Below are 144179 nucleotides of genomic sequence, written 5' to 3' on the forward strand. Positions count from 1 at the left end.
CTAGTTAGTATCTCCAGTACAATGTTGTATATGAGTAGTGAGAGTGGACACCCATTATTTGCCCTGATCTTGTGGAGACAGCATTCAGCCTTTCATCACTATGTAACGTTAGCTGTAGGTTTTTTGTAGATACCCTTTGTCAGGTTGAGGAAGTTCTTTTCTATTCCTAGTTTGCTGAGAGTTTTCTTCAGGAATAATATATTGGCCTTTGTCAAATGACTTTTTTGTGTCTAATGAGATGATTATATGTTTTTCTTTTCTCTTATAATTTTGTTAATATGGCAATTTCCTCACATACGTCACAGCGATTAGTACTCAACTGAATACTCAACCCTCTGCAGATCTCTGGGGTTCTCTGTGCAGCTCTCTCCTCTGTGACACTCTGTCCTATCAATTCCAGCTACTGTGGTCTCCCTGGACTACCAATTCCATGTCCTCAAATCAGAGAATCTGCTAGGTGGTGTTTCAGTACCCTTTCCCTCTGCTATGACCTGGAAACTCTCTCAAGGCAACAAAACGGTATTTTGTTGCCTAAGGCCCATTGTCTTAAATACGTTGTTTGTACTTGTGTTTGGTTGTTTCAAGAGGGAGGTAAATCCAGTCCCCGTTATTCCATCGTGGCTGGAAGTAGAAGTCATATATAGAGTTTTGTGTAATTTTTATTTACAAATATATCGTACATATTACTTCCCCTTTTCTAGCTTATATTATGGAAATTTTCAAATGTGTACAAAAATAGAGAGAAAAGAAGGATGAATCCCTATACACCCATCACCCAGCTTTGACAATGATTAATTTATGGCCCATCTTGTTTTATCTGTAACCCTACCCATTTTTATGCCCTCTTCCTGATCTTTTGGGGGCCCCTTTTCCCTACTAGATGATTTGAAACAAAGGCTTTGCATCATTTTGTTTGTAAATACCTCAGTGTGTATCTCTAAAAGATAATGACTGTTTAAAAAAAAATCATAGTGCCACTTACATCTAAAAATGACATTAATTCCTTAATACCATCACATATCTAGCTGTTGTTGTCATTGTTTTTAAATAGTTTGTTCATATCAGAATTCAGATTCACTCCACACACTGCATTTGATGAATTCCCTGCCTAATTTTTTCCTTGTAATTTATTTATTGAAGTAACCAAGTCTTTTACGCTATATAATTTCCCAGAGAATGTGTGTTCTGATTGTATCCTCATGGTGTTTTCAACATGATTCTCTGTCCCCTGTTAAGCTGATAGGTAGGCCTCATTCAGGTTCTAGTTTTTGGCAAATATTTTTAGGTTGTGGTGTATAGTACATCAGAAATTCATAACGTCTCCTTGTCCTTTTCTCGTAGTGCTCTAATAAATTCCTACACTCACCCATGTCATAGTAAATTATATACTTTAAAATTCCTTTTTTAAAAATAATATTTTTTAAAAAATAGTTTTAAGTTGACAGAGAAGTTGCAAAGACAGTATGGAAAATTCCTGTATATCCCTCACTCATTTTCGTAATTGCTAACATCCTATATTACCATTGTACGTTTGTCACAACTAAGAAATCGGCATTGCTACAATACTATTATTTGACCCTTTATTTGGATTTTGCCAATTTTTCCCCAACGTCCTTTTTCTGTTCCAGGCTCCAGTCCAGGAAATCACGTTAGATTTAGTCATCATGTCTCCTTAACCTCCTCTGGTCTGTAAAAGTATATCACACTTTTCTTATTCTTGTTGATTTTTGTAATTTTGAAGAGCGCTTGCCAGGCTTTTTTTTTTTTTTTTGCAGAATGTCCATCAATTTTGGTTTTTCTGATGTGGATACTTGGATATTTGGGAGAAAGACCATAGAGGTAAAGTGCCATTCTCATCACATCATATCAAGGGTGCATTGCTATCTACATGACTTACTGCTGCTAATGTTGACCTCGATACCTGGCCAGGGTAGTGTGTGGAGATTTTTCCACTGTAAAGTTACTCGCCCCTCCTCCCATAATCTAATTGGAAGCAGATTACTAAGCACATCTCACACTTTTAAGTGGCAGGGAGAGAGGGATAGCTACGTAAATTATTTGGAATTCCTCTGTACAGGAGATTTGTCTCATCTCTCCCACTTATTTATTGCTCAGTCATATGTTCCTATCAATATGAACTCATGTATATTTATTTTACACTTTTCCTATGGCTCATGCACCATTCAAAAACAAGTGTTGTGCTGACTTTGGACTGACGACCGTAATTTTCCAACCCTGCTTTAGAAGACTCCTTAGGAAGGACTGATGGCAACAATAGTCCTTGAGTTATTTTATGTTCATACAAGTTTCTGGCCTTTACACATAAAGGTCGCATTGGCTGGATATGAGAACTTTGGCTCACTTTGAGTATCTTAAGTATTTGTATTCTGGCATTAAGTATTGCCTTTGAAAAGTCTGACGTCAATCTGGTTTTATTTCCTGCAGAAATGACTTGGTATATTTTTGGCTCATTGTCCAAAGTGTTTTATCTTCTTTCTTTCTAAATCAATAGTTTTACTAGAACATGGCAAGGTTGATTTTTACATGTAAATGGGGTGACTTTGCAATATGTAGTTTTAAGTCTTCTTTCATTGAGCAACATTTTCTTGAAGTATAGATTTTTCAGTTTTTATTTTTCCATTACATTGGTTTTCTTTTTTGGGTATTCGTATTCCAACTCGTGTTGGCTCTTCCTTACCTGTCCTCTACATGTATCACTTTTTCTCAAATCCTTTTCATTTTTTCCTTTACTTTCTAAAATTTGGTTTTTCTCCTTTCCATCTTCTATTTCTCTTGAAGATTTATTTGCTTTTGTGTTCCATCTAGTTTAATCTTCAGCTTCTGAAATAACTTTTTCCTTTATTTCTTAAGTTCATCAGATTTTTTTCCTAAAATTTTTCTTTTATACAATCATCTCATTCTGAATTTTTCAAATTCTGATTTTTCTGTTCTATTCATAGTTTCTATAATTTTCTTATTTTTAAGGTTCATTTTGAAATACTAGGTTACGGTCATCAATCTTGTTAACACGTATGTCTAATATACATTTATGATTTATATGGATGATATTCTGAACCTTAATAAATTAATCCTTTTTTCCTTTAAAAAATTATATTTGATTAAACCATGGTCCTTTACCGTTGTTCATGCTGTGACATGAAGCAGAACTGTTTTCCTAGCTTAATGGGTCTAGGGCTTCTTACTCTGTGGTTTTGAAAAGTGATGGAAAAAAAGGCCTTATACTTTGTTCCTCTCCCTACTTTTAACTTGACCATCCCTTTCCACTGCCACTAATTTTCCTGTCCTCATCATTCTACTTCCAGCAGTATCTCCTTAGTGTGAAGCTTTTCCGGAAAAGAGCTTTGGTTTGTTAGTTTCAAGAGTTCATAGAAGCTCAGAAACTGTCCAACCTTAATGTGGTTCCTTCGCTCCAGTCCTCAAACTGGGGCTTGAAGAGCCCCTGCCCTGCTTTGGCTACTCTTCTCAGATTGACCCGCTCAGCTTTCCAGTAAATACCTGTTAGTGATTTCTGAGTTCTCTAGCAGCCAGGACTGGCAGAAGTCATTCTGTCCTCGCTTGCTTCGTTCTGCAAGTCTTATAACTAGTTTTTCCATACCCACTCATATTTTGAGGTTCACGGGATCGTTTTGGCACTTAGTTTTGTGGTAGGTGTAGGTGTCCAGGAGTATATGAGCACTAAGTTAAAGTTTTTTGGAAGTTTTCTTTAGCTCCTTGTATTCTTCGTGTCCTCCAGGTTTATTTTTCCTGCTTTGATCTTTCTCTTTGATGTCAGAGGCTTTCCTCAAGTGTCTGTAATCCTTGACTGTTTGTTCATGTTGAAGAGTGAGGTACTCTAAAGATAACTGATGTATAGGCTGGGCCTGTCAACTGGTGGGCCTCACCATAGGTGACTGAGCAGAGATCCAAAATTTTTTTGTTAGAGAACACCCAAATGTTAATTTGGAAGAGCCCTCACCAGTCCTTTCAGCTGTGCCTGGTGGCCCCAATTCCAGAGCATCCAAAAAGTAAGCTCACTTTCTTTTATGGTATGTGTCCTGGAGCGCTTGCCTGTCACAGTCGTTAATCAAATATAAATTTATTAAAGGAAAAAAAGGATTAATTGATTAAGGGGAAAAGAATATATAGGTCCAATTACTACGTTCTACCAATCCACTTGTTTTCAGCCCCATCCTACACCTCTGCTGTCAGAGCAGCTAGGTGCCTTCAATTCCTGGGACTCCCAAGGGTTTAATGGCCCAAATCAGCTTGCTTCTTGTATTGTCATATGGGGCATTTGAGTTTCATCTTTCTACAAGCTTTCGAAGTTTACGGATGCCTCTCGTCTACTATAAGTTTGTCTTCTGTCTTTGTGAATTTATATCTTTTTTAAAAATTCTTTTACTTTCATATTATAGAAGTTTCAAAATGGAGTGAAGATAAAGGTATATTTCATCCTTCATAATTAACTCGAAGTTGGAGTTTTTTTTCTTTTTTCTAATGAGCTATTTCTGGTGTATAGGAAAACTATTGATTTTTTATATATTGATCTGGTATCCAACAATTCCTTGAACTCTCTTAATAATTCTAAGTGTTCGTCAGTTGATTCTTTTAGGCTTTTCCCAACCCAAGGTTAGGCTTTTCAGGAAGGCAATGTATTCTTTTTTGTCTCCTTATGCCTCTTAATTTTTATTGCATTGAGTAAGGCCACCCATGGAATGTTGAATAATAGTCAAGATATATATATATCACTCTTATTTCGTTCCTATCTTTAATGAGAATATATCTATCACTCCTTTAAGTATGAAGTATCTGGTAGACACATTTTCCAATTTAGAGAGGTTTTGTTTTCTTTCTATTTTTTTGCCAATGGTTTTTCTTCTAAACCTCAAATTGGTATTGAGTTTTATTAAATGCTTTTTTTGGGGGGGGGTCTTAAGATGATAATATGTTTTTTACCCGGCCATAGTGGCACAGTGGTTAAGAGCTCGGTTGCTAACCAAAAGGCTAGCAGTTTGAATCCACCAGCAGCTCTTTGGAAACCCTATAGGGCAGTTCTATTCTGTCCTATAGGGTCGCTATGAGTCGGAATTGATTCGACGATCAGTTTTAGGTTTTTTAGGTATATCTTATATTCTGGCCATGCCAAGGGATTCCTGTTTTCTAAACACTTTCTTATTTCGTTGACTTTGCTTATGATATTCCTTCCATCTACCCTTTCCCCAATCTTAACTTATAAAAATCTTACCCATGTTTTTAAAGGCCCAGTATAAATTATACCCCTTCCAAATGCCTCTACCTAGATGTGATTTGCCACTGTTTGTGCTCCCTTTCCTAAAGCTCTTTGAATCAGCCTCTCTCTTTACTGTCCCCTATGTAAATCTCATTCATTCTCTGTATTTTCTCCAGCCTACCAGTTTTTCAGATTATAAGTAACCCTGATTACCTGTCTTTGAAAAAGTGTAGTTTACATATTATATTAGTGTGTTTACTTTTTAAAAAAAATAAATTTATTTTGAAATAATTATAAATTCAAAATCAGTGGTAAAGAAATGTACAGGGAGATCCTGTGTACCTTTCATTGTTCCTCCACAAATGCTAACACCTTACATAGCTATAGTTCAATATTAAAACCAGAAAATTGACATTGGTACAATTCACAGAGCTTATTCAGATTCCACCAGGTAAACATATACACTCATTTGTGTATATGCATATAGTTCTATGAAATTTTTTCGTATGTGTAGCTTTGTGTGACTACTGCTACAGTCAAGATACAGACTGCCTCATCACCACAAGGTTTCCTTGTGCAGTCCCTTTATAGCCACACCTGTCCTTATCCCTAACCCCTGGCAGCTACTAATCTTGTCTCCGCCTTTGAAATGGTTATTTCACAAATGCTATATAAGTGTAATCATACAGTATGTATCCCTTTGAGATTGGCTCTTTTCACTCAGCATAATTCCCTTGAGGTTCATCCAAGTTGGTGCATGCATCAATAGTTTGTTTCTACTGATGGGTATTATTCAATGGTATGTATGTACAACAGTGTGTCTAATCATTCACTCATTGAAGGACATCTGGGCTGTTTCCAGTTTTTGGCTATTACAAATAAAGCTGTGATGAACATTCATGTACAGGATTTTCTGTGAATACAAAATTTCATTACTTATTTCCTTACATAAATGCCCAAGAGTGCATTTGATGTGTTATGTGGTAACTGCATGTTTAGTGTTATAAGAAACTTTTGAGCTGTTTTCCGGAGCACTTTATGATTTTACATCCCCACAAGCAATTTATATGACCTAGGTTTTCTGCGTCTCATCTGCATTTCATGTTATCACTATTTTTTATTTTAGTCACTCTAGTAGATGTGCGTGCAGTAGTATTTAATTCTGGTTTTAACGTGCATTTCCATAATGGCTAATAATGATGGCCATATTTTCTTACGTTTATTTGTCAAGCGTATTTCCTCTTTGGTGAAATGTCTGTTCATGTCTTGTACCCATTTTGTAACAGGAATTTTTTTTTAATTGTACTTTAAGTGAAGGTTTACAGAACTGCCTTCTCATTAAACAGTTAGTACACATATTTTATGATATAGGTTAACAACCCCATGATGTGTCAAGCACTCGCTTTCTCGACCTTGGGTTCCCTATTACCAGCTTTCCTGTCCCCTCCTGCCTTCTAGTCCTTGCCCTGGGGCTGGTGTGCCCGTTTAGTCTCATTTTGTTTTATGGCCCTGTCTAATCCTTGGTGGAAGGGTGAACCTCAGGAGTGACTTCATTGCTGAGCTAAAAGGGTGTCCAGGGGCCATACTCTAGGGGGTTCTCCAGTCTCTGTCTGGCCAGTAAGTCTGTTTTTTTTGTGTGTGTGAGTAAAAATTTTTTTCTACATTTTCCTCCAACTCTGTCTGGGACCCTCTATTGTGATCCTTGTCAGAGCAGTCAGTGGTGGTAGCTGGGCACCATCTAGTTGTACTGGGCTGAGTCTGGTGCGGGCCATGGTAGCTGTGGTCCATTAGTCCTTTGGACTACCTTTGGTTTTCTTCATTCTCCCTTGCTTGTGAAGGGGTGAGACCAGTGGAGTATCTTAGATGGTCACTCATAGGCTTTTAAGACCCCAAACACTATTCACCACAGTACAATGTAGAATATTTTCTTTATAAACTGTTATGCCAATTGAGGTAGATGTTTCCTGAGACCATGGTCCCCACAGCCCCCATGCCAGTAATTTGGTCCCTCAGAGAGTTTGGATGTATCTACGGAGGGTCCATGACCTTGCCTTGTACAGGTTGTGCTGGCTTCCCCAGTGTTGTGTACTGTCTTACCCTTCACTAAAGCTATTCCTTATCTATTGTCTATTTAGTGTTTTTCCATTCACACCTTTCCCCTCCTTCGTAACCATCAAAGATTTTGTGTGTGTGTGTGTGCGCATGTAAACCTTTTCATGAGTTTTTATTGTAGTGGTCTCATACAATATTTGTCCTTTTGCAATTGACTTATTGCCACACAGCATGATGCCCTCCAGATTCATCCATGTTATGAGATGCTTTGCATATTCATTGTTGTTCTTTATTGTTGCATAGTACTCCATTGTGTGTATGTACCATTATTTGTTTATCCATTCATATGTTGATGGGCATCTAGGTTGTTTCCGTCTTTTTGCTATTTTGAACAATGCTGCAGTGAACACGGGTGTGCATATGTCCATTTGTGTGATGGCTCTTATTTCTCTAGGATATATTCCTAGGAGTTGGATTGCAGTATCATATGGTATTTCTATTTCCAGCTTTTTTTAAATTTTATTTTTATAATTTTTATTGTGCTTTAAGTGAAAGTTTACAAATCAAGTAAGTCTCTCACAAAAACCCATATACACCTTGCTACATTCTCCCAATTACTCTCCCCCTAATGAGACAGCCTGCTCTCTCCCTCCACTCTCTCTTTTCGTGTCCATTTTGCCAGCTTCTAACCCCCTCCACCCTCTCATCTCCCCTCCAGGCAGGAGATGCCAACATAGCCTCAAGTGTCCACCTGATCCAAGAAACTTGCTCCTTACCAGCATCCCTCTCCAACCCATTGCCTGGTCCAATCCCTGTGTGAAGAGTTGGCTTCAGGAATGGTTCAAGTCCTGGACCAACAGAAGGTCTGGGGGTCGTGAGCACTGGGGCCCTTCTAGTCTCAGTCAGACCATTAAGTCTGGCCTTATGAGAATTTGGGGTCTGCATCCCACTGCTCTCCTGCTCCCTCAGGGGTTCTCTCTTGTGGTCCCTGTCAGGGCAGTCATCAGTTATAGCTGGGCACCATCTAGTTCTTCTGGTCCCAGGATGATGTAGTCTCTCGTTCATGCGGCCATTTCTGTCTCTTGGGCTCATAATTGCCTTCTGTCTTTGGTGTTCTTCATTCTTCTTTGATTCAGGTGGGTTGAGACCAATTGATACATCTTAGATGGCTGCTTGCTAGCATTTAAGACCCCAGATGCCACTCTTCAAAGTGGGATGCAGAATGTTTTCCTAATAAATTTTATTATGCCAATTGACTTAGATGTCCCCTGAAACCATGGTTCCCAAAGCCCTGCCCCTGCTACACTGGCCTTCGAAGCATTCCGTTTATTCAAGAAACTTCTTTGCTTTTGGTTTAATCCTGTTGTGCTGACCTCCCCTGTATTGTGTGTTGTCTTTCCCTTCACCTGAAGCAGTTCTTATCTACTATCTAATTAGTGAATACCCCTCTCCCACTCTCCCTCCCTCCCCCTTCTCGTAACCACAAAAGAATGTTTTCTTCTCAGTTAAACTGTTTCTCAAGTTCTTATAATAGTGGTCTTATACAATATTTGTCCCTTTGCAACTGACTAATTTCACTCAGCATAATGCCTCCCAGGTTCCTCCATGTTATGAAATGTTTCACAGATTCATCACTGTTCTTTATTGATGAGCAGTATTCTCTTGTGTGAATAGACCATAATTTATTTATCCGTTCATCCATTGATGGGCACCTTGTTTGCTTCCATCTTTTGCTATTGCAAACAGTGCTGCAATAAACATGGGTGTGCATATATCTGTTTGTGTAAAGGCTCTTATTTCTCTAGGATATATTCTGAGGAGTGGGATTGCTGGATCATATGGTAGTTCTATTTCTAGCTTTTTAAGGAAGTGCCAAATTGATTTCCAAAGTGGTTGTACCATTTGACATTCCCACCAGCAGTTTATAAGTGTTCAAATCTCTCCACAGCCTCTTCAACATTTATTATTTTGTGTTTTTTGGATTAACGCCAGCCTTGTTGGAGTGGGATGAAATCTCATTGTAGTTCTGATCTGCATTTCTCTAATGGCTAATAATTGTGAACATTTCCTTATGTATCTGTTAGCTACCTGAATGTCTTCCTTAGTGAAGTGTCTATGCATATTTTTTGCCCATTTTTTAATTGGGTTATTTGTCTTTTTGTAGTTGAGTTTTTGCAGTATCACGTAGATTTTAGAGATCAGGTGCTGATCGGAAATGTCACAGCTAAAAACTTTTTCCCAGTCTATAGGTAGTCTTTTACTCTTTTGGTGAGCATAGGTGTTTGATTTTTAGGAGCTCCCAGTTCTCTGGTTTTTCTTCTGCATTCTTAACAATGTTTTGTGTACTGTTTATGCCATGTATTAGGGCTCCTAACGTTGTCCCTATTTTTTCTTCCATGATCTTTATCGTTTTAGATTTTATATTTAGGCCTTTGAACCATTTTGAGCTCGTTTTAGTGCATGGAGTGAGGTATGGGTCTTTTTTCATTTTTTTGAAGATGGATACCCAGTTATGCCAGCACCATTTGTTAAAGACTGTATTTTCCCCATTTAACTGTTTTGGGGCCTTTGTCAAATATCAACTGCTCACATGTGGATGGATTTATGTCTGGATTCTCAATTCTGTTCCATTGGCCCATGTATCTGTTCTTGTACCAAGACCAGGCTCTTTTGACTACTGTGGCAGTATAATAGGTTCTAAAATCAGGTAAAGTAAGGCCTTTCACTTTGTTCTTCTTTTTCAGTAATGCCTTGTTTATCCGGGGCCCCTTTCCCTTCCGTATGAAGTTGGTGATTTCTTTGTCCATCTCATTAAAGAATGTCGTCGGAATTTGGATCAGAATTGCATTAAATGTTTAGATGGCTTTTGGTAGAATAGACATTTTTATAATGTTAAGTCTTCCTATCCACAAGCAAGGTATGTTCTTCCACTTATGTAAGTCTCTTTTGGTTTCTTGCAGAAGTGTTTTGTAGTTGTCTTCTACATCTCTGGTAAGATTTATTCCTAAGTATTTTATCTTCTTGGGGGCTACTGTAAATGGCATTGATTTGGTGATTTCCTCTTCGATGTTCTTTTTGTTGGTGTAGAGGAATCCGACTGATTTTTGTATGTTTTTCTTGTATCCCGATACTCTGCTGAATTCTTCTATTAGTTTCAGTAGTTTTCTGGAGGATTCCTTAGGGTTTTCTGTGTACAAGATCATGTCATCTGCAAATAGAGATAATTTTACTTCTTCCTTGCCAATCCGAATGCCCTTTATTTCTTTGTCTAGCCTAATTGCTCTGGCTAGGACCTCCAGCACAGGGTTGAATAATAGCGGTGATAAAGGGTATCCTTGTCCGGTTCTGATCTCAATGGGAATGCTTTCAGGCTCTCTCCATTTAGGGTGATGTTAGCTGTTGGCTTTGTATAAATACCCTTTATTATGTTGAGGAATTTTCCTTCTATTCCTATTTTGCTGAGAGTTTTTAATCATGAATGAATGTTGAACTTTGTCGAATGCCTTTTCTGCATCAATTGATAAAATCATGTGATTCTTGTCCTTTGTTTTATTTATGTGGTGGATTACATTAATTGTTTTTCTAATGTTGAACCATTCCTGCATACCTGGTATGAATCCCACTTGGTCATGGTGAATTATTTTTTTGATATGTTGTTGAATTCTATTGGCTAGAATTTTGTTGAGGATTTTTGCATCTATGTTCATGAAGGGTATAGGTCTATAATTTTCTTTTCTTGTGGTGTCTTTACCTGCTTCTGGTATCAGGGATATGGTAGCTTCATAGAAGGAGTTTGGTAGTGTTCCGTCCTTTTCTATGCTCTGAGATACCTTTAGTAGTAGTGGTGTTAACTCTTCTCTGAAAGTTTGATAGAACCCTGCAGTGAAGCTGTCCAGACCAGGTCTTTTTTTTTGTTGGGAGTTTTTTGATTACCTTTTCAATCTCTTCTTTTGTTATGGCTCTATTTAGGTGTTCTCCTTCTCTTTGTGTTAGTTTAGGTAGGTAGTGTGTTTCTAGAATTCATCCATTTCTTCTGGGTTTTCAAATTTGAGTACAATTTTTCATAGTAATCTGATATGATTCTTTTAATTTCAATTGGGTGTGTTGTAAGATCGCCCATCTCATTTTTCATTCAGGTTATTTGCTTCTTCTCCTGTTTTCCTTTTGTCAGTTTGGCCAGTGGTTTATCAATTTTGTTGATTTTTTTCAAAAAACCAGCTTTGGTCTTGTTAATTCTTTCAATTGTTTTTCTGTTTTCTATTTCATTTAGTTCAGCTCTAATTTTTATTATTTGTTTTCTTCTCGTGCCTGTGAGTTTCCTTTGTTGCTCTCTATCTATTTGTTCAAGTCGTAGGGATAATGTTTTGATTTTGCCCCTTTCTTCTTTTTATATGTGTATGCTTATTGATATAAATTGGCCTCTGAGCACCACTTTTGCTGTGTCCCAAAGGTTCTGATAGGAAGTGTTTTCTATTTCTAGCTTTTTAAGGAGCACCATATCATTTTCCAACGTGGCCGTACCATTTTGCATTCCCTCCAGCATTACATAAGAGTTTAACAGGATTTTTTTTTTTCAATTGTGCTTTAGGTGAAAGTTTACAGCTCAAGTTAGTTTCTTTTTTTTTTTTAAATAATTTTTATTGTGCTTTAAGTGAATGTTTAAAAATCAAGTCAGTCTCTCACATAAAATCAAGTTAGTTTCTTGTACAAATATTTATACACACATTGTTATGTGACCCTAGTTGCTATCCCTATAATGTGACCGCACATTCCTCCTTTCCACCCCTGATTTCCCGTGCCCATTCAACCAGGTACTATACCTTTCTGACTTCTCATCTTGCCTCAGGATAGGAACTGTCCGTTTAGCCTTGTATATCTACTTGAACTAAGAAACACCCTCTTCATGAGTATCATTTTTTGTCTTACACTTCAGTCGATGCTTTGTCTGAAGAGTTGGCTTCGGGAATGGTCTTAGTTCTAGGTTAACAGACAGTCTGGGGGCCATGTCTTCTGGGGTTCCTCCAATCTCAGTCAGACCATTAAGTCTGGTCTTTTTACTAGAATTTGAGTTTTGCACCCACTTTTCTCCTGCCCTATCGAGGACTCTCCGTTTTGTCCCCTGTCTGGGCAGTCTGTGGTGGTAGTGGGCACCATCTAGTTCTTCTGGTCTCAGGCTGATGGAGTCCCTGGTTTATGTGGCCCCTTTTGTCTGTTTGGCTAATATTTTCCTTGTGTCTTTGGTGTCCTTCCCTCTCCTTTGCTCCAGCTGAGTTGGGACCAATTGATGCATCTTAGATGTCTGCTCACAACTTTTAAGACCTTAACAGGAATTTTTTAATGTTGAGTTTTGAGTGCTGTTTATATACTACATATAAGTCCTTTGTTACATATATGATCTGAAAATATTTTCTCCCAATCTGCAATTTGTCTTTTTGCCCTCTTCACAGGGTCTTTTACGGAGAACAAAATTTTTAATTTTGCTCGAGTCCAATTTATCAATTTTTTTTACTCATTTTTTTTTTTTTTTTTTTGGTGCCAAGTCTAAGAATGTTGTAGAACTATTCAACTTACCTATATCTTGTTAGCTGAGTTTGGGTAATTTGTGATGCTTGAATAACTAGTCTGTTTCTTCTAAGTAGTCAAATTTATAAGCATAAAGTTGTTCATAGTATTCCCTTGTTATTCTTTTAATTGTTGCCGGGTCTGTTGTGATATCCCTTTTCATTTCTGAGATTGATGATTTTTTTTTTTTGATTGATGATTAGTATACTTTATTTAGACTTTTTATTTTTGTCAGTCTTCCTACAGGTTTATCAATTTCATTGATTTTTTTTTAAAAAAACAGCTTTTAGTTTAATTTTCTCTATTCTTCTGTTTTTTATTTTAATAATTTCATCTCTATTATTTTCTTCCTTTTGCTTGTTTTGGGTTTATTTTCTTCTTTTTCTTTTTAAGGTGGGAACTAATTTATTGATTTGAGATCTTTCCTCTGTTCTAATGAAAGTAGTGTGTTTACTTTTTAGTATTTTTTTTTAGTCGTTTCAACTCAGTGCATGCTTATTAAAAATCTAATATGTACCAGATTCTGTGTACATAGAATGTTAAGTAAAACATTCAGCCTTCTCTTAGGAAGCTTTCAATCTAATAAATGGTGTGTAGGGATTAGACAAGTATATAAATGGCAATCATTTATTGGTGGATATGGCAAATAGGTGTGTAAGTGGGTAAGAAAAGCCTTAAAAGGTGGCATTTGAGATAGGCTCTTTTCTGAAAACTGGGAAGCACATCATCAGGCACAGATGGAGAAAGGTACTCCTTTCAGAGTAAAAACAAAGACATACAAGTGGGAACCTGTAGAACGTCTTCATAGAGAATGGCTAATACTCTAGCTTGACTAGTACATCAAGGGAGCTGTGCAAAAGTGAGCAAGAAAAAATGAGAAATCTGAAAAGAGATTAAGAAAACAACTCCATTTACAATAGCATCTAAAAACCAAAACGAAACAAAAACCCAAACCCAGTGCCCTTGAGTCCATTCTGACTCATAGTGACCCTATAGGACAGAGTAGAACTGCCCAAAGAGTTTCCAAGGAGCACCTGATGGATTTGAACTGCAAGCCCTTTGGTTAGCAGCCATAGCACTTAACCACTGTGCCACCAGGGTTTCCCAATAGCATCCAGGAGAATAAAATATCTAGGAATAAAGTTACCTGGGGATGTGAAAGAATCATTCAATGAAAAGTATAAAACAATGCTGAAAGAGACTAAAGAAGACCTAAATAGATGAAAAGAAGTTCCATGCACATGGATTGGAAAACTTAATATACACAAGATGCCAATATTAGTCATAGTGATCTACAGATACAACGCATTCCTGATCAAAGCTTCAACGGCATTCTTTACAGAAACGGAAAAACTAATCCTTAATTTTATATGGCAAGGCGAGAGACCCCAAATAGCCAAAGCAATTTTGAAGAAGAACAAAGTAGAAGGCCTCACACTTCCTGACTTCAAGACATGTTACACAGCTACAGTAATCAAAACAGCCTGGTATTGGTTTAATGATAGACACATAGACCAATGGAATAGAATTGAAAATTCAGAAATAAATCCAAACATCTCTGATCAGTTGATTTTCGACAAGGCAGCCAAATCCATTCAATGGGGAAGGAACAGCCTCTTCAACAGATGGTGCTGGCAAAACTCTATTTCCACATGCAGAAAAATTAAACAAGATTCATACCTCACACCATGCACAAAAACTAATTCAAAATGGATCAAGGACCTAAACGTTAAATTTAAAACCACACAGTCCTTGCAAGAAAATATTGGAGCAAAGCTTTGGGACCTAATTTTTTTTTCAGTGATAGATTATCAAATACAACAATGAATGCACAAGCATCAAAAAACAGATAACTAGGACCTCATAAAAATTAAATACATATGTTCATCAAAACACTTTATCAGAAGAGTAGAGACAACCTACAAACTGGAAAAATCTTTGGAAATGATATAACTGATAAGGGTCTAGTATCTAAAATATATAGTGAACTTCTACAACTTAACAAAAGGACAAATTACCCAATCAAAAACTGGGCAAAGAACACAAACAGACATTTCACCAAAAAGAATATTCAAATGGCCAACAGACACATGAAAAGATGCTCAGTGTCACTAGGTACCAGAGAAATGCAAATCAAAACCACAATGAGATAGCATTTCACTCCCACTACGATGACTAAGATTTAAAAAATTAAAAGAGGGAAAACAACAAGTGTTGGAGGATGTGTGGAAATTGGAACCTTCATCCACTGCTGGTGAAAATGCAAAGTGGTGCAGCCATTGTGGACAATAGTCTGTCAGTTCCTCAAAAAACTAGAGGTAGAGATGCCATGTGATGCAGCAATTCCACTCCTAGATATATACCCTAGGGATCTAATAGGACTGACGTGAACAGACATATGCACACCTATGTTCATCACAGCACCGTTACCAGAATAAGGTTCTTGCCTCTCACTGGTTAAGAATGAGCAGGTAAGGCACATAGAGTTTTCCACGTGAGCAAAGCTTTATTGAAGAAGCTCGCAAGTGGAGATCAGGAGGGCCTAAAGAAACGCATACCCCCTTCTCACAGAACAAAGGACAGGACTGGGTTTTTAAAAGTTCTTGGGCTGGGAAAAGATTCATGTTTATTCACAGGCATAGGCAGAGTTTTGTTAACTATGGTGTGCGCGCAGTAGCTCTCCAAGATGGCTCCTGTCCCAGAGGCCTCTGGGATTCGTAGCAGGACTTATTATGGGGTGCCGTGCCTGCGCAGTCTCTTGCTCTCTGGGTTCGATTCCCCTGCTGGGGCTGCAGCCCCTCACTGCCCCTGGTGGGAGGTCACACAGCTGTCACAGGTGGATGTTCCGTGCATGTCCCTGGGGCTGGTTTTCTCCAGCTGCTTCCGAAAGGCAACTTTAAAAAAGTTTGCAAACTATTTTTAGACACCCTGCCCCGTTGTTCTGGGGAATGGCTTTGTTTCTGCACCCTGGCCCATTTCTTGTCACTTTGTTTGCAGATTTGGGGGCCCCTCTGTTCCTTGTCTTAGTAAGTCCCTAAGTTCCACACTCAACCCCCATTACCTCTTTGATAGTATAGTCTACCTCTCTTTTACTTGCTTCTCCTCTAACCACACCAGTCTCTTTGCTATTCCTCAAACAGTCACCCTCCAATCTCAGAGACTTTGCTCCCTGTCTTAGCACTATTCACAATAACAAAAAGATGGAAACAACCTAAGTGTCCATCAACAGATAAATGAATAAGTAAAATGTGGTACATACACACAATGGAATACTACTCAGTGATAAAGAAATTGAGTTCCAGAAACATCTTGAAACATGGATGAACCTGGAGGACTTTACCTTGAGTGAAATAAGTCAGTCACAAAGAAACAAATATTGTATGCTCTCACTTTTATGAAATATATAGAAACTAATATTCATTAGTGGTTACCGCGGTGGTGGTGGGGGGGGTTCATTCTCTAGATAGTAGACACTTGTTATTTTTGTTGACGGGAAAGGTAACATTGAATAAGCATAAAAAGTACATAGCTTGACAAAGGTAAACCATGTTTCTAAAAAGTACACAAGAAAAATAACCTGTTGGTAATTGGTATGGAATATATAATTTCGTAACAACAGCAAAAAAATCCAAAAAAATGTATGTGTGGGTATATATGTATGTATGTAGGCATGTATGAGTATAGGTATGATATGTGTGTATATATAGTTGTATGCATATGTATACGCATCTGTGTGACTTTATGCACATATACTCACATATATAATAAAGCACATGGGGACACAGTTAGAAATACTTCTTAGATGTAACTAAACACCTAACAAGTTTGGATTTCTGGGTTTGAAGGATTAGGACCATAGTCTTGTGGGACGACTTGGTCAGTTGGCACAATATAAAGTTATGTTGTACACCCTAGTTAGTGAGTAGTGTCTGGGGTCTTAAAAGCTTGCAAGTGGCCATCTAAGATACAACTATCAGTCTCTACTCTTCCTGAGTGAAAGAGAAAGTAGGAAGCAAAAGATTCAAAGAAAAAACTGGTCTACAGAACAAATAGTCTACATGAACCATGGCCTCATGTACCCTGAGATCAAAAGAACCAGGTGGTGGCTGGCTACCACTACCACTGTTCTAATCAGGGCTTCAATAGATGGACCCTGAAAGAAGGGAGAAAAACCTGGAACAGAACCTCAAATTCTAAAAGCAAAAAACAAAACCAGACCTACTGGACAGGTTGATACTGGAGGACTCCCTGAGACTATTGCCCTGAGATACTCTTCAAACCTTGAACTGAAACTAACCCCTGAGGCCACCTTATAGCTAAACAACACATTGGCACAAAAAATAATGATATCACCCTTATGTATTGTGTTCCTTTAAAAAATCATTTATATGAGACCAAATGGTGAAAACTTACTTTAAAACAAAGATGAGAATGTAAAGGGGCAGGAAAAAACAAAACAAAATGAAACCCGTTGCCATTGAGTTGATCCTGACTCATAGTGATCCTACAGTACAGAGTAGAACTGCCCTATAGGGTTTCCAAGGAGCACATGGTGGATTTGAACTGCCAATCTTTTGGTTAGCAGCCAAACTCTCTAACCATTGTGCCACCAGGGTTTCCAAAGGGGCAGGGGAACTAAACTAATGGATACGAAACAACCAGAACAGAAATAATGAGAATGTTCATGCTCTGGGAAGAATGTAACCAATGTCACTGAACAATTTGTGTAGAAATTGTTGAATGTGAACTGAAACTGCTGAATGTAAACCTTCACCAAAAACACAATAACATGCTATTTGAATTTTTAAAAAATCGAGCAAGAAAAATAGGTTTAGTTCAAATCACTAAAGTCCATAAATGCCAGAGTGAGGAGCTAGCGCTTAAAATAGTAGCCCAGGACTTCTCAAAGTGTAGTCCGTGGATTCCTTGTAGACCTGATAACCTTTGATGGAGTGTGCAAGTTTAAAACTATTTTCATTATAACACTAAGATGTTATGTGCCTCTTTTACCTTCATGAATGTACAGGAATTTCCTAGAGGCTATATAATGTGGTACTGTAACTGACTGAATGCAGAGACAGACATGAGAATTCAGCTGTCTTCTTTTAAGTTAGACCTAAAGACATTTTCAAAAGTTTAGAACAATGCCACTTCTCTCATTAACTTTTTGTTTTGGAAAATGTAGTTATTTTCCATAAAAAATTTATGTTAACAAGTAATGGGTTTATTATGCTCTTTTAAAATCAGTTACTATTTTAGAGTTTCTGAGTTTTAATTTCTAATATATAAATATCAATAGATGTAATGCACACGAGCAAAAATGCTTTGGGTAACTCAATGATTTTTAGAAGGGCAAAGGGGTCCTGAGACAAAGTTATAACTGCTGCCATAGGAACCATGGCAGTGTGTGTGTATGTATTTTAGTTCTTGTATATCTTTGCTGATTTTCTGTTTAGTAGCTCTATCAATTATTGAGAGTGGGGTGTTGAAGTCCCCAGTTATAACTGTGGATTTGTCTGTTTCTCAGTTTTTGCTTCATGTATTTTGAAGCTCTGTTATTTGGTGTGTACAATTAGGGTTGCTATGTGTCCCTGGTGGTTGACAATTTCATCACTGTGTAATGTCTCTCTTTGTCTCTAGTAATTTTCTTTGCTCTGAAGTCTACTTTATCTGATAAAAATATAATCATTCCCATTTTTTAAAAATGTTTGCATGATATATCTTTTCTTACCCTTTTACTTTTAACCTACCTATGACATCATATTTTAGTGAGTTTCTTGTAGACACCATATTGTTGGATCAAGTTTTTTTAATCCACTGTGCCAATCCATCTTTTAATTGGTGTATTTAGATCACTTGCACTTAAAGTCATCATTGATATGTTAGAGCTCAAGTTGAAGTCCCAGGGTGCTGTGAACAATTACTTGTTCCTCTACTAGCCCAAAGGTTGGCAGTTCGAACCCACCGAGAGGTGGCTTGGAAGACAGGATTGGTGATCTCTTTCTGAAAGGTCACAGCCTTGAAAACCTTCTGGAGCCATTCAACTCAGTACACTTTTGGTCACCATGAGTTGGAATCGACTAGATGGGCAACTAACAACAATGGAGCTTAATTCAGCCATTGAATTAATTGCATTTTGTTTATTTTATGTTTCTCATTCCTCTGTTTCTCTTTTTTTGCTTTTCTGTGAGTTATTTGAACATTTAAAAATTTTCACCTTGAATATACAAAATAATAAAGAACAATGGTGAATCTGTAAAACATCTAAAAACATGGATACATCTGGAGGATATTATGCTGAGTGAAATCAGTCAATCACAAAAGGACAAATACCATATGGGACCACTATTATAAAAACACGTGAAAATGTTTCCACGCAAAAAGAAACAGTCTTTGATGGTTATGAGGGATGGGAAGGGTGGGGAGGGAAAAACACCTATGAGATAGTAGATAGTAGATAAGTGGTAATTTGGATGAAGGGTATGACAGTAGATGGTACTGGGGAAGTCAGTACAACTTGACCAGGGCAAAGTCATAGAAGCTTCACAGACACATCCAAATGCCCTGAGAGACCAAGCTACTGGGCTGAAGCCTGGGGACCATGGCCTCGAAGGGACATCTAGCTCAACTAGCGTAACATATTCCATAAAGAAAATGTTCTACATCCGACCATGATGAGTAGGGACTGGGGTCTTAAAAGCCTGCAAGCAGCCACCTAAGATGTATTTATTGGTCCCATCCTGGCTGGAGCAAAGGGGAATAAAGAAGACCAAAGACACAAGGAAAAGATTAGTCCAAGGACTAATGGACCACAACTAGCACAACCTCCACCAGACTGAGCCCAGAACAACAAGATGGTGCCCAGTCACACGCACGCACGCACACACGCACGCATGCAGGCACACCAGGCTTGCTGGTCTGACAGAGGTTGGAGAAACCCTGAGAGTACGGGCCCTGGATATCCTCTTAACTCAGTACTGAAATCACTCACACTTCAGCCAAAGATTAGACTGGTCTATAGGGCCTCTATGAGTCAGAATCACCTGACGGCAACGGGTTTGGGTTTTTTGGTTTTACAGGGCCAAAAACGTGTTTCACAGTTCAATCATGTGTATGAGACTAACGGGCACACGAGACCAAAAGCAACGACGAGAAGACTGGAAAGGTAAGGAAAAATCGTACAAATGGGAACAGGGAATGTAGGTGGAGAAGTGGAGAGTGCTGACACTTCACAGGGTTGGCAACCAATGCCAATGTCACAAAACAACTGTTTAATGAGAAATTAATTTGCTTTGTAAACTTTCACCTAAATCACACACACACACACACACACACACACACTCCATCTTGATTTATTTATAGTGTTTTTGAGTATATCACTTTGTATAGTTTTCTTAGTGCATAAATACATATGTAACTTATAACAGTCTACTGATATTGATGCTTTACAATTTTGAGTGAAATGTAGAAACATTACTTCTATTATATCCCTATACTTTCCCTAGTTTTTAAATGTAGTTTGCTTAGGTGTTTCTTCTATATGTTATATAAGATAGTGTCGTAAATTTTTTTCCCTTTTTTTATTGTACTTTAGATGAAGGTTTACAGAACAAACTAGTTTCTCATTAAACAATACACATATTGTTCTATGACATTGGTTAACAATCCCACGACATGTCAACACTCTCCCTACTCAACCTTCTGTTCCCTATTACCAGGTTTCTTGTCCCCTCCTGCCTTCTAGTCCTTGCCCCAGGGTTGGTGTGCCCCTTTAGTCTCATTTTGTTTTATGGGCCTGTTCACTCTTTGGCTGAAGGGTGAACCTCAGAAGTGACTTCTTTACTGAGCTGAAAGGGTGTCTGCAGGCCATACTCCCAGGGTTTCTCCAGAAGTCTGGTCTTTCTTTTTGAGTCAGAATTTTGTTCTGCATTTTTCTTCAGCTCTATCTGGGACAGTTTATCGTAATCTCCATCAGAGCAGCCAGTGGTAGTAGCTGGACACCATCTAGTTGTACTGGGCTCATTCTAGTGAAGACCATGGTAGGTGTAGTCCATTGGACTAATCTTTCCCTTGTGTCTCTAGTTTTCTTCATTCTTCCTTGCTTCGGAAAGGGTGAGACCAGTGGAGTATCCTAGATGGCTGCTCACAGGCTTTTAAGACCCCAGATGCTACTCACCAAAGTAGAATGTAGAACATTTTCTTTATAAACTATGTTATGCCAATTCAGCTAGATATTCCCTGAGACCATGGTCCCCGCAGCCCTCACCCCAGCAGTTTAGTCCCTCAGGGAGTTTGGATGTGTCTACGGAGCTACCATGACCTTGCCTTGTACAGGTTGTGCTGACTTCTCCAGTATTGTGCACTGTCTTACCCTTCACCAAAGTCCCCACTTATCTATGGTGTCATAATTTTTGCTTCAAGCATCAAATATGATCAAATGAGAAGAATAGTCCATTACATTTATTCGTATTTTTATCCATCCCAATGTTCTTTTTTTTTTTTTCCATTCTGAAGTTCCAAGCCTTCTTCTTCTTCTTTTTTTTTTTTTTTTGGTAAGTATTAAAATACAAGTTTGCATTCTTTTAAAGTGGACTTAGGTGCTCAATTTTATTAGCCTATTTTTGCTGATATATTTACTTTCTCCATTAATGGAATGGATAGTTTTTGCTGAAGAATTGTTTTTTGCTGGTTTTAAAAAAATAGTGCTTTAAGTGAAAGTTTACAATTCAAGTCAGTTTCTCATACAAAAACTTATATACACGTTGTTATGTGACCCTAGTTGCTCTACCTGCAATGTGGCAGCGCACTCCTCCTCTCTACCCTGTATTTCCCGTGTGTGTTCAACCAGCTCCTGTCCCCCTCTGCCTTCTCATCTTGCCTCCGGACAGGAGCTGCACACTTAGTCTCATGTGTCTACTTGAGCTAAGAAGCACACTCCTCACCAGTATCATTTTATGTTTTATATTCCAGTCTAATCTTTGTCTGAAGAGTTGATTTCAGGGATGGTTTTAGTTCTGGGCTAACAGAGAGTCTGGGGGCCATGTCCTCTGGGGTCCCTCCAGCCTCAGTCAGACCATTAAGTCTGGTCTTTTTACTAGAATTTGAGATTTGCACCCCACTTTTCTCCAGCTCCATTAGGGACTCTCTGTTATGTTCCCTGTCAGGGCAGTCATTGGTGGTAGCTGGGTACCATCTAGTTCTTCCTGTCTCAGGCTGATGGAGTCTCTGGTTTATGTGCCCCTTTCTGTCTTTCAGGCACATGCTTTCCTTGTGTCTTTGGTGTTCTTCATTCTCTTTGCTCCAGGTGGGTTGGAACAAATTGATGCATCTTAGATGGCTGCTCGCTGGCTTTTAGACCCTAGATGCTACTCACCAAAGTGGGATGCAGAACATTTTCTTAACAAACTTTGTTATGTCAATTGACCTGGTCCCTAGACCCCTGCCCCTGCTACTGTTTCCCTTGAAGTGTCTGGTTGTATTCAGGAAACTTCTTAGTTTTTGGTTTAGTCCAGTTGTGCTGACTTCCCCTGTATTGTGTGTTGTCCTTCCCTTCACCTAAAATGATTCTTGTCTACTATCTGGTTAGTGAATACCTCTCTCCCTCCCTCTCCACCCTGGTAACTATCAAAGAATGTTTTCTTCTGTGTTTAAACCTTTTCTTGAGTTCTTATAACAGTGGTCTTATACAATATTTGTCCTTTTGCAACTGACTAATTTCACTCAGCATAATGCCTTCCAAATTCATCCATGTTATGAGATGTTTCATGGATTCATTGTAGTTGTTTATGTTGCATAGTATTCCATTGTGTGAATATACCACAATTTGTTTATCCATTTGTCCGTTAATTGAATGGGCACCTAGGTTGTTTCCTTCTTTTTGCTATTGTGTACAGTGCTGCAACGAACATGGGTGTACATAATCTATTTGTGTGAGGGTTTTTATTTCTCTAGAATATATTCCAAGTGGTAAGATTGCTGGATCATATGGTAGTTCTATTTCTAGCTTTTTAAGGAAGCACCAAATCGATTTCCAAAGTGGTTGTACCATTTTATATTCCCACCAGCAGTATATAAGTGTTCCAGTACCTCAACGACCTCTCCAGCATTTATTATTTTGTGTTTTTTGGATTAATTCTAGCCTATTGGGGTGAGATGGTATTTCGTTGTAGTTTTGATTTACATTTCTCTAGTAGCTAATGATGGTGAGCATTTCCTCATTTATCTGTTAGCCTTCCGAATATTTTCTTTAGTGAAATGCCTGTTCATGTCCTTTGCCCATTTTTTAATTGGGTTATTTGTCTTTTTGTTGTTAAGGCTTTGCAGTATCTCATAGATTTTAGAGATTAGACACTGATCACATTTGTCATAGCCAAATTTTTTTTCTGAGTCTGTAGACTGTCTTTTTATTCTTTTGGTGAAGTCTTTCAATGAGCATAATTGTTTCATCATAAGTGTTAGGAGCTCGCAGTTATCTAGTTTCTCTTCTGGTGTTTGTGCATTGTTGGTTACGGTTTGTATAGTGTTTATACAATGCATTATGGTTCCCAACATTGTCCCAATTTTTTATTCCATGATCTTTATCATTTAACTTTTATATTTAGGTCTTTATCCATTTTGAGGTAGTTTTTGTACATGGTGTGAGGTATGGATCTTGTTTCATTTTTTTTGTAGATGTATATCCAGTTATGCCAGCACTATTTGCTAAAGAGACTGTTTTTTCCTCAATTAATGGACTTCGGGCCTTTGTCAAATATCAGCTGCTCATAAGTAGATGCATTTATGTCTGGATTCTCAATTCTGTTCCATTGGTCTATGTCTCTGTTGTACTAGTACCAGGCTGTTTTGACTACTATGGCAGATGAATAGGTTCCAAAATCAGATTGTGTGAGGCCCCCCACTTTGTTTTTCAGCTTCAGTAATGCTTTACTTTTCCTAGGCCTCTTCCCTTTCCTATGAAGTTGATGATATTCTTCTCCATCTCATTAAAAAACACCATTGGAATTTGGATTGAGTTTGCATTGTATGTATAGATCACTTTGGGTAGCCATAGGCATTTTCACAATGTTGAGTCTTCCTATCTATGAGCGAGGTATGTTTTTCTACTTATGTAGGTCTCTTTTGGTTTCTTGCAATAGTGTCTTGTAGTTTTCTTTTATAGGTCTTTTATGTCTCTGGTTAGATTTATTCTTTAGTATTTTATTTTCTTGGGGGCTATTGTAAACGGTATTGATTTGGTGATTTCCTCTTTGACATTCTCTTTGTTGTTGTAGAGGCATTCAACTGATTTTTGTATGTTTACCTTTTATCCAGATACTATGCTGAAATCTTCTATTAGTTCCAGTAGTTTTCTTGTGGGTTCTTTAGGGTTTTCTGTGTATAAGGACATATCATCTGCAAATAAAGATACTTTCTGTTCTTCCTTACCAATTTGGATGCCCTTTATTTGTTTGTCTAGCCTAATTGCTCTGGCTAGGACCTCCAGCACAATGTTGAATAAGAGTAGTGATAAAGGGCATCCTTGTCTGGTTCCCGTTCTCAAGGGGAATGCTTTCAGGCTCTCTCCATTTAGGAGGATGTTGGTTGTTGGCTTTATATAAATACCCTTTGTTATGTTGAGAAATTTCCCTCCTATTCCTATTTTGCTGACAGTTTTTTTATGAATGGGTGTTGGACTTTGTCAAATGCTTTTTCTGCATTAGTTGATAGCATCATGCAATTCTGGTCTTTTATTTATGTGATGGATTACATTGATTGCTTTTCTAATGTTGAACCATTCCTGCATACCTGGTATGAATCCCACATGGTCATGGTAAGTTATTTATTTATTTATTTTTGATATGTTGAATTCTATTTGCTAGAATTTTGTTGAGGATTTTTGTGTCTAAGTTCATAGGGGACATTGGTCTGCAACTTTCTTTTTTTGGGGTGTGTTTACTTGGTTTTGGTATCAGGGTTGTGCTGGCTTCATAGAATGAGTTTGGGAGTATTCCATCCTTTTCTGTGCTCTGAAATACGTTTAGTAGTAGTGGTGTTAATTTTTCTCTGAGAGTTTGGTAGAATTCTCCAGTGAAGCCATCAGGGCCAGGGTTTTTTGTTGTTGTTGTTGTTGTTCGGAGTTTTAAAATTACCTTTTCAATCTCTTCTTTTGTTATGGGTTTATTTAGTTGTCGTATGTCTGTTTGTGTTAGTTTAGGTAGGTAGTGTGCTTCTAGAACTTTGTCCATTTCCCCTGGGTTTTCAAATTTGTTTGAGTACAATTTTTCATAGTATTCTGTTATGATTCTTCTAATTTTAGTTGGGTCTGTTGTGATATTGCCAATCTAATTTCTTATTCGTGTTATTTGCTCCCTCTCTTGTTTTTGTTTTGTCAGTTTGGCCAATGGTTTATGGTTTCTTCTTTTTGTTGACCTTTTTAAAAATCCAGCTTTTTGGTCTTGTTAACTATTTCTATTGTTTTTCTATTCTGTATCTCATTTAATTCAGCTCCAATTTTTATTATTTGTTTTCTTCTTGTGTCCGAGGGCTTCTTCTGATGCTCTCTATTTGTTCGAGTTGTGGGGCTAATGCTTTGATTTTGGCCTTTTCTTCTTTTTGGATGTGTGCGTTTACTGCTATAAATTGACCTCTGAGCACTGGTTTTACTGTGTCTCAAAGGTTCTGGTAGGATGTGTTTTCATTCCAATTTGATTCTATGAATTTAATTCCACCCTTAATTTCTTCTATAACCCAATAGTTCTTGAGCAAGGTGTTGTTCAGTTTCAATGCGCTTGATTTTTTTTTTTCTTTGCTTTTTCTGTAATAGATTTCTACTTTTATGGCTTTATGGTTAGAAAAGATGCTTTGTAATATTTTGATGTTTTGGATTCTGTTAAGGCTTGCTTTGTGGTCTAAAATTTGGTCTATTCTGGAGAATGTTCCATGTGTGTTGGAAAAGAAAGTATACTTTGCTGCTGTTGGGTGGAGTGTTCGGTATATGTCTATGAGGTCAAGTTGGTTGATTGTGGCATTTAAATCTTCTGTGTCTTTCTTGAGCTTCTTTCTGGATGTTGTCTTTCACTGAAAGTGGTGTGTTGATGTCTCCTACTATTATTGTGGAGCTATCTCTCTTTTCAATGCTGTTAGAGTTTGTTTTGTGTATTTTGGAGCCCTGTCATTGGGTGCATAAATATTTACTGTGGCTATATCCTCCTGGTGTATTGACTCTTTAATCATTATATAGTGTCCGTCCTTATGCTTTTTGGTGGATTTAACTTTAATGCCTATTTTATCAGAAATTAATATTGCCACTCCTGCTCTTTTTTGATTGTTATTTGCTTGATATATAATTTTTTTTCCGTCCTTTGAGTGTTACTTTGTTTGTGTCTCTAAGTCTAAGGTGTGTCTCTTACAGGTGGCATACAGATGGGTCATGCTTTTTTTTTTTTAATCCATTCTGCCACTCTCTGTCTCTTTATTGGTGCATTTAGTCCACTTACATTCAGCATCATTATTGATAGGTATGAGTTTAGTGCTGTCATTTCTATGCCTTTTTTTTTGTGTGTGTGTTGTTGACAGTTTCTTTGTTCCACTTAATTTTGTGTGCTGAGTCACTTTTCTTTATATATTTTCTGTTCCTCTTTTCCTTGTTGTTGTTTTTTGTTTTGATGTGTAGGATTGTTAACTTCCTTTGTGGTTACCTTAATATTTACCCCTTTTTCTAAGTTTAAAGCTAACTTTTATTTCTTTATATTGCCTTGACTTCATATGAAATATCTGCGACTACATTTTTAAGTCCCTCTTTTTTGTTTTAATATTGAGATCTTTTACATAATGATGTTTCTGTTTCCCTGTTTTGAGAGTTTTAGTTTTGATTTACTTTTGTGATTTCCCTATCTGGGTTTATAACTGGTTGCTCTGTCCGGTGTTCTAGTCTTGGGTTGTTATCTGATATTATTGATTTTCTAACCAGAGGACTCCCTTTAGTATTTCTTGTAATTTTGGCTTGGTTTTTGCAAATTCCCTAAACTTCTGTTCATCTGGAAATGTCCTAGTTTCGAAGCCTTATTGTGTTATCATTTGCTTTCTGTTTAGAGAGGAGTCCCTAGTGGGCAAAATGGTTAAGTGCACAGCTACTAACTGAAAGGTTAGCAGTTTGAACCCACCCAGAGGCACCTTGGAAGAAAGGCTTGGTGATCTACTTTTGAAAGATCACAGCCATTGAAAACCCTATGGAGAGTTCTACTTTGACACACATGGGGTCACCATGAGTTGGAATTGACTTGATGGCAACTGGTTTGATTTTTGCTTGTTTAGAGAACTTCCTTTAGCCATTCTTTATGGGCATGTTTGCTCTTGGCAAATTCTCTTGGTTTTTCTTTGTCTGAGAATGTGTGTATTTCCTGAAGAATATTTTTGCTGGATATATAATTTACAGTTGAGATTTCTCCAACACTTGAAAACTGTTTCTTCTACCTCAGATGACAAATCTACTGTCATTCAAATTGGTGTTCCCTATTAGTAATGCAGTTTCTGTCTAGTGGTTTTTAAGATTTTTTTATCTTTAGCTTTCAGAAATTTAATTATGATGTGTCTTGGCACAGATTTCTTTGGGTTTATCCTATTTAGGAATTGCTCAGATTCCTGATTCTGTAAGTTATGTCTTTCATCAAATTTGGGGACATTTTAGTCATTATTTATTTGAATGTCTTTTCATTCCCACACTCTCTTCTTCTCTGGAACTCCAATGATACAAAAGTCCATTCTTTCGTTAATGTCCCACAGGTCCCTGAGAATCTGTTTATTTATTTTCTGTTGGCCAGACTGGGTAAATTCTACTGATCTGTCCTCAAGATTCTATCCTTGGTCATCTGCACTCCACTATTTATCCCATTCACCAAGTTTTTATTTTTGTTACTGTATTTTCCAGTTCCATTGGTTCTTTTTATAACTTCTATTTCTTTGCTGAGATTTCTTACTTTTTCATTTGTTTCAAGATAATTATAATTGTCTTTAAAAATGATGGCTGCTTTAAAATTCTTGTCAGACAATTCCAACCTCTGATTCACCTTAGTGCTGGCATCTGAGGTGGCTCTTTTCTCATTCAAGTTGTAATTTTCCTGTTTCATGGTATAAGTACTTTTTTTTTTTTTTTGTCATATGCTCCACGTTTTGTGGACTAGGAGACTCTGGATCTATTTAACTTTTTTTTTTTTTTTTTCCCTAATCTCTGTTGAGGTCTAGCAAGAGGACTGAGTGGGTATATATGCTCAACTTCACACTGATACCAGGGACGGGGAAAGCGTCAGACTGACTTACACCAATTTGTTGCCATAGAGTGTATGTGTGTGTGTGTGTGTGTGTGTGAAGCTCAGATCTGCTGGCCCTGCTAACACCAGGAGAGAGAAGGGTAGGAAAGCAGAATGCTAACTAACCCTGCCTCCCACACCTTGTTCTGCACTGATGTTCTGTGAGAGTGGAAGCTTAGCTCTCCACTGGTCTCTGCTGACACCAAGGCAAAGGGAAGTGGAATCTTGACTAGCTTACCCTTGCATTATCTAGTCAGTCTCACAGATTCTGAATGGGTATGGAGGGTCAGCTCCACCCTGAGCCCCACTGACACCAGTGATAGGGGAGAAGAGAAAGGACCCGGGGTGGAAGGAACAGAGTGCTAATTAGCCCTATTATGTACTACTTCATTTAGTCTTGTTGGTGCTGGATATGGGAGTTTAAGACACTGATGGACCATTCTGTCTCTCCCCCTCCTCCAGCAGGGCAATCAGAGCTCCATAGCCTGCTTCTGCCAGGTGAAGGATGGAAGATCAGGTCCCCACTTGCCCAGCAACACTTCCTGGTACCTCTACCAGCTTCCAAAGGGATTGGGGGCAGGAAGGGAGGGGAGGAGAGTAGGTGGAATTATCAGCTTCCAGATCAAACTGCAGAAGTGGGTGGTTTCCCCATTGGTGTTTGGCTGGAGTAGGTATTGCCAAACAAAGTGTTCTGTGAGGCTTCCCCATTTTCCTGGTCCTTTGGCTGGGAAACAGGCTTTTCTTGGAGCTTTTTTGTCTGTGCCTGTTGGCAGTTCTGGGTTGGAGGCTTCTGCAGTGCCCTGTCTGGAATATATGGAAGGAAACAAACAAACAAGCAAAAACTCAGGGAATTCATTGCTTTTCCGTGTCACTCCTCAAGTTCGCAGGCCCCTCAGCTGTCTGTCTTCTTCTGTCCAACTTTCAGGGTCTTCCTATGTTTGTCATTTTGTGTTTTGTTCAGGGTCATTTAGTCAAGAAAAAGAAGACTTGAGAGGAAGGAGGCTACTCTATCTTGGCCAGAACTGGAAGTCTGCATTTGGGTTTGTAACCTGGGAAAGTGACATTGGAGCTTTCCCACCTTTCCTTTATCCCTCTATTCTATTATCCACACTTGTTAAGTACCTTCTATTTGCCAGGCATGGCACTAGGTCTTGTAGGTCCATGGATGAAAAGAGAAAGAAAATCAACAAATATAACATCATGTGTTTAAGCTCTATGAGAACTAGACACACAACAAATAAACACTTGAGAAAAGGAGAAACACAAATGGTGGTATACATGTAATAAAATATCACTTTGAGATCCTATCTCCCACCAACCAGATCAGCCAAAAATCAAGAAGTCAGACAATACTAAGTGTTAGCAAGGATATAGAGCAATGAGAACTCTCATTTACTCCTGCTGGAAGTGTAAACTGGTACAACCATTTTGAGAAATAATTTGTCATTACATAGGAAACTGAACATGTGCATGCCCTAAAGTTCAGGAATTTCACTTTTAGCTGCAAAGCCTGGAGAAAGTCTTACATGTGTGCACCCAGAGACATGCACAAATGTAAACAGCCCAAATGGATAAACTGTGGTATATCCATACAGTGGAATGCTAGATAGCAGTGAAAACAAATGAACTACACCTTCACTTTATCAATGTAGATAAATGTGAACAGCACATTGAACCAAAAAAAAGCAAGTTACAGGAGAACACCTATTGCATTATTCAATTCATGTACAATTTAAAAAGACAAAAACTAAGTAATATGTTAATAAAACTATTAGGAAATATACACGAGGTACATGGAAGCACTGAGAAGGAACAGGAAATTTATTTCTTCCCATCTCCTTGGGTTGGGGGTAGTCAGGTAGTTGAACTTAATTGCATTGAACAAACAGTTAATTAGCACATATTCTGTTCGGCTCATGAGTAATTACAGCTGAGTTTTGAAGAACGTTTGGAATTAACTGGTTGAAAAAGTGTTGAAAATTAATCTTCCATCAAGGAGGAATCTAGGGGGAAGATGATGCAGAACTCAGTTAGGTGATGACACAGGGGCTAGAAAGATGAAATGTACAAGAGATGTAGCAGGTATGGGTGTACGGTAGACTGTGGGCTCCTGCATGGCAGGGACGACTGACTAAACACATGATTCCTTTGTGCCCCTGCATTAGCAGAGGGCCAGGCACAGACTAGACACAAATCTGCTGGTGGAAGAATATATTGTGAGTTTCATACTGGTCTCTTCCACTTCTCTTGGAATAGTAGAGTGTATGGGATATTTTTACAAAATAATTAACCATCCAACCTAGACCTTACAAAAATAATTCAGATAATGTCACCCACCAGCCCCAGGAACATGTAAGTTGAACCATATGGAATGGTCAATATTCAACCATTAAAAAAAAAAAAAATTATTGTGTTTTAGGTGAAAGTTTACAGTGCAAATTAGTTTCTCATTCAAAAATTTATACACAAATGGTTTTTTGACATTGGTTGCAATCCCCAACTCTACCCCTTTTCCTTTTCCCCCTGGGTTTCCTGTGTCCATTCATCCAGGTTTCCTGTCCTTTCCTAGCTTCTCATCTTTGTTTTTGGGAAGGTGTTGCCCTTTTGGTCTCCTATTCTTGAGCTAAGAAGCACGTTCCTCATATGTGTTATCGTTTGTTTCACAGGCCTAACGTTGGTTGAAAGGTAGACTTTTGTGAGTTTGTTCAGTTCTGAGTTGGTAGGGTGTCTGGGGACCATAGTCTCAGGGTTCCTCGTCTCTGCCAGACCAGTAAGTTTGGTCTTTTTTGTGAATTTGTATTTGATCATTTTGACCTACAAGAATGGCAAATCCATGCAGATCGACCTATTCAATGTCTGAGTAGTTTGTGTTTTTATTTTTATTTTGAGGAGAAAGAAAATGATTGTAATGGTTAAGGTTGTGTGTTAAGTTGGCTGGGTCATGGTCTTCAGTGATTTTATAGTCATATGATGGTGTGATCACTTCCATAATGAGATTTTGAGATTTGATATTATGTGATCATCTCCATGAAGGGATCTGCTGTGAGTAGTCAATTAGTTTAAAGGGAGTATCCTTGGGTGTGTGGTCTGCATTGAAAATAAGTGACTATTCTGGTAAGGCTTGTGGGCTTTTGCTCATTCTGGATCCTACAGCTGGCTCCTATTCATCTGATCTCTGGTTCTTGGGACTTGACCTAGCAGCTTACCTTTGGTCTTGCCTGCCGATCTTTGCGATTCATAGATCTTCATGCCTGTGAAGAAGAGCCCTGCTCTCTGACCTGTCGATCTCGGGTTTGCCAGCCCCTGTGGCTACTACATGAATTAGGAGAAGCCTGACCCTCGGACTTGGGATGTTCCAGCCTCTACCACTGCTTGAACCATTTCTTTGACATAAATCTCTCTCTCTCTATATATATATATTTATACGCTTTACTGGTTTTGCTTCTCTAAAGAACCCAGCCTAAGACAATGATAAAACAATTCACTAAATCAAAACCAGAGGGTATTTGCACAGACAGCAATCTGTCAGGTAAGTAGAAATCTATACCTCAAATGACTTTCCCCCAAAACAGGCAATCAGAAGGGTAAAACATCTTTTCATTTTAATGAAGAAAGCCATAAGGCCAGGGCATAACAGTTATCTCTTACCATAGAAATCCTAGTGGATGTATGCAACTTTTTTCAGTGCAAAGAATTTTACATTAAAATCTTATTGGGAATTATTTCTACCTCTGCAAGAGACTAACAAACTCAATGTTTTAGACTGAATGTTCATCACATCGGATTACTTATAAATCAGTTTTACTGTAAAGATTTGGCTAACCAGAGATCAGTGTGTGTCTAAAAGCATAATTAAAAATGAATGTACCATTACAGAACAGGATTTTGTTGAATTTTTCTCCTGCCACTTTATCAGTAAACAATTTTCAGCCACCAAGTATCAAAAAAGGGCTTCCTACACTAATGTGGCACTAATCTTGGGGCACATTCATAAAAGTAAAAGCACCAAAGGGAATGTCATTCTTGATTTACCTGCACTGAAAATATATTAATTAGGAACAAAACAAACAAAAAGGCCACTGTCACTTTTTAAAAGTACTTTATTTTTGTTGTTGTTGAGAATATACACAGCAGAACACACACCAATTCAACAATTTCTACATGTACAATTCAGTAATACTAATTACATTCTTTGAGTTGTGCAACCATTCTCACCCCCCTTTTCCAAGTTGCTTTTCCCTCATTAACATAAACTCACTGCCTCCCGTTTCCTACCTAATCTTTCCAGTTGCTGTCAATTTGATCCCATATAAACAGATCTTAAAAGAGCACATCCCCACTTGTATGTCAGTTTGTCGTACCACGGGGGCTTTCGTGTGGCTGTGATGCTGGAAGCTATGCCACCAGTATCCAAATACCAACAAAGTCGCCCACAGTGGACAGGCTTCAGCTGAGCTTCCAGACTAAGAAAAAGGGCCTAGTGGTCTCCTGAAAAAACTAGCTGATGAAAACCTTATGAATAGCAGTGGAACATGGTCTGATATAGTGCCGAAAGATGAGCCCCTGAGATTGGAAGGCACTCAAAGTATGACTGGGGAAGAGCTGCTTCCTCAAAGTAGAGTCGACCTTAACGAAGTGGATGGAGTCAAGCTTTCCGGACTTTCATTTGCTGATGTGGCACGACTCAAAATGAGAACAAACAGCTGCAAATATCCATTAATACTTGGAATGTAGGATGTACAAAGTATGAATCTAGGAAAATCAGAAATCGTCAAAAATGAAATGGAAAGCATAAAAATCAACATCCTAGGCATTAGTGAGCTAAAATGGACTGGTACTGGTAATTTTGAATCAGACTATCATAAGGCTACTATGCCAGGAATGACAAACTGAAGAGGAATGGCATCACATTTATTGTAAAAAAGAACATTTCAAGATCTATCCTGAAATACAACACTGTAGATATAGGATAATATTCATATGCTGACAAGGGAGACCAGTTAATACAACTATTATTCAAATTTACACATCAATCACTAAGGCCAAAGATGAAGAAATTAAAGATTTTTACAAACTTCGTCATTTCTTCCTTTTGCTTTTGCTACTCGACATTCAAGAGCAAGTTTCAGAGTCTCTTCTGATATCTATTTTGGTCTTTTCTTTCTTTCTTGCCTGTTTAATTATGTCTTGCTTTCCTCATGTATGATATCTCTGATGTCATTACACTATTCATCTAGTCTTGGACATAAGTGTTCAATGTGTCAAATATATTCTTGAGGTGGTCTCTAAATTCAGGTGGGATATACTCAAGGTCAAACTTTGGCTCTCATGGACTTGTTCTAATTTTCTTCAGCTTCAACTTGAACTTGTTTTTCTTAGGTGATATCGAGTCGGTTTCCGACTCATAGTGACCCTATGCACCACAGAATGAAACACTGCCTGGTCCTGTGCCATACTCACAATTGTCGTTACACTTGAGTCCACTGTTGCAGCCACTGTGTCAGTCTGTCTTGTTGAGGATCTTCCTCTTTTCCGCTGACCCTGTACTTTACCAAGCATGATGTCCTTTTCCAGGGACTGATCAGCCTGACAACATGCCCAAAGTATGTAGGACACAGTCTCATCATACTTGCTTCTAAGGAACATTCTGGCTGTACTTCTTCCAACACAGATTTGTTTGTTCTCTTTGCAGTCCATGGTATATTCAATATTCTTCACCAATACCTACTTCAAAGGCGTCAATTCTTCTTCGGTCTTCCTTATTCATTGCACAGCTTTCAAATGCATATGATGTGATTGAAAATAGCACGGCTTGGGTCAGGCGCACCTTAGTCTTCAAGGTGACATCTTTGCTCTTCAACACTTTAAAGAGGTCCTTTGCAGCAGATTTACCCAATGTGATGTGTCTTTTGATTTCTTGACTGCTGCTTCAATAGGCGTTGATTGTGGATCCAAGTAAAATGAAATCCTTGGCACTTCAATCTTTTCTCCATTTATCATGATGTTCCTTATTGGTCCAGTTGTGAGGATTTTTGCTTTCATTATGTCGAGGTGTAATCCATACTGAAGGCTGTGGTCTTTGATCTTCATCAGTAAGTGCTTCAATCCTCTTCGCTTTCAGCAAAGTTGTGTCATCTGCACAATACAGGTTCTTAATGAGTCTTCCTCCAATCCTGATGCCCTGTTCTTCTTCATATAGTCCAGCTTCTTGTATTATTTGCTCAGCATACAGATTGAATAGGTATGGTGAAAGGATACAACCCTGATGCACAACTTTCCTGACTTTAAACCAATCAGTATTCCCTTATTCTGTCCGAACAACTGCCAATTGATCTATGTACAGGTTCCTCATGAGCACAATTAAGTATTCTGGAATTCCCATTCTTTGCAATGTTATCCATAATTTGTTAAGATCCACACAGTCGAATGCCTTTCCATAGTCAATAAAACACAGGGAAACATCTTTCTGTTATTCTCTGCTTTCAGTCAGGAGCCATCTGGCATCAGCAATGATATCCCAGGTTCCACGTCCTCTTCTGAATCCAGCCTGAATTTCTGGCAGGTCCCTGTCGATATACTGCTGCAGCTGCTTTTGAATGATCTTCAGCAAAATTTTGCTTGCATGTGGTATTAATGATATTGGAATGAGAAAGCTGGAAACAAAGAAGAAGGAGCAGTAGTTGGAAAACATGGCCTTGGTGATAGAAACAGTGCCAGGTGATAGACTTTTGCAAGGCCAATGACTTCTTCATTGCAAATACCTTTTTCACCAACATAAACAGCGACTATACACATGGACCTCGCCAGATGGAATACACAGGAATCAAATCGACTATATCTGTGGAAAGAGATGATGGAAAAGCTCGGTATCATCAGTCTGAGCAAGGCCAGAGGCCAACTGTGGAACAGACCATCCATTGCTCATATGCAAGTTCAAGCTGAAACCAAAGAAAATCAGAGCAAGTCCATGAGAACTAAAGTATGACCTTGAGTATATCCCACCTGAATTTAGAGACCATCTGAGGAATAGATTTGACACATTGAACACTAGTGACTGAAGACCAGACAAGTTGTGGAATGATATCAAGGACATCATACATGAAGAAAGCAAGAGTCATCGAAAAGACAGGAAAGAAAGAAAAGACCAAGATGGATGTCAGAGGTGACTCTGAAACTTGCTCACAAATATCAAGCAGCTAAAGGACAAGGAAGAAATGATGAAGTAAGAGAAGTGAGCAAAAGATTTCAAAGGGTGGCTCAAGAAGACAAAGTGAAGTATTATAATGACATGTGCAAAGACCTGGAGATAGAAAACGAAAAGGGAGAAAGTGTTTGGTGTTTCTCAAACTGAAAGAACTGAAGAAAAAATTCAAGCCTCGAGTTGCAATAGTGAAGGATTCTATGGGGAAAATATTAAATGACGCAGGAAGCATCAAAATAATATGGAAGGAATATACAGTCATTATACCAAAAAGAACTAGTTGACATTCAACCATTTCAAGAGGTAGCATATGATCAAGATCCAACGGTACTGAAGAAGTCCAAGCTGCACTGAAGGCATTGGCGAAACACAAGGCTCCAGGAATTGACGGAATATCAACTGAGATGTTTCAACAAACAGATGCAGTGCTGGAAGTGCTCATTCGTCCACTTAAAGAAATTTGGAAGATAGTTACCTGGCCAATCGACTGCAAGAGATCCATATTTATGCCTATTCCCAAGAAAGGTGATCCAACTGACTGCGAAAATTATCGAACAACTTGAACTTGCATATGAGCAATTGCTGCTCTGTTCCGCAGTCAGCCTCTGGCCTCGTTCTGACTGATGATATTAAGGTCTTTCATTGTCTCTTTCCACAGACGCAGTTCATTGGATTCCTGGGTATTTCATCTGGCGAGGTCCAGGTGTACAGTTACAATTTATTTGTTGAAAAAAGGTATCTGCAATGAAGAAGTCGTAGGTCTTGCAACATTCTATCATGCAATCTCCATCGTCGGTTCTATCACCAAGGCTGTGTTTTCCTTCTTTGTTTCCAACGTCCACAATCTAATCACCAGTAATTATCAATGAATCTTGATTGCATATTTGATCAATTTCAGGCTGCAGAAGTTGGTAAAAATCTTCAATTTCTTCATCTTTGGCCTTAGTGGTTTGTGCATAAATTTGAATTAGTCATATTAAGTGGTCTTCCTTGTAGATGTATGGATATTATCCCATCACTGACAGTGTTGTATTTCCAGATAGATCTTGGAAGGTTCTTTTTGGTGATGAACGCAATGCCATTCCTCTTCAATTTGTCATTCCCAGAATAGTAGACCATATAATTATCTGATTCAAAATGGCCAATACCAGTCCATTTCAGCTCACTAATGCCTAGGATATCAATCTTTGTGTGTTACATCTCATTTTTGTTGACTTTCAATTTTCTAGATTCATATTTTGTACATTTAACATTCCTATTATTAATGGATACTTGCAGCTGTTTCTTCCCATTTTGAGTTATGCCACATCAGCAAATGAAGGTCCCAAAAACTTGACTCCATCCACGTCATCAAGGTCAACTCTACTTTGAGGAGGCAGCTCTTCCCTAGTCGTATTTTGAGAGCCTTCCAACCTGAGGGGCTCATCTTTTGGCACTATATCAGACAATGCTTCACTGCTATTCATAAGTTTTTCCCTAGACAATTTTTTCAGAAGTAGACAGCCATGTCCTTCTTCCTAGTCTGCCTTAGTCTGGAAGCTCAGCTGAAACCTGTCCACCAAGGGTGATCCTGCTGGTATTTGAAACACTGGTTGCAAAGTTTCCAGTATCAGAGCAACAAGCAAGCCACCACCGTACGATAAACTCACAGATATGTGGCAATAGTTTCAGGGGTTCATCTAGCCACCATGGATCCAGAAAGTCTGGAGTCTATGAGAATTTAAAATTCTGTTCTGCATTTTCCCCCGTCTGATCAGGATTATTCTACAGAATCTTTGATCCAAATGTTCAGTAATCGTAGCCAGCACCCTCCAGTTCTGGTCTCATGGCAAAGGAGTCAGTTGCTTATGGAAACAATTAGCCACGCATTCCATATCCTCCTCCCATTCCTGATTCTCCTTCTTCCTCTGTTGCTCCAGGCAAATAAAGACCAACTGTTGTAGCTTGAATGGCCACTTGTAAGTTTTTAAGACCCCAGGCACCAAGCAATGAACTAGGTGGCAAAAAAAAGCACTAAACATATTACTAGGCTAATTATCTGGGATAACCCATGAAACCACGACACTACTCCAAACCAGGGAACAAAATTCCATGAGGTGTTTGGTTATACATGAGCAGCCTCAGCAGCGTTTTTTTTTTTGGTCATTGTCATGAATACATTTATCACACAACTTTTGCCAATTTGACTTTTTACAGGTGTACAACTTTATTGACAGCAATTACAATAACCAGCCGTGCAACCCTACGCATCATCAATGCAATTATCCCATCACCATAAACCAAAACTCAGTACTCCATAAGCAACTACTCCCACCTCTGGTAACCACTAATAAACTATGGTCTCTATACATTTGCCTGTTCTTGGCTTTTTATATAAGTGAAAAAAAAAAAAAGTGAAGTCATACAATATTTGTCCTTTTGTGATTGACAAAAGGAGCATGGCTTCAAGCTCCATCCATATTGTGGCATGTATCAAGACTTCATTTCTTCTACAGGCTGAGTAGCATTCCATTGTATACATGTACCACATTTTGTTTATTCATTCATCTGCTGGACATTTAGGTTGTTTTCATCTTTTGGTTATTGTGAGTAGTGCTGCAGTGAACATTGGTATACAAGTCTCTGTTTGAGTCTCTGTTTTCAAGTCTTTCGGGTATATGCCTAGGAGTGGAATTGCTGGAATTTTAGCTTTTTGAGGAACCACCACAGTTTTCCATAATGGCTGTACCATTTTGCATTCCCACCAGCAATGGATAAGGGTTCCAATTTTCTCATATCCTTGCCAACATTTTTTTTTTTCTTTTAATCTTAGCCATCCTGGTGGGAGTGAAATGGTATCTCGTTGTTTTCATTTGCATCTCTCTGATGGCTAATGATGTTGAACATTTTTTCATGTGTTTGGTGGCCATTTGAATGTCCTCTTTGGTGAAATGTTTATTTAAGCCCTTTGCCCATTTTATGATTGCACTGCCTTTTTGTTTTTAAGTTGTCGAAGTTTTATATATATATATATATATATTTAATATTCTTATCAGATATGTGGTTTCCAAAGATATTCTTCCAGTTGGTAGCTTGTCTTTTCACTTTGGTAGTCTTTTGATGAATAAAAGGTTTTAATTTTTATGAGGTCCCATTTATGTATCTTTTGCTGTTTATGCTTTTGTCATTATATATTTCACTGTTAAAAGCCAGGCCTGACAGCATTGCCTCTGCATTTTCTTCTATGAGTTTTATGGTTTTAGTTTTTATGTTTAGGTGTTTAGTGCATTTTGAATTTGTTTGTGTGTATGGTGTGAGGCATGGATCCTGTTTCATTTTTCTGCATGTGGAAATCCAATTTTCCCAATATCATTTATTAAAAATACTCTTTTTTCCCTACTGAATGGACTTAGCACCCTTTTCAAAAATCAGTTGACTATAGAAAGTCTGGAGCCCATGAGATTTTGAAATTCTGCTTCGCATTTCCCCCCTTTTGACCAGGATAGGTAGCAAGTTCTTAATGTGTATGTGCTCTTACTCTTCCCCCACTGTGGCTGAGGTGAATTTAGCAACACTATAATGTTTTTTAAGAGGTAAGATTTCCATATTTTGGGGCCACAAAGAACTTATTTAACTTCTCACCCATTCAAATATAGGAAGGTAAGAATCTTAGCCTGGAGAATTTCCTCAACCATCTGCCTAGGAACTCTCCTATCCTGGTCCCGCCATCCTTAGACACTCTGAACTGACTAGCTGACTATTTAGCCTGAAGCTCAATCTGCCTATCAGGATAATTTAATAGTAGAATTTCATCTTTATCATCAAGATATGCATTATGCTCATGATCACCAAGTTAAAGACGTAGAAGACAAGGGTTGTGGGTTGTTCTTTTCACTTTTATTCAAATACGATATATATATATGGCCTTATATAATAAATCTTCTATTTCCCCAGTCTTATCTCTATTTCATGGCTGGTTAAGTTAGATTTTTAGATGTGCACTTCTATAATCACATCGTGTCTTTACAGTGTTTCTTCTTTAATTTGGAATGAATGTTTCAGATGCATAAGCAAATAACCAGTTTGTCAAATGGGCCATGGATGTCACCTGTCACACAGAGCTTAGTGAGATTAGGGCTAGCATTTTTTTCTTTGGGTAAAAAATGTATCTTTATAATATACCATTGGGTAAAATGTAATTATTTTCTCTCCTTCTTTCCCAGATCAGGCACTTGAAAATGAGAGATTTCAGGAATGGCCAATCCAGCTCATTAAAATTCATTGGATTAGATTTCATCAGAAAATTCAAGCAGAGTGTCAGAGAACTGTATTTAGCATTTGCCATCAGAATTAATAAGATGGATAATGACTAAAATATTTTTGATGTGACTTGAGCTATGATACCCCCATTCATTTAAATAAGTTATAGCTTTGGTTGTTGATTGATAGTTTGGTCTGGAAGGACCTAGTTTAGGTGGCCACCCCTTGTTATCTAAAGCCAGTAGGATGAATATAACCTCCATGGGTCAAATTCAATTTAAAAATCTTAATTCTCATAGCAAAAATTCAGCCAAAGTTAGAGCCCTGAGTAAGTGGGCCTATGAAATCTCAGATTTGGAAGGTATGGGGCCAGGGCTGGGCTGCTCAGGCAAATGTATGCTCAGCATGAACAGTGGCCCAGGCATGTCTTCCTGCAGCTAGCTTCAGGAATGGTTGCGGCACCCCAAACAGAGCAGGGCAGGCCGACCCGAGCCTCCCCTTTGAGGCTGTCCTCAGCCACAGCTCTGCTTTCTGTGCAATCATTGGGAGTAAAAAGGTGAGTCTTGCTTCTTAGGAGCTGCCCACACTGTCTGTCTCTGGCCCTACTTCCGGTGTCAAGATGGCGATTTGGCTAAGCAGCAACTCAGTGGACTGGAAATAAGGCTAATGTCTTGAGAACTGTTCTTGCCTTCTTGTGATGGCAAAGGCTAGAAAGGTTGTCTGGGATACTGACAAAGAGAGCAGATCTACTTTCTACAAGGAAAAAAGAAAAACCCAACCATTTCACATTCAATTCTTAACATAAAATTCAATCACCTTGAAAAACAATACACTTTGAAAACTTTTGCCAGATTTATAAAACAACCAAAACTTTCAAAATTTTTAAAAATTCCTCTAAAAATGCTGTATAAACAAATCTTATTAGTAACAAATATAAAACATTTTTAAGACACTTGGTGACTTCTTTAGATAGTGTTTCAAAGTGGAATGGATACACAGTGAGGTTTTACAATTAAAATGATCTATTTGGTAACAACTCTAGGAAGAGGTCTGTCAACAAAATAATTGTTTTGGAAAGAAGAGTTACAACTTTTTCCAAAATGTCAAAAAGAATAAAGATGTAAACACCACATACTTAAAATGTTAATACAACAATATTATTTCAGTTAAATAAATAAAAGAAAGGGGCACCAACTTCATGGCAATTTTCCAACACAGAAATGTAGCTCAAGGATATTTTAAAATAAATAACAGCTCCAAACAGAAAAGATCATTTGCGACATAAACCAACAATATTGTTAGTAAAGCGCTATGAGAAAATGTAGCTCTACAAACGTCAGCTCAGTTACAAAGGAACAGAAGTGTTATCTGCGTCTTCAGGTCTGAAGTACGCATCATGTGAGGAAAGGCAGCTTGACTAAACATCGGGCTTAGGGCCATCTTTTGTCATTTTTCTTTTTTCTTCCAGCGCGTGTTTAAATATTTTCTTTAGGGTGTTGTAAACTACTGGTCCATTTTCAGAATCGAAATTAACCTGATGACAAAGAAAATCTATTTTCAGGACATTGTAACAAGAATTTTACCCAGTCTCTATTTTGGGAAAAAAGAGATGAGTGGAGAAAAAAAACTAAGACTAATAAATAAAATTATATTTTTTATAAATATACAAAAGACTATAGTAAAACAGCCAACCATGTCAATACCAAACTTACGAATGAAAACTCAAATCTAGTGTCTGTATATTTAGCATAATCACACACACCTAGTCATGAGCGCAAGCGACGACTGAGTGTGAAGTAAGTTTTTAATTCAGTGACTAATTACTCATGATAGAAGAGAAAAGTCTCCCTCATTAAAACAATGCACATCAAGTTTAAGTTCTGCACTCAGAAGAGACCCTTAAGGCCACTCTGGGCAGCAGAGTCACAGTGACCAAGTGGGAAGCTTGGGCTTACCACTTGACAGCTGTGTAGCCTCATACCAACTAACCTCTCTGGGCCTTAATTTCCTCCTCTGTAAAACAGAGATAATAATACCCACCCGCTCCCCTTAGGATTTTTGAAATCAGGTATGAAAGTCTGATGTATGCTTGGTATATACAAAAAACTCAACAAAAGTTAGCTTCCATTCTCCTTGGTAGGAATGTACCATGTACACATATTTGGATTCTTCCCCAAAGCTCACCATACTCTGGGATTAGAAGTGATGGTGGAAAAGAGAACCAGAGCAATTACCACACCTCTCCCCAACCCCATTCCCCAAGTAATATGTGACCCATTGAGAAACAATCAGGATCGCTTGGTTAGTGCTTCTCTCCTAGAATCTTTTCTTCTCCAATAAATCTTGATAAAGAGAAGGCTGTTATGCCTTTGTCAAGAACTTTGAAGGATCTGAGATTTACCCTACTTCTAAGCTAACAAGTTAGCCTACCACAGTTTCATGGGTGCTGGCAGAAGACATGAGATTCCTGGGTCAGAGACAAATGACTTCAATACTCATGGTGCAGCAGGCAGCACGAGCTTCATGTCCACCTCACATCCCCCCTTGCCCTACAAGTCCAATGGGGGTGACTTGCATCACAGCTGAGGAACCTCAATCTTTTAAAAGGGGGCCGCAAGCAAATCTGTCTGATCTTTGCCCCAAAGGGAAACATTATCTTTATTATATTGAATAGCAAACACATCTGTTCTCTGCCCTGGAGACAGACATTACACAAACATCCTTGAACAGCTAGTCTGGAAAAAAGCTATCAATGCCTCTGCTCACAAGACTATGCAGAAATGTGAGAGATCAACACAGAAATATCTCCTAACATTCCTATAGGCAGATTTAAAACAACTGGTATATCTAATCATTCACTAAGGGCAACAGAGGTTATCGAGAATTCCTACCATTTTCAGTGAAACCAATATTAAGGTTTTTTTCCCCCCCAGTTAACTCAGAAATTTAATCTTAACTACTGTCTATCCTATTTGTAAAAGCTCATTTTTAATATTAGTAAGTTTCAATTGTTTATTTTCTTAAACACTAAAATACAGCCTCTCAGTCTATGAAAATGTAAATACAAATTTTTTTGGATTATATAACTCGTGTTTCAGGCAGGTCACTTTGGAAACTAAAGAATGGAGAATGGCTCGTGCTGTGAAACAGCAATCTAAAACCAAGGCGCTTGACATAACTAAAATGTCCTGTGTCAGCCTCCATTTTGTCCTAGGCTCCTGATTCTGCTTTTTAGAGTATATGACCCATGACCACACTCTTGACCAAGATAATTTGTTCTGCAACATTCTGAGGTGGCCCACTCAGAATGCTGCAAGAAATGGAAGGAACCAGCTCCAGAAAGTGAGAAATTGTGGCTAAGGCTGAGCACCCCAGCCAATAGAAATTCTTGGTCAATGAGTTTTAAGAGAGCATGTTGGCTGTCAACCAATCAATGTACGTCATACTCTTCCCAACTCTACAAAGTTCTGCAAAATCATGTATAAAAGATGTTTGCTTTTGCTCCCTCTTCAGAACACAATTTTGAACTTTCATTTTGGCATTTCCTGATTTGCAAATCTTTGAATCTGAATAAAACTCTTCTTTTAATTTACAGAAACTCTGTTTCATTTTTTTCTTTTAATTTTTATTGTGCTTTAAGTGAAAGTTTACAAACTGAGTCAATCTCTCATACAAAAATTTATGTACACCTTGCTCTATATGCCTAATTGCTCTCCCCTTAATGAGACAGCACACTCCTTTCCTCCACTCTATATTTTCGTGGCCATTCGGCCAGCTTCTGACCCCCTCTGCCCTCTCATCTCCCCTCCAGACAGGAAATGCTAACATAGTCTTATGCGTCTACTTGATCCAAGAAGCTTACTCTTCACCAGTAGTATCATTTTCTATCTCATAAACCAAAAAAAAAAAAAACCAAACTCGTTGCCGTTGAGTCGATTCCGACTCATAGCGACCCTATGGGACAGGGTAGAACTGGCCCACAGAATTTCCAAGGAGTGCCTGGTGGATTCGAACTGCCGACATTTTGGTTAGCAGCCATAGCTCTTAACCACTATACCACCACGGTTTCTCTTTCTATCCTATAGTCCAGTCCGATCCCTGTCTGAAGAGTTGGCTTTGGGAATGGTTCCAGTCTTGGGCTAACAGAAAGTCTGGGAACCATGATCTCCAGGGTCCTTCTAGTGTCAGTCAGATCATTAAGTCTGGTCGTTTCATGAGAATTTTGGGTCTGCATCCCACTGTTCACTTGCTCCCTCAGGGGTCTCTGCTGTGTTCTCTGTCAGGGAAGTCATTGGTTGTAGCCAGGCACCATCTAGTTCTTCTGGTCTCAGGCTGATGTAGTTGCTGGTTTATGTGGTCCTTTCTGTCTCTTGGGCTCATAATTACCTTGTGTCCTTAGCGTTCTTCGTTCTCCTTTGCTCCAGGTGGGTTGAGACCAATTGATACATCTTAGATGGCCGATTGCTAGCGTTTAAGATCCCAGAAGCCACTCTCCAAAGTGGGATGCAGAATGTTTTCTTAATAGATTTTATTACGCCAGTTGACTTAGCTGTCCCCTGAAACCATGGTCCCCAAACCCCTGCCCTGCTACACTGGCCTTTGAAGCATTCAGTTTATTGAGGAAACTTCTTTACTTTTAGATTAGTCCGGTTGTGCTGGCCTTGCTTGTATTGTCCTGTCTTTCCCTTCACCTAAAATAATTCTTTTCTACTATCTAATTAATGAAAACCCCTCACCCTCCCTCTCTCCTCTAGTAACCATCGAAGAGTATTTTCTTCTCTGTTTAAACTATTTCTCGAGTTCTTATAATAGTGGTCTTATACAATATTTGTCCTTTTGCAACTGACTAATTTCACTCAGCATAATGCCTTCCAGATTCCTCCATGTTACGAAATGTTTCACAGATTCATCGTTTTTTATCGATGCCTAGTATTCCACTGTGTGAATACATCATAATTTATTTATCCATTCATCCACCAATGGGCACCGTGGTTGCTTTCATCTTTTTGCTATTGTAAACAGTGCTGCAATGAACATGGGTTTGCATATATCTGTTCGTGTAAAGGCTCTTATTTCTCTAGGATATATTCCAAGGAGTGGGATTGCTGGATCGTATGGTAATTTTATTTCTAGTTTTTAAGGAAGTGCCAAATCAATTTCCCAAATGGTTGTACCATTTTATATTCCCATCAGCAGTGTATAAGTGTTCCAGTCTCTCCACAACCTCTCCAACATCTATTATTTTGTGTTTTTTGGACTAATGCCAGCCTTGTTGGAATGAGATGGAATCTCATTGTAGTTTTGATTTGCATTTCACTAATGCCTAAAGATCGTGAGCATTTCTTCATATATCTGTTAGCTACCTGAATGTCTTCTTTAGTGAAGTAAGTGCCTGTTCATATCCTTTGCCAACTTTTTAAATTAGGTTATTTGTCTTTATGCAGTTGAGTTTTTGCAGTATCATGTAGATTTTAGAGATCAGGTGCTGATCGGAAATGTCATAGCTAAAAACTTTTTCCCAGTCTGTAGGTAATCCTTTTACTCCTTTGGTGAAGTCTTTGGATGAGCATAGGTGTTTGATTTTTAGGAGCTCCCAGTTATCTAGTTTTTCTTCTGCATTGTTAGTAATGTTTTATATACTGTTTATGCCATGTATTAGGGCTCCTAGCATTGTCCCTATTTTTCTTCCATGATCTTTATCATTTTAGATTTTATATTTAGGTCTTTGATCCATTTTAAGTTAGTTTTTGTGCATAGAGTAAGGTATGGGTCTTGTTTCAATTTTTTGCAGATGGATATACAGTTATGCCAGCACTATTTATTAGACCATCTTTTCCTCATTTAACTGACTTTGGGCCTTTGTCAAATATCATCTGCTCATAGGTGGATGGATTATGTCTGGATTCTCAATTCTGTTCCATTGGCCTATGTATCTGTTGTACCAGTACCAGGCCGTTTTGACTACTGTGGCAGTATAATAGTTTCTAAAATCAGGTAGAGTGAGGCTTCCTACTTTGTTCTTCTTTTTCAGCAATGCTTTACTTATCCAGGGCCTCTTTCCCTTCCATATGAAGTTGGTGATTTGTTTCTCCATCTCATTTAAAAATGTCATTGCAGTTTGAATCGGAATTGAATTGTATCTATAGATCGCTTTTGGTAGAACGGACATTTTTACAATGTTAAGTCTTCCTATCCACGAGCAACTTATGTTTTTCCATTTACATAGGTCTCTTTTGGTTTCTTGCAGCAATGTCTTGCAGTTTTCTTTGTACACATCTTTTAGATCTCTGGTAAGATTTATTCCTAGGTATTTTATCTTCTTGGGGGCTACTGTAAATGGTATTCATTTGGTGATTTCCTCCTCGATGTTCTTTTTTTTTTGGTGTAGAGGAATCCAACTGATTTTTATATGTTTATTTTGTATCCTGATCCTGTGCTGAACTCTTCTATTAGTTTCAGCAGTTTTCTTGAGGATTCTTTAGGGTTTTCTGTGTATAAGATCATGTGATCTGCAAGTAGAGATACTTTTACTTCTTCCTTACTAATCTGGATGCCCTTTATTTCTTTATCTTGCCTAATTGCCCTGGCTAGGACTTCCAGCACAATGTTGAATAAGAGTGGTGATAAAGGGCATGCTTGTCTGGTTCCCAATCTCAAGGGAAATGCTTTCAGACTGTCTCCATTTAGGATGATGTTGGCTGTTGGCTTTGTATAAATTCCCTTTATTATGTTGCAGTAGGGGGTCATGCTCTGAAAAAGGCAGGGGGCTGAGAACCTCCCTTTGAATGTCTGTGAGGAAAGCGTGTCCCTGTTCCCAAGAGTGTGCAGGTGGGTGGGTTCTGCAGGTGGACCATGGGCACCCACTGCTTTTGTTTGTAAGGACTGGGAGGTGCCAATTATCCTTGGACCCCTGTTGTGAGTGGCTGGGTGACCTGAGTGGGGCCACCAGTCCTTATGCCTCTTATGTGGGTAGGTGAGAACCCTGTTTAATAGGCAAAGTGGTGTCAAATATCAAACACCCACCTCTTCACCTCACAGCTGAAATGGTTGCAGTCTGCCAGTAAGAGCCTGTTCTCCTGAATCAGGCCCACACAGGTCCATGCAGGAGGGGAAAGGTATTCAAAGTCCACGGACTGTTTATGCCTGGATAGGAGCCTCTTCTGTCCTGAGCTCCCCACCCATTAGTGGAGCTGGCAGATTATCTTTTCCCCCAATTATGAATCTATTCCTACTCCAAGGCTGGGAGGATGGCTCCAGGTGCTCAACATGGCCAGGCCCAGGGAAATCAACAGCCACCGAAGCTGGCTTGGGGGCTGGGGGCGTGGTAAAATATACGCAAGTACTTAGCTTTTGCAGACAGCACCGTTCTTCTCTAGTTCTGGAGGTGTGAGTAGGCTGTGTGGCTGGCTGCTTCTCCCTGAGGCAACTGCAGCCAAACTCTACCACCGACCCACTGCAGCTGCTCCCATCAATGGTGCATGAGGTATCCTGGCGATTCAGGTCTGGTAACTCCTCTCCGCTTCTGAATCTCTTCTTCCTTCCCTTGCCATTCAGTCCATTTTCTAACTTTGCCTTTGATGCTCAGGGCTCCTAGCTTGTCATAAGTATGATTGTTTCACTTGTTTTTTCAGGTCTTTGTTGTATAAGGGATTGTAGGAAGCATCTGTCTATTCTGCCATCTTGGCCCTGCCTCCGAAACTGTTTCATTTTTAATAGTGCAATAAAATAAATCCAGGAAAGAAACAAGAATCTGAAATAGGGACATCACTTTGGAAGGGGTGGAGAGGAAAGGATATTGGAAAAATAATAAAACTTCAGAACTTGTAAATGAGTATGAATAATAATTGCTATTATCATTAATACTTGCCATAGACGCTGTTATTCAAAAGATGGGTTCTTTCCTGTTATTAACAAAGACGTTTTCATTTCACATATGAGAGTTACCAAACAAATTAGCTGAGGGGATGAGGGGAACTTTTTCTTTTGACATGAACCTGGCTTCTCTCTTTAGCCAGAGCAGATTCCTGCAAGCCAAAAGGATATTCATGAAAAGGAAATATATTTTATTCTTTGCTTAGGATTTGCCAACCAGGACACAGGATCAAATAGTCAATGCTGAATGTTAAATTCTCAATAGATAGCTTCTTGTTTAAACTCAAGGTAGAACTGGCTCAACAAGAAAAGATTCTCTGGCTCCCAACAGGCACATGATTTAAAAATACTTTCTCAACACCCAATTGTTTCCTTCTTCTAAATAAAAGCTCTTTGTTCCAATATTCTCCTTCAACAAACCTACACTTCAGTTTTTCCTAATATCACTGTTGGGAAACAGTGATATGTTTTGCCCCAAACTCTGCAACTACTTTCAATAAATGTCAGTACATTCCATTACAGAAACACGTTATCAATTTTGACTCAGAGCAACCTTCATGTGACAGAGTAGAACTGCCCCACAGGATTTTTCATCCTGTAATTTTTCTTTCTCCCATGGAGCCACTGGCTGAGTTCTAACCACCAATTTTTTGGTTAGCGGCTGAGGGCTTAGCCACTCTGCCACCATAACTAACAGCTTTACTTTACAGGAGGCTGATGGCCTCTGGAATCTAGAAGGGGAAAGGTGGAGCACTACTCACCTTAGTGAAAGCTTTAATGGCATGGGCCAGGAATGCTTCCTCCACATCCACAGGAACCGTCTGAAGACTCACTATGCAATGTAAAATGCAAAGAATCGTCTGGTGCTGTCCCTGTTTTTGCAGAAATCAAAATCAAATGAGTTGTTTGAAAAATGCCTCAGGGAATAAACTTAAAGTAACTGCAGACCCAGAAACTGGTTTCAGACCTAGTACTCATAATCTCAAATACTAAAATATCTACCAAGAGCTCTACAAAAAGTCTATTGTTATGTGTTAATATAATTTGAAAAGCTTGCAGGAGATAATCCATATCAAAGCTGGTTAGTAATTAAGCAGAAATACAAATGAATCTGAAGATCAATGCCATTTTGCAACCAAATATTTTTCTTGTCGTGAATGGAATAGATTTTTTCATTCTGTTGCTTCTGGGTGTAATCATTCAGTTAGGCCATTAGAGGCTGACGTGTCATGGTGACACATGGACACGTCAGTGGGCACTGAGCAAACAGAACTGCGCCAGCCCCATTCCAGGTGCTATGGAGGGAGGTGGGGAAGAAGAAGAGAAACAACCCCAGCCCTCCAGGAGCATGCAGGCACCTAAGAAAGCAGCCTCTATGTCAAGGGGAGAAAACCGTTAAGAATGAGTACACTGACTTGACTCCAAGGGGGCTGGTTCACCTTAGAGAAACAAAGGAGAAATTCCATCACCTTGAGCAGTACATAGCAAAGGCCTCAGGAAAAAAATTCACACCCTTTGACCCAGTAATTTCATCTCCGGAAATCTACTTTAAGGGCATAATCTGAAATACAGAAAAACCTGAGTGCACAAATTATCATTACAATGACACCTACAAAAGTATATGCCCCCTGCATGGGGGATGGGGAGGAGATGTAGAGTGAATTCTGTTAAAGTGGATAGCATGATGGGAACGGAAGTGCACCAGCTTTGTGCCAGAGCAACTGGGTTTGAACCTAGCTCTGACACATGCTGTGCACCTGGGCAAGGCTCTCGCCTTCCCTTTGAGTAAATTAGGATAACACCCACTAGCAAGGGCTTTGCCCACAGTCACACAACAAAGGTTAATTTCCTCCCTAGTCACTTGCCCGTTTTATCTCTGTAATTTAATTGCTAAGAACATGGGCTAAGAAAAGGACTCAAGATACAGGAAAAGTTTTCTGCTTAAAGACGTGTATTGCGTCACTGTGTGTGTATGTTGGAGGGGCTGAGATTTTCAGTGAGCATTGGAGACAATGAGGCCATGCTGACACTGAAGCGCAGCACAATAAGTAGCTCAAGGCTAATTATCGGGTAACACTTTTCTCAAATAAAAAGCCAATTTTTAACTGAAAATATTACCACATAAAAACACAAAAATTTGGTATCCTTCCCTCAAGGCAACCACCATTACCAGTTTCTTATTTTTCCTTCTAGAGATATTTTATAAATATACAAATTGTATACACATATGTATACATGTGTACATATACACACATAACCCTTTTTAAAAAATACAAAAAAGTGCATATTCTAACCTATCTCATAGCTTTCCATATTTATATGCTCATAGTAAATGAGTAGAAACAGATACGGAAAGTGAAAAAATAGTTAATTATGGCATATCCCCATACTGGAGGCATTACACACCCATTAAAGTTAATATTCATGAAAAGCTCATACTATACATGGAAAAATATCTTATAATTTTAAGCAAAAATGAAGTATAAAATTGCATTTTAAAGTGATTTTTACTATCGGTTAAAATATGCAATAATAAGGTTGAAAGATGTAAAAATGTTTAAAATGGTTCTCCCAGGTGACAGGATTATAGATATTTCCCCCTTTTCCGTATTTTCTAAGTGTCTATACTGAGTTTATACTGAGTATGCATTTCTTCATTTTTCTTGGGAAAACTATTAGACTTAGTTGGATATGGGGTCCTGTATGAATCCCCTTTTTATAATGGATCTTTTTCAGTGTGTGCAACTTACATCAAGGGCCTCAGTTAAATTCATTAACTAGTACAACAACTACTTTACCTTCTCTAATAAAAACAACGCTTCGGCGGCATCTGCGTGCCTGTCAACCAGCATGTCCACGTCCTCTTTGGTGATTACAGGCTCCTTCAGTTGTTCTACCCAAGACCACATTAAACTGCATAGGATGAAGGGATCCCGTTCGCCACATATTTTTTCCCAAGCTCCATCTCGGGAATTTAGTTCTTTCTAAAAAGTAAAGACAATAACAAAAGAAAGGAAAAAAGAATGGCCGATCTTTAGTCTGTTAGAACAGAAAGGCTCAGGCTCTGGAGACATGGACTTGGGGTCCCATCCTAGCTCAGCACTGCCAAGTGGTGCATTTGAGTACAGATACTGATTTCCCTTAGCCTCAGTTTCCCTTCCTTGAGTTCCTCCGCCTGCCTCACAAGGTCTGTTAAAGCTCCTAGGACAGAGAAGCTGCTTAATGTAAGTTCTCTGCTTTGTTCAGAAAACATAGAAACCATTCAGGTAAAACAATTCTACATTTTTAGGCTCCTGGAGAACAAAACAGAAATATTTATTCCATGAAGTAGAATGGTAGACGACAAAGTGTAAATAAGAGAACATTTGTAAGTCTCGGATCTAAGGAAAAACTTGACTGAAATCTCTAACTGTACAAAATGCTTTGCTTGAAAGTTGGTAAATGTGGTATATATATTTCTTTCAAATTTCTTTTTAGAATCCTGTGTAGAATTTAATAAGTAACAAGCCCCTGCACCCTGAAATTTGACAGGGTGAAAATAAACTAGGAAGTCTTGTCAGCACTCCAAATGCTTGGAGGCAATTTAAGAGTGTGATTTTAAAAATTTAATCTCACAGAGAGCAAAGTGGAAGTGAGATAAGAATTTCAATTAATCTCTGACAGGGTTCAGATTTATGTTCAGCAAATAAAATATTTTTTTGTGAAAATAAGGAGCATAACAACTGCTCCCCTTACAGAGAGAAGTATTGAGGCTCAGTGAAAATTAAATAACTTGCCTAGGAACCCTGAGCTAGTAAACGGCAAAAGAGGTCTTCACAGCCAGTTCTGCCTTACTCAAAAGTCTGTGTTCTTCTGCTATCACAATGATCCTCCAGGACTGGATTTCTCTTTTCACCTCATAAATCAGCCAATACTTTTAGTAGTTTGTAGTCCTGCATATCCCATAGATCATGAATATAGTAGTGTACCTTTTTACTCAATTTTATATAACTAACAAGAAGACCAGCTATGAAAAAATGACACCTTTCAAAGGCCCTCATAGTACAATGACTTTGCATTATGTTTTCTGAAATCTTTTTTTTCCAGTGAAGGTAGGAAAAGCATCATGGGATAATGGGAAGTATTAAACAGACATGAAGTTTCGTACCCTGGCTCTGCCACAGAGGAACCATGTGACCTCGGGCAATGACACCTAACCTTTGTGAACTTTACTTTCCTCGTCTGTACTACTTACTACGTAAGGTGACTGTAAAGATTAAAAAAGAAAGCTGCATACTCTTTAAACCTCAAACCAAGACTTTCCCTGGACATCTGCTTTGAACCAAACAATAGTTTAGCTTAATTAGTAAAGTATGCCTGCCCTAGCATCGTGTTTTTTCAAAGATTTATCTGTGTGGCAACAAACTGACAATAGCATCTCGAAGAGTTAGATGGGAAGCTTAGGGGCAGCGAGTTTATATTAATGGTGGTGCAATAATGTGGAAAAGAACAGTGAGAACAGTTGTACAACTTGAAGAATGCAAACAATGTCACTGAATTATACACGTAGACTTTGTTGAAATGGTGTATCCTCTGCTGTACACATTTTCACCAACAAAAAAAAAAAGAATCTGCAGATAATAACATCTGCCTCACAGGCTTATCGTGAGAATCACATGAAATAATATACGTGAAAGGGCCTCAATGCAGGTACAGAAGGCATAATACTATTCAAATAATGTACATTTTACTGTTTTCTGGAATTCAACTTATTTTTATTACCGAAAGGTCTTAAAATAAAACCTAGAGGGAAAAGAAAAAAAAAAAAAAAAGGCAAGGCAAAACAATGCAAATGAGAGGCCTGTGATCACCTCTAGGAAATTTCTTTTCAGTATATTACATGTTGAAATAGTCTAGTCCAAAGCAAACGCTGAAATATTTAGTCCATGTAAAACTCACACAGAGCATACGACCTGAGGGGGGCGTGCAGTGTGCTGCTGATCCCCGAAAGGCGGTGCAAGAGTTTGCACCTAGAGCAGATACAGCCTAATACTACTGAACTCTCGACACACAGGAAGTGCTCAGAAAATGCTCACTAAATAAATGGAAGAGTTCATCAGTTTGGAAAGACATGAGGAGTAAATAAAGAAAATAATTCGTTTCGAAAGAAAACAATACGATTAGCTATCTGTTAAGCAAAAGAACGCAATTCTGATGAATTACACTCTTATCAAAAATTTTCTCCTCTCATCATACAGTTATAAGTTAGTGTGCTTCTGTGGGGCTACAGACTTCATTTCCAAGCCCAGCATTTGAAACAATACTAGCCTTCTTAGAAATGTTATAAGCCTTGTTTATATTATTGGTCTAATGCAGATCATAGGCTAACAAGTCAAAATTTCACTGAGTTAGGACTTCCAAAGTCAGACCCTTATTAGGGCATTTTCCCTATTTCTGATAACTAAGTGGCACAGTAGTTAAGGGCTCAACTGCTAACCAAAAGGTCAGCAGTCTAAATCTACCAGCCATTCCTTGGAAACCCTATGGGGCAGCTCTACTTTGACCTATAGGGTCTCCATGAGTCGAAATCGACTCGAGGGCAAAGGGTTAAGTTCATAGGCCTGTCTTTTTCTTGAGACCAGGTGCTCATTCAGGGCAAAAAGAATACAGCTGATTTAAGAGCATCTTTTCCGTAAAAGTACAACATGATGCACACTGAAAATACAACACAAATGGTTAAAATTTAAATTTTGCATTCTAAGTAAAAGCTGAGAATGGATGCCAAAGAGCTCATGTCAGTCCTGCTGTGGCAGTGGAGACAGTGGCCCATGTTCCCAGGGTGGACACTGCGGACCTTGTCCTCCAAGGATTTGGGATTTTACATTTTGGTTGATCTGGGGGTGCACTAAAGGACAGGTGCAGCACTGCCTGAGGTTTGGCCTTCTCAGCAGCAGCAACTTAAAGGGCTAATACACCTTTTCTCCCCGTACCACCCCCTGCCACTGCCTTTTTGTCAGGTCACTGGCTGACTGCAGAAGTTAACAGAACAGAAACTCTAATTGTGTGACCCCACACAATTGAAAAATTTACTTTGCAAAAATAGTTTGGAAATGTCACTGAACAGATGACTGCATCTTTCCTCAAGTAACAATGCTAACCCCTAAACAGTGCAAGAATCACATTCTCAGAGCTACCACACTGTAATATTCAGAATATCCAGTTCTCAACAAAAATTACAAAACATACAAAGTAAAGGGAAAGTATACCCCATTCTCAGGAAAAAAAAAAAAAGAATTGGAAAGAAACCATCTCTGAGGAAGCCCAGACATTGGAATTACTAGTAAAAGATGTTAAATCAAATGTCTTAAATATGCCCAATGAGCCAAATGAAACCATGGAAAAGAACTAATGGAAATCAGTAAAATGATGTATGAAAAAACAAAGAATGTTAATACAGAGACAGAAATTATAAAAAGCAACTAAGCAGAAATTTTGGTCCTCAAAAGTACAATAGCAGAATAGACCAGGCAGGAAAGGATGGGTGAATTTTAAAAATAAGACAACTAAAAATTATTCAGTTTGAGGAAAAAAAAAAAAAAAAAACTGAACAGAGCTTGAAGGATCTATGGGACACTGTCAAGTATACTAACACAGACATCATGACATCATGGGAGTCCCAGAAGGAGAAGGGAGAAATGGGCAGAAAAAATAATTGATGAAATAATGGCCAAAAGCTACAATCTGATGAAAGACATCAATTTACTCATTCAAAAGCCCAATGAACTCCAAGTAGAAAAAAACTCAAAGCAACCCACATCAAGACATTATAGGTCAATTGTCAAAACCTAAGAACAAAGAGAATTTTGAAAGCAGCAAAAGAGAAGTGACTCCTCATGTACAAGTGATCTTCAAGATTATTAACTAGTTCCTCATCACAAACTATGAAGGCCAGAGGGAAGTGGGATGACATATTTAAAGTTCTGAATGGAAAAAACTGTCAACCAAGAATTCTATATCTGCAAAACTATCCTTCAAGAATGAAGGAAAAATTAAGACATTTCTAGATAAACAAAAGCTAGACAGATGGAGTTCAGAGCCAGAAGATCACCTCACAAGAAATGCTAAAGGAAATCCTTCTGGGTAAAAGTTACTAGATAGTAACTTGAAGCCATTAAGAAGAAATAAAAAACTCTGGTAAAGGTAACTACATAGGTAAACATAAAAGCTGGTATTATTGTAATTTTGCTTTGTAACTTCTCTTTACTTCCTATAGGATTTAAAAGGCAAATGCATAAAATAATTATAAATCTGCGCACATGGGCATACAATGTATAAAGACGTAATAATGACGATAACAACATAAAGGGGGAGGGATGGAGAGGCATGGGGCAGAGTGTTTTTATACCATTTTAACTGAGTTGTTATTATTTAACCGAGGTTGTCGTTAAGTTTGAGATGTTAATTATACTCCTAAAGGTAACCTTTTCTGTACATGTTTTAGTTATTTTCTTAAAATTCAACTTAATACATAAAAGGCACTAATGGACAAATCAAAGAATAAAAAATACATAAAACATACAGAAAACAAATAGCTAAATGGTGGAAGTAAATCCTTCCTTGTTGTTGTTGGTAGGTGCAGTCCAGTCAGTTCCAACTCTAAGCGATACTATGTACAACAGAGCGGAACACTGCCTGGTCCTGTGCCATCCTCACAATCATTGTTATGCTTAAGCCCACTGTTGCAGCCACTGTGTCAATCCATCTCATTGAGGGTCTTCCTCTTTTCCTCTGACCCTCTACTTTACCAACCATGATGTCCTTCTCCAGGGACTAATCCCTCCTTAGAACACATCCAAAGTAAGTGAGACATAGTTTCACCATCTTTGCTTCTAAAGAGCATTCTGGTTGTACTTCTTCCAAGACAGATTAATTCTTTCTTCCGGCAGACCATGGTATCTTCAGTATTCTTTGCCAATACCACAATTCAAAGGCATCAATTCTTCTTTGGTCTTCCTTATTCATTGTCCAGCTTTTGCATGCATATAAGGCAATTTAAAACAGCATGGCTTGGGTCATACATACCTTAGTCTTCAAGGTATGCATCTTTGCTTTTCAACACCTTAAAAAAGAGGTTTTTTTGCAGATTTGCCCAATGCAATGCATCTTTTGATCCATGCTGATTGTGGAGCCAAGTAAAATGAAATCCTTGACAACTTCAATCTTTTCTCCATTTATCATGATGTTGCTTATTGGTCCAGTTGGTGAACCTAAGATCAGCAGGTCAGACAGCAGGCCTCTGGCTCACAGGTGTGGAAGCCGATGAATCTCAAGATTGGCAGGTAAGATGGTAGGCCGCTGGCTCACAGGTGGTGGAGCTGAAGGATCCCAAGATCGGCAGGTAAGCTTGTAGCTCAAGTCCCAATAACTGGAGGTCAGATAAGAATCCAGATCGAGCAAACCAGCAAGCTTTGCCGGGAAGTCTACATATATTGGATGGACGCAGGCCATCCCCAAGGAAACTCCCTTCAACAGACTGGCTGCTTATAGATCTCATCATGGATGTAATTACATTCTATCAGATTTCATTATGGAAGTGATTACATCGTTGGGTAGCTGCCAAACTGCATCACAACTGCCAAACCACTGAGAATCATGGCCCAGCCAAGCTGACACACAATTGTCACCATCACAGTGACTAAGGGCCATAGTCTCGGGGGTTCCTCCAGTCTCTATCAGATCAATAAGTCTGGTCTTTTTTATGAATTTGGATTTTGTTCTACATTTCTCCTGTTCTTTCCGGGACCCTCTATTGTGATCCTGGTCAGAGCAGTCAGTGGTGGCAGCCAGGAACCATCTAGTTCTTCTGGTGTCAGGGTAGTGGAGGCTGTGGCTCTTGTGGGCTGTTAATCCTTTCAACTATTGGCTTCATTTAATCTTTGGTTTTCTTTACTCTCCTTTGCTCCAGATGGAAAAGACAAATAGTTGTATCATAGATGGCCACGCGCAAGTTTTAAGACCCCAGATCACCAAAGTAGGATGTAGAACATTGACTTTATGTGCTGTGTTATGCCAACTGACCAAGATGTCCCCCAAGACTATGGTCCCCAGTCCTCAAGCCCAGTAACTGAATGCCCTGAAGTGTTTGGTTACATCTAAGAGGTTTCCCTAACTGTGCTCCCTATTGTATATACAAATATACATGCAACATATACAAATATGTATGTAGAAACATCCATAACTTAGTCTATACATGCACATGGGTGTGCTGCCATACCTATTCAGCATACATATCTACCATGTATCCACTCATAAATTATTGTTTGTTATTACTGTTGTTACAGGGTTGTAGATGTTGTAGTATTTAGTGTAAAAAAAAAAAAAAAAAATTTAGTGTAGCTGGCTTTTATTCTTGTGAATCTCTCAGTGTCTTTCTTTGCCTTGGTCACGTTGTACTGACTTTCACCTTCACCAAAAGTTAACATGTGTCTATTGTCCAGTTGGTGGTTTTCCCTCCCTCCCTCTTTCTTTTCTGGTAACCATTAAATAACATTACTTTCTGCATGCAAACCTATTTTAACTTTTTATAATAGTGGTCTCATACAATACTTGTCCTTTTGTGCTTGACTTATTTCACTCAGCATAATGTCCTGCATGTTCATCCATGTTGTGAGATGTTCTGTGGACTCATTAGTCTTTATTGTTGCATAGTAAATGCAACATTAAAATTTTTTTTAAAATCAATTTTGTGTGTACGTACCACAGTTTTTTAAAATCTATTCATCCATTGATAAGCATTTAGGTTGTTTCCATCTTTTTGTTATTGTGAATAATGCTGCACTGAACATTAGGTGTGCATATGTCTATTTTTGTCACAGCTCTTATTTCTGTAGGATGCATACCTAGGGGTAGGGTTGAAGGATCATATGGCATTCCTATTTCTAGCTTTTTAAGGAAGGGCCATACTATTTTCCACAGAGGTTGTACCATTTTACATTCCCACCAGCAATGTATAAGAGTTTCAGGCTCCCCACAACCTTGCCAGCATTTGCTGTTTTCTGATTGTTGGATCAGCACCATTCTTGCTGGGGTGAGCTGGTATCTCATTGTAGTTTTGATTTGCATTTCTCTAATGAGTAATAATCACGAGCATCTCTTCATTTGTTTGTTAGCTGCCTGAATGTTTCTTTTGGAGAAGAGTGTGTTCATGTCCTTTGCCCATTTTTAAAATGGATTGTCTTTTTTTGTTGAGGTACTGGAGTTTTTTATAGATTTTATAGATTAGATCTTTGTCAGATATGTAGTAGCCAACAATTTTCTCCCAGTCCGTAGGTTCTATTTTTATACTTTTGGAGAAGTCTTTTGATGAGCATAAGTGTTTGATTTTTAAGAGGTCCCAGTTATCTAGTTTATCTTCCACTATTTGTGTATTTTTACATACGTTTGGTATTCTGTTTCTACCATATATTAGGGCCCCTAGTGTTGACCGTATTTTTTCCTCCACGATCTGTATAGTTTTAGGTTTTACATTTAGATCTTTGATCCAATTTGAGTTAATGCTGAAAATAACATTAATCTCCTTGTACATCTCCATCAGAGCTCTTTGGTGACCAGGTATGTTGTCAATGAGCAGAAATATTTTGAAAGCAATCTTTTTTTCTGAGCAGTAAGTCTCAACAGTGGGCTTAAAATATTCAGTAAACCATGTTGTAAAGAGATGTGCTGTCCTCCAGACTTTGTTGTTCCATTTATACAGCACAGGCAGAGTAGATCTGGCATAAGTCTTAAGAGCCCTAGGATTTTCAAAATGGTAACTGAGCACTGGTTTTAACTTAAAGTCACCAGCTGCACTAGCCCCTGACAAGAAGGCCAGCCTGTCCTTGAAGCTTTGGATCCAGGCACTGACTTCTCCTCTCCAGCTCTGGAAGTCCCGGATGGCATCTCCTCCAATATAAAGCTGTTTCATCTACACTGAAAACCTGTGGTTCAGTGCGGCCACGTTCACCAACCAGCTCAGTGTCCCGGATAACTCGCTGCAGCTTCTGCATCACTACTTGCTGCTTCCCCTTGCACTTTTATGTTCTAGAGACGGCTTCCTCCCTTAAACCTCAGGAACCAACCTCTGCTGGCTGCAGACTTTTCTTCTGCAGCTTCCTCGCCTCTCTCGGTCTTCACGGAATTGAAGAGAGTTAGGGCCTTGCTCTGGATTAGGCTTTGACTTAAGGGAATGTTGTGGCTGGTTTGATCTTCTGTCCAGACCACTAAAACTTTCTCCGTATCAGCATAGGGCTGTTTTGCTTTCTTGTCATTTGTGTATTCATTAGAGCAGCATATTTAATTTCCTTCAGAAACTTTTCCTTTGCCTTCACAACTTGGCTGTTTGGTGCAAGAGGCCTAGCTTTCAGCCTTTCTCGGCTTTTGACATGCCTTTCTCACTAAGCTTAATCACTTCTAGGTTTTGATTTAAAGTGAGAGATGTGTGAGTCTTCCTTTCACTTGAACACTTAGAGGCCACTGTAAGGTTATTAAGCGGCCTAATTTCAATATTGTTGTGTTTCAGAGAATAAGGAGCCCTGAGGAGAGGGAGAGAGACAGAGGTACAGCAAGTCTGTGGAGCAGTCAGAACACACACATTTATTACGTTTGTTGTCTTAGACGGGCACAGTTGTGGCACCCCAAAACAATTAGAATAGTAACATCAAAGATAACTGATCACAGATCACCATAACAGATATAATAATAATGAAAAGTTTGAAATGTTGTGAGAATTATCAAAATGTGAGAGAGATATGAAGCAAGCACACGCTATTGGAAAAATGGTGCTGAAAGACTTGCTCGACACACGGTTGCCACAAACCTTCAATTTGTAAGAAATGCAATATCTGGGCATCACAATAAAGTGAAGCACAATGAAATGAGATATGCCTGTACTAGTCTGTCTTGATTACTGTGGTTGTATAGTAGGTTCTGAGATAGGGGAGTGTGACGCCTCCTACTTTGTTCTTCTTCTTCAATAGTAACTTATCTGGTGCGTCTTTCCTTTCAATGAAAAGTTTTTCCATCTCACTACAGAATGCTGTTGGAATTTCAGTTGAGACTGAATTGTATTTGTAGATTGCTTTCAGTAGTATTGACATTTTCACAATGCTAAGTCTTCCTATCCAGGTGCATGGTATGTTTTTCCATTTCTGTAGGTCTCTTTAGATTTCCTGCAGTAGTATTTTGCAGTTACCTTTTATAAGTCTTTTATATCCCTCATTAGACTTAGTCCCAAGTATTTTATCTTTTGGGGGACTACTGTAAATGGTATTGCTTTCCTAATTTCCCTCTCGGAGTTCTCTTTGTTAATGTAGATGAATCCAACTGATTTTTTTATGTTGATCTTGTACTCTGCCACTTTGCTGATTTTTCTTTTCTTTTTTTCTATTAGTTTCAGTAGTTTTCCTGTGGAATCTCTGGGATTTTCTATGTATAGGATCATATCATCTGTGAATAGGGATAGTTTTACTTCATCTTTGCCAAAATGGATACCCTCTATTTCCCTTTCTTGCTTCATTGCTCTAGCTAAGACTCCCAGTACAACACTGAATAAGAGTAGTGATAAGGGCATCCTTGCTGGTTCCCATTCTCAAAGGGAATACTTTCAGTTTCTCTCCACTGAGAATAATGTTGGCTGTTGGTTTTGTATATATGCCCTTAATTATGTTGCAGAATTTCCCTTCTATTCGTATTTTGCTGAGAGCTTTTATCAGGAATGGGTGTTAGGGTTTATCAAGTGCTTTTTCTGTTTCGATTGAGATGATCATCTGATTCTTTTCCTTCGTTTTATTTATGTAGTGGATTACGTTGAATGATTTTCTAATGTTGAACCATCATTGCATTCCTGGTATGAATCCCACTTGGCCATAATGTATTATTTTTATGATATGTTGTTGAATTCTATTGCCTAGGATTTTGTTGAGAATTTTTGTGTCTATATTCATGACAGACATTGGTCTATAATTTTCTTTTTTAGTGGTGTCTTTGCCTGGAGTTATGCTGGCTTCATAGAATGAATTCAGAAGCATTCCTTCCTTTCATATGCTCTGGAATAGTCTGAGTAATAATATTAGTGTCAACTCTTCTCTGAATGTTTGGTAGAACTCTCCAGTAAAGCTGTCCAGGTCAAGGCTTTTTTAAAATTACCTCTTCATTTCCTTCTTTTGTTATTGGTCTGCTCAGTTTTTCCCGCCTCAGTTTGTATTTCCAGAAATTTGTCCATTTTTTCTAGGTTTTCAAATTTGTTGGAGTATAATTTTTCATAATATTCTGTTATGATTCTTTTTATTTCAGTTGGTTCTGTTGTAACATCATGCAACTCATTTCTTATTTGGGTTATTTGAATCTTTTCCTTCTTTTCTTCTCTCAGTTTGGCCAGTGGTTTGTTGATTTTATTGATCCTTTCAAAGAACCAATTTTTAGCCTCGTTGATTCTTTTAACTACTTTTCTGTTTCATTTATTTCTGCTATCATCTTTATTATTTCCTTTTTTCTGATGGTTGTGGGCTTCCTTTGGTGCTCTTTTTCTACTTGTTCAAGTTGTAGGGTTAAGAGATACTGATTTTGGCCCTTTCTTCTTTTTTGATGTGTGTGTTTATTACCACAAACTGAACTCTGAGCACTGCTTCTGCTGTGTTCCAAAGGTTTTGGTATGTTGTATTTTAGTTTTTGATTGCTTCTAGGAATTTTTTTAATTTAATTTCTTCTATTACCCTGTGGTTTTTAAGCAAGGTGCTATTCAATTTCCATATATTAGACTCTTTCCCTTGTGCTTCTTGTTAGTGATTTCTAATTTTCCAGCACTGTGATCAGAGAACATGCTTTGTATTATTCCAATATTTTTTAATTTCTTGAGGCTTGCATTGTGGCCTAAAACATGGTCTGTTCTGGAGAATGAGCCATGTGTGCTGGTGGAGAATGTGTACGGTGCTGCTGTTGGGTGGAGTGTTCCATATACACCTATGAGGTCAAGTTGGTTGATTGTGTTGTTTAGGTCTTCTGTATCTCTGTTGAGTTTTTTTCTAGTTGTTCTGTCTCCTACTATTACTTTTCAATACTCTTAGAGTTTGTTTTATGTATTTTGGAGCTCTGTTGTTGAGTGCATGAATACTTACTGCGGTTATGTCCTCTTAGGGGATTGATCCATTAATTCATTATGTAGTGCCCTTTTCTCTACACTGGACTTCGCCTTAAAGTCTATTTTATTGGAGATTAATATTGCCACTCCTGTTCTTTTTCAGTTACTGTTTGCTTGATATATATTTTTTCCATCCTTTGATTTTTACCTTATTTTTTATCTTTGTGTCTAAGGTGTGTCTCTTGCAGACAACATATTGACGGGTTATGTCTTTTTTTAAAAAAATCCATTCTGCCACTCTCTTCCTAAATTTAAAACAGTCTGTTATATGTGGATATTGCTTTGACTTCCCTTCCATATGGAAGTTCTGTAACTACACCATTTATTGTACCTTTTTATTCTGAAGTTGTCATTTAATGATTGACATCTCTGGGTCCATTTTCAGCTTGTAGCTTTACTTTATTTTTTAGAATTTTTTTTATCTGTGTTGGTATCTGGGTGATGCTGTCATGTGTTTTAATCTCAGGTTTTTGTCTGATGTTGTTGGTTCTCTGTCTGAAGGACTGCCTTTAACATTTCTTGTAAGTTTGGTCTGATGTTGCTGGTTCTGTGTCCAAAGGACTCCCTTTAGTATTTCTTGTAAGGTTGGTCTGGTTTTTACAAATTCTGTTAATTTCTGTTTATTTAGGAATGTCCTAGTTTTGCCATTGTACTTGAGATAAAATTTTATTAGATATATAATTCTTGGTTGCAAAATTTTTCCTTTCAGGGTTTTATATATGTCATCCCATTGATTTCTTGCTTTGCCCAAAAAATTCGAGCTTAGTCTTATTGGTTCCCTTTTGTAGGTGACAGTTTGTTTTTCCTGACTTACTGTCAGGATTCTTTGTCTTTGGTTCTGGAAAGTTTGATAATGATCACGTCTTGGTGACTATCTTTGGGAATTTATCTTGTATGGGGTTCGCTGAGCTTCTTGGATGGACAGCTTCTCATCTTTCATATTAGGGAAGTTTCTGCCAGCAAATCTTCAAAAATTCTGTGCTTTATTTTGTCTCCCCCTGTTCTGGAATTTTGATCATGCGTAAATTATTCCTCTTGATGGTGTCCCACGTAACTCTTAGGTTTCTTTTTTTTTGATTGTTCCTCAAACAAATTGATGTCAAGAGATTTGTTCTCTATTTTGCTGATTCTGTCTTCCATTGATTCGATTCTACTCCTATGTCCTTCCATTGAGTTGTTGATTTCTGAAATTTTATTGTTACTCTTCTGGATTTCTAGTTGCTGTTTTTGTGTGGTTTCCAATGTCTATTTTGTCATTGTATTGATTTCCTGAATTCTTTGAGAATTTTACTTGTGTTTTCCTTGATTTTGTATGTGTTTTCCTTGATCTCTTTTTTGATCTCTTGGAGGATCCTATATATAAGTCTTTTGAATTCCTTATCAGTTATTGCTATTACCATTTCTTCCTTAGGAAGGTTTCCTGACCCTTTATTTTGGTCACTTGCTTGAGGCATCTTGTCCTGCTTCTTTATGTGATTTAATATTGTCTGTTGTCTCTGAGACATTAAGGTGTTATTATATTTATTGGCTGACTGTATGTTTGTTTGCTGCTCCCTATTTTTTGTTTTATTTTGGTATACCTGGGTGGGCGGGGAGGGCATGCTACACTGGTTGTTAGTCTGGTAGCACTGGAGGGCTCACTACCTGGCTCCAGGTGAGTGGGGCAGCAGCTGGCAGTGTGGGCTTAAGTTTGTGTTCACTAGTTGTGCAGAGTGGCTGTGGACAGGCTGGGCAGGCATTGGTTGCCGTCTGCTTGTAAGTCCAGTGGCGTGGGAGCAGGTGATGGCACTTGCTGTGGGGACAGGGCAACAGGTGTGGTAGGTGAGTAGGTGTGTGGAAGCACGCTTTCCCCTACCTGCCTTGGGTGAGTAAGGCTGCCTGAGTGATCCTGTGCCACTCGCAGGGACAGGCTGGCAGCCAAGGAGCAGGTGGGGTTGCCGGGGTGGTCCTTTGCTGCTCGGAAGGGTGGGGCAAGGGGCAAGGCCAAGCAGGCTAGATTGCTAGAGTGGTCACATGTTGCTCAGAGGGGCAGGGTTGAGGGTGGGGGTGGGTGGCTGGAAGTACTGTTGTTGCTGCCACTTGGCAGGTGGGCGGGGGCGGAAGGTGGATGAGACTGAGTGGGGGGGAGTAAGGGGGGTCTCAGACTGTGTCCCTGGCGATTGGGGATGCAGGGCTGGGGGGTTCATGCTTCTAATCACTAGGAGGGTGGGGGAAGGGGAGTGTGCTCCTCAGGTCACAGAGTGAGGGTACCTGGGTGCTTCCTGTTGGCTGCAGTTAGCAATTGGGACCTGGCCCTGATCAAGTGCGAGGAGAGGCTTCCAGGTGTATGGGGGATCTTCTGCTAACACTCTGTAGATCTGTTACTGTGTGTGTACCACCCACCTCAATGGTCAGGGACTGCCACTAGTGAGTCACTTGGTCTCTGAGTCCTGGCTCCTTTCTTGCGCTGTGGAAGAGGGGATCCCTGGAGCTCTTGTTCTCCCTCCTGCACCCTTCCTCCCTAGGTCCAGTTCAAGTCCTGCTCACCCCACTTCACTCCACGTATGTCAACACAGTTCCTCTGACTCCTGCTAAAAATTCTGTGAAGATGCCTTTCTGCGCTCCTCACCTGGGATCACTGTTGGCTTTGTCTCAAGATGCCCATGCTGTGCTAGGTCGGCTGGCAGGGTACTTCTACTCTGTATCTCTCCTCATTCACTGTTTTCGATCAGTTTCTCCTTACGATCGGTGTTTGATCTAATTCTTTATCCTTTTATTTGATGCTCAGGGTTCCAGGACTGTCATCTGTATGTGTTCCACTTGGTTTCTCGGGTCTTTGCTGTAGAGGGATGGCAAGGTGTGTCTGACTAAGCAGCCATCTTGGCTCATCTGAAGTAATTACTTTAAATGTTAAACAAACAAATAAACAAGCCTGTTGCCATCAAGTCGACTGTGACTCATGGTGACCCCATGACAGAGTAGAACTAAGCTCCATAGGTCCTTCCTTGCTGTAATATTTATGGAAGCATATTGCCAGGCCTTTCTTCTGTGGCACTGCTGGGTGGGTCCAAACTGCCAAACTTTTACTTAGTAGCCAAGTGTAAAACTTTTGTGCCACCCAGGGACCTTAAATGCATTCAATTGTCATATTAAAAGACAGAGAGTGATACAGCAGAATTTAAAAAAACAAAACAAAATGTGGTCCATCTATATGCTGTCAACAAAAGACTCTCTTTAGATACAAAGACAAAAAGAGATTGAAAGTAAAAGGATAGAAAAAGATAATCCACATAAATAGTAATCAAAAGAGAGCAGGGTTGGCTATGTTATTATCAGGTAAATCAGACTTTAAGTCAACATCCATTATGAGAGACAAAGAACATTATATTTTGATAAAAGGTTTCATTCATCAAGAAGATATAATGATTATAAATTATACGCACCTTTTTAACAAGAGAGTCCTAAGATACATGAAACAAACATTGACACAACTGAAGTTAGAAATAGATGGTTCTACAATAATAGTTAGATATTCAACACCCCACTTTCAATAATGGATAGAACCAGATAGAAGATGAGTAAGGAAACAGAGGGCCTGAACAACACTATAAATCATTAAGACCTAATAGACATATACAGAACACTCCACTGAACAACAGAAGATGATACATTCTTCTCAAATACTTGAGGAACATTCTCCAGGATAGACCATGTTAGATCACAAAATATGTCTTAATAATTAAAAAAAAAAAAAGATTTAAATCATTGTAAGCATCCTTTCTAAACACAATGGAATAAAATCAGAATTTAGTAATATGAGAAAAAGAAAATTCACAAATACGTGGAAATTAAACAACACACTATAAAACAACCAATGAGTGAAAAAACAAATCAAAAGAGAAGTCAGAAAATACCTTGAGACGAATGAAATGAAAACACAACTTACCAAAAGTTATGGAATGCAGTGAAAGCAGTACTAAGAGGAAAATTTATACCTATGATCACCTACATTAAAACAGAAGATCCCAAAGCCAGGCAAAGACACTGCCTAAAAAGAGAATTACAGCCATATCCCTCATGAATACAGATGCAAAAATTCTCAACAAATTTTCTAGGCAATACAATAAAACAACACTCTAAAAAAATAATACATCATGTCCAAGTGGGATTCATACCAAGTATGCAAGGATGGTTCTAACATTATAAAATCAATCAATGTAATTCATTACATAAATAAAACAAAAAAGAACCACAGGATCATCTCAATTGATGTGGAAAAGTCATTCGACAAAGTCCAACACCCATTCCTGATAAAAATTCTCAGCAAAATAGGAATAGAAGAGAAATTCCTTAATATAGTAAAGGGCGTTTACACAAAACTAACAGCCAACATAATTCTCAATGGAGGGAGACTGAAACAGTTTCCTTGAAAATGGGAAGGACGTCTTTTATCACCACTCCTATTCAACATTGTACTGGAAGTCCTAGCTAGAGCAATTAGGCAAGAAAAAGAAATAAAAGGCATTCAGATTGGCAAGAAAGAAGTAAAACCAACCCTATTCACAGATATGATCCTGTACACAGAAAACCCCAAAGACTCCGCAAAAAGAGTTACTAGAACTAACAGAAGGATTCAGCAGAGTAGCATGATACAAGATCAACAAACAAAAATCGGTTGAATTCTTCTACATCAACAAAGAGAACTTTAGAAACGAAATCAGGAAAACAATACCACTTACAATAGCCACATCCCCCAATGGAAACCCTGGTGGTGTAGTGGCTAAGAACTATGGCTGTTAACCAACAGGTTGGCAGTTCGAACCTACCAGGTGGTTCTTGGAAACCCTATGGAGCAGTTCTACTCTGTCCTATAGGGTCGTTATGAGTCAGAATTGACTTGATGGCAGAGGGTTTTACCCCTCCCCCCACAAAAAATACTTAGGAATAAATCTAACCAAGGATGTAAAAGACTTATACAAAGAAAACTACAAAACACTATTATAAGAAACCAAAAAAAAGACCTATATAAATGGAAAAACATAACACGCTCACAGATAGGAAGATTCAACATTGTGAAAATGTCAATACAACCCAAGGCAATCTGTACATATAATGCAATCCCAATCCAAATTCCAACTGCATTCTTTAATGAGATGGAAAAATTAACCACAAACTTCATATGGAAAGGAAAGAATCCACAGATATGTAAAGCATTATTGAAGAACAACGTAGGAGGCCTCATACTACCCAATCTCAGAACCTCCTATACAGTCATAGTAGTCAAAACAGCCTGGTACTGCTACAATGACAGATACATAGACCAATGGAACGAATTGAGAACCTAGAAATAAGTCTCTCCACCTATGGACAGCTGATCTTCGATAAACGGCCAAAGTCCATTAAATGGGGAAGAGACAGTCTCATAAAGGAATGGTGCTGGCAAAACTGGACTTCTATCTGTAAAAAAATGAAACAGGAACCATACCTTATGCCATACAAAAAAACGATCTCAAAATGGATCAAATACCTAAATATAAAATCTACAACTATAAAAATCATGGAAGAAAAAACAGGTACAACCCTAGAGGCCCTAATATGTGGCATAAATAGCATACCAACCGTAACTAAAAATGCATAAACAGCTAAAGACAAACTACATGAATAGGTCTTTCTAAAAATTAAACACTTATGCTCACCAAAAGACTTCTCCAAGAGTAAAATGAGGACTTAAAGACTGGGAAAAATTTTTGGCTATGATATATCTGACAAGGGATTAATCTCTATAATATATAGAAAACTTCAATACCTCAACAACAAAAAGACAATCCAGTTGAAGGACATGAACAGACAGACACTTCACCAAAGAAGATATTCAGGTGGGTAATAAACACACGAAGAAATGCTCACAATCTTTAGCCATTAGAGAGAGGTAAATTAAAACTACAATGAGATACCATCTCACCCTGACATCAATGGCACTAATCAAAAGAACAGAAAACAACAAAGGCTGGTGAGGTTGTGGAGAGACTGGAACTCTTGTACATTGCTGGTGGGAATGTAAAATGGTACAACCACTATGGAAAATGAAATGGCATTACCTTAAAAAACTAGAAATACCATATGATCTGGCAATCCCACTTGCAGGTATATACCCTAGAGAAATAAGAGCCATGACACGAACAGACATACGCACACCTATGTTCATTGTGGCATTATTCACAACAGCAAAAAGATGGAAAAACCTAAGTGCCCATCAACGGATGAATGAATAAACAAACTGTGGTATATACACACAATGAAATAATATGTAACAATAAAGATTCATGACGAATCCACGAAACATCTCACAACATGAATGAATCTGGAGGGCGTTATGCTGAGTGAAATAAGGCAATCACAAAAGGACACACATTGTATGAGACCACTATTATTAAAAAAACAAGAAAAGGTTTACACACAGAAAAAAAATTATTTGATGGTTACCAGGAAAGGAATGGAAAGGGAGGATAAGTTACTAAAGAAATAGAAGACATGTGGTAATACTGATAAAGGGAAAGGAAATATACCATATGGGGTAAATTAGCACAACCTGACAAAGGCAAAGGAAGACACTGAAAGGAACACAAGAACAAAAGACAATTATGGCAATTACAATAACATAGACAATTCTGCAACAACAGTATTAACAAACAATAATTTATGAAAAGATACATAGGTATGTTAAAGAGCCGTGTGAGGGTGTAAGAGAGCACATTCACCTGCAGATATAGGTTAGGTTGTGAATATCTCTACATACATATTTATATATGTTGCATGTATACAAATATAGACAACAGAACACACAAGGGACACAGTCATAGAAACTTCTTATGCACAACAAAACACCTCCCTAGATGAAGATACAAGGCTTGAAGGCTAAGGATCATAGACTCAGGGGACATCTATATCAACTGGCATAACATAGTCCATAAAAAACAATGTTCTACATCCTACTTTGGTGGGTAGCATCTGGCTTTTAAAAGCTTGTGAGTGGCCATCTAAGATACAGCTAGTGGTCTCTTCCTGTTCAGAGTCAAAAAGAGTGAAGAAAACCAAAGACTCAAGGGAGCAATCAGTCCAAAGGGCTAATGGACCACATGCAACACAGCCTACACAACCCCAAGACCAGAAGAACTTGATGGTGACCAGCTACCGCCACCAACTGCTATTACCAGGATCACAATAGAGGGTCCTGGACAGAGTGCAAGAAACATGTAGAACAAAAAATCAAATTCAGAAAAAAAGACTAGACTTACTGGCCTGATATAAACTGGAGGAAACCCTGAGACTATGGCCCTAAGGCAGCCCTCTCACTTGGAACTGCAGCCATTCCCAGAAATCACTTTTCAGCCAAGCAATTAACCCTGTATTAACCCATTGCCACAGAGTTGATTCTGACGCATAGGGATCCTATAGAACAGAGTAGAACTGCCCTGTAGTGTTTACAAGGACAGGCTGGTAGATTTGAACTACCGACTTTTGGTTAGGAGCCGTAGCCAAGCAATAGACAGGGCTATAAAATCCATACGCTGAGTAAATAATCCAAGAAGCTGGATTACATAAAGAAGGATGCGGCATCAGGATTAGAGGAAAACTCATTAACAACCTGAGATATACAGATGACACAATTTTGCTTGCTGAAAGGGAAAAGGACTTGAAGCACTTACTAATGAAGATCGAAGACCACAGCCTTCAGTATGGATTCAGTATGGATTCTCAACATAAAGGAAACAAAAATTCTCACAACTGGACCAATAAGCAACATTATGATAAACAGAGAAAAGACTGAAGCTGTAGAGGATTTCATTTTACTGGGATCCACAATCAACACCCATGGAAGCTGCAGTCAAGAAATCAAACGACATATTGCATTGGGCAAATCTGCTGCAAAAGACTTCTTTAAAGTGTTAAAAAGTAAAGATGTCATTTTGGGGACTAAGGTACGCCTGACCCAAGCCATGATATTTTCAATCTCCTCATACTGATTAAAAACCCGTTGCTGTCGAGTCGATTCCGATTCTTAGTGACCCTATAAGACAGAGTGGAACTGCCCATAGAGTTTCCAAGGAGTGCCTGGTGGATTCGAAGTGCCGATCCTTTGGTTAGCAGCTGTAGCACTTAACCACTATGCCACCAGGGTTTCCTCATATTGATTGGTAGTTGGAAATATGGCCTTGGTGATAGAAACAATGCTAGAAACCACATGACAGAATTTTGTAAGACCAGTGACTTCTTCATTGTAAATATCTTTTTTAACTAACATGAACAGCAACTACACACGTGTACCTTGCCAGATGGAATACACAGGATTCAAATTGACTACATCTGTAGAAAGAGATGATGGAAAAGCTCAATATCATCAGTCAGAACAACGCCACGGGCTGACTGTGGAAAAGATCAGCAATTTTTCATATGGAAGTTCAAGTTGAAACTGAAAAAAATTAGAACAAGTCCACAAAAACCAAACTACAATCTTGAATATATCCCACCTGAATTTAGAGGCCATCTCAGGAACAGATTAGACACATTGAACACTAATAACCAAAAAAAGACCAGACAAGTTGTGGAAGGACATCAAGAACATCATACACAAAGAAAACAAGAGGTCATTAAAAAGACAGAAAAGACCAAAACGGGTGTCAGAAGAGACTCTGAAACTTACTCTTGAACATCAAGTAGCTAAAGTGAAAGGAAGAAATGATGAAGTAAAAGAGCTGAACAGAAAATTTCAAAGGGCAGCTCGAGAAGACAAAGTAAAGTATTACAATGACGTGTGCAAAGACCTGGAGATAGAAAACCAAAAGGGGAGAACATGCTTGGCCTTATTCAAGCTGAAAGAACTGAAGAGAAAATTTAAACATTGAGTTGCAATATCGAAGGAATACGCAGGGTCACTATACTAAAAAGAATTGGTCAACATTCAATCATTTCAGGAGGTAGCATATGATCAGGAACTGATGGTACCAAAGGAAGAAGTCCAAGGTGCACAGAAGGCATTGGCAAAAAACAAGCCTCCGGGAACTGACGGAATACCAACTGAGATGTTTCAACAAATGGATGCAGAACTGGAAATGCTCACTCATCTATGCCAAGAAATTTGGAAGACAGCTACCTGGCCAGTCGACTGGAAGAGATCCATATTTATACCTATTCCCAAGAAAGGTGACCCAACCAAATGCCGAAATTATGAAACAATATTATTATCACACAAGTAAAATTTTTCTGAAGATCATTCAAAAGTGCTGCAGCAGTATATCAACAGGGAAGTGCCAGAAATTCAAGCTGGATTCAGAAAAGGATGTGGAACCAGGGATACCATTGCTGATGACAGATGGATCCTGGATGGAAGCAGAGAATACCAGAAAGATGTTTGCCTATGTTTTATTGACTATGCAAAAGCATTTGACTGTGTGGATCATGACAAATTATGGATAACATTGTGAAGAATAGGAATTCCGGAACACTTACTTATGCTCATGAGGAACCTTTACACAGATCAAGAGGCAGGTGTTGAAACAAAACAAGGGGATACTGTGTGGTTTAGAGTCCGGAAAGGTGTGTGTCAGGGTTGTATCCTTTCACCATACCTATTCAATCTGTATGCTGAGCAAATAATCTGAGAATCTGAACTATATGAAGAAGAACAGGGCATTAGAATTAGTGGAAGACTCATTAACAACCTGCATTATGCAGATGACACAACCTAGCTTGCTGAAAGTGAAGAGGACTTGAAGCACTTACTAATGAAGATCAAAGGCCACAACCTTCAGTATGGATTACACCTCAACATAAAGAAAACAAAAAATCTCACAACTGTGCCAATAAGCAACATCGTGATAAACATGGAAAAATTGAAGTTGTCAAGGATTTCATTTTACTTGGATCCACAATCACCACTCATGGAAGCAGCAATCAAGAAATCAAAAGACATACTGCACTGGGCAAATCTGCTGCAAGAGACCTCTTTAAGGTGTTGAAAAGCAAAGGTATCATCTTGAAGACTAGGGTGCGCCTGATCCAAGCCATGGTGTTTTCAATTGCCTCATGTACATGTGAAAGCTGGACAATGAATAAGGAAAACCAATAAATTGACGCCTTTGAATTGTGGTGCTGGCGAAGAATACTGAATATACCATCACCTCCGGAAGAACGAACAAATCTGTCTTGGAAGAAGTACAACCAGAATGCTCCTTAGAAGCAAGGATGATGGGACTATGTGTCGCATACTTTGGACATGTTATCAGAAGGGACTGGTCCCTGGAGAAGGACATCATGCTTGGTAAAGTGGAGGGCCAGTAAAGAGAGACCCTCAACAAGATGGTTTGACACAGTGGCTGCAACAAGGGGCTCAAGCACATCAATGATGGTGAGGATGGCGCAGGACTGGGCAGTGTTTCATTCTGTTGTACATAGGGTTGCTGTGAGTAGGAACCAACTCGATGGCACCTAACAACAACAACATATGCACGGGAAAGCTGGACAATGAGTAAGAAAAAAAAAAAAAGAAAAATTGACGCCTTTGAATTATGATGTTGCTGAAGAATACGGAATTACCATGGAGTGCCAGAAGAATGAAGAAATCAGTCTTAGAAGAAGTACAGCCAGAATGATCCTTAGAAGCAAGAGTGGCGAGACTTTGTCTCACGTACACTGGACATGTTATCAGGAGGGACCAGTCCCTGGAGAAGGGCATCATGCTTGGTAAAGTAGAGGGTCAGTGAAAAAAGGGGAAGACCCTCAATGACATGGGTTGACACAGTGGCTGCAACAATGGGCTCAAGCATATCAACAATTGTGAGGATGGTGAAGGTCAGGGGAGTGTTTTGCTCTGTTCTACACAGGATTGCTATGAGTAGGAACTGACTCAATGGCACCTAACAACAACAGCAACATAAAATAAACAATAACACCCAAAAAGAACGTACTCCATAAAACAAATAATTATATGAGACCAAAATGGCAACATTTGCCCAAAAGTAAAAAAAGAAGGCAGGAAGGAGTAGGAAAACTAGGTGAAAGGAAACAAGGAATCCAGGGTAGAAAGGGGGAGAGTGCTGGCACAGCATGGGAATTACAACCAATGTCATGGAACCCTTTGTGTACAATTTGCTGTATGAGAAACTAATTTGCTCTATAAACTTTCATCTTTAACACAATAAAGTATTTAAAAAAAAAAGAAGAAATATCTCAAATCAATAACCTACTATTATAGCTTAAGGAACTAGAAGAAAATGAGCTAAATAAACCTAAAGCTAGTAGAAAGAATAATAAAGACCAGAGTGAAGATACCTTAAATAGAGATAGGAAAAACAATACAATCAGTGAAACCAGAAGTTTGTTCTTTGAAAAGACAGACAAATTGACAAACTGTTAGGTGGACTGACTAAAGAGAGAGAGAGAATATTTAAATTACTAAAATCAGAAATGAAAGAGGGGACATTATTACCAACCTTACAGAAATAAAAAGGATTATAAGAGAATACTACGAACAACTATACACCAAGAAATTGGACAACCCAAATGAAATGGACAAATTCCTACAAATACAGGAACTACCAAAACTGAATCAAGAAGAAATAGAAAATTTGAATAGACCCATAACAATTAAGGAGATTGAATCAGTAATCAAAAACTTCCCAACAAAGAAAAATCCAGGATAAGAGGGCTTCACTGGTGAATAGTATCAAACGTTTAAAGAGGCATTAATACCACGCCTTCTCAAATTCTTCCAGAAAATAAAAGAGGAGATAATACTTCCAAACTCATTCTATGAGGCCGGCATTACCTCAATACTACAGTCAGGCAAAGATCACAAGAAAAGAAATCTACAGGCCAATATTCCTTATGAATATAGATTAAAAAATTCTCAACAAAATGTTAGCAAATGGAATTCAGTGGCGTATTAAAAGGATTATACATCATGACCAAATGGAATTCATCCCTGGAATGCAAAGGTGTTTTAACATAATAAAATCACCCGTGTATACACCACATTAATAAAGGAAAATAAATAAATAAATGAATAAAACAAACCACATGATCATCTCAATTGATGCAAAAAAAATTTTGATAAAATCCAACTCTCTTTCATGATAAAAACATACAATAAACTAGGAATAGAAGGAAACTTCCTCAAAATGATGAAGACTGTATATGAAAAAACAGCAAAGATCATACTCAATGGTGAAAGACTGAAAGCTTTTCTCCTGAGATCAGCAACAAGACAAGGATGCCTGCTTATGCTACTTCTATTCAACATAGCACTAGAAAATCTAGTTCTAGCCAAGCAATTATGCAAAAAATAATAATAATAAAAGACATACAAATTAGAGAGAAAGAAGTAATATTATCTCTGTTTGCACATGACAAAATCTTATATGCAGAAAACCCTAAAGAATACACACACACACACACACACAGAGCTAATAAACGAATTCAGCTAAGTTGCAGGATACAAACTCAACACACAAAAATCAGTTATATTTTTATACACAAACAATGAGCAAATCAAAAAAGGAAATTAAGAAAACAATTCCATAGCATCAAAAAGAATAAATACTTGGGAACAAATTTAACCAAGGAAGTGAAAGACTTGTATAATGAAACTACAAAACATTGCTGAAAGAAATTAAAGAAGACCTAAAAAAAATAAATGGAAAGACATCTCGTATTCATAGCTTGGAAGACTTAATACAATTAGGATGTCTATACAACCCAAAATGCTACACAGATTCAACACAATTCCTATCAAAATCCCAATGGCATTTTTGCATGAATAGAAAGCAATTCTAAAATTTATACGGAATTGCAACAGGCCGCAAACAGCCAAAAGAATATTAAAAAAGAACAAGTTGGAAGATTGACACTTTCCTATTTCAAAATGTACTACAAAGCTACAGTAATCAAAACAATGTGGTACTGGCATAACCAGTGGATGTACAGACCAACTGACTGGCATGGAGAGCTCAGAAATAAGCCTTACATATGTGGTCAATTGATTTTTGATAAGGGTGTCAAAACTATTCAATGGGGAAAGGACAGTCTTGTCAATAAATTGTGCTAGCAAAAATGGGTATCCACATTCAAAAGAATGAAGTTGGACACTTACCTTATGCCACATTAAAAAAAAAAAAAAAAAACTCAAAATGAATCAAAAGTTGAAATAGAAAAACTATAAAACTCTTAGAAGAAAACAGGTAAAAATCTTTATGACTTTGGAATTACCAATGATATCTTGGTTAAAAGCATAAGCAACAAAAGAAAAAACAGATAAACTGGATTTCATCAAAACTAAAAACTTTTGTGTATCAAAGGACACTATCAGGAGAGTGAAAAGAAAACTCAAAAAATGGGAGAAAATATTTTCAAATCATATATCTGATAAGGAAGTAATATCTAGAATATAATGCATACATAACTCTTACAACTTAACAACAAAAAACCAAGCCATGCAATTAAAAAATGGGCAAAGGACTTGAATAGTCTTTTCTCCAAAGGTATAAAACTGGCTAATTAGCACATGAAAAGATGTTCAAGGTCATCAGTTGTTCTTGTTGTTGAGTGCCTCCAAGTCAATTCTGACTCATAGTGACCTCTCGTGACAGCAGAACTGCCCCATATGGTTTTCTTGGCTGTAATCTTTAGGCAAACAGCCTAGTCTTTCTTCCATAGAGCCTCTGGGTGAGTCTGAACTGTCAACCTTTCAGTTAATAGCTGAGTGCTTAACCATTGTGCCACCATCAGTCATTAGGGAAATGCAAATCAAAACCACAAAGAGATACAACCTCACACCCAACAGAAAGTCTATCATCAAAAAACCCTCAGAAAATAATAAATATCAGCGAGGATGTAGAGAAACTGGAACCCTTGTCCATTGTTAGTGGGAATGTAAAATGGTTCAGCTATTATGGGAACAGTTTGGTGGGTCCTCAAAAAGCTAAACATAGAATTACCACATGACTCAGCAGTTCCACTCTTAGGTACATATTCAAAAAGACTGAAACAGGGACTTAAACATATATTTGTACACCAATGTCAACTGCAGAATTATTCACAACAGCAAAAGGTAGAAACAACTCAAGTGTCTTTCAACAGATGAATGGATAAACAAAATGTGGCATATACATGCAATGGAATATTATGCAGCCATAAAAAGGAATGAAGTTCTGATATATACTACAACATGGATGAATCTTGAAGACATTATGCTAAATGAAATAAGCCAGGCACAAAAGGACAAATACTGTATGATTCCATTTATATGAGGTATCTAAAATAGGCAAATTCATAGATACAGAAAGCAGAACTAAAGTAGAGATAACTAGAGGTTGACGGGAGAGGGAAATGGGGAGTCACTGTTAAATAAGCATAGACTGAGATGATGAAAAAGATCTGGAAATAGAGAGTGTGATGTTTATACAACATTGTAAATGTACTTAATGTCACTGAATAGTATACTTAAAATTGGTTAATTTTATGTTATATAAATGTTACCACAATAATTTTTTTTTTAAAGTTAAGTATTATACAAATATGTCTTTAAATTTCCGTAACAAATAAATCTGGGAGAAAATATTTTTGCTCTCTCTCTGTCACACACACACACACACACACACACACACACAATGAAATGAAATACAAATACCTGCCACATTTCTACCTTCCTTTTCACTTCTTCCTTTTCTACAAACTCATTTAAATTGGCCAGGGCTTTGGCTGCCAGTATTCTCCTTGCTTCAATACTCAATTCAGTTTGCAAAGCAACCTGCGGAGCTACTTCAGCCAGATTTTTGCTGTCTCTGTTTTCATGTCCAACGCAAAATTTCACTTTAGGAGTAGAGTCACAGTTTACAGAGGGGCAGCAAGTTCCACTACCCACCAGGATGGACTCCTGGCCCCAACTGCCAGGAGTTTCACGCTGACAGTTGTTCACTTGCTGGTGAGAATGGTTTTGTTCCTTATGGGTATTTGCAAAGTTGGGTGTAACTGGTTCTCCAGGGTTGTATAAACTTGAGACACCTGAAGAAAAGGTTCTACTCCGCTGTATTTCCTTTGGAATATCCCTCCTCGGAAAAAGTGGTAATTCATCATCTTTGAGTCCTTCCAAGCCCCCAAACTTAGCCTGATTCCAGAAAGAAAATGTATTCTGTACCAAAGTTTCTTTATTTAAATCTAGCTGTGGAGACTGTGGAACATAACAATGGCTTATGGTTTTCTGTTGCTTGAAGTTATGGCAAAGCAAGACTTGGGCAGGCACCGTCCGTGGTGTCACACCTTGCTCCAAAAGTAACTCAGCCCGCTTTAAATCTGAGTCACTGTAGCTGAGCTGCCTTTTCAAACGAGTCAGTGGTTGCAGGCATTCAACATTCCTCCTCTTCCAAAGGGGATCAAGTACTTGCTCACTGGAAAGAATGTCATCCTGATTCTCAAAAGCTGCCGCTGCTGCCATGGGGCTGCAAGGGTCTGATGCATCGCTGTCATGCCTCATGAACTCTTTATCCAGTTGCACTGTGACCATCTCAGAAACTGTCTTTTCAATTTCAGCAGAGAGGTCTGGTACTTCTAACATTTTCTCCTTCACCACCGGCCTGTTCTCAGCTAAGTCCAGCAGCAATTTGCAGACGAGGTGAATAATTTTTGGCACATGTTTCAAAAGTCGTGCTTCATAACCATGAAGCAGGTGACGCTGGCGAATCAGATATTGAGCTAAGGTGACGGCATGTGCTTTGGGATCACAGCAAGAAAATATATTGCGAAGAGGAATCAAAAACTGTGTAAATTCTCTTACACATAGTAGTTGTCCTCTAGTTTGTATGGAATTGGGTCGCTTTGCCCGAACAAATATAATTGCTTGGTCAGCAGTCATTCTTGTTGCAAAAACTAAGTAACATGCTATTAAAACACCTAAACAGTGAAGAAGAGAAGATTAGGGTGAGAAAAGCTCTGTTTTTATTTATCATTCTTTGATGATTTAAAACTTGAATATATGTTAAACCATATAAATACAGGAACGTTTTAAGGACGATTTGTCATCATAACTTTGTAACTTTTTGTACGGATGTTTATTACTGTGTAAGAGTTTATCTATCTACTGTCTATGTGGCATCCTGTCCCTCTGACCCAGAACTTTTAGAGAGCAAGGACTGCCTTAGTCATCTCTCAGGTAGTAGCAAGTGAGTGTGAAGTAGAGGAAGGGACAACTGAATGAACTGATTATCTGGACCATCCATACTCATTAAGCCTAACTCCAGTATGGAAGGCTATTCTCCTTTATTTTCACTCTGAACAGCTGTTGACATTTTCCACCCAATCAGCCTACACACTTTGCGCTTGCAATCCCCCTCCTCCGCGCCCATCTTTGTCATCAATTGTTGGCACGTTCCATCCTGGCACTCTCCCTGATATTTGAACATTTTTTTCTTTTGGGATTATTTATATTCATAATCTGCTACTTTTCTTCCTGACCCTTCCTCTTCCAGACTGTGCCTACACTAATTTGTGTTTCTGTCCAGACCATGATATAACTCTATTTATCCATAAGAACTTGAAGATGCCAGCCTTAACAATGTAAACATATGTAACAATATGTGTTTTCTTCTTAATTAATATCAAGTTAAAAAAATAATTCAAAGATAATAATTAATTCAAATATAATAATACGAAATCAAAAGGTAAATTCTTGCAGCATCTATATGATTCACCAAGTTTATGAGTATCTCGTCACGTTATGAAAAATGCAAAGCTCTGAAAACTGCATGTTCTCCCAGTACAGTGTTTGTTGCCATGGAGTCAATTCCATAGGGTACAATATATTTTTCTCACTATTACTTTAAGTATAAAATATTTGCAGAGCTATCATGTGAAAGGGAGAGTAAAAGTATCCTATGTAAACCCCAAGAACAGCCAGGCTTTGGCTCAGCCCTGAGAGCTAACGACCTCAGTCAGAACTAAATCCCTGTCGTTGGAGGCTCTCCTGAGCAGGTGATGATCGTATGGCAGCTGCACCGTAGATGGGCATCAGGTGCTCGGCTGGATCAGATGACAAGGAAGATGTCAACCCTAAGATCTTTATCTTTGCCCCAGTACCAGCACTGTGATGAGATTCTGCTGCATTTTTAAGTAAAATCACTGATTTTTACATAGAATTCTAGGCACAGATAGACTCTCCTCCACAAACAAAATCCTTACACCTCCAAAAGTAGAAAGCACATGAGCTTCGGAGTCAGACACTCATGGGTTTAAATCTTGGCCCTGCCACTCGTTAAATGTAGCAAATTACTTAACTTCTCTCAGACTTCAGTGTTTTCAACTCACATTATTGTTAAAGATTTTAAGAGACAGAAGATATAAAATGAACATAATAAGAGAAATAACGCTTGTTATTTTCATTAATATTTCAATTAAGGTAAATTACATTTTTAAGTACATTATATATTAAAATGAAGTGTTGGATTTTTTTTTCCTTTAAAGAAGAAAATCAGCATGCTCATTTATCTCACTTTAGATGTTACTCAATGTGAGTTTTCAGGTCTAAGTCATTCAAGAGTACTCGAATGAACATATGATCATTTTAACAAACTACTTAAGACATTTCAAATGTATTTTACTTACTTCTTCCATTTGACCCTAAAGCATTGGTAGGATTCTGCAAAATACTTATCCTCTGGAACTAGGAAACATTCTCCCTTATATGTTTGAATAAACCTACAAGACAATAAACTTACTCCTACATTTACCTGTTCGACCAAGCCCTGCGTGACAATGAATAGCTACTCTTCCTTCCTGTAAGGCAAATGTCATCACCTTCACCATATCCAAGATTGTAGTAAGAGATGCCACACCATAATCCTTCCATCCGAAATTATAGAAATATACTGGGGATTGAAAAAAAGAAAAGAAAAAAGAAATCACCATACAGGAAAAATACTTGCAAAGACATTTGAAGAGAATTCACAAAAAGTATAAAACTGTAAGGCACGTTATCTCAGTGGATATACAGGCTAAAAAGATAGGCCTTTTACATTTCAAGTAAGTTTATTGTTAATAATTCTTACAAAGCACATTCTATATTACTTAAGACGTTTCTTGCTAAAACTCAGCCAGAAAGAATTATGGCAAAGTAGTACTACAAATTAACGAAGTTAATGATCCACACTAAAATTACTCATCTGTGGAGGGAAAAAAGAAGAAAAATCTTAGGATGGAAACATCTAAATGACTGATGAATGGCTAGATTTTTCACCTAGAGTAAAAAAAAAAAAGAGCTAGACACAAACTTCTTTTAAGTTCCAAAACTGCACATTTATCATTTCCAACCTGGCTTTGAATGTCACGTGTTCAATGGATTCCACTCCAAAGCTCCTGTGAATGGAGAAGCCTCTGGGGTTGTCATATAAAGAATCACACTGAATGTCCCTAGAGTGGCAGAACTTTGTAGCAGTCAAAGTATAATATAATCCCAAATCCAATCCTGACTGCCAATTTTAAGCTGTGTCATTTTGGGCAAGTCAGTTGAACTTGTATAACAGAAACAACAACTGTGTTACAAAATTGCTTTAAGGTTTACATGAGATAACAGCATCTGACATACTACGGGCGTTCATTAAACGTGTTAACCATTATTATTAGTACAGTGTCTCATCCCGTATCCCTCTCAAAGGAAAAAATTAATCCTGTACTTTCAACAATACCAAAAAAGGGTAGCATTATTTACAGTCAAATTCAGCTCATTTTATTTTTTACGAGTCCTACTACTATACAATAAGCTTTTATTTCCATCACTTTTTTTAACCTAAAAGCAGAGCAGAAAAGAGTCTCTAAGTACTGTCCTTGATAATTCGTGCAGAGGATCGGTGGGAAGGAACTTACTGCCAGCCTCCATGAAAGCTTCAGGATGGTAAGTGAAACCACTTTCTTGTTCCAGGGGGTTCCCACAGCTAGCATGCTCACCAGGACGCTGAAGGTTAATTATTGTTTTTATGCCACAGCTTAAAGAAAATGAAAACAAAACAAAACAAAAAATTAGTCACATTGAGAGCTAGTGTTAAAATTAATTACTCTCAAAACATTAATTTCTCATTTGAAATAAGCTCTTCACTGCCTATTATTAAAGATACATTTTCATTTGAAGTCAAAAGCAACAAAAGAAAAAACACATCAGTTCCTTTACTACAATGTGTGAACAGTGAGAGCATTTACCTTAGGAACTGCTCGATGATGTGGTACTTTTCCATGAGCTCCGTGGATGGGCGAGCCATGGCCAGTATGTTATCAGTGACCCTGCAGGTGTGGGAAAAGAGCTGATGAGATACACAACACCTAGAATGTTCCAGCTCTAAGGACTAGAGTGGGCAAGATATCAAGTTTCTACTTCTTGTATGATTTCAACAACTCTACAGGAATCTTCTTATACAAATCTGGCTGCAGTTTTATATCATGATCACATCTCTAAGAAACCTTAGCTTCTTAAAAACTATGCAAAAAACATCAGGACATAAAGTATTTGTGGACTTTAGCAACGTGTTTTCAAGGACTCTCAAGAGATTACTAAAGTAGACACAAGGGAGAAACCTCAGCGGGAGGCAAAAGTAACAATGTAGGATCAGTTATCCAAAGGTTAGCAACTAGATGAAGAGGGCTGACTCGGAAACATTTTTAGTTACTGAACTATCTGAACCTCAATTACCAACAGTGTTAAATGAGGATAATGATGCCTGCCTCACAGATTTGGTATAAGAATTAAATGTAATGTGGAAGTAAAGTCTTTAGTACAAATCCTAGCACGCGGTAATGAACAAACGCTGAGTTATCGTAATTCAGCAAAAAATACAGGCTTTGGAATTAATTGGGCCTCGCTTCAAATGCTGTCTTTTCTACTTCCTAGCTATGTGCCAAATTACTCTGAACCTCAATCCCTTCATCAGTAAAACAGCAGTAGTAGCACCTGCTTCACAAGAGTTTTGTAGAGATTAGAGGGAATCACTTGAAAGCATTTAGCACAGTGCCCTGCCTGTAGCTGAGTGGATGTTTACTGAATAAATGAATGAACCAGGAAGTTCAATAAATGGCTGTCACACTCATTAGGACTCGGGCTTCACTCTGTTCTTTACAGATTTTTCATTGGTGGAAGATACATAAAGAAGTCTGTCGGGAGGGTGGATCACATGAATCTGGGAAGAACTACAGAAACGTTACATTAACAGAGCAGGATCCAAAAAGATCCTCCCCCTGAAACAATGCCTGGAATTTAACAGGGATCGGTGTTTGGGAACCCCAAATCTGAGCAGCGCTTAGTGTAAGATCAGGGGATGCAACTTAAAAGCAGCAGAGGTGAAAGAGATTAAAAGGCTTAGTCAACAACAAACCAAAAATATTCCTGCGACCTTAAGCTGCATTATTAGAAATTCACCTGTCTGACTACACCTCAGGAATAATGTTCACTTCTTTACGTCACTCTTTAGGAAAGTCGGTGATTGGCTACCATACACTCTGAGGACAATGGCAGTGGGCCCCAACCATAAGAGATCACTACAGATGTATCCAGCAGATTCAACATGTCAAAGTGCAGATTGCAAGGTAGATAAGTTGGTCAACAAATACCTAAATGGACTCTTGGTGTATAAAACGATTAAAGAACTACTAGAGTTCTTTAAACAGTGAATTCCTCCAAGGGTACCTCAAATGTAATTTATCAGAATTTTTCGGAGATGTCACCACATCAAAAAAAGTATACTTTGAATAGTTTACTGTTAAAAATAAAAACAGTATGATTAAAATACTCATGTTAACTCTACCTACAAACCACAAACAGTGTAAGCATCTCTTATTGTCTACTGAACTGATAATGTACTATTTCTATTAAGGTAGACTTGAAGTATCTTAGTGTAAAAATGCTTCCCTTTTATACAGAATACAGTAACAAGATAAAAACGAGGCTAAAAGCTTACCATAGAAAAGTGAAAAACTACTTATCTACCTCATAATTTCAAATTTATAGCTGAACATTGCTATTTTTTCTAACAATTTCTGAAATTTAAGAGCTATTTAATCACTAATTTCTTTAAGACACTTTACGTACATCATTTCACTTAATTTTCAGATGCAAAAAACCCCCAAACTCAGGAGGTTGGTTTATTTCCATTTTAAAGACAAGGAAATAAAGGTTTAGAATGCTTGTGTGAGTAGCCCAAGATCACACAACTCCTAAAGTGGCAAAACCAGGGTGGGAGGCAAGATACTCTGACTTCAAAATCCCATAGTCTTTCTTCCACATTCCCCAGTATTACAGATGCTTTCACTCCTTATCCTACTTAGCATTAGGTGTTCCCTACAGAGGACTGGCAGGCTCAATTACCAGGATGAGTAGACCCCCTTAATGGCTTGCTCCTGATCGCTCCAGCGGGCTGGGTTTTCATACTTGCAGGCTCTACCACCACATGCCATGGAACAGGCCATGTGTCCAGGAATGACATGTCGCAAACGCTCCCCTACTTTTGTGTACTTTGGTGTTGGGCGTCCTGAATTTCCTAGAACATACAAGAAAGGGAAGATTCAAAATGTCTCTCTCTAAATGGAACAGTAACACAGGAAACAGTTTCCATTTTATCTCTGGATTTAGACAACGAACAAATTCTACGTCCCCTTCACCTTGTCAAGAATAAAACTGTTTCCTTTTCATGATAAGTACACTATATCCTAATATAAAAAAGCATTTACATACAATAATATTCATATATTGTACTGGTAAAGAAGAGAAAGAAACTGTAATTGTAACTGTAAAAGCAGTTATTTTTCAACCTACATTTTTAATAAAAAACTCAAAACATTAGATTATTTTGTCTCCTATTATATATCCACTAAAATTCTTAGCAGAAAAGCTGTAACAAATACAACACAAATTTAATTGCCACAGTTTACAAAGGTATAAATACAATACAACCTGTTCACTTTCCTTAAATTTAAATACAATGGTGTGGCAACACATAAGAAGAAAAAAAGCATTACTTTTTCCCTCTGCGCAGCTGATGGAGGCCACGGCCACCATCACCTGAAGGGAGGATGGGGAGAGCATCCTGATGGTGGAGCTGCGCCGCCGCTGCTGCAGCCACAGGAGGGGGTCTGAAGAGGAGTGCCTTCGGCCCTGGAAAAAGGTGCTGAGGAAGTTTACGGCTGAGAGCCTCCTAGGCGGGTCCTGCATGGCTGCTTGGGGCTCCAAGGAGGAAGGAGCTAGGGGCAAAGTAGATCTCAACCCACAGCCTGCTCACAGATGAAGTTACACTGCGATGTGTGCATCATGCTGTATGATCTAACAGCTATTCAGGGTAGGCTGACTTGTTTCCATGGTGACAAACAAAGGAACTACTGATTCCCATTTAGATCTGTAGAGGCAAAACTGTATCAATGGACTGCATTTTGGACAAATTGTTCAAATACAGGCAAGAATAATTTGTATTTTAAATTGATTATTTCTAAATCGAGACTACTGTATTTTGTTTTTCAAATGCACATAAAAAATACAACTGCTCAAAGAATTACCCCCAAAACGTTATAATAAATTTAGAAAAATGTCTTTACGACACAAACACTACCTTTTACACACATATTAAAAGGCTTAAATTCTTGATACTCTGGGGAAAAATCTCTTCCCTGGAACAGGGTAGACAAAAAAGTTAATTGTAATAAAGTGGGGTGTGCTAGATGACTTATAGTATTTATTAAAAGATCACTGAATTATTCATAACCAAAAACTATTTTTTCTTGAAAGATTAAAGAAACACTTGCATAGTACAAATAAAGACATTTGTAGGGCTGATATATTAGCCAGAAGACATTTAATTTCTGTTTTTATTTTCAGAATATGAAAAACCTACTTCTTGGTTATGCCTTGATTTGGATGCTTACAGCAAGTCACAGTTCTCAAAAAACAAAAACACTGTTCTCTGCCTTTTGCTGCTGACTATAGGAAAAAAGCTTGAATAATGTCTTGGCAGGGGCATAGGGAAAAAATTCACTAAGTGTGGCATTTTTAAAGGAACTAGATGAGGAGGAGGTAGCAACTTGAGGATAAGGGACATAAAAAACCCCAGAAAGTATAAAAACCACCCACTGCATGCATTGTCCACCTCCTCCCCTGTTAATGTCAGCCTATGTACAAACGGTATTTCAGCCACATGCAGGCTGGCTGGAAGCAACCTACTGCCATGGGTATAGTTCCTTTTGTTCTGTTTTAATAGTTAAGCTAAGTATGCTCCTTTTTAAATGTCCTCCCCCAACGATATGCATTTTTGCCAAATAAGACAGAGACATGGAAGGCCTATTTGGTGCCCAAATTCCTCTTCCATGTGCATGTTATATAGTATACAGCAATGAAAAAAACTTTTTATTCTTTTTTTAAATGTGGCCAGTCCAAGAAGTATAACCTTCCTGCCTGGAGGAGTGATCTAAGGAACACTTTAGGCAAGGCCTGTAAGAACTCTCATGGTAACAAAGGAACAGTAGTTCCATTTGACTGTTAGGGGGGCTATATGACAGGAAGGAGAAGACAAGGTGAGAAAGACAAATTGGAACCTAATTGTTACAGGGCAAGGCTTCCCAGCTCGGGACTAGGCCCTGCTTAGATTACCTTCTTCTGACCAAGAATGACCAGGAGACGCTCAGAGATTCCACACAAACAAAGGCTTATTAGGGACAGAGTAAAAGGCTTGCGAGGGAGAGTAGATGAGGGGTTTCCACCTACGCTAGCCTCCAGTCTCTCACTGAACAAAGGATTCCCTAGGGCTTATAAAAGTGTTTAGGCTGAACAAACGCATTATCTTTATTCATTAGATGGGTGGACATTTCTAGTAGAAGGGGTGGGAGTATGAAAATCAAATGCATGTGCCGTTAGAATTCAAGACGGACTTCCTCGCAGAGGTTGCTGGAACCAAGATGGAGTCTGTAACAAAGGCTGCCGGGAGGTCATACAGGACTTATTGTGCATGCGTGATGCCTCTGGATCTTGGTTTGAGCCCCAGGGAGGGGTACATGCTCATGTTTGTCTCACATGGAAGGTCATTCATAGTCCACGTTGTTCTTTACTGCACGTGCTCAGCACCTGGTGAGGCCTTGAAAAACAACTCAGGAAGATTATCAGTCATTTATAGCTGGTCAAGCACACAGGGCTTTGAAATGTAGCCCCTTATCTTGTCTAACTACCTAGTTTGCTAATTACAAGTAGTTTTTGGGTGCCAGCAGCAAACATTACATGGCGGTCTGCACTTAGGTTTAGATTCAGAGACTATCATTTAAATATTTGTTTTGGCTTAAGAGAAGTTTTAAAAATCAAGTCAGTCTCTCACACAAAAACTTATATATACCTTGCTACACACTCCCAATTACTCTCCCCTCAATGAGACAGCCTGCTCCCTCCCTCCACTCACTCTTTTCGTGTCCATTTCACCAGCTTCCAACCCCCTCCATCCTCTCATCTCCCCTCCAGGCAGGAGATGCCAACATAGTCTCAAGTGTCCACCTGATCCAAGAAGCTCGCTCCTCACCAGCATCCCTCTCCAACCCACTGTCCAGTCCAATCCCTGTCTGAAGTGTTGGCTTTGGGAATGGTTCCTGTCCTGGGCCAACAGGAGGTTTGGGGGCCATGACCACCTGGGTCCTTCTAGTCTCAGTCAGACCATTAAGTCTGGTCTTTTTACAAGAATTGGTGGTCTGCATCCCACTGCTTTCCTGCTTCTTCAGGGGTTCTCTCTTGTGTTCCCTGTCAGGGCAGTCATTGGTTGTAGCCGGGCACCATCTAGCTCTTCTAGTCTCAGGCTGATGTAGTCTCTGGTTTATGTGACATTTTCTGTCTCTTGGGCTCATAATTACTTTGTGTCTTCGGTGTTCTTCATTCCCCTTTGATTCAGGTGGGTTGAGACCAATTGATGCATCTTAGATGGCCGCTTGATAGCGTTTAAGACCCCAGACACCACTCTTCAAAGTGAGATGCAGAATATTTTCTTAATAGATTTTATTTTGCCAATTGACTTAGATGTCCCCTGAATCCATGGTCCCCAAACCCCCGTCCCTGCTATGCTTGGCTTCAAAGCATTCAGTTTATTCAGGAAACTACTTTGCTTTTGGTTTAGCCCAGTTGTGCTGATCTCGCCTGTCTATCTCTTCACCTAAAATAAAACTTATCTACTATTTAATTAGTGAAAACCCCTCTCCATTCCTCCCTCCCTCCCCTCTCTCGTAACCATCAAAGAATATTTTCTTCACTCTTTAAACTATTTCTCCAGTTCTTATAATAGTGGTCTTATACAATATTTGTCCTTTTGCAACTAATTTCACTTAGCATAATGCTTTCCAGATTCCTCCAGGTTATGAAATGTTTCACAGATTCCTCACTGTTCTTTATCGATGTGTAGTATTCCATTATGTGAATATACCATAATTTATTTATTCATTCATCCGTTGATGGGCACCTTGGTTGGTTCCATCTTTTTGCTATTGTAAACACTGCTGCACTGAACATGGCTGTGCATATATCTCTTCATGTAAAGGCTCTTATTTCTCTAGGATACATTCCAAGGAGTGGGATTGCTGGATAGTATGGTAGTTCTATTTCTAACTTTGTAAGGAAGCACCAAATTGATTTCCAAAGTGGTTGTACCATTTTACATTCCCACCAGCAGTGTGTAAGTGTTCCAATCTCTCCACAGCCTCTCCAACATTTATTGTTTTGTGTTTTTTTGGATTAATGCCAGCCTTGTTGAAGTGAGATGAAATCTCATTGTAGTTTTGATTTGCATTTCTCTAATGGCTAATGATCGTGAGCATTTCCTCATGTATCTGTTAGCTACCTGAATGTCTTCTTTGGTGCAGTATCAATTCATATCTTTTGCCCATTTTTTAATTGGGTTATTTGTCTTTTTGCAGTTGAGTTTTTTACAGTATTATGTAGATTTTAGAGATCAGGTGCTGATCAGAAATGTCATAGCTAAAAACTTTTTCCCCATCTATAGGCAGTCTTTTTACTCTTTCGGTGAAGTCTTTGGATGAGCATAGGTGTTTGATTTTTAGGAGCTCCCAGTTATCTAGTTTTTCTTCTACATTCTTTATAATGTTTTGTATATTGTTTATGCCATGTATTCAGGTTCCTAACATCGTCTCTATTTTTTCTTCCATGATCTTTATCATTTTAGATTTTATATTTAGGTCTTTGATCCATTTTGAGTTAGTTTTTGTGCACGCAGTGAGGCATGGGTCTTGTTTCATTTTTTTGCAGATGGACATCCAGTTATGCCAACACCATTTGTTAAAAAGACTGTCTTTTCTCCATTCGATGGATTTGGGGCCTTTATTGAAGACCAAGTGACCATAGGTGGATGGGTTTACATCTGGATTCTCAATTCTGTTCCATTGGTCCATGTATCTGTTGTTGTACCAGTACCAGGCTGTTTTGACTACTGTGGCAGTATAACACTTTCTAAAATCAGGTAAAGTAAGGCCTCCCACTTTGTTCTTCTTTTTCAGTAACGCCTTATTTATCCAAGCCCTCTTTCCTTTCCATATGAAGTTGGTGATTTGCTTCTCCATCTCATTAAAGAATGTCGTTGGGATTTGGATTGGAATTGTATTAAATGTATAGATCGCCTTTGGTAGAATACATATTTTTATAATGTTAAGTCTTCCTATCCACGAGCAAGGTATGTTCTTCCACTTATGTAAGTCTCTTTTGGTTTCTTGCAGAAGTGTACTGCAGTTTTCTTTGTATAAGTTTTTACATCTCTGGTAAGATTTATTCCTAAGTATTTCATCTTCTTGGCGGCTACTGTGAATGGCATTGATTTGGTGATTTCCTCCTTGATGTTCTTTTTGTTGGTGTAGAAGAATCCAACTGATTTTTGTATGTTTATCTTATATCCCGATACTCTACTGAACTCTTCTATTAGTTTCAGTAGTTTTCTGGAGGGTTCCTTAGGGTTTTCTGTGTATAAGATCATGTCATCTGCAAATAGAGATACTTTGACTTCTTCCTTGCCAATCTGGATGCCCTTTATTTCTTTATCTAGCCTAATTGCTCTGGCTAGGATTTCCAGCACAATGTTGAATAAGAGTGGTGATAAAGGGCATCCTTCCCTGGTTCCCGATCTCAATGGGAAAGTTTTCAGGCTCTCTCCATTTAGGGTGATGTTGGCTGTTGGCTTTGTATAAATGCCCTTTATTACGTTGAGGATTTTTCCTTCTATTCTTATCTTGCCTAGAGTTTTGATCATGAACGACTGTTGAACTTTGTCAAATGCTTTTTCTGCATCAATTGATAAAATCATGTGATTCTTGTCTTTTGTTTTATTTATGTGATATGGATTACATTAATTGTTCAACATTTCTAATGTTGAACCATCCCTGCGTACCTGGTATGAATCCCACTTGGTCATGGTGAATTATTTTTTTGATATGTTTTTGAATTCTATTGGCTAGAATTTTGTTGAGAATTTTTGCATCTACATTCATGAGGGATATAGGTCTATAATTTTCTTTTCTTGCAGTGTCTTTACCTGCTTTTGGTATCAGGGATATGGTGGCTTCATAGAATGAGTTTGGTAGTATTCCGTCCTTTTCTATGCTCTGAAATACTTTTAGTAGTAGTGGTGTTAACTCTTCTCTGAAAGTTTGGTAGAACTCTTCAGTGAAGCCATCCGGAAAAGGGCTTTTTTTTTGTTGGGAGTTTTTTGATTACCTTTTCAATCTCTTCTTTTGTTATGGGTCTATTTAGTTGCTCTACCTCTGTTTGTGTTAGTTTATATAGGTAGTAGGTTTCTAGGAATTCATCCATTTCTTTTAGCTTTTCAAATTTGTTTGAGTATAGTTTTTCATAGTAATAAGATAGAATTCTTTTAATTTCACTTGGGTCTGTTGTAATATCGCCCGTCTCATTTCTTATTCGGGTTGTTTGCTTCCCCTCCTTTTTTTCTTTTGTCAGTTTGGCCAGTGGTTTATCAATTTTGTTGATTTTTTTAAAAAACCAGCTTTGGTCTTGTTAATTCTTTCAATTGTTTTTCTGTTTTCTATTTCATTTAGATCAGCTCTAATTTTTATTATTTGTTTTCTTCCAGTGCCTGTGGGTTTCTTTTGCTGCTCTCTTTCTATATGTTCAAGTTGTAGGGATAATTCTTTGATTTTGGCCCTTTCTTCTTTTTGGATGTGTGCATTTATTGATATAAATTGGCCTCTGAGCACTGCTTTTGCTGTGTCCCAAAGGTTCTGATAGGAAGTGTTTTCATTCTCATTGGATTCTCTGAATTTCTTTATTCTATCTTTAACATCTTCTATGTTCCAGTCTTTTTTGAGCAGGGTATTGTTCAGTTTCCAAGTGTTTGATTTATTTTTCCTGCTTTTCCTGTTATTGATTTCCACTTTTATGGCCTTAAGGTCAGAGAAGATACTTTGTAATATTTCAGTGTTTTGGATTCTGCGAAGGCTTGCTTTATGATCTAATATATGGTCTATTCTAGAGAATGTTCCATGTGCACTAGAAAAGAAAGTATAGTTGGTTGCTGTTGGGTGGAGTGTTCTGTATATGTCTACGAGGTCAAGTTGGTTGATTGTGGCATTTAGATCTTCCGTGTCTTTATCGAGCTTCTTTCTGGATGTCCTCTCCTTCATTGAAAGTGGTGTGTTGAAGTCTCCTACTATTACTGTGGAGCTGTCTATCTCACCTTTCAATGCTGATAGAGTTTGTTTTATGTATCTTGGAGCCCTGTCACTGGGTACAAAAATATTTAATATTGTTATATCTTCTTGGTATATTGTCTCTTTAATCACTATATAGAGTCCTTCCTTATCCTTTCTGATGGATTTAACTTTAAAGTCTATTTTGTCAGAAATTAATGTTGCCACTCTTCTTTTTTGATTGTTGTTTGCTTGATATATTTTCTTCCATCCTTTGAGTTTTACTTTGTTTGTGTCTCTAAGTCTAAGGTATGTCTCTTGCAGGTAGCAAATAGATGAATCTTGTTTTTTAATCTATTCTGCCACTCTCCATCTCTTTATTGGTGCATTTAGTCCATTCACATTCAGGGTAATTATGGATAGGTATGAATTTAGTGCTATCATTTTGATATCTTTTTTTGTGCACTGACAGTTTTTTTTTCCCCACTTGATTTTATGTGCTGAGTAGATTTTCTTTATATATTGTCCTTTCCTCATATTTGTTGTTAATTTTGTTTCTGCTGAGTCTGTATTTTTCCCTTGTATTTTATTTTGATGAGTAGGATAGTTTATCTCCTTTGTGGTTACCTTATTATTTACCCCTATATGTCTAAATTTAAAACTAACTTTTATTTCTTTATATCATAGTATCTTCCTCTCCATATGGAAGGTATATGATTACATTTCTTAGTCCCTCTTTATTATTTTAAAGTGTCTTCTTTTACATAATAACATCGCTGTTACCCTGTGTTGGGCTTTTTTTTTTTATACTCTTGCTTTGTTTTTTTGGATTTCCCTGTCTAGGTTAACTTCTGGTTGCTCTGCCCAGTGTTCTAGTCTTGGGTTGATACCCTATATTATTGATTTTCTAACCAAAGAACTCCCTTTAGTATTTCTTGAAGTTTTGGTTTGGTTTTTATAAATTCGCTCAACTTGTGTTTATCTGGAAATGTCTTAATTTCACCTTCATATTTAAGAGACAGTTTTGATGGATATATGATTCTTGGCAGGCAATTTTTTTTTCCTTCAATTTTTTAAATATGTCATCCCATTGCCTTCTTGCCTGCATGGTTTCTGCTGAGTAGTCCGAGCTTATTCTTATTGGCTCTCCTTCGTAGGTGACTTTTCGTTTATCCCTCACTGCTCTTTAATTCTCTCTTTATCTTTGGTTTTAGCAAGTTTGATTACAATATGTCTTGGTGACTTTATTTTAACATCTACCTTATATGGAGTTTGATGAGCATCTTGGATAGATATCTTCTCATCTTTCACAACATCAGGGAAGTTTTCTGCCAACAAATCTTCAACAATCTTCTCTGCATTTTCTGTTATCCCTCCCTGTTCTGGTACTCCAATCACTTGTAGGTTATTTCTCTTGATAGAGTCCCACATGATTCTTAAGGTTTCTTCATTTTTTTTAATTCTTTTATCTGATTTTTCTTCAAATATACTTTGCCAAGTGATTTATCTTCGAGTTCAGAAATTCTAGCTTCTACTTGCTCAATTCTGCTCCTCTGACTTTCTGTTGAGTTGTCTAATTCTGTAATTTTATTGTTAATCTTCTGAATTTCTGATTGCTGTCTATGGATTTTTCCAGGTTATTAAATTTTTCATTATGTTCCTGAATAATCTTTCTAATTTCTTCAGTTGCTTTATCTGTGTGTTCCTTGGCTTGTTCTGTGTATTGCCTCATTTCCTTCCTGATGTCTTGAAGGGTTCTGTATATTAAACTTTTGTATTCTGCATCTGGTAACTCCAGGAATGCACTTTCATCTAGAAGATCCCTGGATTCCTTGTTTTGAGAGCCTGTTGAGGTGATCAGGGTCCATTTCTTATGTGATTTGATATTGACTGTTGTCTCTGAGCCATCTATAAGTTATTGTATTAGTTTATGCTTGCTTACTGTGTCACAGCTGCTTCCTTTGTTTTGTTTTGGTATACCCCTATGGGTTGCTTGAGTGAGCTAGCTTGATTATTTTTGCCTTTGGAGCTCTGGTGTCCTGTCCCCAGCTGGCTAGAGCTGTTATCAGTTATATCAGTCTAGGAGTCCATTCAGTTTTCTTGTATGAATTCAGCTCAGGTTTCCAGGTAGCTGATCATCAAGTGTGTGGTACAGGCTCTGTCCTACAGACTTAGAGGGGCAGGGGTGATTGGCATATATACTGGTATCTGATTGTAGCAGGAGGTCATGCTCTGAACAAGGCAGGGGGCTGAGAACTGACCCACAAGTGTCTCTGAAGAAAATGTGTCTCTGTTCCCTACAGCGTGCTGGTGGGTGGGTTCTGCAGAGGGACCATGGGCACCCAAAGTTTTTGGTTGTAAGGACTGGGAGGTACCAGTTATCTTTGGACCCCTGTCATCGGTGGCTGGGTGACCTGAGTGGAGCTACCAGTCCTTAGGTCCCTGATGTGGGTAGGTGAGGACCTTGTTTAATAGGCAAAGCAATGTCAAATGTCAAACACCCATCTCTATACCGCACAGCTGAAATGGTTGGAGTTTGCCAACTAGGGCCTATTCTCCCAAAATAGGCCCACACAGGTCCATGCAGAAGGGAAAGGTACTCAAGGTCCATGGATGGTTTATGCCTGGACAGGAGCCGCTTCTGTCCTGAGCTCCCCTGGTTAATGGAGCTAGCAAATTATCTTTTCCCCCCAGTTGCAAATTTTTTCCTTCCCCAAGGCCAGGAGGATGGCTTTAGGTGCTCACCAGGGTCTATCTCAGGCCCAGGGATTCAGCCGCTGAGGCCGGCTTGGGGGTGGGGGGGGGGGTGCAGTTAAATATATGCAAGTGCTTAGCTTTTGCTGAGAGCACCATTCTCCTCAGGTTCCAGAGGTGTGAGTAGGCCGTGTGGTTCACTGATTCTTCCTGAGAAAACTGCGGCCAAATGCTAGTACCAGCCCGCCCCTGCCGCTGCCATTCCAGGAATGGTGCCTGAGGGCTCCCCACGGTTCAGGTCCAGTAACTCCTCTCCACTTCTGAATGATCTCTTCCTTACCCTGACCCTCAGTTCATTGTCTAAGCTTACCTTTGATGCTCAGGGCTCCCAGCTTGTCACAAATATACTAGTTTCACTTGTTTTTTCGGGTCTTTGTTGTAAAGAAGGCTCGCCGGAAGCGTCTGTCTATTCTGCCATCTTGGCTCCGCCTCACACAAATTGTTTTTGGACGTTGGTTCAATTCCTACAATGTCTCAGCACTCTCCCCCTTTCCCTTTACACCCCAGGTTCTCATATCCATTTGTCTCATTTTCCTGTCCCTTCCTGCTTTCTTGTCTTTGTTTTTGGGCAGGTATTGCCCATTTGGTTTCATATACTTGATTGAACTAAGATGCACATTCCTCACATGTGTTACTGCTTGTTTTATAGGCTTTTCTAATCTTTGGCTGGAAGTTGGACTTTGAAAGTGGCTTCAATTCTGAGTTATCAGGGCATTCAGGGGCCATAGTCTTGGGCTGTTCTCAAGTCTCTGTCAGACCAGTAAGTCTGACCTTTTTTTATGAATTTGAATTTTGTTCTACATTTTTCTCTCGCTGTCTCCGGGGCACTCTGTTGTGATCCTTGTCAGAGCATCTGGTGGTGGTAGCCAGGCACCATCCAGGTCTTCTGGGCTCAGGCTGGTGGAGGATGTGATTCATGTGGCCCATCTTTTGGACAAATATTTTCCTGTGTCTTTGGTTTTCTTCATTATCCTTTGCTCCAAACAGGATAAGTCCAATAGATGTATCTTAGATGGCTGTTCACAAGCTTTTAAGACCCAGACACTACTCAGCAAAGTAGGATGTCAAAAACCCATTGCTGTCAAGTTGATGCTGATTCATAGCGACCCTATAGGACAGAGTACAATTGCCCCAAGGAACACCTGGTGGATTTGAACTGCCAACCTTTGATTAGCAGCCTTAGCTCTTAACCACTATGCCACCAGGTTTTCCAAAGCAGGATGTAGAACTCAAAAATATTTTTGAAAGAATTAATTTTCCTCTTAAAATGTTATACCTTAATCTCACAGATCACATATCCAATATCATCTGTTAGTTATCAATGATCTGAAGGCAAACAAAAAGACTAAGTTTGACCAAGTTGCAATATGAATGACAGACAAGAAAACTAGTGGCCCATGGGCAAGATCTGGCTCAACTTAATGGCATGTGGCCAGAATGCAAATATAAAAAAATGACATTCTCCACTTACTGCTATAGTTATAAAATTACACTCTTAAATTTGCAGTGATAATATCTTAAAACACAATTTGATAATAATATTCTATAAAATGTATATTCCTAAACTTTTATTCTGAGGCCTTCTTGCACTCTTATGCTTGCTTGTACTTGCTCAAGCTCTGTGTCTTCTCTCTTCATGTACTTATCTCCCTCTCTTCATTTCTTTCTGATCTCTGGTGGTGGAGGAGTTAAGAGGTTGGCTGCTAACCAAAAGGTGGGCAGTTTGAATCCACCAGCTGCTCCTCGGAAGCCCTAAGGGGCAGTTCTACTCTGTTCCATAAGGTTGCTATGAGTCGGAATCTACTCAACAGCAATGAGTTTCTTCATTTCTTTATGTAACTCCCTTATATTTTCCCCTTGATCATATACAGAATTTTATCTGTTTATTTAATAAATAGCTTTATGGTTTTTTAACTTTTAGTTTTAAGGGAAGAGATAGCAAAAAAATAAGTTTTGAGTACCTATCATGCACCAAGAGCTATTTAAGTGCTTGACATGTATATATTTTTTTCAGTTCATTTCATAGTATAAGTAAGTCTGCTATTCCCATTTTTCAGGTGAGAAAACTGAGGATCAAGAAGTTAAAAAAGGGGCTTCTTCTATGAGTCAGAATCGACTCAATGGCAATGGGGTTGGTTGGTTTTTGGTTTCCAGGTGGAAGTAAGAGGAGCTCCACAGACAGACTTTCCAATGAATCAAGTGTAACTGGTGAAAATTATTTAACAATACAACACAAAACAAAAAAATGACATTTAAAATTTCTGGAAAATGTCCTGAGGGCATAAGGCAAATGAAGAAACATTTACTGAACAATATCTACTTCATGAATAAGAATCAGCATAAATCTGATCTGCATTTTCCCATTTCTCCATCGTCTCTAACCTCAGCCACTCACAAGGCATTTTCTCTCTCTGACTCTAGCCACCTGGAGCTAGGGCAGATCTCGCAAGTTAAAAGGATACCGTCCTTCAGATTGACAAATAGGCAGATGCTAGCTGCAAGTTCGGGCAGTTCACACAACACCCCAACCTTCTGACATGCTGGCCATAGATTCAGGGTTTCCCCACTAACTTCAAGTTGCCAGCTGAAGCTCAGGGGCCTCCTATGGGCTTCCTCACTTTCATCTGCTAGCTCCCCTACTCCTTTGGGTTTGATAATCTGCTGGAATGACTCATAGAACTCACAGAAAGTACTATACCTGCAATTATAGATTTATTATAACAAAAGGATACAAATGAGGATCATCATAAGGAAGAGATGCTTGGGTGAGGTCTAAGAGGTTTCCTAATGTGCAGCTTCTATGCCCAGAAGAGGGGGTATCACCCTCCCTTAGCCAACAAGAAAACTCTTGGATCCTTTGTGTTCAGAGCCTTCATTGGTCTCAATCATTACGTAGTCACGATTGAGGCCTCACTGCATATGTATGATAAATCATGCCTCCTGAGGTTAGTTGATGTAGGTTACTAGGTACTCTCTCTGGTCTAGCCAGCCCTCACTCATTAGCACATATCCTCAGGTGTGGTTTAGATCACAAAGGTACCCCAATTACTCAGGAATTTCCAAGGGTTTAGTTATCTATGCAGGAAACAAGGGTAAGACCACATTACTTTAGATAAAGTTAATTCTTTACACCACATATACTAAATCTTGGTGAGGACAGTGAGAGTCCGTGGTACCTGAATCATGCATGACCTTCTAACTTCTTTTCCCACACCCCTATCTCAGCATGGTAGAAACTCCACTCCAGGTAGATGCAGCTAAGAACATAACCCTCTCCCCTCACCTTTTGGGCAAGGGCTACGATATCTTCCTGGAAGGGGTAGGCACCAGAATTTTTCATCTTCCCAGATACATGGTGCACAGGTTAAATTCCAGGTGAGTGCAACTAAGAAGTTGGGACTTCCTTCCTCCACCCAGCCCCACTCATAGAGCAGAGGCTTTACTTCAGCATGGCAAGCTGAAAATACAGGTGTCCTGATCATCCTCACCCAAGCTTGTTCACAGGTTGGAAGTTCCATGCTAGGAGAGGGAAGCCAAGAAGACCAAAGGCTATCATCCCTGCTCAGCTCACAAAGCAGGGGTGTCCCTCAGAAAAGCAGGCTGCTGTTCCTACCCAAAGCTCCAGAGCTGTGGGCTAGGAGATTTTGCCCTGGGAGAGAGGCAGGCCTTAAAAACAGAGAACGCTGAAGCTCTTCCAAAGGAAATGTCTTTATTTGAAACAGAGTGTGGGGGGAGTTCAAGCCTAAGGATGCTCTCAAAAATAATGAAGGTTTTGATGCTAAGTAATTAACAGGTAGTTTCACGAGAGCAATAAGCCAAAACATGGATCAGCTAACTTACGAGAGAGAACCAAGGAAAAAGACAACAAAGGAGACTCCTCCTGGAGTAAGAACAAACCTCAAAGTCTGGCCTCAAAAACTACCACTGCTCAAATTTAATTGGATCAGACTGTGATGCCGTTTACATCCCAGGGCTGTGTCAAAAACAATAGAGAAATCAGCAGGCAATTAGTGCAAACTAACAACTAGGTGTGATAACCATTGAGACAAAAGGCTTAACAGAAAAATTACTGAAAGTGACACAGAAAGAGAACCCTGCTACGGGTGACGGGTGACGGTATGCATGTACAAAGCTGTGCTCCCTGAGGAGCAACATCAGAGACTTCACACTACGGAGGAAACAGATTTCACTACAACGGTTTAGTCAAGCTCGAGCCACCAAACAGACAGACAAGCAAACAATAATAAAAACAAGCCCAGACAGGGGGAACAGAATCAGCATCTAGAGTTTATTTTTACCTACACTGTCCAGTTTTCAACAAAAAGTATGAGATATGCAAAGAAATAGGAAAGTGTAACTCCTATCCAGGAACTAAAAGCAGGCAAATAGAAACTTCCTGTGAGAGGGTCCAGAAGTCAGATTTACCAAAGACTTCAAAGCAGCCATTAAAAATGTGTTCAAAGAACTAAAGAAATCATGCTTCAAGAAGTAAAGATAGTAAAGTATGATGACAATGTCTCATAAAACAGAGACTATCAATAATGAGATAAAAAGAATCAAATGGGAATTATAGGAAAAAAAAAACCTCTCTGGGTGGGCTCCATAGTAAGTGGGAAGCGAAGAGGGTAGAATCAGTGACCTTGAGACAAATCAATAGAAATTACACAATTTGAACAACAGACAAAAAATAGATTAATAAAAACAATCAGATTGTCAGGGACCTGTAGTACATAAACAAAAGAACTAACACATCACTGAGTCACAGAAAGGAAGAAGAAAAAGAAAGTGGGATTGAAAAAGTACACCCACTCCTCACTTATCAACATGGTTAGGTTCCAAAGACCAAGTCATTACGTGAAAATCGGCATTATGTGAACATGGAGGATGACCACAACAGATCACAAAAATGGAGGATGACTATGTTATGACGTAGCTGCTAAATTACATCATTACATAACTGCCAAACCACTGAGAATCATGGCCCAGCCAAGTCGACACATAACCTTAACCATCACAGGCCAACGTTACTCTTGCCTTGCACCTTGATGTTCGTTACTGTCAGGCGTACGTCATTAAGGTGCAACACCGTGGAGAGTAGACTCTTTACTATTGTCGTAAATATGAAATGTTGGATAATGAGATAGTCAATAAGTGAGGAGTAGGCATATTCAAAGAAATTATGTCTGAAACCCTTCCAAATTTGGGGAAAGACATAACCTACAGATTCAAGAAGCTGAGGATACCTCAAATAGGATACATCCAAAGGAATCCATGGCAAGATACATCACAGTTAAACTTCTGGAAACTAAAGAAAAAAATATTTAAAGCAACCAAAGAGAAACAAGACATTATTCATAGAGAAACATTAACCTGAATTACAGTAGATTTGTCATCAGGAACAACGAAGGCCAGAAGGAAGTGGCAAAACAGTTTTCAGGCTTTTTGAGAGAAAAGGACATTCGGTATCTGTAAAAAATATCCTGTAAGAATGAGGGGAAATAAGACATACTCAGACAAAGAAAAACTCAGAATTTGTCAACAGCAAACCCACTCATAATGAATGGTTAAAGCATCAAAATAAGTGAAAGTAAAAGCCTATATCCCTTTAAATAAAACACTGACATAAATAATTGAACAAATAAATGGAAAGAAGAGAAAGCTCTTCCTTAATGCCAACTAATAAATGTAGAAGGAATGATGCATTTAGAAAATCTCCATTTAGGTATCTATCATACCCAACCCAAACCAAACCCACTGCCATTGAGTCGATTCTGACTCACAGTGACCCTATAGGACAGAGTAGAACTGCTCTGCAGGGCTTCCAAGGCTGTAAATCTTTATGGAATCAGAGTGCCACATCTTTCTCCCACAGTGCGGCTGGTATGTTAGCAGTGCCAACCCTTCGGTTAGCAGCTGAGTGCTTATCACTGCGCTACCAGGGCTCTAGTATCTACCATAAACCAAAACCAAACCAAACCCATTGCCGCTGAGTCAATTCAACTCATAGTGACTCTATAGGACAGAGCAGAACTGCCCCATAGGGTTTCCAAGGAGCACCTGGTGGATTTGAACTGCGAACCTTTTGGTTAGCAGCTGTAGCTCTTAACCATTATGCCACCAGGGTATCTAGTATCTATCACAGTAATAATTCAGGCAAGAAACATCATGGATGCTAAAACTGCTGGGTGAAATTTAGATGTGAAACAGGGTATTTACTCTCAAAGCTTCTCTCCATAAAACATTACCAAGCTTGAAGACAGGAGCTTTTTTTTTTTGCAATGAATAAACCTTGGAAGACACTATTTTACTGACATGATTGAAACAACGTTAGCAGTGATAGAGCAAAATACCATTTTGTACCACACGATGGGATCCATTAAGAAAAGCACAGTCATTTCCGTGACGTTTCTGATAAAAAATGCCAAATCTCTATCTAATCATGAGAAAACGGCACACAAAACCAACTTAAGGAATGTTCTACAAAGTAATTGACAAAGATATTATGGTCTTAAAGGTCAAAAAAGGACTGACTAAGGTCGCTGAAAGGATGAAAAAAAATCACAACTCAGGCTTCTTTTGGGGCAGTTAGCAAAACTTGAACAGGGGTCTTTGAATGAATAGTATATGGAAGGTTTATTGTGCTTTCCTTGCAACATTTCTATAAGTTTGAAACTATTTCAAATAAAAAAAGTAACATCACCAAAAGAGATACAATGCAGACATCATGGGCTTCTTGCCAAAAAACAATCTGAGTAGACTCTAGATGCATCTATCAATTCAGAGGAAATACCCATCGTATTATAATTGGTTCATAAGTATTTTAAATGTTTTTTAATCTATAGGTTTTTCCTTATAGTTTATTTGTTGAAAAAACCAGACTTTTTTACCCTAGACACAATTATAAAATCGAACACTTCTAGATATTTGATATTAAGCAAATATTGTTAATTTTATAGTTATGGTAATGATAATGTGGTTATTTAATGGATGAAATGACACGATGCCTCCACTTTGCTATAAAGCAACAGTGAAGCAGGGGAAGTGAGCTGACAGTTGTTAAAGCTGGGGGATGGTACATACGTGGGAGGAATCTTTATTTTATTCTGTATATTTTTCTAAACGTTTGAAAATTTCCATAATAAAAAAAATTTTATACAAGTGGTGGAACCAATATTTAAATGTAGATATGTCTCATTCCAAAGCTGTTTTTCATGAACTTTCTACTTTCCTTTAAAAACAAATACTTTATGTGCCAAATTAAATTTTTCCCTGATTCATTAGCCAACAGTATTTTGAGAAATACTTCCCACTGCAATGTTAACCTAATAAAGTATATCTGACTACCTTTATAGATGAGAAGCATTTAAGAAAGTTAGATATAAAGTGGATTTTATTTTTCCAATTAAAAGTCAGCTATACTTATACAATTAGGAAATTTTTCATTAAAAAAAAAAACATTTTTGGAAAGGTAAAAATCAGCTTACCTAGTAAGACAGACAGTATACAATGCTGGGAAAGTCAGCATTATTTGACCAAGGCAAAGTTATAGAAGCTTCACAGACACATCCAAACTCCTTGGGAGACTGAGTTGCTAGGCTGAGGGCTAGGGATTATGGCCTCAGGGGATATCTAGCTCAATTGATATAATATAGTTTATAAAGAAAATGTTCTATATCTGACTGTGGTGAGTAGCGTCTGGGGTCTTAAAAAGCCTGAGAGCAGCCATCTCAGATAGATCTACTTGTCCCATTCCAGCTGCAGCAAAGAAGAATGAAGACAACAAGACATAAGGGAAAGCTTAGTCCAAAGGTCTAATGGACCACAACTACCACAACTTCCACCAGACTGAGGTCAGCACAACTAGATGGTGCCTGGCTACCACCACCGACTGCTCTGACAGGGATCACAATAGAGGGTCCTGGGCAGAGCTGGAGAAAAACATAGAACAAAATTCAAATTCACAAAAATACAAAAACAAAACCCAGACTTGCTGGTCTGACAGACTGGAGAGACCTCAAGAGTATGGCCCCAGACAACCCTTTAACTCAGTACTGAAGTTACTCCCAAGGCTCATTCTTCAGGCTAAGATCAGATAGGTCTATAGAGCAAACAATAAAACACATGAGGAATGTGCTTTGTAGTTCAATCATGTATACGAGACTAAATGGGCACACCAGCCCAAAAGCAAAGACGAGAGGGGTAGAAGGGACAGGAAAACTTGGACGAATGAAAACAGGGAATCTGGGGTGAAGGGGAGAGTGCTGACACATCGCAGGGTTGGCAACCAATGTCACAAAACAATTTGAGTATTAATTGTTTAATGAGAAACTAATTTATTCTATAAACTTTCACCTAAAGGACAATTAAAAAAAAAAAACCGGCTTACCTAGTGGATCACCATAGAGGTGTTAGAACCTTCTAGGGGGCTTTGGAAACCTGAAGAGGTTTTTTGGTTGTCACCATAACTTGGCTACACTACTGGATTTAGTGGATGTTAAATATCTTCAGTGTCCAGGGCTGTCCTGAATCATGATGAGTTGTCCCACTGCAAAAGCCAATAGAGATCCTCTCAGCAACATGGCACTATAGACAGAAGCACCATGCCATCCCTTTGCAGCAAAGACCCAAAAAACTAAGTAAAACAGATAACAAATGTCAATTCTGGAACCCTAAGTGTCAAATGGAGAGATAAGGAACTCGATCAAGCACCAAACTGAATAAGAAACTGACAGAGAAGCGAGAACGAGGAGAGCTATGGAGTGGAGTTTCCCTACTGGCTAACACGGCACAGATTTACCATTTTGGACTATAGCCACCAAGGAACACAGTCAGGGAGTACGAGAAGGCAATTTCATGGAGCTCCCAACAGAAGACAGAGCACCTGGTAACCAGGGATACACACTTTCCCACATCCTACCTTTCTTCCCTCCACACAGCCTCTACCACTTTACAACAGGCCATGGTCACTCCCCTGGAGGGACACCAGCTCACTGCCACTGGGATCCACCCTACCCAGCTCTTCAGCGCCATTTTTTTTTTTTGCTTCTTCTCTCTCCCTTTCTTCCTTTCCTTTCTTTTGCCCAGTTAACACCGTGTGCCCTCATCTCCCCTTCTTGATGGGCTGTGCCACACTGCTTGGCTAGAGAGCCACCGACACATGGCCTCCCCAGGTCTGCGCTGCTCCCACCGGAGGCTCTCTCAGTACCATTTTTTTGTTTGTTTCTTCTCTCTCTCTCCCTCCCTTCCCTTTCTCATGCCCACCTAGCACCGTGAGCTGCACCTGCCCCTTCTCAATGGGCAGTGTTGCACCACTTGGCAAGAGAGCCACTGGCACATAGCCTCCCCAGATCTGTGTCGCCCTCACTGGCTGGCTCCTTCAACACCACATTTTTGGGGGGGGGTTTGGTTTCTTCTCTATCCCTTCCTTCCTTTCCTTTCTCCCATCTGCCTAGACCCATGTGCCATCCCCACCCCTTCGTGACACCCCATGCTACACTGCTTGGCTAGAAAGCTACTGCACGTGGTCTCTACAGGTCCATGCTGCCCCCACCAGCTGGCTTGCTCAGTACCATATTTTTGTTTGTTTGCTTATTTGTTTTTTGTTTCTTTTCTCTCTCTCCCTCTTTCCTTTCCTGTCTCCTGCCCACCTAGCCCTGTGAACTATCCCTGTTCCTTCTTGAAGGGCCTTACCACACCACTTGGCTAGAAAGCCACTAGCACATGGCCTCCCCAGTCGGTGCTACTACCACCAGCTGGCTCCCTCAGTACCATATATTTTTAGTTTGCTTTGTTCTTTTTTTCTGTTTCTTTTATCTTGACCATACACCAAGCACTGAGCCACTGAGCAGCACTGGTGAGGACCACCAGACCCCACCCTGCGTTGCCCCCCAGCACCGCCCCGTCAACCCCAGTTCATGCCACAAATGACCCATTCCTGCCCTTCCCCCACCACTATACCTGTCCTGTTGCACCACAGCTGAGAGACTAGTTCTGCCCACCTGGACAAGGTGGTAAGAAGTATTGTGCCCACAGACAAGAAAGCAACAAAATATGCCCAGTCAGCCTACCCAGACATAACCAAATAAAAAAAAGATCAGGATGAAAGACACAAATCTACAATCAATAAACAAAGAAAATAATTCCTGAATGTCCCGAAGACAGCAAACAATATCAAAACATATTTAAAAAAAAAAAAAAAAAAAAACAGTATGGCTCCAGAAAGTGACCAGAATAAAACACCACATGGCCTTTCAGTAGAAGAAAAAGCACTGGAACTACCTGATAGGGAACTCAAAACGCTAATATTCAGGGTTCTCAAAGAGATTAGAAAAGAGATGAAGGAAAATGCATACAAGAATAAGGAAAAAATAGACAAAATCATAGAAAATACAGACAAAGTCAGGAAAAACACAGACAAAGAAATGGAATAATTCAGGGAAATAACACAGGAACAAAATGTGAAAATAAATAAACAACTAGAAATCACACAAAAACAGCAACTACAAATCCAAAAGATAAATAACAAGATTTCAGAAAGGGACAGTGCAATAGAAGGTTTTAGGAGCGAATCTGAAACCATGAAAGATGGGATCAGTGAAATTAAAGACAAATCCATGGATACCATTTTGTTTGAGGGAAAATCAGAGAAAAGAATGAAGAAAAATGAAGAAAACCTGATAACAATGTGCGATACAATCAAAAGCAAAAATTTGCATGTGATTGGAGTTCCAGAGCAGAGGGAGAAAACAGAAAAAACAGACAGGATCATTGAAGATTTGCTGACAGAAAACTTTCCTAATCTCATGAAAGATGAAAAGCTGACCGTGCAAGAAGCTCAAAGAACCCCATATAGGATAAAACCCAAAACCAAGCTCATTGCCGTCGAGTCGATTCCCACTCATAGTGACCCTATAGGATACAGTAGAACTGCACCATAGAGTTTCCAAGGGGCACCTGGTGAATTCGAACTGCAAACCTTTTGGTTAGCAGCCGCAGCACTTAACCACAGACCCCCCCCCAAACAAAATCACCAAGACATACCATAATCATACTCGTTAAAACCAAAGACAAAGAAAGAATCCTGAGAGTGGCTTGAGAAACATGAAAAGTCACATACAAAGGGGAAACAGTAAGACTAAACTCTGATTACTCAGCAGAAACCATGCAGACAAGAAGGCAATGGGATGACATATATAAAACCTTGAAAGAAAAAAAAACTGCCAACCAAGAATAATATATCCTGCAAAACTCTCACTCAAATATGATGGCAAAATTAGGATATTTCCAGATAAACAGATATTAAGAGAATACGTAAAAACCAAACCAAACATACAAGAATTATTAAAGGGAGTCCTTCAGTTAGAGAATAAATCTAGGACATAGGACAGCATCAGCCAGATACCAATCTAGATAATGAACTCTCAAGGATAAAACAAAACTGAAATATTTACAACAGGGTCAACATGTAAATGTAACATCATAAAAAAACTCCCACCAAAAAAAAAATCTTGGCCCAGATGGCTTCACTGGAGAATTTCACCAAACATTCAGAGAAGACTTTGCAGTAGCACTACTCAAACTATTTCAGAACACAAAAAAGGAAGAGATACTTCCAAATTCATTCTATGAAGCCAGCATAATCCTCATACCAAAACCAGGCAAAGACATGACAAAAAAAAAAAAAGAAAGAAAATTAAAGACCAATATCTCTGATAAACACAGATGCAAAAATTCTCAACAAAATTTTAGCCAATAAGAAAGACCAGGCTTGCTGGCCTGACAGAGACTGGAGAAATCCTGAGTATGGCCCCCAGACAACCTTTCAGGTCAGTAATGAGGCCACTCCTGAGGTTCGCCCTTCAGCCAAAGGCTGAACGGGCCCATGGAACAAAACAAGACTATAGGGGCATGCCAGCCCTGGGGCAGGGACTGGAAGGTAGGAGGGAACAGGAAAGCTGGTAATAGGGAACACGGGTTTCAGAAGTGAGAGTGCTGACATGTCATGGGGTTGTTAACCAATGTCATACAACAATGTGTGCACTAACTGGTGAGGAACTAGTGCGTTCTGTAAACCTTCATCTAAAGTTCAATTAAAAAAAAATAGCCAGTAGAGTTCGGCATCATAAAAAAAAAAATACACCCTGACCAAGTGGGATTCATACCAGGTATGCAAGGATGGTTCAACATTAGAAAATCAATCAATGTAATCCACCACATGAATAAAACAATCACATAATCATTTCAATCGATGCAGAAAACCCATTTGATAAAGTCCAACACCAATTCCTGATAAGAACTCTCAAAAAAATAGACATAGAAGGGAAATTCCTCAATATAATAAAGGGCATCTATACAAAACCAACAGCCAACATCATTCTTAATGGAGACAGGCTGAAAACATTCCCCCTGAGAACAGGAACAAGACAAGGATGCTTTTATCACCACTCCTATTTAACATTGTGCTGGAAGTCCTGGCTAGAGCAATAAGGCAGGAAAAAGAAATAAAGGGCATCCAAATTGGTAAGAAAGAAGTAAAACATCCCATTTGTGGATGATATGATACTAGACATAGAAAGCCCAAAAGACTCCACAGAAACTACTACAACTAATAGAAAGAATCAGTAGAGTAGCAGGAGACAAGACAAACATACAAAAATCACTTGGATTCCTATACACCTTTGAAGAGAACTATGAAAAAGAAATTGAGAAAACAATACCATTTAAAATAGCCCCTAAAAAAATTAAGATACTTAGGAATAAATCTAACCAGGGACATAAAAGACCTGTACAAAGAAAACTACAAAACACTACTGCAAGAAACCAATAAAGACCTACATAAATGGAAAAGCATACCATGCTCGTGGATATGTAGACTCAACATTGTGAAAATGTCAATTCTACCCAAGCAATTTACGAATACAATGTAATCCTGATCCAAATACCAAAAGCATTCTTTAAAGAGGTGGAAAAACTAATTATTAACTTTATATGGATAGGAAAGAGGCCCCGGATAAGTAAAGCACCACTGCAGAAGAATAAATTGGAGTATTCACACTACCTGACCTCAGAACCTACTATACAGCTATAGTAATCAAAACGTCCTGGTATTGGTACAATGAGAGAGACGCTGACCAATGGAACAGAATCAAGAACCCACATGTAAATCCATCAACCTCTGGTCACCCGATCTTTGACAAAGGCCTGAAGTCCATTAAATGGGGGAAGAGACAGTCCTTTTAACAAATGATGGTGGCAAAAGTGGATGTCTTTCTGTAAAAAACTGAAATAGGACCCACACCTCACACCATACACAAAAACTAAATGAAAATGGATCAAAGATCTAAATATAAAACTATAAAGATCATAGAAGAAAAAGTAGGGTCAATGCTAGGGGCCCTAATACATGGCATAAATAGGGTACAAACCATAACTAACAATACACAAACACCAGAAGATAAGCTAGATAACTGGGATCTTCTAAAAATTAAATACTTATGTTCATCAAAAGGCTTCACCACAACGGTAAAAAGAGAATCTACGGACTGGGAAAAAATTTTAGGCTATGACAAATCTGACAAAGGTCTAATCTCTAAAATCTACAGGAAAGTCAAATACCTCTACAACAAAAAGACAAATAATACAATTAAAAAATGGGCAAAGGATATGTACAGACACTTCACCAACGAAGACATTCAGGCAGCTAACAGACATGAGGCAATGCTCCCAATCACTAGCCATTAGAGAAATGCTAATGGAAACTACAATGAGATTCCATGTCACCCTGACATTTCTGGCATGAATCAAAAAGATAGAAAATAACAAATATCGGAGAGGCTGCAGGGAGTTTGGAACTCTTATGCACTGTTGGTAGGAACGCAAAATGGTATAACCATTTTGGAAAATGATAAGGTGCTTCCTTAAAAAGCTAGAAACAGAAATACCATACAAACCAGAAATCCCACTCTTAGGAATATATCCTAGAGAAATAAGAGCCATTACACAAATAGACATATGCACACCCACGTTCACTGCAGCATTATTCGCAACAGCATAAAAGATGAAAACAACCCAAGTGCCCATCAACAGATGAATGGATAAATAAACTATGGTACATACACACAAAGGAATACTATACAGCAATAAAGAAAAATGATGAATCTGAGAAACATCGATGAATCTGAAGGACATTATGCTGAGTGAAATAAGTCAATCATGAAAGGACAAATACTATACAAGACCACTATTATAACAACTCATGAAAAGGTTTATATACAGAAAGAAATAATCTTTGCTTATGATGAAGGGGAAAGACGGGGAGGGAAAAATACTAACTAGACAACAGGTACTGGGGAAGTCAGCACAACTTGACCAAAGCAAGGTCATGGAAGCTTCATAGACACATCTAGACTCCCTGAGGAACAGAATTACTGGGCTGAGGGCTGGGGATCATGGTCTTGGGAGACATCTAGCTCAATTGGTATAACACAATTTATAAAGAAAATGTTCTGTATCCTACTTTGGTGAGTAGCATCTGGGGTCTTAAAAGTTTGTGAGCAGCCATCTAAGATACTCCACTGGTTACATTCCATCTGGAGCAAGGGAGAATGAAGAAAACCAAAGACATAAGGGAAAGATTAGTCCAAAGGACTAATGGACCACAGCTACCACAGCCTCCACCAGACTGAATCCAGCACAACTAGATGGTGCCTAGCTACCACCACCAACTGCTCTGTCAGGGGTCACAACGGAGGGTCCCAGACAGAGCTGGAGAAAAACGTAGAATAGAATTCTAACTCACAAAAACGACCAGACCTACTGGTCTCACATAGACTAGAGAAATCCCAAGAGTATGGCCCCTGGACATCCTTTTAACTCAGTACTGAAGTCACTCCTGAGGTTCACCCTTCAGCCAAACATTAGACAAGCCCGTAAAACAAAACAAGCCTAAATGGCCACACCAGCCCAGGGGCAAGAACGAGAAGGCAGGAGGGAACAGGAAAGCTGTTAATGGGGAATCCACAGTCAAGAAGGCGAAAGTGTTAGACACGTTATGCGGCTGGCAATCAATGTCACAAGACAATATGTGTATTAATTGTTTAATACAAAGCCCCCTCGCCAACCCCTCAGCACTAAGAAAACTCCTACTGAGAAACACCAACTAAAAGGTAACATTCTAACAGAAGGAAGGATGGGGAAAAGGTTCATCTGACTCCTAGACTTGTTAACTGCAGAGTTACATAAAGCCAAGGCCACTGCCGACGAGTCGATTCCGACTCATAGTGACCGTATAGGACAGAGTAAAACTGCCCCATAGGCTTTCCTATAGAGTTATCTAGGGGAAAACAGTTCTGCAAGGGTAGCAGCAAGTAGAAACCATTACTGTTTGTTTTAGATAGCATTTCTAAACCCAGGGAAATTAACTGGAACATAGAACTGTTCATAAATGCAGTTAGCAGTATTATCAGACCCTCTAGAGTCAGACATAGCAAATACAGATGAAGGAGGATCTGTAAGGATCTGGAAGGTAGACAAGGTCAGAAGTGGGAAACACTTCTTTACTTGATGATAGAGAGTGCCCCCTAGTGGAGTGGTCCAACAGAACACGATTTTGAGAACCATTGTGACCAGCAAGCACTGAGTTTTAATATACTCAGACCCTTACTCCTTCCTTGTATCATTAATACATACGGAAAAAAATCCTTCAAAGTTCCCCATACACGGGTAAAACTCAGAATGCAGTTAGAAAATACTCCAAGGGGGCATTGCTTAAAGAAATAGCTCAAAATCTCTCTTGGCTAACTGCTGGTGGTAGCAGCAAGATCAATACTGGCAAAGAGCTGGGAAACCAAGGAGCTGCCAGCTGCAGAACTTAGCAACAGTGTGAAAGAGTGAGGAGGCAAGTGTGGCAATAAGAATCCAAGTCAGAGCACTCTCTCTGCCTGAGGTACCATATAAAAAATCAAAACAGTGTGGGAAGGTGACAGAGGAGAGAAAAAAAAAATAGTAGGAGTAGGACTAGAGTGCTTCTGAATGTGCTTTATGGGTGACACTTGTAAATAAAGAAAGAAAAGAGAAAAGTTGATTCATGCGTCGGTGTTTGATTACTGGAACAAATGCATAATTTTAGTCTAAGATAATAACACAGGAAGGCAAACATCGTTTTCAACATTCCTTCTTAAAACACCAAGTTCATTCATTATTCAGGATTTTGAAAAGGAATTCTAACACGCCCAAATGGTAAGGCAGAAGTAAACAAAAGGCTGTAAATAATACCTGCAACAAAGGATTCCAATATGAAGAATTGAACCTTTCTTTCAGGTTTATTCTCATACAGTTACTTTTATTAAACTCTAGTGTGCACAAAGAGAACAAAAAGTATATTAAAGAAATATTACCTTTCTTGCTTGCAGCATACCCACTGCTATTCACTAATGTGGAATATGGTTGTTCATTTTGTGGTAAGACTCCTGTAGCCATGATATTCTGTTGGGAAAAAAATTATTTTTTGAAAGTCTACCTTTTGAGTATTCTTTATTAATAATCCACAACGTGCTAGGCCTGTGTCGTCCAGTTAGCTAATGTAACCACCCGTATTTGGCCTTGCCTTTCCCATCACCAAAAGTAACAGGTGTCTACCATCTCGAAAGTGATTCTCCCTTCCTCTCCCTCCCATCCCTGGTAACCATCAAAGAACTTTGCTTTCTGTGTGTATTTGTCTTTTCATGATTGACTTATTTCACTCAGTACAACTTCCTCCAGATTCATCCACGTTATCAGAGTCCCATGTGCTTCAGAGTAGAGCTGAGCTCCATATCCACAGGGTTTTTGAGGGCTGTGACTTTAAAGTTGATCACCAGGCCTGTCTTCCGAGGTGCCTCTGGGTGGATTAGAACCGCCAATTGGTTAGCGGTCACAGGCTTAACTATGCCAGCCCGGAACTCTGAAGTAGTTATTATTATTCCCTAATTTAAAGATGTGAAGCTATTTCAGTAAGATTAAAGTACTTGCCTATAGTTACACAGTAAGTGGCATAGTTGGCAGTTAAATTCCCAACTTTTGGCTTCAAGTTCAGTGTCCTTTCTACTACCATACAGTTGCAAATTACAGAAATTATAATAAAGACCATCTCAACAAATGGAAAACACATGTGCAACCAATAGTCACAGACTATACCTCAGTTCAAATATTGACAAGAATACAGAAAAATCAGTTCTAGAATTTCGTAAACTATAAAGTTATTTTCACAAAATGCAAGCACATAACCAGAAAATATTATGGAGTTGATCCTTATACAATATTAAGGTTTTTCTAAGTAATAATTTCAATATTTTCCTTTGTAAAATCATGTTTATTATTTGGACTTCAGTGATTAGCAGAGTCAATACACTCCAATTTTAATAGCTCATTAAATGGCTATGAATTTTTTTAAAGGCTCTAAAAACCTGTTCAATTTTTTTACACCAATAAACTATCAATGGTAATTAAATTCAGCCCTAGTTAATAAATTCCCTCGAGGCATTTATTTTTTATGAGAAAAAAATCAATTCACAAATCTTGATCCTTCTAAAATTTCAAGCTCACTAAAATTTTACCGTCAGATTCAAATTTTATATACTCAAAACAAAAAACCCATTGCTGTCGAGCTGATTCCGACTCATAGCAACCCTATAGCACAGAGCAGAACTGCCCCACAGGGCTTCCGAGGAGTGGCTGGTAGATTCAACCTGCCGACCTTTTGGTCGGCAGCTGAACACTTAACCACTGAGCCACCAGGGCTCCCTATACATAAAGCTCAAGAGGTATACGATTTAAATTCTAAAGTCCTATTCAATGAAGTTGTGTCCTTGCAAAAGAAATAAAGAAAATCACAGGAGTAATCTAAAATGAAAGAAAAAGGATGACTGCTTTCTGCAATATTAATGTCACAAAACTGGTACCATGGTAATTAATGCAAAATTTTTCATTAAAATATTTCAAATATGAATTTTACATAAAGACATAAAGTAAAAGTGCTAATGGAACAAGTTGTTCCAAGAAACTCATTAGCAAAAACTTAATTTGAAAGCATTTCCATTAAGATTAGTCTTAGGAGAAACATTTTTACCACATACTGTTTTTCATAAATTTGGGCTATTTTCATAAGATATATTTTGATGACAGAAGAAAAAAAAAAGATCATGCAATTCTGGAACACTCAGGCTTCTAGCCCTAGTTGTTCTGTAGATAAGGAGTTATCAACTGTGTTCCAGAGAAGGTTCTTGACTTGCCCGAGATGATCCGCCATTTAAGTGACAGTGCATATTGGTGACAAGTTAGGACCAGTCATACTTTCTATGTGGTTTTCCCTAATCCCATTCTGCATTCTCCAGATGTAATATAATGAAACCTGTCTGGCTGCCTCCCCTAGTATACCATGGGATCAATGAGAAGAGGACTCATCATTATATCTCTAGACAAAGAGAGAGCCTCGTGCATGGGTGGCATTGACTACATGTCTGCTGAGCTGAAACGAACCCTACTAGACTGAGTTCCTTGAGTCTATTTCATGTCTTACCTCCGTATCCCCAACACCTAAAGCCCACTGAAAACAGAGCTATTAAAAATGTGTTGTGCTGTGTCATAAAGAGTTCAGTATAATTGTAGACTATCTTAAATATTTCTAGGGAGCACTTCAAAAATTCAAAGTTGTAAGGAACCTCAGAAGTCGTTTAGTAAAATCCTAAACAAATGCAAGCATCCTCTCTATGACATCCTGATGATGGTTAGTCGCCTTTGCCCTAGCAGTAACAGTGACATTATTATATAGCTTTGGTAGTTACAAAGCTCTTTATAATGCTGTGACTCTAATTACTACATTGGCCCTACTTCTGCCTTTTGAGACAACACAGAACAATAAACCTTTTCTTCCATATATCTTAAAGCTGGTGATCACTTCTCTTACTCCCAAATTCTATCTTCCCAGACTATACATCATCAGTTTCTTTTATCATTCTTCATATGTAATGGTTTCTAGATGTCTTCACTAGCCTGGAGGCCCTTTTCTACTTGCACAATATGGCTACCAACATCCTCGTGCCCAGAATTGAGTCCATCCTCCAGATGTGATACGATAATCAGAAACTAGAACAGTAGTCACCTCCCCTGTCTAGGATACTATATGCTTTTCATTTGCATTTGTGATTTTTTTGTTGAAACCAGGACATTTGACTATCACAGTGTGATAATTCTGGAAATCAGATTCTTCCCTTTCCCCAAGGTTTTCTTTTCTTCTTGTTGTTCTTTTTTAATTTTTAATTGTTAATGGCTGTACGTATCTGCCTTAACACCAAGCTCCCTCTCTGGGAGTGCCAGCTGTCAAAGCTTTAATACCAGACTCCCTGCCTGGGAGCACCAGCTGCCAGTGTGCCTACAGTTGGATCCCTGCCTGGGAGAATTGGCTGTCGTCACTTCAACACCAGGCTTTCCACCTGGGAGTACTGGCTGCTGCAGTTACCCCAACGTGGCCACTCTGGGCTGGGGAGGTGGTAAGACACCGATGGATGGAGAACCAGCGTTTTCTATTGTTTATATGTCATCCTTTTCTTGACTCAGCATTCTCTTAGATGCTGCAACCCTTTGAGTGATTTCCAGAGTTCTGAGACCATTGGTTCCACGAATTTCTGCTGGTTTCTCCCTAATTTTGTGGTCGGGGGATGGGAGCATGCAGCTCCTTACACCACCTTCTTGCTCCGGCTCTGCCTATCCCTTTTTGAATGTATTTTTTTCACAGACCTTTGGGTTCTTATTTTAATTTGCACCAAAGCTTCCTAGGACTACTGCTTGTAGTTGTCAGCTTGGGATTTCTTTTAATTACACCACTGAGTTAAGGCCATTGTTTCTTGGATTCTGGTTTGGCTTTGCTAATTTATCCCCAAGTAATTTTTTCATAAAGAGTGAGCAGAAGGTAAACTTTCTAAGTCCTTTCATTCTGAAAATATCTTTATTTTATCTCCATTGATAATGTAGCTACTTATAGAATTTTCGGTTGATAGTCATGTCATGTCAGAGTTTTGAAGGTATTGTTATGTGTTCTGGCAAGCAGTATTGCTGATGAGAAGTCTGATGCCAATCTGAGACTTGTAGATAAGCTTTAGGATCTCTGTCTTTGGAGTTCTGAAATTGCACAAGGATGTGCACTGGGAGCACATCTTTTTCATCCACCCTGATAAGTTCCTCTTGGGTCCTTTCAATATGTGGATTAATGTCTCCTTCAGCAGCTAAAATTTATTGTGCACAGTGTACCATGATTTACATTAAGTGCTTTATTTTACAAAATTCATTCTAAAAATCACTCAACGAAGTACAAACTAATATTATCTCCATTTTTTTCAGATAAGGAAAACTTTTCCAAGATCACACATTCTCTAAGTGGTAGAGCTGGCCCTTTAATTCAGTTTGTTAGATTTCAAAGTCTATGCTCTTAACGCCAATCTACTTTGCCTCACAGAAAGATTATACCAATTTACACAATTTATTAAAAAGTGTGTCTTTTCTCTCATTTTCATTAATACTTGGGCATTTTAAATCTTTTTAAGTTTTGTCTACACGACAGGTAAAAACAATTATATCTTTATTCTTTTACTTTACATTTCTTTATTTAGTGAGGCAAAGTAAGTAATTTTTCAGAGGTCACTTTGTTGTTGTTAGGTGCCATCGAGTTGGTTCCAACTCATAGCAACCCTGTGTACAAGAGAATGAAACTCTGCCTGGTCCTGTGCCATCCTTACAATTGTTATGTCTGAGCCCACTGTTGCAGCCACTGTGTCAATCCATCTCGTTGAGGGTCTTCCTCTTTTTCACTGACCCTCCACTTTACCACTGACCCTCCTGATAACATGTCCAAAGTATGTGAGACGCAGTCTTGCCATCTTTGTTTCTAAAGAGCATTCTGGTTGTACTTCTTCCAAGACAGATTTGTTCATTCTTCTGGCAGTCCACAGTATATTTAATATTCTTCGCCAACACCATAATTCAAAGGCATCAATTCTTCTTCGGTCTTCCTTATTCATCATCCAGCTTTCGCACGCATATGAGGTGACTGAAAACACCATGGCTTGGGTCAGGCACACCTTAGTTTCTAAGGTGACATCTTGTCTTTGCTGCAAATTTGCCCAATGCAACGTGTCGTTTGATTTCTTTACTGCTGCTTCCATGGTGTTGATTGTGGATCCAAGTACAATGAAATCCTTGACAACTTCAATATTTTCTCTGTCTATCATGATGTTGCTTATTGGTCCAGTAGTGAAGATTTTTGCTTTCTTTGAGGTGTAATTCATAGTGAAGGCTGTAGTCCTTGAGCTTCATCAGTAAGTGCTTCAAGTGCTCTTCACTTTCAGCAAGGAACGTTGTGTCACCTGTATAATACACGTTGTTAATGAGTCTTCTGCAATCCTGATGTCACGTTCTTCTTCATACAGTCCAGCTTCTCAGATTATTTGCTCAGCATACAGATTGAAAAGTATGGTGAAATGATAAAACCCTGATGCACACTTTTGCTGACTTTAAACCACGCAGTATCCCCTTGTTCTGTTTGAACCACTGCCTCTTGATCTATGTACAGGGTCCTCATGAACACAAGTGTTCTGGAATTTCCATTCTTCGCAATGTTACTTATAACTTGTTATGATCCACACAGTCAAATGCCTTTGCATAGCCAATAAAACACAGGTAAACATCTTTCTGGTCTTCTCTGCTTTCAGCCAGGGTCCATCTGACATCAGCAATGGTATCCTTGTTTCCACATCCTCTTCTGAGTTTCTTATTAATAAACTGCCTGCTTCAGTTGGACATTTGCCTTCGTACTGATTTGCAAGATGTCTTTCTATACTATCAGTTCTTCATTGTGTATGTTGCAAATCTATTTTATCAGTTTACCATATCTTAATTTTGTTGTGTGTTTTGCCTAGCAGTCTTACCTTTTCATGTTGTCCAGAACCTGTAAGATTTTTCTGGCTCTAATGCTATAATAAGAATGGCCTTCTCCAATTCAAGATGTAAATCTCAGTTCAATGTCTCCTACTTCCGGGTGATGGAGGAGCCCTAGCGGCACAGTGGTTAAAGCACTCAGCTGCTAACCGAAAGGTCAGCAGTTCGAAGCTACCAGCCACTCCACAGGAGAAAGATGTGACAGTCTGCTTCCATAAAGATTTACAGTCTTCGAAACCCTACAGGGCAGTTCTACTCTGTCCTATAGGACTGCTATGAGTAGGAACTGATTTGATGGCAGTGGGTTTGGTTTTTTTGGTTTACTTTGGGATGATAAGTGATGTCCCTTTGTTGCAGGTTGGCAATAATACTGCTAAAATGTAACAGTTAATCTATGGATCTGTTGAATTAAAGATGGTCCACCTTCAAAGAATGTCATGTTTCCTAACATGACTAGAAAACTAATATTTAAAAATAGCAAAAAAAAAAAAATCTTCATTTGTAAAGCTTAAATGCTATGTTTTTACCAATCAACATTAATGCACACTTTAATTCTTTGATGTAGGGAAAACAGTGTAAGAATGGAGTTTTCTTTAATGGTCTAATTACCTGAGAGTTACTGTATATGCTTATAGTTAAATTATCAGTTTTCAAAGATCTGAGACATATAGTAAAATATTAGTTTGAGAAATAAAGAATATTTTAAGACATTTCAGGGTCTGAAAGTTATAACAGAAATCAGTTCTAACTGTATTTATATCGTCCTAAAATGTGGTGAATGTGGTACAAATGGTTAATGTGCTTGGCTGCTAACCCAAAGGTTGGAGGTTTGTGTCCACCCAGAGGCACACTGGAAGAAAGGCCTGGAGATTTACTTCCAAAAACTCGGCCACTGAAAACCCTACGCAGCACAGTTCTACCGTGACGTATATGGGGCCGCCGTGAGTCAGAGTCAACTCAATGACAACTAGTTGTTTAAGAGTACACAGTGCAGATTTTATTTTTCATTGTTCTTGAGGTTGCTAATCACTTGCCTTCATTTAAGTCTAGTTACCTCAATTTCACTGCTTTAAAAATTAAACAGCTTTCCTCTTTGCCCAAACATCAGTGATTCTTTTATCTTACTTTAGCTTACTTACTCCCTTCATTCTATCAAGGATTTCCTCAAGGAAATCCCCATTATTTATTCAACAGTTCTGAAGTTCTTTTTCTTGTGTTATTGGACTAGTTAAATTATTGAATCAATTGGATCCTTTTCAGGCCTGCTTTTAAAGTTCTGTTAGGGGAGGGCCCAGGGCAGCTTTTTTAAGGCTAATTTAGCCCCACTGCTAAGGCAACACCTTTCAGAAGATTCTGTCTGGTGCTCTGTGTATGAAGAAGTCTTCCTGTGCTGGCTGGTGGGAACATGAACTATTTCAGTCCTCTGAGAGTCCTGTGAATTGTTCCTTACCCATGTTTCTGTCCTTGGTCTTGGGTAGTTTGCTCTCATACTTGCGCAGATCAGTACTTAGCAAAACACTCTACGCCAGCAAAGACTTGAGGGGCCCTCTCTGGAGTTCTCACTCCATGTTTCTCCCTTCTCTCCAATACTCTACCTGGCAAATTCTAGCTGCCTTAGAATTCTTCCGCTTATCTCTGTGAGACAGGCTCTTTTGGGGTTCCTCCTTCCCATGCTGCAGCCTAGAGACTGTAGGGAGGCAGCTGGTACAATCATAAGGCTCACCATGTTTATTTTTCTCCTTTTAAAAATCATGGTCCTGTGCTGCCTGCTTTCCAATGTCTAAAAACTATTTTTCATATGTTTTGTATGACTTTTCACCCGTTTAAGGTAGGAGGATAAATGTAGTTTCTATTACATCTTGGCTGGAACCAGAAATTCCCCCTGGCCCTCTGTGAATAGCTCTAATCTAGGAGAATTCTGAAACAGTGCTTATGGTGCATCTACTTTGCATAAAACGATGAATATATATAATTACCGATTGAACATTACAGTTCAGCTAGGTTAAACTATAGACAGAAGTTCTGTGTTTACATCTTGACTTTTCATTGCCAGCAATATGAACTTTTTTGAGCTTCAATTTCTGCTGTCCTAGGTTTTTGTGAGGGTAGAGATTGTGCATGTGTGTGTGTGTTTCCAGCAAAATGCCTGAAAATACACTGTCTTAGTTATCTAGCGCTGCCATATAACAGAAATATCACAAGCTAATTTTTTTTTTTTAATGGCTTTAAAAAAAAGAAATTTATTCTCTCACAGTCTAGGAGGCTACAAGTCCAAATTCAGAGTGCCAGCTCCAGGGAAAAGGTTTTTTCTCTCTCTTGGCTCTGGGACAAGGTCTTGGCATCAATCCTCCCTGGTCTAGGAGTTTCTCAGTGCAGGGACCCTGGGTCCAAAGGAGATGCTATTCTCCTGGCTCTTGTTTCTTAGTGGTATGAGGTACTCCTGTCTCTCTGCTCACTTCTCTCTTTCATATCTCAAGAGATGGATTTAAGACAAAACCAAATCTTGTAGATGAGTCCTGCTTCATTAACATAACTGCTACTAATCCTGCCTCATTAACATCATAGAGGTAGGGTTTACAACACATAGGAAAATCACATCAGATAACAAAATGGTGGACAATCACACAATACTGGGAATCATAGCTAGCCTAGTTGACACACATTTTTGAGGAAGACAAGTCAATCCATAACAGAGGTATTCAATGTTTGTTATTTAATTGTAAACCATTATCTGTAATATCTTTTTCTTTCTTTCCTTCTATCTGTAGTCACTTCATTTTCCTTTTTATACGAACTTGTAAAGGATTCCATCCGCTGCCTGTAGAACAATTCCACTAGTAGTTAGTCATTACTGGCTTCTCAAGAAGACTTATGCAAACAGATTACCTCTATGCACAACTGAATTTACTTCTATGTGCCTGGTTGTAGACTCAGGAGAAAAAAGGCCTTGAAAAGTAGTCCTGTCATTCCACTGCACAAACACATATTATTTAATTTCATTTCCTGTTGCCAACCAAAAACCCATTCCTGTAGCCAAGGACAGATATTTTGCTCGCCCCCCCCCTTTTTTTTTTTTTATCTTATAGCTTGATTTGAGTCCCAAACGTCCCCAAAAATGTCTCATTTGTTTAGGATTAGACATAATATCATTAATTAGTACCTAGCATTAAGAAATTAAGTGCAGTGATGAGTGATTTACTCATACCGTTAAGAAAGTAGTCATGAAGCAAGAGTTCAACAAAAAGAATGTTCTACTCATAAAAAGTCATTTCACTATGAGGGAAAAATACAGACTCAGCAGAAACAAAATCAACAACAACAAATATGAGGAAAGGACAATATATAAAGAAAATCTACTCAGCACATAAAATCAAGTGGGAAAAAGAAGCTGTCAACACACAAAAAAAAGACATCAAAATGATAGCACTGAATTCATACCTATCCATAATTACCCTGAATGTAAATGGACTAAAGGCACCAATAAAGAGACAGAGAGTGGCAGAATGGATTAAAAAACAAGATCCGTCTACATGCTGCCTACAATAGACACACCTTAGACTTAGAGACACAAACAAACTAAAACTGAAAGGATGGAAAAAAATATATATCAAGATTTGGGTTTTTTTGATCCCTCATGAATGTAGATGCAAAAATCCTCCACAAAATTCTAGCCAATAGAATTCAATAACACATCAAACAAATAATTCACCATGACCAAGCAGGACTCATACCAGGTATGCAGGGATGGTTCAACATCAGAAAAAGGATCAATGTAATCCAACAAATAACTAAAACAAAAGATAAGAATCACATGATTTTATCAATCGATGCAGAAAAGGCATTTGAAAAAGTTCAACACTCATTCATGATAAAAACTCTCTGTAAAACAGGAATAGAAGAAAAATTCCTCAACATAATAAAGGGCATTTATACAAAGCCAACAGCCAACATCACCCTAAATGGAGAGAGCCTGAAAGCATTCCCACTGAGATCGGGAACCAGACAAGGATGCCCTTTATCACCACTCTTATTCAACATTGTGCTGGAAGTCCTAGCCAGAGCAATTAGGCTAGATAAAGAAATAAAGGGCATCCAGATTGGCAAGGAAGAAGTCAAAGTATCTCTATTTGCAGAAGATATGATCTTATACACAGAAAACCCTCAGAAATCCTCCAGAAAACTACTGAAACTAATAGAAGAGTCCAGCAGAGTATCGGGATACAAGATAAACATACAAGAATCAGCTGGATTCTTCTACACCAACAAAAAGAACATCGAAGAGAAAATCACCAAATCAATGCCATTTACAGTAGCCCCCAAGAAGATAAAATACTTAGGAATAAATCTTACCAGAGACGTAAAAGACTTATACAAAGAAAACTACAGTACACTTCTGCAAGAAACCAAAAGAGACTTACATAAGTGGAAGAATGTACCTTGCTCATGGATAGGAATACTTCTCATTATAAAAATGTCTATTCTACCAAAAGTGATCTATACATTTAATGCAATTCTGATCCAAATCCCAAAGACATTCTTTAATGACATGGAGAAACAAATCACCAATTTCATATGGAAGGGAAAGAGGCCCTGGGTAAATAAGGCATTACTGAAAAAGAAGAACAAACTGGGAGGCCTTACTTTACCTGATTTTAGAACCTATTATACTGCCACACAGTAGTCAAAACAGCCTGGTACTAGTACAGCAACAGATACAGAGACCATTGGAACAGAATTGAGAATCCAGACATAAATCCAGCCACATATGAGCAGCTGATATTTGTCCAAGGCCCCAAAACAGTTAAATGGGGAAAAGACAGTCTTTTTAACAAATGGTGCTGGCATAACTGGATATACATTGCAAAAAAATGAAACAAGACCCATACCTCACTCCATGCACAAAAAACTAACTCAGAATGGATCAAAGACCTAAATAGGGAATCTAAAATGATAAAGACCATGGAAGAAAAATAGGTACAACCTTAGGGGTCCTAATACATGGCATAAACAATATAGAAAACATTATAAAGAAGGTAGAAGAAAAACTAGATAACTGGGAGCTCCTAAAAATCAAACACTTACGCTCATCCAAAGACTTCACCGAAAGAGTAAAAAGACTACCTACAGACTGGGAAAAAAGTTTTAGCTATGACATTTCTGATCAGCGCCTGATCTCTAAAATCTACATGATACTGCAAAAACCCAACTACAAAAAGACAAATAACCCAATTAAAAAATGGGCAAAAGATATGAGTAGACACTTCACTAAAGAAGACATTCAGGGAGCTAACAGGTATATGAGGAAATGTTCACGATGATTAGCCATTAGAGAAATGCAGATCAAAAGCACAATGAGATTTCATCTCACTCCAACGAAGCTGGCATTAATCCAAAAAACACAAAATAGTAAATGTTGGAGAGGCTGTGGAGAGATTGGAACACTTCTACACTGCTGGTGGGAATGTAAAATGGTACAACCACTTTGGAAATCAATTTGGCACTTCCTTAAAAAGTTACAACTACCATACGATCCAGGAATCCCACTTCTTGGAATATATCCTAGAGAAATAAAAGCCTTTACACGAACAGATATATGCACACCCATGTTTACTGCAGCACTGTTTACAATAGCAAAAACACGGAAGCAACCAAGGTGCCCATCAACGGATGAATGGAGAAATAAATTATGGTATATTCACACAATGGAATACTACGAATCCATAAAGAACGGTCAGGAATTTGTGAAACATTTCATAACATGGAGGAACCTGGAAGGCATTATGCTGAGTGAAATTAGTCAGTCGCAAAAGAACAAATATTGTATAAGACCACTATTTACGAACTTGAGAAATAGTTTAAACTGAGAAGAAAACATTCTTTTGTGGTCATGATGGGGGGAAAGAGGGAGGGTGGGAGAAGGGCATTCACTAATTAGATAGTAGATAGAAACTACTTTAGGTGAAGGGAAAGACAGCACACAATACAGGGTAGGTCAACACAACTGGACTAAACCAAAAGCAAAGAAGTTTCCTGAATAAACTGAATGCTTCGAAGGCCAGCGTAGCAGGGGCAAGGGTCTAGGGACCATGGTTTCAGGGGACATCTAAGTCAATTGGTATAATAAAATCTATTAACAAAACATTCTACATCCCACTTTGAAGAGTGGTATCTGGGGTATTAAACACTAGCAAGCAGCCATCTAAGATGCATCAATTGGTCTCAGCCCACCAGGATCAAAGGAGAATGAACACCAAGGACACAAGGTGATTAGGAGCCCAAGAGACAGAAAGGGCTACATGAACCAGTGACTACATCATCCTGAGACCAGAAGAACTAGATGGTGCCCCTCTACAACCGATGACTGCCCTGACAGGGAACACAACAGAGAACCCTTGAGGGAGCAGGAGACCAGTGGGATGCAGACCCCAAATTCCCATAAGACCAGACTTAATGGTCTGACTGAGACTGGAAGGACCCCAGTGGTCATGGCCCCCAGACCTTCTGTTAGCCCAGGACAGGAAACATTCCCGAAGTCAACTCTTCAGACATGGATTGGACTGGACAATGGGTTGGAGAGGGATGCTGGTGAGGAGTGAGCTTCTTGGATCAGGTGGACACTTGAGACTATGTTGGCATCTCCTGCCTGTAGGGGAGATGAGAGGGTGGAGAGGGTTAGAAGCTGGTGAAATGGACATGAAAACAGAGAGTGGAGGGAGAGAACAGACTGTCTCATTAAAAAACATATATATATATTTTTTTTTTCATTGGGGGAGAGTAATTGGGAGTGTGTAGCAAGGTGCATATGGTTTTTTGTGTGAGGAACTGACTTGATTTGTAAACTTTCACTTAAAGCACAATAAAAATTATTAAAAAAAAAAGTCATTTCACACAAGAGACTGGGTTCAGAGGCAGGCTGAGGAGTTTTTAGGTCACCACTTTTCCTACTGTATTCCACATGGTGCTCTGCCAAAATCTACACGCATTTTTTTGGAGAGAATTTTTGGGATTTGCATTATGTAGCTAGCACCTGGGAGGTCAGAAGTCGTGTAATCCTTCCCCAACTCTCTCCAAACTAGCAACTTTGAAAAGCACCAGAATCACCTTTATGCTTGTGGAAAGTGGAAGTTCCTTGGCCCCAACCTCAAAAAGTCTGCGTTATTAAGTCTGATGAGGAGTGTAACAATTTGCATTATTAATTTACACTCCAGGTCATGCAGGAGGCCCTCTGCTGATGCTCACAGAAATACTGTAAACATGATTAATTATGGTAGAAGAATTTGAGGTTGAGAATTTAAGCTTACAACCACATAAAAATGACATGGCGGAGGCATCTAACCTCCTCTAACTTCTCAAGGGGAAGAATCATCAGCACAGCAAAACCTTTAAGGGACTTTAGGTTTAATCACTTTACTCAAGTCCAGCAGTACCTCGCCCTTAGTCCACTCTTTCACAATTATAGCTTCTACAATTACTGTTTGTGCAACCACAATTAACCCTGTTAACAATCAACACCCACAGCTGAATCATGTAATCCTGCATCTTCCCCCACCCTCTCACCCCAGACCTATCAGGAAAAAAGGAATCTGTTCACTGGAGATCCTCCCTTGTTCCCGTCACATGGTGTAAGCACATCCATGAAACCATGTACTTCATGCCTTTATTTTCCCATTAGAGATAGTCAATGTTTAAATTGCCTGTCCCTATCAAAGCAGTGGAAACCCTGCTGGCACAGTGGTTAAGTGCTACGGCTGCTGGCCAAAAGGTCGGCAGTTCAAATCCACCAGGTGCTCCTTGGAAACCCTATGGGGCAGTTCTACTCTGTCCTATAGGGTCGCTATGAGTCGGAATCGACTCGACAGCACTGGGTTTGGTTTGGTTTTTTTGTATCAAAGCAGAACTGTGAGGAGACAAGCATGTTCCTTGATCTGAAGATCTTCTGTTTCAGTTGAAACTTTCAGCATCTGCACCCATAAGCAAAGTCCAGTCCAGAGCAAGCCAACAAATTGCAGCAATCTATGCCAGTTCACGACATACACATCTTTCTCTTCATTTGGTCAGGATGTCTTAGGCTGGGTTTTCTAGAAAAGCAAAACCAGTGAAGAGTATGTATATATACATACACATATAAATATACATGCATATATATGCAGATATACACGCACACACATATACATATATACATTTATCTCAAGGAAATGGCTCACGTGGTTGTAGCAGCTGGCAAGTCCCAAGTCTGTGGGTCAGGCATCAGGCTGGAGGCTTGTCCTAATTCACATAGCTGCAGGGGCTGACAAACTCAAGATCAGCAGATCTGATGGCAGGACACTGGCTCGCAGGCTTCAGAAGCTAACAAATCCAAGATCGGCAGGTAAAGTGGCAGGATGCTGGCTCACCAGCTGGAAGCTGATGAATCCCAAGATTGGCAAGCAATACGGCAGGCAGCTGGCTCAAGTCCCAGAACCAGAGGTAAGATGATGACGAGATGGACACAGGATCCAGAACAGAACTAGCTTTGCCAGAATGTCCATATATATATTAAATGCAGGCCACACCTCTAAAGAAACTCACCTTACAACTGATTGGCTGATCACATCAGATCACATCATGGAGGATGACTACATCATTACATAACTGCTAAACTACATCATTATGTAACTGCCGAAATACTGAGAATCATGGCTCAAAGTGACACAAAACCCTAACCATCACAGTCCACTCCTGTTAACTTGGCACCCGCACACATCTCCTTCAACCATACACAATCTCTAAATGAAGACAATTACAAAGTCAAACTTGTGCTTAACATGATACAATTAACATATGTAAAACATAAATGCAATAGCCCCATTTACATCTTATATTTTATAAGTGAAGAAAACAAAAATATTTGATACACATAAAGGAAGAAATACTCGTAACAATTATAGTACTCGTTTCTGCAACTGGTCCTGTGGTCATAACTGGTATTTAGGACTACCTTCTTCCACCCACTCTGTATTCCCTTTATCCTCACCAACCACTTCAGCTAGTGGTTCTTTGCCTGGTTTGGGACCCAAACATTCATTCCTGAAAGGTCTGGGCCATTAGTAGTCATGTTGGAACTGGGTTGCTGTAGTTTTCCACTGACTTTAATTACACGCCATGGTAGCACTAAGAGACACCCTAAGGGGTTTCCTGCATTCCAGACATACTCTTCTTTGCCTTCATTATGTAATATCAAGTGGATTTCCTCTGGAATTCAGAATCAATCATACCAGCCAATACAGTAACTCCCTTCTTTGCCTGTTGATCCAGAGGCCTAAGGAGCCCAAAGTGACAAGATGACATTCTTATAACTTCTAGTTCAATGGAATCAGTGATGTGTCTTCAGGTGAGAGCATTCCTCCCTTTGGAACTAAGACCTCTAGACCTGCAGAGCATAGGGTTGCAGGACCAGGAAGCAAAAACTTGGCAAATGGGTCACTGAGTTAACTGTGAGTGGTGCCACTCCCATTTCCACCCCTTGATTCCAGAAACCGTGAATCTTGGCTATGGGAGAAACGGCACCACATACTGGAAGCTGGTTTAGAGCATATACAGCCTCCTGGAGAACACTGCCGCAACCCTGCAAAGTGTTGCCACCTAGCTGGCTTTGTAATTGTGTCTTTAGAAGGCCATTCCATTGTTCTTTCAAGCCAGGATGGGGAACATGGAAAGAACAGTGAATTCCATGAGTATGGGGCCATTACCATGCTTCATTTACTATGATGTTAGTCCCTTGATCTGAGGCGATGCTGTGTGGGATACCGTGACAGTGGATAAAGCATTCTGTGAGTCCATGGGCAGTAGTTTTGGCAGAGGCACTGTGTGCAGGGAAGACTAATCTGTATCCAGCGTAAGTGTCATTATAGTAATAACAGAACTGCCCTTTCCATGATGGAAGTAGTCCAATGTAAGCAACCTGCCGCTGGGTGGCCAGCTGATCGTGTCCAGTACTCAGGGCTGGTCTCTGCTGCTGGCAGATTGGGCATTCAGCAGTGGCTGCAGCCAAGTCATCCCTGGTGAGTGGACATTCATGTTGCTAAGCCCAAGCATAAACTCCATGCCTGCCATGATGGTCACACCACTGCCCACTGGATAATGACAGGAGTAACTGGGGAAAGAGGATGACTGGTTTCCACAGAATGCATCATTCTACCCACTTGTTAAAATCCTCTTCACTATACCTCGTCACCGGTTTTCCAATCGTGTTCCTTCCATGTCCCTGACCGTCCAGCAAAACCACTGACCGCAGCCTATGAATTAGTACATAATAGCACATTTGGCTATTTTTCCTTCCAAGCAACATGACCAACCACGTATGATGCTTGAAGTTCTGCCCATGGGGAGGATTTTCCTTCATCACTGTACTCCAGGGAGGTCCCAGAAAGGGACTGCAGTGCTGCCACTGTCCACTTTCGAGTGGTGCCTGAGTATCGCGCAGAACCATCTGTAAGTCAGGCACGAGTTTTCTCTTCCTCAGTCAACTGATCATAACTCTCTGTGAGGACATAGGTGCAGACTGGAAGACGGCATGTAATGTATCATTTGGGTCACTTCCTCATGCAACTTACCTGTGCCTTCAAATCCTAATCCGAACCCGATCTGGTATATACCACTTCCATTTCATGATGGAGTGCTGCTGTGCATGTCTGACTTTATGACTCTGTGGGTCAGACAACACCCAGTTCAAGACGGGCAGCTCAGGCCACATAGTGACTTGGTGGCCCATGGTTAGGCTTTCAGTCTCTATCAATGCCTAGTAACAAGCCAAAAGCTGTTTTTCAAAAGAAGAGTAGTTATCTGTAGAGGATGGCAGGGCTTTGCTCCAAAATCCTAAGGATCTGTGCTGTGATTCACCAAGAAGAGCCTGCCAAAGACTCCAAATAACATCTTTATCTGCCACCGCCTCTTCAGGCACCATGGGATCAGCCAGCTCATATGGCCCAAGTGGCAGAGAGGCTTGCACACCAGCCTGAACCTGTTACAGTGCCTACTCTTGGTCTGGGCTCCACTCAAAACTAGTAGCTTTTTGAGTCACTTGGTAGATAGGCTAGAGTTAGCACATCCAAATGAGAGCTATGTTGCCTCCAAAATCCAAAGAGGACCAACAGGCATTGTGCCTCCTTTTTAATTGTAGGACAGGCCAGATACAACAACTTATCCTTCACTTTAGAAGGAATATCTCGGCATGCTCTACGCCACTGGACTCCTAGAAATTTCACTGAGGTGGAGGGCATCTGAGTTTTTGTCAGGTTAATTCCCCAACCTCTATCACACAAATGTCTTACCAATAAGTCTAGAGTCATTGCTCCTTCTTCCTCACTAGATCAAATCAGCATAATGTCATCAATGTAATGGGCCAATCTGATATCTTCTGAAAGGAAAAGGTGATCAAGGTCCCTGTGGACTAATTATGACACAGGGCTGGAGAGCTGATATACCCCTGAGATAGGACAGTCAAGGTATACTGCTGGCCTTACCAGCTGAAGGGAAACTGCTTCTGGTGGTCCTTTGAAACACGTACGGAGAAAAAGGCAGTGGCCACATCAATAGCCGCACATCAGGTACCAGATGTATTAATTTGCACAAGCAATGAAACCAAATCTGGAACAGCAGCTGCAATTGGAGTCACCACCTGGTTAAGTTTTCAATAATCCACTGTCATTCTCCAAGATCCATCTGTTTTCTGCACAGGCAAAATAGGTGAGTTGAATGGAGATGTGCTGGGAATCACCACCCCTGTATTCCTGAAGTTCTTGATGGTGGCAGTAATCTCTGCAATCCCTCCAGGAATTGAATACTGCTTTTGGTTTACTATTTTCCTAGGTAGTGGAAATTATAATGGCTTCCACCTGGCTCTTCCTACATAATAGCCCTTATTTCACATGCCAGGATCCAATGAGGGTTCTGCCAGTTGCTGAATATATCTATTCCAATTATGTATTCTGGAACTGAGGAAGTCACCACAGGAGAGGTTTGGGGACCTACTGGATCCACTGTGAGACAAACTTGAGCTAAGACTCTATTAATAACCCAATTTCCACACAAAACTCTACTCTGACTGATGAGCCATAGGGACGTTTTGGGTCTCCTGGAATTAGTGTCAGTTCAGAGCCAGTGTCCAGTAATTCCCAAAACGTCTGATTATTTCCTGTTCCCCAATGAACAGTCACTCTCATGGAAGGTCATACATCCCTTTGGGGGAGGCTAGGAGAAAGATTAACAGTATAAATTTGGGGGGGGGTTCTTCCTTCAGGGGACCTGGCCTCTCCTTCATTCAAGGGGTTGTGGGTCTGTAAACTGGCTCAAGTCTGGGAATTGATTGAGAGACCGTGACTCTCTATTCTGGCAATCTGAGTTAGACTTCCATTCACTTGATCTAGAATTATTCTGTTTGTACAGATCAAGTAAATATTTAGTAGATTTCCATCTATTTCACTCTTGGGGACACCATAACTAAGTAGCCAATGCCCTAAGTCCATATGAGTCAGACTATTCTGAATACTGCTTTGATTCTGCTGTCCGTTATGGTAACCACACCCACCATGTCTTTGGCGATTAAGTGCTGCCACTTGGCCCCTACCACCCCGGGGTCCAATCAGCCCCATTGTAGTTAGGTGTCTTAATTCAGTTAGGGCAATTCTCACTGTCATATCTGATTTCTATAAAATAGCAATCACAGCAGTCTCCCTTCACAAATTTGTTCCTCACTGTTGTAAAAGGTATGTCATCTGGGCACTCCATGGGTGGGTCTGTGGGTCCAACGTGATAAATTCACTCTAGCATGCCAATTTCCCTAACCCTTTGGATACCTTCTTCTACAGTATACCAAGGTAGATCTGGCATTCCAACCTGATTTAGTGTAGGCCACTGCTTAATCCATACTTCAACGAACCAACCAAATAAACTATTAGATCCTTTTCTAACCTCTTGAGCTGAAACACTGAATGAAGAATCTGTACTTAGTAGGCCCATATGAATAAACTCAGACTGATCCAGCTTTATGTTCCTTGCACCATTATTCCACATCCTTAATAGCCATTCCCACACATATTCCCTAGGTTTCTGTTTGCATATATTAGAAAATTCAACCAGTTCTTTTGGAGCATAGCATACCTCCTCCTGGGTCACACTTTGTGTTTCACCTCTTGGGGTTTGCTGGGACTTAAGTCTACTTATAGTTCTAAAGAAAAAACAGGTGGTGCGGGTGGGTCATAGCAACATTCAGCAATGCCTTGTAAGGCCTCTGCCTCAGGCAATACCCCCAGGCACCACTCCAGGTGATATATCATGTAAAGACTCTTCAGGCACAGCTGGCTTAATCTCATCAGATCAGGGTGGAAGAGATAATGGTTTCACTAGGGGGAGAGTGGCTATGCTGACAAAGATGGAGTAATCTCTTCAGATGGGAGTAAAAGGTCTGGTTCCATTGGCAGAAATGATTCAACAGAATTTAGGGGCTCAAAGTCCCAGTTTTCTGATTATATGCCCATATGGCCCCATCTCAAGTTTCAGGATCCCATTTCTTCTCAATCAATGCTCTCACTTTAACTTCAGACACCATTCGAGGTTGGGAATTCAACTGGCATTGTAATTCAGCCAATCTTATGATAAGACTCTGCGTTTGGTTTCTGGCAAAGAAATAAGGCTGCCTTTAAGGGAACAAGTGGCAAGTTTCAGGTATTTTATGTGGTGCTTGAGCTGTGATTCTGCATCCCTAAATTCATCTTTTTATTTCACCACTTTATCTAGCAAAAGTAGGAGCAACCAGTCAGCTCACAAAATTGTAGAGAAGTATCAAATATGCAATCGCCGATGCCTTGTCTGTTATAAATATTTGATTCATTGGTGGTGATATACCGCATATTTCTATTGCTACCTCACACCATCAATCAGCAGTGCCATTTTTACTACTGGAGGCAGAGTCATCAGCACCTTTAAGACTATCCAGACTTGAAAACCAGTTCAGAAAACATATCCTTACAATATCATTCCTCTAGAACCACTCTCAGTAGCGAATGTCTAAGGCTGAGTTCTCTAGAAGTAAAACCAGAGAAACATATATACATAAATGTATATAGAGTGACCTATGTTGCTTAGCAAGGAGCTCTGGTGGTGCAGTGGTTAAAGCACTTGGCTGCTAACCGAAATGTCAATAGTTCAAAGCCACTAGCCACTCCATGGGAGAAAGATGTGACAGTCTGCTTCCATAAAGATTTACAGCCTTGGAAACCCTATGGGGCAGTTCTACTGGGTCCTATGGGTTGCTATGAGTCAGAATCAACTTGATGGCAGTGGGTTATGTGGCTCATATGCTATAAAACATGGCCTCCTAATATTCTAGCAACATACTGTCCTTAAAGAATTAAAGCACTCCATATGGCTCCTCACTTAGTAAAACAAAAGAAAACCAGATTTCTCTTAAACTGAAATGTCCTCATCACTGAATATGCAACCTCGAGGAAAAAAAATAAAAAAAGGACTATGTAAAATCCCTTTTCTCCTCAAATTACCCTGGAGGCAGCCAGGCAACATTTTAAAAATAATTTTTTTCCAGACCTCTCCAACTTAACAAAGTTAGTCCTCAGGGAAAGAACTAAGAACCATCCCTAAAAACATACATGCTGTGAGACTATGTGGGCAGTTCCTGTGTGGAGGCGAGATGGGAAGGCAGTGGGGGATGGCAGCTGCTTGAACGGACATGGGGAATACAGGGTGGAGAGGAAGAGTATGCTGTCTCATTAAGGGGAGAGCAGCTAGGAGTAGATATCAAGGTGTACGTAAGTTTTTGTATGAGAGACAAACTTGATTTGTAAACTTTCACTTAAATCTCTCTCTCTCTATACATACACACACACATGCTGTCTGGTGTTCGGCACCTGTGTTCTATTTCATAATTCGTTACATAATTCCTAGAGTCTTACAAGTTTGCAAGAGGCAATCCAAAGCACAACAATAGGTCTCTATTCACCTGGAGCAACAGAAGAGGGAGAGTCAGGAAAAGGAGGAGGAAATGAAATGCGTGGCTAAGTGCCTCCATGAATAACTGCTTCCTGTGCCACGAGACCAGAAGAACTGGATGGTGCCCAGGTACCATTACTGAACATTTGGATTAAAGATTCCATATAAGAATCCTGATCAAAAGAGGGAAAATACAGAACAGAATTGCAAATTCTCATAGAGTCCAGGCTTTTTGGGGTCATGAAGGCTGGATGAAACCCTGAAACTACGTCCCTGAGACAATCCTTAAAATATTAAACCAAAATTATCCCTTGAAGTCTTCTTAAAAACCAAACAATATTTTAGCTTAACTAGTAAAAGATGTCTGCCTTGAGCATTACACTCAAAGCAAATTGATAATCAAAAAACAAAAACCAAACCCACTGCCATCGAGTCAGTTCCAACTCATAGTGACCCTATAGGACAGAGTAGGGCTGCCCCATAGGGTTTCCAAGGAGCACCTGGTGGATTCGAACTGCTGACCTTTTGGTTAGCAGCCAAACTCTTTAACACTGGGTTTCCAAACTGAAAACAGCAACTCGAAATATTAGATGGGAGCCTTAGGGGGCAGTGAATTTATGTTCATGGTGGAGGAGCAACTAAGAGAAGGAGGGTGAGAATGGCTGCACAACTCGAAGAGTGTAATCAGTGTCACTGAACTGTACGGGTAGAAACTGTTAAATTGGTGTATGTTTTGCTGTGTATATTCTCAATGACAATAACAGAATAAAAACAAAAACGAAAACATGTCGTCTGGAGGTAAGCCATTAAGCTTCACTGGCTTCAGTGATCTCACTTAAATACACCTTAGGGAAGGCTCTAAGTCTCTCAAGAGACTAAGCACAGAACTGGGGAAAAAAAACAACACTACAAGAGGATCCCCACTACTTCATCATTAAAGAAATATGTTGTTTGATTAAGATTCTTTAGAATACATATTATGATAGAGAAAGTGGGGCAAAATATTAGTAATAGGTGAAGCTGAATTTTACAACCAAGGTTTCCATATTCCCTATCCTTTTCCCACAAATAGCTACATCTGGCTATTTCAAAAAGTTTTATCCAACCTCAAATCAAAGACACCACAAAACACGTAAACTCATCAAGAAGTCAAAAATTCCTAATTCAACACCCCATCAGAATCAACCGGGGGGCACTTTCTAAAAAACAAAACGGAAAGCTAGGGGCCACCCCCAGAGCTTCCAAGCAGGGCTGAGAATCTGCATTTCCATCTATTCCAGGGGATAATGATAGTTTGAGAACCAGTGCATTAGATAAACAATTTGCATTTAACGAACAGTAGGTATTCATACAGGTCATTATGATTGTGTTTCCTAGGCTCTGTTTAGTTTTCAAACATTAAAAACCTTCTTTTTAGTTTCTGAGCCAATCTTAACAAAATTATGAATACATTAAGAAGCCTCACATCACCAACCAGATCTAGAAGGAGTCTCATATTCCTGGGTAACATCTGGGTACTAATGATCCTATCAAAATTCTGTTTTAAACCTAACATATTTGGAATCAGAGCATTGTTATGTAGGTGGTATCAGCAAGAACAAAGACTCCTGCTACAGTCCCCCACAAGATCAGCTACTTCTTGGTCAAGTACCAAAAATGACACAGTTTTAGACACTATAATCTGGATTCCTAAACAACGGATGTTCATTATCTGATATTTCTTTTAATTGCATGAGTAATATGGATATGTTGTTGTTGCTGTTAGATGCTATCGAGTCAGTTCCGACCCGTAGCGACCCTATGTAGCACAGAACGAAACACCGCCTGGTTCTGCACCATTCTTAGAATCGTTATTATGCTTGAGCCCACTGTTGCAGTCACTGTGCCAATCCATCTCGATGAGGGTCTTCCTCTTTTCTGCTGACCCTGTATTTTACAATGGATGTTTGCAGCTGTTTCTTCTCATTTTGAGTCATGCCACATCAGCAAATGAAGGTCCTGAAAGCTTTAATCCATCCACGTCATTAAGGTCAACTCCACTTTGAGGAGGCAGCTCTTCCCCAGTTATCTTTTGAGTGCCTTCCAACCTGGGGGGCTCATCTTCTGGCACTATATCAAACTATGTTCCACTGCTATTCATAAGGTTTTCACTGGCTAATGCTTTTCAGAAGTAGCCTGCCGGGTCCTCCTTCCTAGTCTGTCTTAGTCTGGAAGCTCGGCTGAAACCTATCCTCCACAGGTGACCTTGCTGGTACTTGAATACTGGTGGCATAGCTTCCAGCATCACAGCAACACCTAAGCCCCTACAGTACAAGAAACTGACAGACACATGGAGGAATATGGATATACAATTATGTTAATCACTAAATACACATTTTTTGGAATATATTTAAAAAATTTTTTTTAATAATCTCATCTGGTTTAAAATGAAAAACTTAAAATACTAGCTAGAGCTTGTCATTAAATTTACTATTCCTACTTATTTATACACTAGAAAAGATAACATTTCCTACCTCCTCAGTTCCTGAACTATTTATCATTGAAGAAATTAGTTATTTTTTGAAACATATTTCAAAAGTTCTTGGGTGACACTGAGGCTGTATGAACTCCCCAAAACTATTGTCCTGGATAATCTTTAAACCTTAAATTAAAAATATCTCTAGAAAAAAACCCAGTGAAAAAACTTGAAGTCTTCATTAAACCAAACAATACTTCAGCTTAATTAGTAAAGAATGTATGTCTTGACCATTGTGCTTTTTGAAAGTACTATCTACATGGGATCAAATTGATAACAGCAACTTGAAAGGTTAGATAGGAAGCTTAGGGGGCAGTGAGTTTGTGTCAGTGGAGGAGAAACAATTCAGAAAAGGAGGGTGAGAATAGCTGCACAACTTGAAGGATGTAATCAATGTCACTGAATTGACATGTAGAAATTCTTGATTGGTGTATGTTCTGCTGTGTATATTTCAACAACAACAAAAAATAATTTTTAAAAAGTGCTTGGGCAACAAGCATGGACTTACTTCAAACACAGATAGGTGTGTGACCCTTGGAATTCACAAGGCTTAGATCAGCCCTTCCATAGAAAGGTACATAAAACTTCTGGTTTAAGCAGTGAACTGAGCTTATACATTAGGCCCCCTTCCTCCTGAGGCCCTGGTGGAAAAACATTACAGAAATTAAAAAAGGGAGTAAATCTTTAAGAGTGAGAAACCATTTTAATTTTCCCGGAATCCAGATTTCTGGGGTCCACAGAATTGGGGTGACCCACTCAAGCCATTTGTCCTTAGATGTCCTTTTGAATCTTGAGCCTTGAAGAAACTGGTTTCTAAAAGTCGCTTTTGAGTCAAACAATGGTCTAGATAAACTAGAAAGATCATTTTGCCTTGGGCATTGTGCTTTTTTGAAGAATTCGGTCAGTTGCGGGAAACAGAGATGCCAAAAGTCAGACTAGAGCTATGGTTTAGGGTAAATCAAGAATTATTTTAATTGTTCTTCAAGACACTGCTGTATGAAATAATTTATGACTACAAATTATTTATCAGCTCCGTCTCAGCCCTTTTCCCACGGTAATGCCAATAAGATGGGGTATAAAAGTCTTTGGAGGTTTTCTCATCTTGGGAACATTTCTGACTCTCTAGTTGAAATGTTACCCCAATTTGCAAACTGTATATACAATAAGCTTCAATCATTTTCTATTATTGGCTTAGTATGATTTTTGTTTTAACAAGAGCAAGGAGCAGCAGGGGGTTATCAATGGACTAGATATCTCAATAAGTTTTTGGAAGACAGAAAGCAGATGAAAATAAAAGACAACTGAAACTGAGCAAAGAACACTGTAGCCCAGAATATGAACACAAAGAGTTGAAATGAAAGGACACTAGATGCAGACGGTAACTCAAATCCACACAAAGAAATAAAGAGCAACAGTAAAGGTAACTACATTTAAAAATGAGCCAATTCTATGGGACAATCCAGTCAATTGGCATAATATAGTTCTTAAAGTTTATGTTCTAGCTCCCAGTATGGTGAGTAAAGTCCAGGGTCTTAAAAGCTTATGACCAATCATCTAAGATACAACCGTTGGTCTTTATTCGTCTAGTACTAAAGAGAAAGAAGGAAACCCAAGAATCAGAGAAGGAACTGGACTACAGGACTGTCTCCACAAACCACTGCCTCCTCCACCATAAGACCAGAAGAACTAGATAGTGCGCTGGCTACCACTAATGAATGTTCTTATCAGGGACACAACAGATGAATCCTAATTAAAAGGAGAAAAATGTTAAATAGAACTTCAAATTCTTAAAGAATCCAGACTTATTGGACCTATTGAATCTGGAGAAGTCTCTCTGAGACTTGGGCCCTGAGTTGCTCCTCAAACTTTGAATTGAAGCTATCCCCTGAAGTCACCTTTAAACTAAGTAACAGTTTAGTCCAAAGAGTAAAGATTGTCACCCTTCAATATTGCATTTAAAAAAAAATTATCTATGTAAGACCAAAGGGTCAACAGCTATTTTAAAGTATAGATGAGAAGGTTGAGGGGCAAGGAGTTTGAAAAAAAAGAAGTGAAAAAGCTAGAACAGAAATATTGAGAATGTTGATACAATGTGAAGAATGTAACCAATGTCACTGATCATTATGCCTAGAAAGTGTGGAATGGAGCAAATTTTGCCGTGTATATTTTCACCAAAAAAAAAAAAAACCAGTTGCCATTGAGTCAGTTCTGACTCATGGCAACGCCATGTGTTTCAGAATAGAAGTGCACATAGGGTTTTCATGGCTGCGATCTTTCAGAAGCAGACTACCAAGCCTTTCTTCCAAGGCACCTCCGGATGCAGACCACCAACCTTTCGGTTAATAGCCTAGCGCTTAACCATATGTGCCACCCAGGGACTCTGTAGGTATTATGAAAAAGTACATAAATGTGTTTTTGTTGGTAACTTTTTTCTTGGTGTGTTTTCAAAGAGCCTGCATAAAGCAGCAATTATAAAAATGAGTTGACGAGCTTATAACATATAAAGATGTAACTAGTATAAAACCAAACCAAGCTTCTTGTTGTAGAGTTAATTCCAAATCATAGTGGTCCTATAGTAAAACATTACTAGTACAAATGAAGGGAAAAGAATGGAGATATATTGGAGAGAAGTTTTTGTAACTATCAGGAGTTGAGTATTAATCTGAACTAGATTTGGCACAGTGGTTTAAGCATTTGGCTACTAACCAAAAGGTTGGCAGTTCGAATCTACCAGCCACTCCTCGGAAATTCTATGGGGCAGTTCTACTCTGGGAATTCCTATCAGTGGTGGTGCACGTCCACTTGGGTGGAAGACATTCATTTAAAAATAAAACAGCAGAGTAATAATTAGAAGTTTTCCCCTGGCTAGCCCCATGCCAATCCCCCTCCCCCTCCAGTTCAAGCAGCACCCCCTGCCTCCACTGCCCATGCAGTGAGGTGCCCTCAGTGACTCGCCCAACACTTGACGCATCCATGTTCCCCTGCCCGGCCTGTGGGGCAAGGAGCCCTGAGACATGCCCCTGGCTACCCCCACCAGCCTGCACAGCAAGAAGCTCAGAGACACACCCACTGCTACCACCACTCAGCCTGGCCCACGCAGAGAGAAGCCCTAGACATGTCCACTGCTCCTCTCACCTGTCGTGAGCCCACTGCGTGCCCCGCCTGGCCTGTACAGCAAGACACATACGTGGCTCTCCCCACTCAGTGCTCACCCTGCCCAGCCCAGGCATCTCCGGTGACCTGACACCCACATGCCCCTACACACTCTACCTACTCCTTCAGGCTGTCAGACCATATGCAGAGACTCTTGGCCCTCCCTCCATCACTAGGACACCAATCCATAGCCAAGCAGAGGGCCTGTCTCACCCATTAGAGGTGTACTGCATCTCTGGGTCTGTGAAGATGACCCACCCTGCTCTCCAGAGGCCGCACTAACAGCACACGCCAACATGGAAGGACCACATGGCCCTACAAGATCTGTGGATGGACTTTGACCACCCAACACCTGGAGCCCAACAACAGGGAAGGGTCCTGCTTGCACACCTCCACACAATCCTACAAGGGAAGACATAGTGCTCAGTGACAGAGGATTCCCACGTGCATGCGGCCCATCATACCCAGCAGTGAAAGAAAATGACTCCCAAACAAACTGGCAGCATCACAGTCATACAGAGACCACCACTACAAAGCAATGTCAATTAAAACAATACAAATGAAGGTAGACAATACAAAGAGAAAGGGAAAACGCTAAGCTCCAGATATATCAAAAGCCAAACAAAACAAAAAGACAAATAAATGTACAATCAATAAATATATAAACAAAATAGAACCTTAGTGTCTCTAAGATAGCAGTCAATTGTAAATCACAGGAACAAACAGGATTAAGATGGCTCGAGCAAACAAGCAAAATAAAGGGTCAGAAAAACTTTCTGAGGAAGAACTGATAATAGAGCTACCTGGCAAAGAATTCAAAAGGCTAATATTTAGGCTCCTCAGAGATCAAAGAAAACACAGGAAAAAACCTAGAAGAACTCAAGAAAACAATACAGGAACAAAATGACAAACTAAATAGAGAAATAGAAATCATACAAGAAGAGTTACTAGAAATTCAAGAGTTTAACAATAAAATATCAGAAATAACTCAACAGAAGGCCACAGAAGTAAAACTGAATCAACAGAAGAATCAGCAAAATAGAGGACAAAACCCTTGATACTAATTTGTTTGAGGAATAATCAAAAAAAGACTGAAGAAAAATGAAGAAAGCCTAAGGGTTATGTGGGACATCATCAAGAGTAGTAATACATGCATATTAGGAATTCCAGAAGGGGAAGAGAAAAAACGAGTACAGAGAGAATTTTTGAATATATATTGACAGAAAATATCCCAAATATCATGAAAGACAAGAAGATTTTCATCCAAGAAGCTCGGCAGACCCCATACAGGATAGACCCCAAAGGAAATTTACCAAGACATATCATGATCAAACTTTCCAGAACCTAAGACGAAGAAAAAATTTTGAGAACAGCTCATGAAAAGTGGCATATCACTTACAAAGGGGTTTTAATAAAACTAAGTGCTGATTTCTCATCAGAAACCACACAGGTAAGAAGGCAATGGGATGACATACACAAAGTCCTAAAAAAAAGAAGAGCCAACCAAGAATCATACATCCAGCAAAGAGCCTTTCAAAATGAGGGCAAAATTAGGACATTTCCAGATAAGCAGAAATTAAGGGAATTTGTTACCACCAGATCAGATCTACGAGAAATATTAAAAGGAGCTCTTTGGACAGAAAACCCACAACATCAGACAATAACCTGAGATAAAGACATGTGGCAGCATCAACCAGATACCAAGCCAGATAAAGACTTCACAAAAGCAAAATAAACGTAAAAAATTGATTACAGGGAACTAGAGATACTAAGCTGTAAACAACGACACCTTCAAACAAAAGAATAGATAAATGATGTAGTTAGAGAGCTTCCATATGGAGAGGAAATCAAGGCAATTTCAAGATATAACAGGATGTTTTAAATATAGGATGATAAATGAAAACTTCATGGTAACCACAAAGAAAATTAATCACAGAAATAAGAAGAAAAACAAAAAGACTCAGTAAACTTAAAAACAACAATAAATGAAAGGAAAAGAAAATTCATATACGAAAAGAACTCAGCACTGATAGTAAAGAAGTGCAAAGAAACTGTTAACACCACACACACACACACACACAAAAGTATAACAAAATGGCAGCAGTAAATTCTTACCTACTGATTATCACCCTGAATGTAAATGGGTTAAATACATCAGTCATGAGGCAGAGAGTGGCTGAATGGACAAAAAAAAACATGACCCATCAGTATGCTGTCTACAGAGGCACACGTTAGACACAAAGGCATAACAGGTTAAAAAGCAAAGGATGGAAAAAATATACCAAGCAAATAGCAACCAAAAGAGAGCAAGTGTCTATACTAATATCATACAAAGTACTTTAAGACCAAAGTTATTACCAGAGACAAAAAAGGACATTCTATAATGTTAAGAGAGGCAATTCATCAGGAAGACATAACACTTATAAACATATGCACCTAACAACAGACCCCAAAATAAATGAGTAAAAAACAGAATATTGAAGGGAGAAAGACAATTCAATAATTGTTGGTGACTTCAGTACAATACCTCATTTTCAATTATGGATAGAAAAACTAGGCAGAAGACCAACAAGGAATTAGAAGGCTTGAAAAACACTATAAATTAACTAGTCCTAATCGACATCTATAGAGTACTGCAGACCCAACAATAGCAGAGCACACATTCTTCTCAAGTGCACACGAAACATTCTCCAGGACAGACCATAAGCTAGCACATGAAGCAAGCCTCGATAAATCCAAAATGATCGAATGGAATTAAATTAGAAATCAACAGAGGAAAAATTGGAAGTCACAAATAAAAGCTGAACAACACATCCATAAATAACCAATGGGCCAAAGAAAAAAATACGGTGGAAAATATATAATACTTTGAGAAGAATGAATACAACATATCCACAATTTATGGGCTGCCGCTATAACAGTGCTTAGAGGGAATTTTATGGGATGCCGCTACAGCAGTGCTTAAAGGGAGGTTAAACGCATATATTTTAAAAGAAATGAGTTCAAATCAGTAATCTAACTTTCCACCTTGGGTAACTGGAAAAAGAAGAGCAAACTAAACCCAAAGCAAATAGAAGGCAGGAAATAAAAAAGATTAAAGCAGATATAAATGAAATAAAGGGTAGAAAAACAACAGAGAAAATCAACTAAATCAAAAGTTGGTTCTGTAAAAGATCAACGAAATTGACAAACTTTTAGCTAGACTGACCAAAACTAAACCAGGAATGCAAGAGGGTACATCATAACCAATCTTACAGAAAAAAAAAAAACAAAAAAAAAAAACATAAGGGAATAGTTCGAACAAAAATATGCCAATAAATTAGGTAATGTGAAAAAAATAAATGCCTAGAAAGACACAAACTACCAAAAATGCCTTAAGAATAAACAGAAAATCTGGATAGACCTATAACGAAGATAGAAATTAAATTCACTAATTACAAAATTTCCCATGTATGCAAGCCAAAGTGAATCCATCTGGACCTGGCTTTTCTATGTGGGAAGCTTTTCAAACATTTAAAGAAGAATTAACATCAATTCTTCACAATCTCTTCCAAAAAACAGAGGAGAACACAGCACAATTCATTCTACGAGTACAGTATTACACTGTAAACAAGATGAGAAAAAGCCATCAAAAGAAAAATTACAGACCATTCTCTCTTAAACATAGATGTAAAAATCCTCAAATATTAGCAACTTGAATCCAGCAACATATGCACCATGGCCAAATGAGGTTTACCCCAGGGAAACAAGGCTGGTTTAACATTCAAAAATCAATTAATTTAATACATCTTATCGATAGAATAAAAGGCAAAAATCACATGATCATCTCAAAAGACACATAAAAAGTATTTGTCCTGTAGGGTCGATATGAGTCAGAATCGACTCAAAGGCATTAGGTTTTTGGGTTTAATATCCATTCAGATAAAAACACTCAACAAAGTAAGACCAAAAGAGAACTTCGTCAACCTAACAAAGGACATCCATGGAAAACCCACATCTAACATCATATATAATAATAAAAGACTGAAGGGTTTGCCCCTGAAATCAGGAACAAGGTAAGAATATCTACTCTCTCCACTTCTATTCAACATTGTTCTGGAGGTTCTAGTATGGCCATTAGATAAGAAAATGAAATACGAGGCATCCAAATTGGAAAGGAAGAAGTAAAACTATTTATATTTGCAAATGATGTGATCTTGTATATAGAAGGTCCTATAGGATCCACTAAAAAATTATTAGGGCTAATAAACAAGTTCAGCAAGGTGGCAAGATATAAGATCAATATACAAATACAACTGTACTTCTATACAATAGCAATGAGCTATCTAAATGGAAAGTTAAAAAAAAAACTCTATTTACAATAGCATTAAAAAAAATACATACTTAGGAATAAGTTGATCAAAAGAAGTTAAAATTTGTCCACTAAAAACTACAAAGCATCACTGAAAAATTAAGATCTAAATAAATGGAAAGGCATCCCATGTACATAGATCAAAAGACTTAATATTATTAAGTTAGCAGTACTGTCCAAATTGGTATTTTGTTTTTAATTTTGGTGTCCATGTGTTCATTGCTAAAACACAGAGATATAATTGATTCTTGTATGTTTATCTGCTATTCTGTGACATTGTTGAATTCACTTATTAGTTCTAGGAGGATTTTGCAGATTTTGTAGATTTCTTGGGATTTTCTACATCGATAATCATGTCATCTGAAAAAAGAAGCAGTTTTATTTTTTCTTTCCAATCTGTATGCCTTTTATTTTCTTCTCTGGGCTTACTGAACTGGCAGAACTTCTAGCAGCACACATATCCAATAAGAGTGGTGAGAGCAGCCATCCTTGCTGTGTTCCTGCTCTTGGGGCAAAAGCATTCTGTCTTTCACGGTTAAAAATATTAGCTGACACCTCAATAACAAAAAGGCAAATTATCCAATTAAAAAATGGGCAAAGGATATGAACAAACACTTCACAAAAGAACACATTCAGGCAGCTAAGAAACAAATGAGGAAACGCTCGCAATCATTAGCCATTAGAGAAATGCTAATCAAAATTATAATGAGATACCATCTCACCCAATATTACCAATAGTAATCAAAAACACAGAAAATAACAAAGGTTGGAGAGGTTGCAGGGATACTGGAACTCTTAACCACTGCTAGTGGGAATACAAAACGGTACAATCACTGTTGAAAACAATATGGCAACTTCTTAAAAAGCAAGAAAGAGAAATACCAAATGATCCAGCAATCCCACTCCTAGGAATATATCCTAGAGAAATAAGAGTTGTCACACCAACAGACATGCACACCACGTTCACTGCAGCACTGTTCACAATAGCAAAAAGATGGAAACAACCTAAGTGCCTATTAACAGATAGATAAACAAACTGTAGCACATACTATTAATGGAATACTACACAATAAAGAACACTGATGAATCTGTGGAACACCTCACAACACAGATGAATCTGGATGGCATTATGCTGAGTGAAATAAGTAAATCACAGAAGGATATTATATGAGACCACTATTACAAAAACTCATGAAAAGGTTTACACACAGAAAAAAATGATCTTTGATGGTTACTAAGAAGGGGAGGGATAGGGAGGAGAAATCACTAGCTGAATGGTAGATAAGTGTTAACTTTTGTGAAGGGAAAGACAGCACACCACATAGGGGAAGTCAGCACAACTTGACCAAAGCAAAGCCATTCAAGCTTCCCAGACACATCCAAACACCTTGAGGTACGGAGTAACTGGGGCTGAGGGCTGGGGACATAGTCTCCAGGAACATCTAGGTCAATTGGCATAACATAATTCATAAAGAAAATGTTCTACATCCTACTTTGGTGAGTAGCATGTGGGTCTTAAAAGCTTGCAAGTGGCCATCTAAAATACATCTATTGGTCCCATCACGTTCGGTGCAAAGAAGAATGAAGAAAATCTAAGACACAAGGAAAATATTAGTCCAAAGGACTAATGAACCACATGAACCACAGCCTCCACCAGCCTGAGCACAGAAGAACTAGATGGTGCCCAGCTACCACCACTGACCACTCTGAGAAGGATCACAATAGAGGGTTCCAGACAGAATGGTAGAAAAAATATAGGACGAAATTCAAATTCACAGAAAAAGGCCAGACTTACTGGTCTGACAGAGACTGGAGGAACCCCTAAGACCGTGTCCCCAGACACCCTGCTAACTCAGAACGGAAGCCACTTTCCAACTTCACCTTTTAGCCAAAGATTAAACCAAACCTGTTGCCATCGAGTGGATTCCAACTCATAGCAACCCTATAGGTCAGAGTAGAACAGCCCCATAGGGTTTCCAAGGAGTGGCTAGTAGATTCAGACTTGCCAATCTTTTGGTTAGCAGCTAAGCTCTTAACCACTGTACCACCAGGGCTCCAACCAAAGATCAGGCAGGCCTATAAAACAAACAATAACACATGTGAAGAACGTGCTTCTTAGTTCAAGTATGTAAGACCAAACGGGCAAAAAGAGAAGGCAGGAAGGGACTGGAAAACTGGAGGAATGGACACAGAGAACCCGGGGTGGAAAGTGAAAGAGGGAGAGTGCTGACACATTGCAGGGATTGCAACCAAGGTCACAAAACAATTTGAGTGTAAATTTTTTAATCGCCTTAAAACACAGTAAAATTTCAAATATATATATATTATCTGTAAGTTTTTTGTAGATGCTCTTTATCAAGTTGAGGCAGTTTTCCTCTATTCTTATTTTTATGAGAGGATTTTATAATGAATGATATTGAGTTTCATCAAATGCTCTTTCTGCATCAAATGATACGATCATGTGATTTTTCTTCTTTAGGCTGTTAACATGGTAGATTATATTGATTAATCTTTGAATATTGAACTAGTCTTGTACCCCTGGAATAAATACCACTTGTTAATGGTATATAATTATTTTAATGTATTTCTGAATGCTGTTTAGTAATATTTTATAAAGGATTTTTATATCTACATTCATGAGGGATTTTGGCCTGTCGTCTTCTTTTTTGGTACTGTCTTTGCCTGGTTTTGGTATCAGGGTAATCCTGGCCGTATACAATGACTTGGAAAATGATCCCTTCTACTTTTTTGGAGGAGATTATGTAGAAGAGATGTTAATTTTTCATTAAATGTTTGGTATAATTCTCTAGTGAAATCATCTGGGTTTGATGATTTCTTTTGGGGAAGTTTTAAAAGTATTAATTCCATTTACTTAAGTTATAAAAATAAAAATTTTTTATAGGACCATTCAAATTATCTACTTCATATTGGGTGAGTTGTATAGTTTGTGTTTTTCAAAGAACTGGCCCATTTCATCTAAGTTGTCAAATTTATGTGTATAGAATTGATCATAGTATTCTTTTAATATCTTTTTGATGTCTGTAGTGATATCCTGTTTCATTCCTGATATTGATCATTTATGTCTTTTTTTTAGTCAGTCTTGCTACAGGTTTGTCAATTTATTGGTCTACCTATTAATTTCACTGATTTTCATTACTGTTTCTATATTATCAATTTCACTGGTTTCGGATCTCAACTTTTTTACTTCCTCCTTTCTGCTTCCTTTGTATTTATTTTGCTCTTCTTTTTCTAGTTTTTTTCAAATAGGAGCTTAGATTAAGTTGAGGCTTTTAGTCTTTCCTAATATATGCATTTAGTTCTATAAACTTCCCTCTCAGTGCTGCTTTAGGTATGTTCCACAAATTTTGATATGTTGTGTTTTCCTTTGCTTCAATGTATTTTTTTATTTCCATTGAGACAAGTACGGTCCTGTTCACCACTTCTACTTAATATAGTTTGAAGTTCTAGCCAGTGCAATAGTCCAATAGGTAAAAAGAAGTCTTCCATATTGGAAAGGAAGAGGTAAAGTTGTATTTACCTGCAGGTAACATGTTCATCTATTTAGAACTTCTGATGTAAGCTGCAAAAAATCTACTAGAACTAATAAGTCAGTTTAGCAAGGTTGTAGTATACATGATCAGTATACAAAAATCAGTTGTATTTTCATATCATAGAAACGAATAATCAGAAATTTAAATAAAAACACTTATAATAGCATCAAAAATACGATTATTTAGGGGTAAATCTGACAAAAGATGTGAAAGATTTGTTTACTGAAAACTATAAAACACTACTGTGAAAAATTAAAGAAGACTTAAATAGATGGTGAGATGTATGTAGAAAGGATGAAAGAATGCAGGTGTTCCACCCAGAACAAAGTCTGGAAGGAGGAATCATGATGGATGAATCCAAATATGTGAAGAGCTTTTCTGTGGAAAAAGGGTCAGATTTGTTCAGTATGACCCAAGGGTTAGGCTTGGAAATGAAGGGTAGACGCTGTTAACAGGCTGAAGGGGTTCAATGTTTGGCACATAGTAAATGATTAATACAGGTTAAGATCTCTTCCCCAAATGCCTAGCACAACAGAATTCACTCTGCTAAACCAATTTCACCATTTATGTAACAAATTACCTCCAAAAGTTTTAAAAGTTAAAAAAAGGATATTACTTCCATTCTATGTTGTGATAAACACTTACCCACCCAC

At 38.9% G+C, this 144179-nt stretch overlaps 1 protein-coding gene across 1 annotated transcript; it reads right to left on the reverse strand.

Annotated features, from left to right (window-relative positions):
• Window positions 1–35147: 35147 nt before the first annotated feature.
• On the reverse strand, window positions 35148–110698 carry PTPDC1 (protein tyrosine phosphatase domain containing 1). Its single transcript, XM_010600635.3, has 9 exons — window positions 109406–110698; window positions 82963–83134; window positions 80808–80888; window positions 80478–80596; window positions 79346–79483; window positions 76255–77513; window positions 50239–50424; window positions 48202–48312; window positions 35148–41102 (listed from the first exon to the last, which is right to left on the reverse strand). The coding sequence occupies exons 1-9, from the start codon at window positions 109485–109487 to the stop codon at window positions 40986–40988; spliced, it is 2265 nt and encodes a 754-aa protein (XP_010598937.2). The 5' UTR covers window positions 109488–110698; the 3' UTR covers window positions 35148–40985.
• Window positions 110699–144179: the final 33481 nt, after the last annotated feature.

Source organism: Loxodonta africana, chromosome 9 (assembly GCF_030014295.1).
Source record: "Loxodonta africana isolate mLoxAfr1 chromosome 9, mLoxAfr1.hap2, whole genome shotgun sequence".
NCBI classification, from domain to species: Eukaryota; Metazoa; Chordata; class Mammalia; order Proboscidea; family Elephantidae; genus Loxodonta; species Loxodonta africana.

Coding starts and splice junctions, on each gene's coding strand:
- PTPDC1 (XM_010600635.3), bottom strand. CDS start 109,487: ATGGCTACAGGAGTCTTACCACAAAATGAACAACCATATTCCACATTA. Junction 79,484..80,477: donor AGCTTTCATGGAGGCTGGCA/GTAAGTTCCTTC, acceptor TTCAATCCCCAG/TATATTTCTATAATTTCGGA. Junction 48,313..50,238: donor CGTTGTTTTTATTAGAGAAG/GTAAAGTAGTTG, acceptor CTGCAAAAACAG/GGACAGCACCAGACGATTCT.